Source organism: Plectropomus leopardus, chromosome 14 (assembly GCF_026936395.1).
Source record: "Plectropomus leopardus strain MGB_pleo_1.0 chromosome 14, ASM2693639v1, whole genome shotgun sequence".
NCBI lineage: Eukaryota > Metazoa > Chordata > Actinopteri > Perciformes > Serranidae > Plectropomus > Plectropomus leopardus.
Window position 1 is genome coordinate 12,072,427 of NC_142189.1, and position 132,108 is coordinate 12,204,534.

A 132,108-nucleotide genomic window follows, 5' to 3' on the forward strand; every position below is an offset into this window, starting at 1 on the left:
CTTATATATATATACTTTACGTCGGATAGAACTAATTTTATTTCATTAAGCTAGTAGATAAATCTATACATGAGATTCCTCAAAACAGCTCAAGTATCTATCTATCTATCGTTCTATCGTTCTATCGTTCTATCTATCGTTCTGTCGTTCAATCTATCGTTCTATCGTTCTGTCTATCGTTCTATCGTTCTGTCTATCGTTCTATCGTTCTGTCGTTCCATTCTCAGAACGTTGTTAGAACCAAACATTCCTAGCCGGTATTTATCTATCTATGAAAGGCCACTTTCTATTGGCTACCAGCGGATGACGCGGTCGTTACGTGTTAACCAATAAATTAAAGCGCCTCTCCTTTTCACTCGGTTTTCGGAGAGAGAGAGAGCGAGCGAGAGACGTTGAAAAGGTAGTCTGCGCGCTGCATCCTGGGTACACAGCTCCATGGTGATGCAGTGAGCCTGTTGTGCAGACTGGAAACCAAAGTAAAGTAAACGGGGGAGGGTCGGCGACGGGGGGGCTTTCAGCGAGTTACAATGCGTCTTTCACGGTGTTGAACGGTCTCGGTGAACGATGAGCCAACTTCGCCGGTCGCCTGGAAGCGGAATGACCCACTCTTGAGCCCCGAAAACGAGTGCTTGTTGGCGGCGGGGAGAGCGAGAATGCAGAAGCCGAGCGCCCCGCTCCCTGTTGTCGGCTTGACTGGGAAATGGTAGCGTGCTGTCGGACCCGCACTTGGAAGGAACATGGTCGAGAGGAGCAGCAAATTCTTGTTGATCGTCGTCGGATCCGTGTGTTTTATGCTGATTCTCTATCAGTACGTGGCTCCCGGGGTGATCAATTTCGGCTCCCCGCACGGTTATTTCACGGAGGAAGACGAGGGGGACATCTTCCCCACTCCGGACCCCCACTACGTTAAGAAATACTACTTCCCCGTCAGGGACCTGGAGAGGACGATCGATTTTCAGATTAAAGGGGAGGACGTGATCGTGTTTTTGCACATCCAGAAGACCGGGGGGACTACCTTCGGCAGGCACCTGGTCCAGAATGTCCGTCTGGAGGTCCCCTGCGACTGCAGACCGGGCCAGAAGAAGTGTACCTGCTACCGGCCGAACCGCAAGGAGACCTGGCTCTTCTCCCGGTTCTCCACCGGCTGGAGCTGCGGCTTGCACGCCGACTGGACCGAGCTCACCAACTGTGTGCCGGGGGTCCTCAACAAGAAGGAGAACAAACAGAAGAATCAAAGGTAACACTGGCACATGTTTGCTTTCTCCTTTATGAAAAATTAAAGTGTCGGGTTTAGGAATCAAAAATTGGGAATTTACAAAAGCTCTTTGATATATATTATACGGATCATATCTCAGAAACTTTTAAACTAGATCACTTTGTTGTTGTCATTGTAGACATGCAGTGATGCCACAATAGAGAATAAAGGAGCAGTTCCGTGCAGAAGTCTAAAACTTTGTTATTTTAGCAAGGTTATAATGATCATACACGTTTATTTCTCAGTAGTCTCTTGACTAAAATACAACCAGAACATGCAGGAAATATGTTTCAGTATTAAAAACGCAAATAAAGAAGAATAAATCAACTTCAACAGGCTGAAGTTGCAAGAATTTAGTGTGACCTCACTTTACACTTTGCATGTCTTGAGCTGTCTTGGGCAGACAATATGACATTTGTAATATTAATCTTCTGGTGCATTTACACCAAGTTACATTCAAGATGTAGAAAGCTCAAATTTGATTGTTTGAGCTTCCTTTTGTACGATTCCGTGTTTCACACTATATTGACTTCAGTCTGAAGAAGCCATTTTGGTCTGACTTTTTTGGTGTTGTTCACTGTATTCTTTGTTTGTGTGTATATATATTTTGTCCTCATTATCACTAAAACAACAAATCTATGTTGGCCTTTTACTCAGTACTGTAGATTATTTTATAGTTATATGTCATTTTAGACAAGTGTTGCAACCACAATAGAGAGAATAAAGGCACAAATAGGTCACTGTAAACTCACAAAGCTGTGTTTTTTTAGGATAAGATTTAAAATATCTAATCACACTAAACTTATATTTAAATCAAACTAATTTAACATGACTTACAGTTTGACAGCCCTACTTCTTACACATCTTTGTCTGGTTTACAGAACAGCCTTTAATACATGCTTATTCCTCTGGAGAGACAATTATAACAGGCCTAACTTAAAGATACATTTTAAAGCATGTCTTCACACAAAATATCAAAACTTTGCACGAGCACACAGCTATTTTTGGTCTTATTTAAACCAAAGAAATGCAGCAGTGAAACCATACGAGATCAAACATAACAGAAGGTAACATAATGATGTTATCTGAGAACCACAGACACATTAAAGTTCCCACAGGATGTTAATCAATGCAATCTTAAATCAAAGGTCTTTATTTTCGCTGGGTGGGACATTGTGAAAGTTTAAAATAACAGAAGATGATGTGCATCTTGTAAAGACAGTTAGTTGGTTGATAATAGATGCAGAGAGACAAATGTCGATCCACATTTCAACATCGTGCCGTCACAGCTGCCACAGGAGCTCAGCAGTGCCTCTGACAATTGTTGATAGGTACCAATATCAGGGTGCCCTCCTCTCACTGACTCACACCCACACATCCGGCTGAATTTATGTCAGACATGGGGTGTGTAATACATCTAGGCAACATCTCCACTCCGTAATAATCCCTTGCATTGACTGCAAGGCATCCAGACACGATGCGCATTCATATTAAGTTATAACCCATTTTCTTCTCTGCGCATCCCTATTGTTGTTGCCAACATATTGCGTCCCTCACCCAGACATATTGACGGCTGTATCAACTTCCATTTCACTGCACCCTTGTGGTTAAAGGGTATGCTTGTTGAATGGGTTATGTGTCTTTGCATTGCTTGATCTTGTACAGTGTTTTATTTTGGCTATGGGTGATCAATGGGACAAAAGGGGGAGTTAGGACTTTGTGGTGGGTTTAAGAAAGAACGAAGTGTTTTTCGCCTCTCGGCGTATCTGTCTGGCAGCCAGGCGCGGTGGAGATGTCAGGCCGGCTGCTCTGCTTCCCATGGCTGCTCAGACTGGGGATCAGAGCTGCAGGCTGGGCAGGGCTGGGCTGGGTCGCTAGTTGGGGGGCGGGGGACCCTGCAGGGGTTTGGCTCCGCTCTAATCCGGGTGATTATTACTGCTGGGACACACACACATACACACACACTAGCGCTGGTATTTGCTGCTGGCGTCAGTCCTGACTCCCGTGGTTTCCCCTGGTCAGAGGTGATAACGTGTCCGGCCGTTTCTGCATGGCGAGCCGAGATATCACAGTGGAAGCAGGATAAACAGCCTTTCATCACTTTTGTGAGCACTGTTTCAGAGCCTGGACTTGTGTGTTGGTGTGTGTTTATGTGTGTTTACACCTGAAGAGGCCACGGGAACAGAGAGAGACAGAGAGGCAGCGTGGATGAGAAAGTCTACGCGTGCATCAGTGGTGGACAAAGTACTCAGCTCTACTGCTTGAGTCAGAGTAAAGATACTGCTGGTCAAATGTCTCTCCAACACAAGTAAAAGTTTCTGGGTCAAATTATTACTTGAGCTAAAGTATTGGAGTACTTGCATTTAAAAAAAAAACTTAAGTATTCAAAGAACTTTATGATGGAAAAACAGCATGGCCATTTCACAGGGGTCCCTTGACCTCTGACCTCGAGGTATCTGAATGAAAATGGTTTTATGAGTCTCTCCTTTGCAGACGTGCCCACTTTATGCTCGTCCCATGCAGCTTTTTGCCATTTGATTCCTCCTCAATACAATCTGCTAAGACTTGCTTTACCCTGTTAATATGGACTTCATAGCTGTGTTGTAATGCAAAATAATGGAATAAAAATGTGATTAATCATGATTAGCTATTGAAATTTTGCAGTTAATTGTGATTAAAAATATTAATGATTTGACAGCCCTAGTCTCAGCACATTGTTGTATATTGTCACAATAAATTTACAGAATCTAATGTTAAAAAAAACACTGAATGCAGTGACCTGCTTATAGAATCTCGACAATGAAAAGCTTGTTGAATGTGCTGCAAAGCCTATGGAAATGCCCGCAGAAACACAAATTGACAAAAGGACCACTGTTGTCTGTTTTTTATCATTAAATAAACAACCTTTACATTCCCGTTACACACCTGTAGATTTATAACCGTCAAACAGCCACTCAGCTAGATATAAAAAATCTTACTAAAAAAAATTTGAATTCACAACCAAAAATAGCTTTCTCTGCTGACCTCTCCTCTCTACCTGTCTCTGTTGATGAGTTGCCCAGTCTGGATTGTGCATGCATGAGGTAGAACTGCAGGATCACAGTTTTGCATTTTAGAAAAAAAATCATCTGCAGACTTCCAGGAAAATGTCATAAAAAAGCCTTCATGGAAATGTATTAAAAACAATGAATACTCAAGTAGAGATACTCAAAAACTGTACTTTAAGCACAGTACTTAAATAAATGTCCTTTGTTACTGTCCACCACAGGAGAGGATCTCTTGCCTCTGGTATAATCGACTATCACTCCTGACAGGAGAAACAGGGGACTACAAGCTTAATAGCACCCTGCAGAAAAACAACGCTGCTCCATATTACACGCACCTCCACTTCCACAGAAAAGTGAAGTGAATCGCTGCAACGAGGAGCTTTAAAGAGAAACTGGAATCACACTCGCTCAGTTTCTCTTCCTATTTTTGTTCCTTTTTCTGTCTCATTGCCTGCTTGTCTCTATGCTTCTGCCTGTGCGTGTTAGTTTCCCCTCGCTGTTTGGCTCTCTTGTATCACTGCGGTAATGCTTGTTTAGGGACATTTGTCTTGAGGGCAGTAGCGGTGTGTTGAAGAGGCCAGAGAAAGTGTGAAAAAGATCATCTGTGTTTACAGAACGGTGGTGAGGGATTTCTCTGCTCGGTGTCGTAGCTTTAAAATCAGCTGTGCGTATTGTCACTGTGGTGGAAGATGAACAGTCTGAAGCACCAGCCAGGGATTTAATGTGTATGTGACGCACCTCGTACCTGCCCGCTTTGTGGAGGAAATGGTTTGGAGCTGCGTTGTTAACTGAGAACCAGAGAAGAGGAAGCAGCCTATCTAGAAATCTTTGACCGTGCAGCAGCAGCCCCAGTGTTGAGAGATCCAGCATCGCTCTGCAGCTGTGTTCTCATCCAGCTGTCAAGTGAATTTTACACAAACGTTTCATATGCTGCAAAAATAAAATATGAATTAGGAGCATTTCCATCAGCAGGATTCAAGCACATAAATACGCCTCCTGAATGTCAGAAAACACATCCGCAAGGAAAAAATTGGTAAAAAGTCGAGAACAGATTCAAGAATTAAATGTTAGAAGGCAATTTGTAATTCACATTTACTGCTGCACTGGCTGCCATTTGATGATGAACAAATATGTGGTCTAATGTTAAATCCTGCGACAAATCGCTGTTTTGAATATTGGTTAACCGTGACAGAAAATGGTAAAAAGTGCATACCACAAGTTTTTAGAGCCTTTTGACATATTTAAATTTTCCAATAGACATTAATATATTCAAATATACTCAGGCTTAGGGCTGCAACTTACAATTATTTTCATTTATTTAAATCTGCCAGTTTCTTTCTTGATAAAGTGATTGATTGTTTGGTCTATAAAATGTCAGAAAATAGTGGAAAATTACCATCTCAGTGTCTTAGAGCCAAAGGTGATAATATAAAACTGAAAAGCAGAAAGTTTCTGTTTTGGAGACTGAAAACGACATTTCTGCAATTTCTGCATGAAAATCTACCGATAAATTGATTATCAATAGATGCAGTTATTTTTCTGTTGAGCAATTAATTGATCACTCAACTAATTGTTGGGCCTCTATTCAGTTTACTGTCATAGAAAACCAAGAAATAACCTTTTTTTTGCCATTTTGCATAAAAAATTACTTCACCGATCAATTGGTCATCAGAGTAGTTGGTGATTATTTTTCTGTTGATCGACTAATCGATAGGTCAGCTAATCGTTGCAGCTCTGTTCAGTTTGCTGTCACAGAGCACCAAGAAATCACTCACATTTGAGAACATGGAACCAAAAAAATGCCAAAATAAATGGCTTTAATTAATCAGTTATTAAGATTATACAAATTAGATATGAAGATCAACCCAACAATAAATTGGCTTGTTGTTCCAGCTTTTCTTACTTTTACAACTTATACTTATATTGAAAAGCTAAGGCTGGGCAATATGGAGAAATTCAGATATCACAATATTTTTTTGCCAAATACCTTAATATTGATATTGCATAGATGTAATGACCAAGTGGGTAAAGACAAAAAGTTGAGCAAGAACAGTCTTTTTAGTTCAGAAAATCACATCACTTTACTGTAATGCAGCCTTTAAAACCAGGAAAAGACAACACTTAGGATATTACAATATCCAAAATTAAGACGAAATTTAGTCTCATGTTTATCGATATAGTACAGAGCCCTGTGTGCAGCCGAGTATACTGACTACATTAGCTCACCAGCTGCCATTCAAACAACAAAGAGACAGCCAGTCTGACTTTTATGTGATTTTCTTAAAAGAACGTTTCATGTCCAAAGCCGCCATCGAACTGTTTTGTATTGATAGTGTAACATTTTCCAGGCCCTGTTGTCATGGCTGTATTATTTATTGATTCCAGCGATGGGTCTGTATCACTGTGTGCTGCGCTGTGTTTCTTCAAAACGCTTCTACTTCAAGAGAGCATAAAAACCTTCGGGAGACATTGAGGAAATTGGATTGAATAAGGCGGTTTTTCAAATTCAGTAGATCATAAATTGTGGGTAGAAAAAAAAAAAACCTGCTACGATGGATTAGGCTCAGTTTGGTCCGGTGACAAATGTGTCAGCTTTGGAGGGAGGCGCATTAAGCAGGAGCGAGCGGCGGCGAGATGAATGGTTGGTAATAGGAGAGACAGGTCTGTCTTTGATCGGTGATGAGATGAGATCGAGATGAACAGTGGCATTGTGGGAGAAAAGACGTACTCTGCAGAGCGCCCCTCAGAGTGGATTTGTCATTTCCCACCTCTTATATCAGTTTTAATGTTCCTCAGTGATCCCATGGGACACACTAATACAAACACACACACACATATACACGCTAATGAGTGTGTGAGACAAACAGATACAGCCCCTAATGCGAGGCCTTAGATATGAGGCTCCTAATTGGTTAAGGAGGTATCTTCCACTTTACTCAAATTAGAGCCACACTTTCAGATGGGGGATACCATCTGTCCTGCGTGTGTGTTTGTGCTCTCATAACTGCGTCTGTTTTAATCCGTGTGTGTCATGCAGCGTCTTAGCAAGCGAAGTGATGGGGCTAATTTTACTGCCTCGATCTCGGCCCTCTGAAATCGCTCCCTGTTTTCTCTCTCCATCTCCTTCTCTCCCGCCTCCTCTTCTTCCCCTCTGCTTGCCTCTCAAACACTTTCCCTCCCTCTCCTTTCCGTCCTTTCCTCCCTCCTTCCCTCCATGATGGTGTCACTCTCTAATCAAACAGCAGGCTTGCTTTCCGCTTGGTGGCTTTATGGCCGGGGGGCTCACTCTCTATCTTCACTTTTCTCTCCTCTCTCTCTCTCTCTCTCTCTCTCCATCTCTGCCCACTCGTCTTTCTTTCTCTCCCTCTTGCCATCTTCCTCTCCCTCTCCCTCCGAGCGTGACTACCGCATTAGAGGAAATGTCTTTTCATGGAAGATTTGCTGCAATTTCCAAAATGGCTGCTTTGCCTAATGGACAACTGCCTTGGTTCTAATGAATGATTACATGTATGAGAGTGAGGTGGAAGGGGAGGGGGGAGGACAGGGGGGGGCAGGGAGAGAGGAGGCGATGAAGAGTGATATGAGGAAGAGGATGGGACAAGAGGAGAGCTGTCAGGGAATGATTGAAAAGATAAAAGATGGAGGGGTGAAAACGTTTAGTTTCATTGCTGGGGAGGGGGCTAGTCAATTAGCACGGTTGTCAAGCGCCGGGCATTAGTCTTCTTTCAATGGGTCTGTTTCAGATTCACAGCACAAATCACTGCACTCTAAGATGGCTGTGTGTGTGCGTGGCGTGAGAGCGGATGCGCGTGCGTGCGGTTCGCTCAGCGTGGTGCCATCGGCCAGCCAGCCAGCACAACCCAGAATCCAGATGAACTCCAGGAAGCTGCAGAGGCAGCCCCGGCTGATTGGCATATAGTACAAATGCGTGCATGCGCGCGCTCATGTGGAGCCGGGCAGGTTGGTGTTAATCCAATCAGATTAGCCGGGTTTAAGCGCTGGCGGCCAGGCGCTTCAAAGCCGGTTACGTCCGCTCATCCCGCGGCTGCGAGTGCACCACGTTCCAGCATTCCCAACAAACATTCCCACATCCCTCCCGCCAGTTACTCCCCGCCTGTTTACTCAGCTCAGATCACCTTTGCTCATGGGCCGAGCCGGCTTGTCTTACTGGTAACCAGTCTCTAATTGGTTTACCAGTGGTTACTTAATACCTCACTGTCTTGTATGTTAAGTATGTGAGAAATGGACATGCAGACGGAGGCATTAAAGAGCATTTTGTAGTGATAGGATGCTTTTCTGAATGATTAGTTTTCATATTTGGTGCTAGAACCAATCGATCATCATTGGACATTTCAGTAGACAATTATCTTTTTGGCTTTGGCTAATGGAAAACTACCAAATGTATACCGTTTAAGACTCTTCACCATCGTCAGAAATGATGTTAATGTTTTTGACTGGTGAGTCTGATGGTCTTACAAAATAAGCAGTTTGCAGTTGTCATTTGGGCTCTGGTATTTTATGATCAGCATCTCATTTCTGACATTTTAAACATCAAATCAAAGTTTCCCAACTTTTCTTGGCTTGTGACCCCTAATGTCGGGCCTTCAGTGATTGTCTGTTGCCCTACTTTTTGCGTTGTGTCCTGCAAAGTTGGTACTTGACAGCGTTTGTTGGCTTAAAAATGATCCACCAACTCACAAGAAAAGAGCAAGTACTTGAAGAAAGTTTGAAAACCACTTTCTTCTCACCAATCCTTCTAATCATGCTGCAATCCCTTGAATTTCACCCCTTTGTTGCAGATAAAGATGTTTTTCTGTTGCTTTGAGAAAAACTCTATGAAGGCATTAATTATCACCACATTTATCAGTAACTCACTCCAACAGTATTTTAACTCTGCTGGTCTTAAATTCAACACTATATCACCTCACCAACTGCAGATAATGCAGTCAAGCAAGCGTCTCTTCCGGTTTTTTGCTCTGCCCTTGACAATAAAGTGAAAGGATGGTGGACTCACACACGATCTCACACATAAAAGAGTTGAGATATGGCCCCTATGTGTTTTCCTCAGCAGTAGCTTGAGGCGAGTGTTGACAGGCCTCTCTCAGCTACATCACTGCTTCCCCTCGAATACAAGAGTTCAACTCAGGTTCAGCCCCAGGTCACCGTAACGTATAGCATCACAATTCAGAGTCGAGAGACTTTAGCTCAAGAGGACGTGTGGATACCTCTGTTGGGCCCCTGGCTACACACACAGGGCTTTTAGTTTGACTTCCTGCCGCACTGACAGACATTTTGCAGCAGATAACAGTTTGGCTGCAACTGATTGGACATGCAAAATAGTGATAAGGCCAAACTGTTGTTGGTAAAAATGGTGATTATCAGATGAAGGTATGGATTCTTATATTGTTTAGAACAGCAATACTCAACATACAGCCTGCAGGCCTCATCTGGCCCCAGAAAGAGTGCCGGATGGCTCCCCTCACCATTTTCTAATTCCCAATAAAACTAAAGTTATTCTCACTGGGAATTGTTTTTGTACTTTTAGTATACATAATGTACCAGAGTGCATGAAACAGCATCAAAAATAGCCTTTTTATTTTAAAAAAAAGTGCCAGTGGAGGATCCTCCACACACCCCTGACAGAGGTCCTAGCTAAGGTCCTAAAATCCTCAAAATGTCCTAAAACCCTAGATACGTCCTAAAATCCTAGATATGTCAATCCCAGAAACATCCTGAAATCTATCTGACAAATGTCGTAAAATCCTAGAAATGTCCTAAAATCTTAGAAACATGTATTGGGATTCTGCGACTGGACGCTAGCCTGTCGCTTTGCAAAGAGGCCCCCAATCAAAGCAAGCTGAGTATCGTTGGTTTGGAAGGATCATAAAATAAAAACGCCCAGAGTGCAAACCCGTGCGGTCAAGTTGAGCTAAGGCCGTTGCCACCATTGATTTGCCCCGACTGTTTCACCTCAGTGCGTAGTAAAGACAGGACAAGCAGAGGAGGGAGCCGCTTGATCGCTGGCGACCGTCTCTATTGGTGGTCTGCGAGGGGGTTATCTTTGCTCTGCCTGCAAGCCTTCATTATTGATTAGCCATTATGGATCGCAGAGGGTTTTTTCCCTTGATTGATAAAACCTGAATGACGCCGACATCGAGCAGAGCCTTTCCAGATCCGATCTGGCTGTACGCTCAACGCAGAGGGCAGATGGGCAGAGAGAGCGGGGAAAGAAAAGCAAGAGTGATGTGTTTCTTAATCATTACACAGCCTCTGTGACTCTGTGTGTCACTCTGTCTCTTCCACCCTCTGCTGCCGACTGTCAAATGTCAACCCCCCCCAACACACACACACACACACACACACACACACACACACACACACACACACCACCACCACCAAAGTGATTCTGCGGCCCTGTGGACAAATAACCGTGCGGCGAATGATTAGCAGACATTTCTATGGCTGGTAATGAGGGGCGCTACGCTACAGCAGCTCCGCCAACAGGATTACTCCCTATTGATTAGCCTAGCTTAGCATTAGCCTTGCTAGCTAAAAGTGACTGGGTGATTAGTGGGAATTTCTATAGCGGTTAATGAGTGCTGCAGAGGAATGCTATGGTATGCTATCCATGAGAATGGGATTACAGGCTATTAATCAGACAAGAGGCTAGCTGAAGTCATTAGCCGGCCCCGCGGCAAAGTCAGTGCGTCTCCCAGTTCCTGGTTTCTAAATCCGGTTTGGCCTTGTCCGTATCATGTGGTCTCTCGCTGCTTATCGACCCTGAGTGTCTTTCCTTGAACACCCCCCCCATCCCGCGCCGCCCTATTCTTTGATGGCGCTCCCTGACTTTTCCCTGCTTCCCTTCTTCTGAGACGGAGGACAGAGAGAAAGAGAAGGACGTCCCCGGGGGCCGCTCACTGCATCCATTAGCAGCACTGTCTTTTCATGTCCCTGCATGTGACAAGTCCAGACAGGATGTGACCCGGGAGCTTCTCCTCGTTTTTCAGTCTTCTCATTTATTTGTAAACAAACAAATAAATGCATTCGTTTTCCGCATTCTTCGTGTTTATGAATAAATGCATCTATTCATGAAGCTGATGTGTGTCTGCGGGAAGCATGTTTGCATGTGTGTGTGAGCGTGAGATGGCCAACGGAGGCATGTGAACGGCGAGGAGAGGCTGACAGGCGTGTTAATTGAATTGTGGGAAAAATGCAAATCCCGCACTGCCTCTTTGAATTAGTGGGAGGAGTTTTAACTGATTGGGACTGTCTCCTCTTTGGAGACACACACACACATACACACACACAGAGTAAGCTAACTTTTACCAAATCCCCCAAAAAGAGCATGAATGATAGCGTTGTGTCTGTAAACTTCCACGCCTCACCCTGCCCTTTTCCCATCATTCCTCTCCATTTCTCTGCCCATAATGCCATACCAGCACTTCAGTGTCTTTTGTCTGTGTGCATGTGTATATGCATGTGTGTGTGTGTGTGTGTGTGTGTGTGTGTGTGTGTGTGTGTGTGTGTGTGTGTGTGTGTGCGTGCAAGCGTCCCACCAGAAGAGCTAAAGTGCTGATGCCATTCGAGGAAAGACAGAGTGAGGGGAAAAAAACAGATTCTTCGTTCTGCTACACTTGGTTTGTCTGCTTTGCTCTAGGGCAGAACTGTAGATCACCAGAGTTCCTCTGTGTGTGTGTGTGTGTGTGTGTGTGTGTGTCCGTCCGTCCGTCCGTCCTCTGCCTTCATTTGTGCACTCGAGCAGGGGTTGCATGTGTCCGGCTGTTTGCCGTGTGAATGTGTAGCCTGTGTGATTGGTGTTAGGAAGTGTGGTGATTTGATGTGTGTGTGTCTGTCTGTGTGTGTGTGTGCAGATGAAATGTGTCACTGTTGCTTACGTTGCTGTTCTCTACTGTCCTGGGGCTGACTGATAAAAGGAAAACTTGCATTTATGATTTCTGACCAATATTGTGATTAAATTGTGATTATTTCTATAATTGAATTCAAGGTCTTATTGTATGACACAAGATAAGCTTGTACCAAAGCGTAATCGTACACATTATTAGATTAGATTAGTTTACATTAAATAAAATGAGGCCGTTTCTTGAGCTTTGAAGTTCATTTTTTGACTTAAGAAACAGTAGTTTGACAAAACATTCCTGCAAGGTCTCTAAATGTCCCTCTCTGGAGGGATTTGATTATTTTTGAATTAGGTTTATTTCTTCTGGAGCTCTGAAGATGCAGTTTGACTTTGGCTTTTGGAGTGTTGCTTCTTTCGTTGGGGGGGGGGGCATCTCTAGCTGAGCATAAATAGTACAGACTTGAGCGTGCAGAGAGCATATTAACCGGACAGCTGACATGCGTTTTCATTTTGTAGTTTGGCCAGTTCATGGAATTAATGATAATTAACTTCAGCTGGCCAAACTTGCCACAGACGGTTGCCTTTAGATCTGGCTAAAGTGTTGCCAACTGTACTTTCACTACACTTTTATCACATCTCGTTAAGGCATTGTTGGTTACGGACTGTAACTGGCTGCTGTTGTGATTTCAAACTGTGATTTTGATATGAAAACTATTACATTTAGCACACGTCACCCCTCCAAATATACACACTCATAAATAGGAGTAAATAAAATATGTCACCTAATCTGGATCTCAACATGGTCCATTGTTGAATTGAGTCAAACTTCGCAGTAAAAAAGTAGGGCAGGTTTCTCCTGTAACAGCGGTAAAGAGCAATTGAGGGAGTGCCGCCCTGCTGAATGAAGGTCAGTGTTAAAGCTAATCCAGTTATACTATTCTTAGTGTCTCTTCACCTCTTTGTCTCTGTTTGCTCTGCCTCCTCCTCCTCCCCTTCACCCCACATGGCACTGTGTGGATCTGGGTCACAAGTATGCATTCACCTTTTTCTCCCTATGTACTTTCATTTTTTTTAACTCAGGCTCTTCTTTCCCCCTTCCCTTTCCCCGCTTCTCCCTTTCGCTCCATCAAAAAAAGTTTCACTTCTTTATCCTCCCCGCCACCACCTTGTCGTTTTGAGTTCCGAGCGCGTGTCAGCTTCCTCCAGAGAGAGGAAGTGATGTGTCAGGAAGTGCTTTTATCTGCTTGTGATCTGATCTGATGTGAGATTGAGATAAACAGAGGAGGAGTGTAGTGTTCTCGCTCTCATCCTGGAGAACTGTACAATTGAGAAGCCCTGTCTTTTTTGCCTGTGCCTGCTTTTTTTCCTCGTGTGGGCACACAGAAAGATCTGGTGGTCATGGGGTGATTGCCAAATTACAAAGGGAATACTAGAAAGTGGGTCTTTCACACCCGTTGAGCCCCTCAGCTCCTTTAAGAAATCTGCTGTGAAACCTGATAGGAGAGCTTTAGGAAGTAGTCTTGTAACGGTGAAATCACCAGATTGATCCCTCGCAATACGTCTGCCGACAGCCTTGTGTTGTCTGTCAAAGTGTCTTTGAGAAAGAAACTAAACCTTCACCTGCTCTCACTTTTTTATACTTTATGTTAGACTGTCAAATAAATGCAGAGAAATCTATTAGATCAGATTAGATCAAGAGCTCCTACTCATTCAAAGTAAAGTGTTGTGACATTCAGCAGACTAGTACATGAAAAAGACACAAAATATATCAATATTTCAGATTTCGCCTTGGGTTGTCCTAACAAAAACATAGATTGGTTGTTTAGAGTTTAATAAGAAGGGAAAACCCAATCCCACCGAGCTGCGACTATTTTCAGGAGTCAGTGGTGTCTTAAATCTAAAAAGTCTCTGTGTGTTATACTAGATACACTTGGAGAGGCAAAGCTAATACACATTTATCATCCACTCATAAATGTCAAACCAAGTCAGATATTTTTAGATAATCTGTCAACTTCATCTAAACATCTTATTTTCCGCTCTGCTGTTGTATGTGGTTGACAAGGAGATGTAATTAGCGAGGAGGTTGTCCTTCGACTTGGGGATGCACTTTCTTTATCAGGCTGAAGTGCTCTTGAGCAATCCAGCCTGACACCCGGTCACCCTGACTGACTTTCGCTTGAGAAACTGAAGAGCACTTGTTTTCTGCATGATTGTCATTGCTTCCCAATTTAACCAGCTAACAGGACTTGAATAAGAATGACTACGTCCGCTTGGGAAATGTGCTTCTTTGCAGTCTTCTTTGCACTAGTATTGTTGAAACAGAAGAAATGAGCAGTTAACAGAGTCTGCAAACATGTGCTAAACACTAAACTAGGCTTGCTGCCATAGTTAAAACTAGGCTTGGGCGGTGTGTAATATTTCATACCTTACCAAGAGTTATTTCACCAGGGTATACATGACGATGAAATAAGCAAGCCCTGCCACCAACATTTCCAGCACCACCACTGGTGCGCTACTTACTTTCGGCTTTTCACACTATACACAATATATCATCATTAACATCATAAAACACACTTCATTCAAACTCTAAAGAAACAAAATAAAACTCGCCCAAACCATCTTAATTACTCTTGCGAGGACTCTAGTTAGCAAGTCCTTTGTTCCATCAGTCACCAGCTCAGGTTTGGTCTGAATGAATCCTTAATCCACAAAGATAGATGTAAAAGACGTGTTGTAATTCCACATGGTCTCCCTCTGAGGGTGCTGGCTGCCGGCCATTTACAGTCCTGTAGCGTCTCCCTTCACCACTTGGTGTTGCGGTGTCTTTCAGCTCAGCTAACTGTTCCACCAGTAACTGGAGAGGAAGCACTGGTGGTGCATGCTGTGCACTACTATAATGAGTTTAAGAACGAGCGTCTGTATTTATGACGATATTGAAAATATACTTCTGGGATTTCGAAATACCCTGGTATACTGTAATACAGTGATACTACTCAAGCCTACTGAACACCAGTATTGTTGCAACAGAAGAAATTCACTGTCAATCAGAGTATGTAAACTTTGTACTTGATGCTAAACTAGGCTTGCTATGGTAGTCAGTGTTACATGGGGGTCTGGAATACATTATTGTATAACTTGCCTGCTTCCCACCACCACTTTGCTTTTTTTTATCAATTCAGATTCAGTTGGACTACAGAAGCTACAATTATGAACTGAAAGTGTCTGCTCTGTACCTAAGCAGCAGCTAAGTTGATGCACAGAAGAGCAGGAGTCATATTTTACTTAACACATGACAAGAGTAAGAAGAGTTGACAGACAAGACAGTGGTGAAGGATTTGGTGTCAAAGCAAAAAGCAAAAGCACCTCTTTGGTGATATTTTGGATTTGAACCAATGATAATCTGATATACGTCCTACTGACAAACACATGTTTCCCGTGACTCCTTCATAATAAAAGTCAACTTGTGTTTTACCAGTTGAATGCTAAATGTGAAGCTGCAGCTGCAGGAAATGTTCGGTTTCATGAGCAGTAACTTAATACAGTGTTGTACAGAACTGAGCTGCATTGATGAATGTCTTTTCTTGTAAAATGTCTGGTGTAATCAGTGAAACAGGTGCTGCCACAAGTTTTTCAACCAGTTTATTAACCAGTGGAAACATTTCCTCACCTTGGTTTCTCTACGCTAACACGCCCATTAGCTTTATGCACATGAGAGGAAAGATGGTGGCGGGCTCTGGCTGGTGTGTCTCGTTTCAAGTACCGCCAAGGCATGAAATATGATCCAGGAAGTCAGTTTGAGTAATAGATCCATGAGTTTTAAGGCTTATCAAAGGCCAGTGCACCGCAGTTTATAGTACTCAGACGCAAATTTTTACAGCTCTGTAATGACAGCAGACCTTTTATCTTCAGTTGCAATGATTTTAAAGTAAACAGTAGAAATATTGCAATAACATTGCAAAGGAACCCACCGGGAATACACACTTGAAGCATGTATTTGATTGGCTACCGCCATGTCTTGCCAGATGAAGTTGTGTTGTGGTCCAGAAAAAGTTGAGCCAGGATCAACATGCCAGACAACCCTGCGTTCATCACCACTGTGATGTCTTTTCCCTGTGATGGATGGCAGACCGGTTCCAAATTCCCACCTCCCAAAGCATCCAAAAACTGATAACATGCGTCTTTTGGTGGATAAATCAGCGAGCATTAGCGACCACACACACTGGCTCTTAACAGTCTGAGATATATTTGAATCGTTTAGTCTTTTGCCTGTTGTCAAATTCAACTTGGCTGAGAACCTCCCTTTCTAATTACTGGACAAATCAACCCAAAACAATGACTATCAAACAGCCTTCTGTATAGTTGCCTGTCACACTGCTGCCATCTAAATTTCATATTTTCTGCAGCAGACAGGCAGAGGGGCTGGTATCACTCCCAGATAGCAGAGACATCGTTGGTGGTTTAACAAAAGTTTCCAACAAATGTGAACCCACCACTAAGAGGTCTTGAAGCGCTGAGAAGCTTTCAGAGGTGAATGTGTCATTGTGAAGAAAGGTTTGCCCACACAGCGTTCTTTGAGTAAATTGCAGTCTTTTTTTTGTTTGATTCAGGCTTTTTTAACTAAAGATGTTAGTTAAAAACAAATCCCTATGTACACTGACATCCTATTGAAGGCAAAATCCATACTCCTTACTTGAGGCTAAGTTCAAACCAAATAACTTTGAAAGTAATCACACAGCTTCACAGTTCACACTACTCAACTCTTTGTCTTGTAATCTGGAGTCTTGAAGTCGTGTTTTTCCCACTTAATTACCGACTGACGACAAAGGGCCACACACAATAGGATCTTTCACAAGGAGGAATCCAAGATGAGTATGTCAAATGACGCACAGGTTGACCCGTGACTGCAGGTTCGGTGGGTAGGTTAAAAAGTGTCAAAGTAGCATTTATGAATAAGCCATTTATATCTTACAAAAATATTGCATGCAATAGTCCACCTTCATTTCTCCTCTCTGTGTCACTCTCTTTCTTCCTGTCAAACACACAAACACACACATCTTGAGGAGTGCCACAGCGTTCATTCCTTGTCTCATTCCTCAGCCCGTCTCTTGGCTGTAGCTTGCCAGTAAGGTCCTCAATGGGTCCAGATACTCAGCAGTTGGATATCTGGAGTGTGTCTGCAATGCATGGGTGATTCTTGCAATTTGGCTTTTTAATAGGAACATAGAACTATTTGCTATTTTATTCTATATTGTGTTTCAGTGTTTGAACAGGGTTTTGCAGGACATTCAAGGGGACAGCGATGTATTTTGTAAGTAAGGCAAGTTAGCCCCCTGGGCTAATGCATGCTGACTACGCTAACAACAGATCAGAATTTTTTTTTTTTGCCGACACTAGATACCAAACAAAAGCCAGAGGCTGCATCATATTATGTTGTTGTAAGCTGTAAACTCACCACTTCTAAGCAGAAAACAGAACACAACTTTATCTCAGAGCTTGACCGTGCAAAGCCTCTTTTCCCTTTGTGAAGCTTCCTCCGTCTCACTCAGGCTCACCCTGGGTCTGGGTCTGCAGCTGCCTGTACAGGGGAGCTGCCTGCGCTAACTCTGCAGCTCCAGCTGGGAAATGAAAAGTTCGAGAAGTACACTACTCACTGACTGACAAAATTAACAACAAAAAATGCTCAGCTTAAAGAATCTCAGTCGAGTGAGTAGTGTCCGACTGATTATTCAAATCTCCGACCTTCGTGGAGCAGCCCTAGTGGGAACTCTGCAAGGCCGTGGGGTCTAACTAAGAAAATATTTAAATTAGATGGTTAACGCAAATAAACAACAAAAAATACCAGGGTCATAAGACTAAAAGGCTAATCATCTGCAGATGGCAACAGAAAACCAAAACAATGACTGTAATGCTGCAAAACAAAAACATCAAGAAAACCACCAAAACTAATTAAATGTGGTAGCTCTGTTGGAGTTATGTCTCAGAAAAATCTTTCCCTTAAGCAATCTGTTGGCGGCTGTGTGTCCATAGCAATAAAAGAAGAAGAGTAGAGGCATTTGAGGCAGATAAAAACACAAAGACCTCCAGGCTGTCCCTGCAGTCCAGAAGGCCTGTTCCAGAAAGATGTCACTTCGTCATGACTTGCGTGATGCTGGCCTTTTGCATGTTGAGCACCACAATGCAAATACTCAGAGGCACTCATGCAAAAATGCAGACCATGCTCTCTCTCACACTCTCTGCCACACACATTCAGCCTCCGTCCCTCGCTGACTTTATGGATGTTCGCTGTTTGACGTTTGTTGAATATACACCCCCCCCTCCCGTTTTTTTTCTTTCCTCCCTTCCTTCCTTTCTCCCTTCTCTCTCTGCCCGTCTTTTGTCCGGCATCTCTTCACGCTTGACCAGCCTTGCTGTGACTCTTGACTTCAAAGAGCTACTTCATTCATCAGTCACTCATCAGAGAGAGGGGGCCATTCAGCGCCGCGCTAAAAGAGAGGGAGGGGACGAGGAGTGAGTGTATAAAAAAAGAGGGTGAACGAGTGTATGAAAAGAGGGCACGAGAGAGAAAGAGGATCCGCTCTTGACCGCGGGGAACCTCGGGAGTCACAAAAGCAAAAGGGGGACACACTCCCACACATCTACACACCCATACAGAGTCACTCTCAGCACTTTACACACTCTTTTTTTTGTTTTTGTCCTGTTGGGTGTGTGCTGATGCCGCACACATGATCCCTTCCTCATTTTTCTGTCTATCCGTCTTCTTTCTATCTCATCTTTCCTTCATTCTTTTCACTTGCGCTGACAGTACAAAGGGGTGTCGAGGCCTGTTCCTTCCCGTAATCCCTTGCTGCACCTGTGTGTGTCTTTTTGTTTTAAAAAAAAAAATCTTTTCTTTTCTACACGGCGGCCTGTATTTCTAAATCTCGCCCCCTGTATTTTCATGGCCTTCGTGCTCACTGACATTCTCCCTCTTTTTTCCATTCCTCTGTATTTTGAGGTGGCTGGCAAGCTAGTTTTCAGGTCAGTGGGAATTGCTATTGCTTCCCCTCTCAGCTGGAGTCTGGCTCACACTCAACTGCACACAAACACACACACACACAGATATGCACACATTTTTTTTGTCCATCCCTCTCTTTGTGTGAGCGGTTTATACAGACATGTGGTTGTGTGGTCTTGTATACACGGTTGCCTAACTTGTAAAGATGCATTGCTTGTAGGTGCGCCAGGTTGCCTTTTCATCCGTCTTTCGTCTCTTCATTATTCTGTCGTTTATTTGTTTTTCTCCCTCAAGTAATAAGTCATAACTGAAAGTCTGTCACGCTCCGTGTGGCGCTCGCCTCTGTGTGTTTTCACTGTCTGTAAATGAAGGAGAGGAGAATTCGTTTATGACTCACCTTGTTTGTGTGTGGGCATGCATGTATGTATATCTTGTACCCAGGTTAACCAGTTCAGCTCAGTAAGCAGGTTATTATGTTTATTTGCAGAAAGAAAACCTGGATTCATGTAAAAACACTTATCATGATGTGAGTCCGGTTCAAGAGGACCTATTATGCTCAGTTTCAGCTTCATACTTGTATTTTTGATGTCTACTTCAACATGTTTACATGCGCAATTGGTCTAAAAATGTTTATTTATTAACATTTTCCTCACACTTTTTGTGGTGAAACACCTGTATTCACCCTCTATCTGAAACGCCTTGTTTAAGCTCCTGTCTTTATAAGCCGCCTTGCTGAAAAAGCCCAGTCTATCTTTATTGGTCAGTGTTTTCAGGTCTTCCCATCTCTGCACCAAGCCACCAGGATCAGCATCAGGCTTTGAAGCCAAAATGACATAGAGGGCATACTGTTGAATTCCAATTTCTGAGTCTGTCATGTGATCCCATTGGGCTCAAAAAAACTTTTCCTAGCCTTTTTTTATTTATTTATTTTATTTTTTAAATCTGTTAAATCAGATATGATTTAGAAAGTCTAGAAGAGCAGAATGATTGAATCATTTTATCCCAATTCAAGTTAGCGGGAAGCTAAACTGGAAGTTTTATATGGTCATTTTATTTCATTTTTTTCAGGAAGTCAATCTTTTTGGCTTCATGCGCCACTGCGTAGCTTTCATACGAACTGAACTAGACACTGCCTCGAATGCAGTATACAGTTCACTTTATACATCCATGTTCTGCACCGTCATTGCAGCAGGGGAATGACTTTAATGTGAATAGCAGCTCTCTATTGTAAAAAATCCCCAGTTAAAGCTTCTAATCCCAACTAGACATTATTTGTAGGATTATGATCCAAAATCGGCGAGAAATAAACAACATCAGCAGCTAGGATTACATGTTTCCTTGGTGTTAGCATGTAGCTAGATGCAGCAGTGTACTTGCAGCCAAGAAATGACAAATGACTTCTAAACACAAACGGACATGTTGCAACAGCAATATGAGCGGAAATTGTGGGGAAATCAACATCTGCAACCAAGATTACATGTTTCCCTGATATCAGCATGTGGCTATGGTATTGAACCGTCTGAAGCCTGAGGTTTTTGCTTTAACATACATTTACCTCATCATTTGAAACTTAAGCCATGTTTAGTATGAAGATCTGATATTTTAACATTATACAGCTATCACATAAAACCAGGAAAAGCATAATAAGTCCTCTTTTAAACCAGGAAGCTTGATTTATCAGGTCATTCCTGTTCCTCTGTAGTTAATTCACAGTGTTTTAAAATTTACTTTTATTTCAGAGACCAAGGACAGCTACCTTTTTATCCTTTAGAAAGTATCATTGTATTTACATGCTCTCAACAAATCTTGCTACCGTTGATTATTCTCTAGTTATTTTCTTCACTAATCATTTTAAAAAATGTTGAAAAATTGCACACCATAACCTCCTGAAGTTCAAGGCAGTGCCTTCAAATTGCTTCTTTTATTCCGACAAGCACACCACAACCTGAAGGAAAGTAGACGCCCAACACAAAAGACACAGAAAAGCAACAAATCCTCACAACTGAGAAAATTTGGCACGAGAACCGGTGTGTCATCCACACAAATAATCTTTATTAGGCAATGCTTCACCGTTACTGACACACACAAGCTGCCACGTGCCGGTGCACACCAATGGCCTCAAAAGGCTTTGAGAGAGCAGGTGTGGAGACGTACATGAGCCACAGGTCTTAATAAAGCAGAAGAGGTGTTGAATAGTTAATGAAACACCTAATCTTTTTTTTGTTCTGATTGCCAGAACAAGAAAGCATGTGTTTTTATATGTTGCACCTACATAGAAATTAATTAGTTTTAAAGTATTAATCAGTGTAAATCAGCGTGTGAATTACACGCTCGATCCACAACTGCGAGCTGAGTAACGGGCATGCGGCGACTTGCCTCGACAACACGTAGAAGCACAGGCACATTAACCTTACCGCAGGAGAAAAATAAAGATGGAGGCTAAAAGATAGAGAAAAGGCTTAATGAAAGGACACTGGAAAAGGGAGATAATTGTGTTCAAGTCGGCAAACGGAAAGAAAGGCTGGGGAGAAATGAGAGATGGAGCGAACAGTTGGAAAGAGTAAAGAGAAAGCAGGAAAAAAGGGAGGAAAACAAGAGGGCAAGAAGGTGAGGGAAAGTATCTCTTCGTCTCCCCCTCCTCCCCCGATGGAATGTTAATCAGCGTAAAGAGGTCAGCCCTTTTGGCGTTTCAGAGACTCTGTGTGTGTGTGTGTGTGTGTGTGTGTGTGTGTGTGTGTGTGTGTGTGTGTGTGTGTGTGTGTGTGTGTGTGTGTGTGTGCGTGCGTGTGTGTGTCGGGGTGAAAAGGTCGGACGTGGTGTTCTGGCCTTTTGGAGCCTTGTCTGAAGTGCTTCAAGTGAACAACTGCACACAGGGGTCCGCTACAATGCCCTTTACAACTTTTCTTTACAACACACTCGCAGCCATAAACAGTTCTTTGATTCATCACTTTTGACGGCATTATCATGATAATGAAACGCTTTAATTCCAACACATCAAATATGCAGTTTTTGAGATAAAAACTTGCGCATTGTTGATTTTTTCTCATCAAAAAAATTCTAAGATTGCGTCTTTTGTTTACAGGTTGTCTTCCTTTGTGTCCCGCTCTGTCAGTGTTTTGTGTGAGCAACTGTCATCTTTTTTAAAAGCATGAATTTATTATTTTAAACCCACACTTTCAACATCTTTACCTGTCTTTTTTTTCTCCCCCACACACATCTCGAAGAGGGGATTCTCTTGCCAGTGGGTTAACCTTGGCAGGCGCACACAGTGGGTTGCAGATCACAAAACAGTCAAAGGATCAAAATGTGTCATGCATGGCAGCGGTTTAAAATGTATTGTATATTTCATATTTGTATTAAACAGGTCTGTGGGGTTATATCAGGGCAGGGATAGCCTGAGGGTGGGAGAAAGGACTTGCACAGTATTGACAAAAACATCATAGTATTTTCTCTTCTGAATTGTGCACTTTGGCACAAGTTGTGCTGCGTTTCGAAACAGCTTTTTCCACACTTGAATTTAAATTTCACTCCTTAACAATAATGCACACTGTTTAAATGGAAGTCTGGTCTTGAGACTGCTTGGCTTCAACGAAGGATTTTCTGCTTGCATCTTTGTTTAATGGCCAGAAGATACTTCACAGCACTAAATTAAGTTGTGTAGGATGCTGTCTGAAACATTTTTTTTTGCTTTTAATAAAAAAAAAAGTAATAGCCTCAGGTGGTCTCGAAATTGCAGCAGTCAGTATTGAATTGCGTTCTCTTTGTATGATTCATCATGCAGTCCCAATACAGAGGCAGGTTTTAGACTTGAAGGTTGCAGATGCAGAAAAATCATAAATATACACCAGTCAGAGTTATCTTCCTAAGGTTATCTGTCCAGTTTGGTGTTGTGGTGGAGAAAGGCATTTGGTCAAAAAATCTAAATCAAATAATTTATTCAAACTGCTATAATTAATATTTTTCTAATAGCAATTGATCAAATTGCTTCTTGTGTCTAAAAAGGGTCACTCTTAATGACAAACCAATAAAAAATGATCATCTAACTGCAGTTTCCCTCAGCTCTGTTGAGCCTTTTAGCACCTTGCAGCTCATTATTTTGTGTTTTTCACCTGCAGATTTACTGTTTTAGTTCACTTGTGGCTCTCATGTTGCTTCCAGTTACATCTAGCTGCTTTCAGCAAAAAGCTCTGATAAACCCACAATACACTACCTGCTCAGCCGCACGCAGCAGATAGGCAAAGTTAGCAACTAGCCGAGGGACCTAGTGGAGGATTTAGCAGCTGAGGAGCCATACATTTTCCACAGGAGCTTAAAGGAGAGTGAATATGTAACTTAAATTCATCAGGTGGCAAGAAATACGACTCCAAATGAATGCGTACGTTGCTCCGTGTCTTCTGAATGTGTAAATGAGCACTTGTTTGCTCATAAATTCTACTGAAAAGGGTTTTAAAATGTTGGTGTTGCTTACAGCGTCTTTCCACTGACCACGAGTGGCCAAAAATTCATCGTAATCAGTCAGATTTTTGCCCATTTGTTGACAGCCAACCCATGTTAATGAGTACAGTTTATTGAACACTCTTATTCGACATAGTGGTTGACGTGACCAATGCCAAAAAGCTACACTGAGCTATACTTATGTATACAAGCTACCCTACAGATGAGAGAGTAGATCGATAGCTATGCTTACAATTTTAAGATATATTATGAAGGATTTTACCTAAAAAACTATTTATAGTCCATACAAAAGTATCCCTCTCAGTCATCACACTTATGTCCTATTATGGTGCATGCTCCAATTCATTGTGTATTAGAAGTGAATGTTTTGCCACACAAAGCATGCTGGGACACCTGCAATGCAGACCAAGATGGCCGTGCAACGAGAGGGAGTCACGAGTTCAAAAATTAATTGAAACGCATATCAGCACAGCCACTCAAGATGCAGCTCCGGAAACTTTCTGAACAACTCTGTGTAAATCCAAGAAATATGAGAATGTAACTAATGATAAATCTATTGTAGTTTATCGTCTATTCTTGTGGGGAAAAAAACACGTTTTTCAGTGAGTGTCTTAGTTACAATAATATTATTCATGAGAGTCAGCCGTTTCCAGTTTAATTTGTAAAATATGACTGAAAACCGTTTTCCCTGTTGCTTTTTTGTAAATAAAATGCCCTTGTGTGGAGCTGGTAGAGGAGGGCAGGAGGATTGTAGGTTGGACACAAGCAACTGTTAAGGCAGGGCCGACACGAATTGAGGCATATTAGTCACATAAAGTGGGCAAGCACTGTTCGAAGTGTGCAAGGCAGAGATGGCAGTGACCAGGTGCCAGACTGTAAATGGCATGCATCCAACAGGAAACTACAAAAACTGCAGACATAACACCAAAAAATGCAAATACAGCAAAGCAAAACACCAAGCAGACGAAGCTCTGGGTTTGGCTTTTACTTTATTTTCATTGGTGACACCGTTTACAAACAGTGATGGACAATCCTTTAAGTATACCTTTTGAATGTGGTACCACCACACAAAGAATGGGTGTGTTATCCCCTCTTTACATACACAAAGTGTTTAACGCTCTCTTCCATTTCCATTGTTATGCAGAGTGGATCTCAGTAGTGGAGAAGTGAAGCACTGGAAGTGCTTTTGCCACATGAAAAAGAGCTACTTTGTCCTGCATTTTATTTCGGAGGCTGGATTTACTTGGTCAGTCTTCTCTCACCAACTTATTTTGCACATTTCACACTGATTGCTGCATTTCTTGGATCACTAGTCTGATGTGAGGACTGCCAGTTTGTATCGGTCTCCTTAGCCGGGGTCATTTTTACAGCTAAATCACTTGAAGCAGCTTTTTCAAACTCCAAGTGTTTTCCCCTTATTTCAGTTTATTGGGCCGTATAAGAAATCGGGCCGTGTAATTTCACTTGGGACCAAAACAATCAGACCAGGACCTTGTTGAGCGGGCAGGCTCAGTACGTCTCACTGCACCTCTGAAGTGAGTCGTTTGCAGCGAGGATGAGATCCGAGCGCCATCCATCTCCAGTATGGATGAAGCAGAAGCGCTTTCAGAAAATAGTCACGGTGGTTCAATTAGCAATTCAAGTAACCATATTGTAAGCCCAAGAAATTAAATAAAAAGGGATGTTAATTAGTATTCCGAATCTCATTTCATAAATAGCGGGATAATCCTTTGTTGTACATTAGGATGACAACAGGCACGGTTTCTGAGGGGAGTGTGGTAATCAGTGCAGTGATCCACATCCGCAGCAGATGCTGATGCTTCATGTTTGTTTAGCTGTTAAGGAAGTCCTCTTCAGCTACAAAAATCTGACTAACAAAGAAAGGAGGATCAAAGGGGTCAAATCTGTTCCTTTCAGTCATCAAAAAAGTTTTAATTTAACAAACTGCCGTCATCCGTTTAAAGTTGAAATTCAAAACCTGTTTACACTAATATTTTGTGCATCTTGGTGTTTTATCGCGGTTCGTCAGCTTTTGTTGACATTTACACACAGAAAAAAATACCAGAGCTTTACTTAATCACATTGACACCATTCTGTTTTGCTTCAGTCCGGCCCTCTCTTACAGTGTTACAGTGAGGGATCACTGAAAACATTTCAGGTGGCACTAACTTTCGGTTCGACCTCAAAATAAGAAGCGCTTCAAGCTGCGTTTCTACCAAACACTTTGAGTGAAGTGCGCTTAGGATTCATATCTAACATACCTAAACCCTGCATCTATTTGGTGTTTCCTCCACAGACGGTACTCTTCATGTAGTCGAGATTGTCAAACTCCCACTTTATTTCCTCTTCAACACTGATGCTAAAAAAACATCTTCATCACCGGCAGAGCCAAGTGATAAATCAAGCTTTTGCCAAATCCAGTCAGATAAAAAGCAAAAAAGTCTTTTCCTCAGAGAAACTCCACGAGTGCATCCTCCTGCTTTTGTTTAATTGTTATCGACTCCGTTACTGATTTAACTTAATTTACTGCTGTGTTGACTAACATTAGAGCTAGCGCTTGTTGCTGCGGGAGCCCCTGATAATGTTTTGAAAATAGCTGCCTGGATGCTACATATTCACCTACAGCGCAGTCTGATTGGTTGCTTACGTTTCCAGCTACGGCGGGGATCCCTGATTGGCCCGGCTGGATTTTGGCAGAGAGGCTGAGACAGAGAGTGAAACAGTGTTGAGCTCATATCATCGGCCTTTCCAGGCTAACAACCTGTGTGATGTTTTGATCAATTCTGGCTTTTCCTGTTGGACATTTTTTTATCATAAGTGACTTTTGAAGATGCGGGCAAAATGAAAAAAGTTAACCTTAAATATTCGAGGCAAAGTGGCTTCCAGACTCTTGCACTTTCTTCTCCCTGAGTCTCCCACTGTCATTGAATGAGGTTGTTCTCGCCCCTCTATCCACTGATCCACGTGTTAGCTTGATAGTAACGTTGCATTTTAATGCGGTAATACATATGTATGACCATACACACGTTAGATGTCAGATTTGCCACGTCTCCCGTTTGATTAATTTAACTCTGAGATGAAAGTAATGTGACTCCATCGCATGCTCACCTACACACACAGACGCGCACACACCCACGCGTATGGCTCCTGACAGTGTTGACTGCTGTGGATATCTAGAATGGGACGTGGGTCCCTGCGGAATAAGAGATGCTATCTCTGCCTCCTCTCGTATCTCACTCTGTCCCTGCCTCGGTGTTTCTCTGTCTCTCTCCGACTCTTACCTGTGCTCTCTCTGTCATCTCTTCATCTCTCTCCATCCCTCTCTCTCTCCTGCTCTTCTTCTCCGCTCCATCAGATAGGAGCTGACAGCTGCCATCAGGCTTATTTCAGGCACTGGCACACACACACACACACACACACACACACACACACACACACACACACACACACACTGGCTCTCTCTTTTCGTGCTTTCTTTCTTGTTTGTCACCTTCTCCTGTAACGTCTCCATCCTTCTGCTTGTGAGGGAGTGCGTGTCCAACTTGGATCTGAAGCTTGGCCCTGACCAGCTGAAGATCTAGAGGCTGAAGACAAAAGCAAACTGGGAATCACTCCTCTGCTTCTTCTTCTTCCCCCCTTGTGTCTACCTGTCCATATGGTCGCCTACTCCACAGAGGGGATTTCTCGCTGTGTGTTTCTCCCCTGAGCATCAGCCTCTTTGAGCACACATCTCTCATTCATTTATAATTAGGTGTCAGGCATTCCTGTCCCCGCGGTTGCACAAATTCCCTGCGTTTGACATGCTGTCTCTGTCTGTGCCAACATGTCCGTTATGTCTGCTTGTCCATCTCTCCCTCTCTCTTTTCCCAATCTGTCTACCTGTCTGCTCGCTGGCCTGCCTTTCACTTCCTTTGTCAAAATAAATAGGTCATCCACCTATCAATTTGTCCTCCTGACTGGCCTTCCTTGCTGTCTGTCTTCACGTGCCAGTCGGCCCGTCTCGCTGTTCATTTTTTCCCACTTGTCAGTCTGTCAAATTAATTCTCCTGCTTCCCTTAAATGAGCCAAGGAGTGGCATTTTGAGCCATTGATCTCTGACGGTGTGATTTCTGAGGGATTTTATGTGGCTGTCTAATGTTTACACAGCATCACTCTTTTGTGAGGACGTGCTGTGCCGCCTCCATGCCAATGCGACTCATTATTTACCCAATCTTCTCTCTTTTTTTTTGTCTTCCTCATGACTGTCCCATCCTCCTCCTCATCCTGGCTTCCTCTGCAACAGGTAAGACTCTTTTTTAAAAAAAAATTCTAACCTGTTTGGTGTGTTTGTCTAAATCAGGCCTGTTGTCACAAGACTTGACGTTATGTCATGCAGGTTTGTTAATCAAACAATCGGCACCGTCTCCACACACAATCCCCGAGAGGTCTGACATGCATTTACAATCTCAGGTCACACACACACACACACACACACACACACTCAGTGTGTGTTGATTTACTATGCTGGTGTTGATTTACTAAACTAGTTAAATGTTAACTCGACTTTGAAGGTCTGAAGGTCTTTGTGTCTCTGTTTGTTGTCCTTTACACTATTTGCTTGTGTGTGTGTGTGTGTGTGTGTGTGTGTGTGTGTGTGTGTGTGTGTGTGTTATCCCCCTGTTGGGACATTTCTGCTATCCCAGACGGGATTGGCCTCTTCCTTCCTTCCATTCATGCAGCCTGTGGGACTAGTTTGTATTTTGTGTGATTTCTTTATAAGTGTGAACATTGTGTAGTCCCTGTGTGTGTGTGTGTGTGTGTGTGTGTGAGATCACCTGCAGGATGTTGTTTTCCCTGAGCTGTCTCTTGTGATCTCTCCCGCCTCTGAAGCACCTCTTCTCTAATTTCCCATCATTCTGTATTCTCTCCATCCCTCCGCTCTTCTGTTTTTTCCTGCCGTCCTCTCCCTCTAGTGTCTTATCTCTTTCTTGCAGTGGAGCCAAGCCCAGAAACAGCACCTGTATGGACCTGTGTGTGTGTGTGTGTGTGTGTGTGTGTGTGTGTGTGTGTGAAGTGCATGTGAGCGAGTGTGTTGGCTCTACAGTGTACTCTAGTGTGGTTGGGAAAGGTGTATTGCCACGTTTCAACGCCCATCCGTCTGTTTTCTCCAATTAATTTTTATGCTTCCGTACTGGCAACAGCCATGGCCAGAGGCAATGTTTTCTGGTTGTCTATTTGTCCAGCCGTAATTGTCCATCCGTCCTATTGTCATAAACGTGATACCTCAAAAACACCTTGGGGCAGTTTCTTCAAATTTGCCATATACATCCACCTGGACTCAAGAAAGAAATGATAAGATTTTGGTGGTCAAAGGTCAAGGTCAGTGTCACTTTGTCTCATTCTTGTTAAAGCAATATCTCAAGAACAGCTTAAGGGATTTTTTTTTTCAAATTTGGCACAATTTTTTACTTGGACTTAACAATGTAGTGGTTAGAATTTGGTTGTCAAAGGTCAAGGTCACTGTGTCCTCTTTTGTCTCATTTTTGTGAATGCAACATTTGATACAAATGTCCTGTTGGACTCAGGGATGATCTTAATCGATTTTGGGGTCCAGAATTCAAGTTTACTGGGACCATGTCTGTCGCATTTTTTTGTAAATCAATATCCCAAGAACAGCTAAAGGGATTTTTCTAATTTGGCACAAAAGTTATTTGAACTCAACATGAAGTGATTCGATTTTGGTGTTCAAAGCTCAAGGTCACTGTGACTTTTTTTGTCTCACTCTTGTGAACGTGATATCTCAAGAACACCTTGAGGGAATTTCTTCAAATTTTGCACAGACGTCCACTTGGACTCAAAATGAACTGGTTAGAATTCAGTGGTCAAAGGTCAAGGTCACTCTGACCTCTCAAAACATGTAAATGTCCATAACTCAATAATTAATTTGCTAATTGTGACAAAATTTCACACAAATGTCAAGAAAAATTCCAATGATGACATTTTATATCTAAAAGGTCAATGGTCAACTTCACTGTGAAGTCACAATATTTGGCAAAAACACTTCTCTGGCCGTTACCCAGCATTATAACAAAAGGGGAGACATTTGGTCAGATACTGTATTGGTGCCGCTAATCTTGGTTGCCCACCTTGCAACTTTGCTGATTGTATAAATCTGTCTGTGCTGTCGGGCGCTAAAATGTGTATGATGCATCCATGTTTTCACAGACATGAACATAAACTGGAAATGCAACTTTACTGGTTTGCATAGGCATACAACAAGACAGTAATTGTAGTTTCTGTCATTCTTTCTTTTTGTCTCACCCTCTCTCTCTCCTGGGTAGTCCTCAGTTTTACAATCTGTTGAAAATCTGTGTTTCCATTCCAGCGCCCCCTCTCCCTCCTGCATGTCTTAGTGTGTGTATTTTCATCTACGTGAATACAGTGTGGGTGTGCACACTTATGCGAGTCTCTCCTTGCTCTCCGGTGCGTCGGGCCCCACTGCGAATTGTTCTTGTTCAGTCCACTGATGTCGACATGAAAGCGGCGAGTCCGCTTCTTTATCATCTTCTTTTTCTTCATTTTTTTCCCTTTAACTAACCAGAAGGCCAATAACAACAGCCAAAACAATCTAGCTTCCATCACCACTACGCCAGCCAGAGTCTGCTGCTCTGCTCCTCAGGCTGGCAACCAGAACACAGACACAGATATATAACTGTCTCGGCATGTGGAGTTGGTAAAAGAACTGTCGATGATGGGAGCCGTGGAGACTTGGGGGGTGCTGGACTCTCCTCCGTGGATATTTTGTCAGAAGCTCCCATTTTTCCCCTCCCTTTCTTTTTTCTTAATTTTTTTTCTCTTCTCGCCTTGTTCTGTACCTGCTGCACACCGGTAGGAAAACAGAAGAAAGGATGACCCAGATAGAAAGAACGAATGAGGAGGAACAGAGGGGGGGCGCCGAGGTAAAAAAGCGCAAAAAAGTGGGATTGAGAGGAAGGGAGGTAGAGCGACGGCAGTCAGGAAATTTCCTGGCGACACCTGCATCGTTTCGAAACAGACACATTCTTTCCTCTCCTTTGTCTCTCTCCTCAGTATTTCTTTTCATCTGTCCTTTTCGCATTTCCTTTTTCCCATGAAAACCTAAAGACGAGGGAATATGAGGGGACAGACGAGAACATGTCATGGAGGGAGGGGGCGACACAGCATCCCATGTGTACCGCTCTCTCTGTGTGTGTGTGTGTGTGTGTGTGTGTGTGTGTGTGTGTGTGTGTGTGTGTAAGAGAGAGAGAGAGAACGCACTTGTCTGTCTGAGAATGCGTGTGTGTTTGAAGAGAGATTCTCAAACAGCATTATTAACTCATCTGGGTTTTGCATGAGTCGCCTCCCATTCTCAGACAACACACACACACTAACACACTTTAACACACACACAGAAAGCAGTGCAGTGCGTCTTGACAGCTCCCCAGGCTCCTATCCTGGAAAGGCGAGACAGGAGAGCAGCGAAGCATGCTGGGATAGTAGAGGACCCGGACGTTCATCTCCGAGCCCCCCAGCTCAGTTAATACTTAATGTCCCGGCACACACACTCAGGCTCACACACACTCACAGTTGCAGTGTACAGACTTGCACAGTCATAAACACATGTGCACACCCATACACACAGGAAGACATGCTTACACACACACACACGCATAGACACAGTATATAAAATATTCAGGAGTCCATGAAATAATGATGAACATTGATGGAGTGAAACTTGCTAATTTAACTGGGACCCTCTCTTTCCTTTGTTAGAGAAAGACAACAGACAATGGAGGCTCGGTTGCACAAACACACACACACACACTCACAGACACACACTGCCACAGAATTAATCGCAGCAGGAGAACAGAAGTGACAGCTTATGGGCACCACTGGGACAGTTTCTGAACCAAAGTGTGTTTTTTTATTTTTGTCTCAGCATCTGTCCCATCTGACTTGCTGATGTGTGGCGTGCATGTGGGCGTGCGCACGTTCACTTAGTACATATCATAGTAGGTGCATTTGAATGTTACAGTGGTTTGATTGTGAGTATATATGTGGTGTGTAAGTAGGGCAGCTGTCCTGTTTCCTTCAGCGCAGCAGCCTCAGCAGTGAGTGGGAAGTGCAGCAGTGTTGCTATAAAGATTAATAATGCTGGCTGCCGTTTGTAGCATTGAGATAGAAGTTTGGTAATCAGTTAATTAAATCAGCTAATTAAATCAGTGTTTGGAGGCGAGAGTGTTTTTCACATTTTGCTTTTCTGAATGGTGGCAAACAGTGGGAGGGAGATAGAGAGAAAGCACAAGGAACTGAAGAGCGAGAGAGAGAGACGGAGGCAGAATATGAGGGCCTGTTGAAAGCTGGACATCTTAAACGATAAGGGCGCAGGACATAACGAATCTGTTTCCGGGACACTCTGCACATGTCTCTGCATGTGCAAAATGAAGCGCGTGTGTGGTCATGAGTGTTTGTGTGCACACGTGTGTATTTTCAAAGAGCATTATTAACTCATCTGGATTTCGTTGCCTTGCTTCGCTCTCGCTCCTGTGTGTGTTTAACTTAAACAGTTTCCAACAGCAACAACCTCCCATTCTCCCAAGTGGCACGTCGTAAGTGTGTGTAGTGCACATTTTCCACTGATGTCAGCATTTGGATGCAGAATCACCTTATAGCAAAAGTTGTTACACTGAAATGCTTTCCCCTCTATAACAACCGGCATTAATGCTGTGTCATCCGGCACTGATTGTGCTCTTTGCTGCGCTAAGCTGTCAGATAGCGAGCGGAGGCGAAATAAAATGTTTCCCCTTATATTCATGAATTCCAATTTAGACAATTACTTGAGCAGCAAGACTTCAATTACAGTAAACTTCACATTTATAGCAGTTTTCAAAACACATTTAAAGAGCTTTACAAAACAGTGAGGAAGGAAAGCCATTAAGATTAATAGTATAATGAGATGCAACTGCAAGACACGAATTAAAAGCATGACTGCAGGAGAATAATGCGCGGGGAACACAGCCTGAATCAAACTATGTAATATGAAAGCTCGCCTGTGAAAGTATGTTTTAACAAGTGGATCCAAAGGTGGCACTAATTTCCACAGCCTAAGCTCCTCAGGCGGTGTGTTCAAAAGCCTCATAGGCAAGACACCACATCCCGGCCCCAAGGCTTATTACTCGCTGCGGTGCCTTCATACTGCAGCGTATTAAAGCTAAGATAGCAAAGTTGGTATCAGCATTACTTGGTGATTCTATTCGTCATGACTCAGGGCTGTTTGGTGAGGTAACAGGCTTGGACGTCACCGAGAGGAAGGGTTCAAATTAAATTACACGTCTCTGTGCAGTAATAAAGGCATTTGTTTGAGCATCTGCCTGTTTGTGTCCACTCACGCCAGCTTGTGTGTGCGAGTGCGTTTCATGTGTGTGCATCTGACATCGATCAGCTCTAAAAGTGGGGGATCCCCCGCCGCTCGGCAGATTGGCACTCCAGATCTCTGTTTGTGTCGCCCTTTAATCTGTCCCCCTGTGTCGCACCATAATCCCTCCCCCCTGCCAACCTCCGCTGACAGGTGGAGGTTGCACTGGGGTGTCCTTGACCTCTACTGCACGGTGGGCTGGCGTGGGACTGGATCAGACCGGATCAGACCCGACTCACTCTGTGCTTGCGCATGTATGGGAGCCGGAAAGAGCTACAGGTATCAGAGAGAGGCTTTTTGGGGATTTTTATTTTTCTGACAGCGACCCCGATGATTCTCAGCACCCTTTTTTTGATGTCCAGACATTTTCAAGCACGCAAGTTTCAAGCGATTTCAAGTATATTTAGCAGTAGGAAGTTGGACAACTTGCAAAATAAAAGCTGGACGAAATATTTTACTTATATTCCAGGTGCAAAAGTAAAACGTAGAGTGCAAAGTCTGCAGAGCACTTTATATTTTGAATTAACAGTGCCCCATTGTTCAAAGTATAAACTTCATGGTGTGAAATCCAGCTTCAAGTCCTGGCTTCCATACATCCCAAATAAGAAAACATGGAGTTAAACGTGTGTAAGGTGCTGTCATGTTTTTGCAAGACTCTTTCCTGGCAGAGACTTCCTGCCAGTGTCAGCCGATTGACAGTAAGCAGAGTAACGTACTGCAGAAGTCATCTGAAAGCACTCGCCCAGGCCCAGTGAAATAACAATAACACAGCAACACCGGCAAAACCAAATTAAGACTTCATGTTTACCCCCTCAGACCTACCTTTGGAAGTCGTTTTTCATACTTTTCAAACATGAATGGCAGCTAATGGTTTCTCCTTAAGGTAGGGAAATGAGCCCAGATATTTGCAGATATGCTGACTGCGCTGAGATACCAGCAGGAGTAGTATAAAGGAGCGGAGGGAATATGGAGGATTGGCTCAAACTTAAAAAAACACAAACAGCGCCCTACAGGTTAGAACAGATAAATCCATTTGTCTAGGATCTCATATATGCAGCCATAAGACATACACGTCTCGAGTGTTCCTAGTGTAATGCCAAATAGCAGAGAGGGAACAAGAATAGCTACTGTACTATAATACAAACAAATATTATGTTACAAAATTGTGTTGACTGATTAACTTCTCATAAAATAGCACCTGGTGTTCCAACCTAACACTGGCGCAACATGAAAAGTGATTACCCTCTTTCACTGCTCCAAAGTATGACCAGAGAAGCCTCAAAGGAAGCCGTACAACTGTTTCATGTACACACTGGGGAGAGTTTTAGGGTGGGACCCAGCCAAAATAATAAACAACACAGAATTACATCAACTTATACTTATCTATCAACTAACTCTTCATCTCCTAGGTCTTCAGAGTCAGCTCAATTATTTACACAAGTTACAAGTTATATGTCAGAGAGAGGGAGATGCCCACAATAAACAAGAAGAAAATACATTTTTTTTGTTTTCGAGCTACATGCCACGTTCCCATGGTCATGAAAAACCTGGAAAAGTTATGGAATTTCTCATTTTCATTTTCCTTGCCTAGAAAAGTTATGGAATTGGTAAAAATAATTAAAGGTTTTGGAAAAGTCATGGAATTTTATTGTACTAAAATTAGTTGCTAATCTTTTTTCCACAGCAGCAGTTTGTAAAGTTTGAGTCACAGGGTAGGGAATTGTCAGTCAGTTAGTCAGTTTGTGGTCGGATCAGTCCATGTTGATCAGATCAGATAAATGGATTAGATAAGAGGAACAGCTGATGCAGCTTTGCTGCATTGATTTTGATTTTCTTTTAACTTTACATTCTGAGTCCAACAATGTTATTGAAGTGCAATACTGAACCAATGGAGTGCTCTCAATTCTTTATCGATTGAGTAATCAATGAATCAACCAATAGTTTCATCTGTAGCTTTTAGTAATGATTAGGTTGTGTATTGTCTACATTTATATAAAGAATGGGCCTTATTTGTCAGTCTGTCTGTGTAAACTGGAATTAACACATGTAAAAAGGTTAATAAATAAGGTATTCAATGAAGTATAAATACCCACAGTAATAACAGATGGGAAGACTGTCCTTCAGCTGGAGGGCCTGTGGTCATATTCCTTCAGGAAAGCAGACATCCCCTGGCCTATGTGTCCTTATGCAGTGCACCCTGAGACCCTCAGATAGCTATCACACATTATAAAATCTCATCCAGAGGCCATACCTGGTAGCCTTGGAGACAGACCTTCGACTCTCCCTGGAGAACTGTGAATACCCTCATAATCACATAATGGATGCCAGCGGCTCAAAAGCTCCAGGCTGCATGATAGTTTAGCGCATTTTAAATGTCTCCTGCAGGGGTGATTAGTAATGTGGTCATCTCATTCAGACAAGTGAGCCTGAATTCTCAGACTAAATGTCTGCTGCTATGGCTGAGGTGTCCTTGTAGCGTGACAGTGTTGGATTTGAATTTAAATCATGTTGCTCCCCTCAATTCCCCAACTGAATCCTTTGCTGACCCTCTCAGCTGTACTCCTAATAAAGCAAAAAATATCCTGACAAAATTAATCTTTGAACAGCTATTTCTAATTTCTTCTCACCAGACTGTCTTTCTCTACTTTAATACTGTTCATTGACTTTTCTTAAGACAGATAAGAATTCAATTCAGTCCATTTTATTTTGTTTTATTCAAATTAAGGGGATTTTTTGGCTTATACTTTAGTTAAATGTAGTAATATATGAGCTGAACAGACAAAAGGTGAGGAATGTGTGGAATTCAGCCACTCCGACACAAACCAGGACTGTCTTATCTGTCAGGGCCGTAGCATTTATTAGTCTGCCTTTTGGTTTTATTGTCAAGTTTCTCAATGTACTCTCTGTACTCACACACACACACGCTCTTTGGCCTCAATGCCCCACGCTGTGCAAACAAAACACTGAACCCTGCCTTACAGCTGAATTTGGGTCCTCTGCTCTGTCGCCACAGTGGATGTGGGAAACCCTGTAAAATCCATTATGATCATCATCATCACCGAAGCCCCCTGGCGCCTAAAAGATGCTGTATATCACAATCCTCCATCTATTTTTCCAGCTGGCCTTTTTCCCCCTGCAGGCCAGTTACAGTCCAGTGGCTATGGATCTGCAGCGCTGTAGTCAATATCATCCTGTAGTTTTGTATCTGTGGTCACTTCTTTTTAACCCTGTGGTCAGACCATCCACAGGAAAGACCTCCAGCTATCGCGTAAGTGACGGTTAGAGGGGGAATCAATCTCATCACTGGAAGATTTTTCTCTGTGAATAAGTAGAGATGAAAAGACACAGACTGTACGTCAGAGCCTCAAAATGCGAGCAATAATTGGAGATGGATTCCATTGACTTTAGCACAGTCTGTTTTAGAGTTGATGGGAAATCCATGCCTTTTGTTTATGAAGGCTGGAAATCATGTGATATAATGAACAGCTTCAAAACAACTTAAAGAAGTGCTTCACTGCTGAAAAAATGGTCCTTTCATAAAACTATGCAGTAGAAAGACGCAAATACTTGTAAAATTGGTGCTACACGGCCAGAGAAAACAAAACCTACAGCTTATAGACGTCACTCTGCCACACCTGACCAATTAACGCTCCAACTGGGGGGTGACGTAATGCAAGCTTGGCAGTTTTTTCACAGGAAAAAATATCTTGGTCAGCTGGTAACACACAATCTTGAATTGCAGTTTAACAGCTAGAATATGTTTCTGATGACATTTTACATGTGAAAAGAGGCAATGCAGGAAGATATTTTTCAGTCCATTTTCACAATACAGGAAACAGTATGACACCCACTTTTTGATCAGTATTTCTCATGTTACAGCCAACAAATACGCTAAAATGTGTTTCTGACGATATAGTCGGCGAGGAATTGGCATTATATTCACAGAATCTTGGTTGATATTTAATCAGCATTTTCTAGTTTTAACCGTTTGTTTAGGGATTTGTTTTGTTTCATTTTTTAATAGCCTCTGTTTCTACAAAACAGGAAACGGTATCTCAAATCCTCATATTACAGCCAAACAGTGTACTAAAATATTTCTGAAGACATTTAGGTGAGAAATAGGCACTGCAATAACCAAATCTTGTTTATATTTGATAGTACTGCCTAGTTTTACAGTTTATTCAGCCTACAGGAAACAGTATGATGCTCACTTCTTGGTGACATATTCTCATTTTACAGCCCAACAAGGTACTAACATTTGTTTTGAAGTCATTTCAGGTGATAAATGGGCAAGACAGTGACAGAGTCTTGGTTTGTACTTGATCAGTTTTGCCTAGTTTTACGGTTTGATCTCTTTTGTTCAGTCTTTGTTTTTACAATTCAGGACATGGTACCATCATTCTTGTGTTACAGCCAAACAGTGCAGTACGATATGTTTCTGAAGCCACATTAGGCAAGAAATAGGCAATGCATTAGCATAATCTTGGATCCTATCAGTTTTTTCAGCCTCTGTTTTTTACAATACAGTATAATTTATATCTAAATTATCATATTCCAGCCAAACAGTGCACTAAAATATGTTCCTGAAGTAATTTCATTCAACAAATAGGTAATACAGTGACAGAATCTTGGTTCATTTTTGATCGGTCTAGTTTTATTGTTTAATTGAAGTTTGGTCAGAGTTTGAGAGCACCCCTCTCTCTTTGTCTCTTGATCGACTCTTTGTGTCCGTAGTGGTGGACGAGAATGTGGAAGTACAATCTGTTGTTCAAGCAACAGTCTTAGAGCCAGGGAGAATTTAAGCTGTGAGGGAAGCTGGGAGGTCTGGGTGCTGGTAAGATGAAGAGAAATTTACTATAGTTCATTTATACACTCTACCCACATTGATATGATACAAAACCAGTTGAAAATCGGCAAAGTATCCCTTTAAGATGGCCTTGTTTCGTTCCCATCTGTTTCCAAGAGCAAGAATGAACTTTGAACCTCGAACAAAAATGTTAGCGAGAGAAACTAAATATCTAATTCCCGCAGGTGTCATTGCATCAGGCATCGAAATAACACTGTATGACATGAGGATGTACGGTCGGATATTTGATACAACTCGACCCGAGTTTGTTCGTGTAAGGCTCTGATGTATCTGTCTAACTTCTTCATAGATTTCTTGAGTTTTCTTTATTCTGCTGCCAAGCACTGATTGAACATGCAAGCCGAACGCAATGGAACAGATTAGAAATCTACAGTAGAATTCTAATTCTCCTCCTCTAATGGCCTACAGTAGAGTCAGAGTAATGTGAAAAGGATTAACACTGGGATGAATGCACGAGAGGAGGGAGAGAGCCCGAGATTACAATGAGAGCTTTGTTTCTCCAACTATCGAGCCGAGGTTTCTGCAAGGATCCATTATTCTTGCTTTGATGCTGCTGTCTCAATGAAAAGTGGATGGCGGCGATGCATTGTTTCAGCAGCAAAGGGGGATATCACTGCAGTGCTATTCAGCATAATTTAGCCTACCCCCACCCCCCACCCCTACCCATCTCACACCCCTAACTCACCTCCTGCCTGCTTCGTTGTGACTCGGTGCAATTACCTGCAGTGCTAAATCAGAGTTTGACAGCAGTGGCTAAATATGGAGCGCCGTGCTCACCTCCACCTTATCAAACTTTCAGGGATTTGCCAAGCAGAAACCACTCCAAAAAGGGATGGAGGCCCCTGATAAGATAAACGTCCCGGTTACCCAGGACAACGCTTGTCGAGGGCACCGTTTGTCAGTTATATGGGCTGGTTGTCAAGGAGCAGATTGTCAGAGACCAGGGAAGTCGGGGACAATTAGAAGATGGTTGATTTATGGCGTGTGATAAAACCTGAGCCGCCGCAGCCGCTGCCGCCGCTTTCGGTGGGTGTCACCGTGTCTGAGCAGCCTCAGCAGTGCGTGCTTGTGTGCGCATGCAGTCTGACGCGTTGATATGTCAGAGTGTGACAGATATTCCTGGCTTGGCGCTTGCAACATCATTTCCCATCGCTCCTCTCAGCACAGATGTTCGCCTGTGCACGCCCGATCACACACCCAGCCGCACACACTCACACACACACATAATGGGCAGCGCTCCGCACGCATTCCCAGCTCCAGCTGTTCCAGCAGTTAGTGGGACATGGTAGATGCCTCTATTAGAGAGCTGCAAATCCCCGCAGAGGTAGAGAGAGGAGATGGAGTGAGCGATGGATGAGGAATGAACAAAGAAGGATGAACAATGACCCCGGTGCTGCAGGGAGGGAGGGATCGCTCTGGCTCTGGCAAGTCTCACAGCAGACATTCTGGACATTTCTGGATCTGGCTTCAGAGATTGTTAGTGGAAGTGGAGGGGGGGTGAGGCACACACAGCAGGGACGTGTGGGGACTTTAAAGGTGAAGTGTGTAAAATTTAGGGGAATTTGATGGCGTCGAGCAGTGAATTGTAGATTGCAATCAGCTAAAACTTCTCTCGGCTAGAGTTTCTTCATTTTATCAGGAGCCAAATTATCCACAGCAGTCTCTTTCTCTCCAAAACAAACATAGCAGGCAGTTAAAACAGCTAAAGGGGTTTCACGTTACAAATCAGTGAATCTGACGCAGTTACTGCTAGTCCACAACATGCTCACCGCTTTTCTCTCATAAGTGAACGTGTGCTCACTTTTTTCTGGTCCAGACGTTCTGAGGGTTGTTAATGGTGATTTAAACTGATTTTTTAAAAAAAAAAAGAAAAAAGAAGAAAGCAGGTTCAGCTTAAAAATCCGCTTTGGATGTAGCTGCTAATTTGAATTCACCTTAAAACCCAGACCTTCAGGAGGTTTTCACTGAAAGCCGAATTATCTACAAAGGTCTCTTCCTCCCCAAAACAAACTGATCCAGTGAATTTAACCACTAGAAACATGAATGAAGCATGCTCATGCTACAAATAGTCTGACTCTGGCGCTGCTCATTGCAGTTTGGCCAAATTACCCACAGAAGTCTCCACCTCTCCAAAACAAACAGACCCAATTATTTAAACCAGTACAAACACTGAATGAAGCAGTTTCATGTTGAAAAACCTGTGTTTTTTCGATGCTTTTGTCACAAAGGGGTTGATAACAGTACACTAGAGGAAAATTGCGAAAACGCAAATGGCCGTATCTGGAGCCAGTGCTTGATTTGACAGTTCTGGGCTACTGTAAAAACATGGCGGTGCAACATACCGATCTTCAAAAACTAGGGAACCCTCTACCGATGTAGATATAAACAAGTCATTCTAAGGTGAGGAGAACAAAACATATCTTATTTTCACGTGATTATACACTAAAGAAAACATTATATCATGCTCCATTTCTGCCATTATATCCCTTTAAATCGTACACACTGGTCCTTAAAGGAGGGGGTTTTGGAGCGGGTGATGAATGCAGGCGAAATGCTCCAGGAATGTCGGACGGGGCTTTTTAGAGGCGGCCTGCTCTACGAGGGCAGATGTGGCCTCGGGGGAAATCACAGGATCATCATTCCACCACTGCTTACCTTTTCCTTTCCAACACACACACACGCACACACACACGCACACACACACACACACACACACACACACACACACACACACACACACACACACACAGATCCACACACACATTCCAGTGGAACATTCTCCGCTGTACAGCCATCAATGGGGGGAAAGTTTAAGGGGGAATTTAACCCCCAGCTGGGGAGTGGTGGCTACCTCCAACCTTTACAGATGGTTTTATTTACTTTTACAAGGATTTATGTTTGTGAATTTGAATCTCCTGCCAGCTGCTGGTTGCACACCGGAGGTTAAACGTTGCAAAATAAAGTACAGCTTCTGTAAAATCCCTCTGTTACAGCAGCATCTCTTTGGTGCATGTTCTCAGCGCTGCTCCGCGTCTGACCTCTACAGAAGTCTATTTTACACCTCCAATCCCTCCTATTTCTTGCTTATCCCTCCGTCCCGCCGTCGCTCCCCTGAGGACGGGTTGTGAACTCACCTCTGTCCAAAGCATTGTGTAGGTAGACCGGCCCCGCTGTCAGGCGAGACGACACGGCATGGGCTAGATGAACAGACTTGTCCTGCAGGCTTTCGGGCGATTAGCTTTCCCTACGAGTCTCGGGGTCGATCTTTTTTCAGCCGTTAATAATGTTTCCTGTTACACTGGGATGAACCAGTGTGGGTGGATTAACAGATAATAGGCAGTGGGAAGACATGGGAAAAAGACACAGTGAGCTCTCAGCACGGTGACCCAGTGTGGGAGGTATGCAGGCAGGCTCTGATAAGGGCCCGACTGCTAACTGTTTCCTCCAGTTCCTTCTGAATGCTAATCAGGAGGAGCAGAAGACAGTATTGGCTGGTTTCTCTTATTTCCTCTATTGAGCGTCTGCCTCTTCCCACCCTATCCATCTCCTGTCCTCTCCTCTCATTCTGTTTTCCTGTCGTCTCTGCCTCTTTTTTTTTTCTTCAGTGCAGACTGAGCAGATAGCTATTACAAGGCTTTGCAGATTTAGCATGAAAATGAGGGAAAGCACTTGGCTCTTCGATGTAGACATGTTTCTGTGTGTGTGTGTGTGTGTGTGTGAGCGCTCTGTTGACACTCGCCATATGGAGGAGCTTCATTTGCATAGAGTATTGTTCCCCTGGCACATGGTCTCTTGTGAGTTTTTGCCATAATATACTCTCTCTGGTGGCCAGCACACAATTTTACACACTCCAAACTCTGACCCCTCGACACAATCCCTCACACACAGTCTACCCTCTTTTATTTTCCCTCCGGCACCCCCTACCAAAGCATCTGATCCTGGGATTTGTTTGGGATTCACTCGGATTCACCCTGATTCTCCCCTTTATCAGTGTGTTTGTGCGGGTGTGTGTCTGCACATGTGTTCGTCTGTACGTGTTTCTTCTGGCTGGGCACATGAACTTAATTATATATCAGCCTCCACCCAAACAGTCTTTTGTATCTTCCAAGGAGACATAATGTTGTATTTTTGAGGGTTGGATGTGCTGCAACACATTCAAACACATGCTCACACTATTACTGTTATGAAAATATTCCATTCAGAAACATCCGCTCAGATCCTCTGCTATGACGACTAAATGCCCAAACCGTTTTGCAATACAATACAACTCCGGTATAATTTGCGTGGCTTTGGACATCGTATGTACTGTTTTAATAATGCTTTACTGATCAGCGTGACTGCTGCGATCTGGGTACATGCTGACATTGCTACAACAAAGTCTGACATTTTAAGAAGCAATGTTATGTAATTTCAGGCCAAACTGAGAGTAAGTTTGCCCAAAATGTCAATAATAGATCCCATTGCAAACTACAGCAAAACCAGTCCAAAAGCTGAACCAGTAAATATTTGCCCCACTAGCTGTGCTGAAAAAGGGCAGGAGACCTGCTTTAATGAAGTGCAGGAAGCACAGGTGTGATTAATGCATGCTAAAATGGCTAATGACAGATTTTGCCAATGCTGGGTATCAAACAAAGGCCAGAGACTTTATCGTATAAAGCTGCTGTGAGCTCCAAGCAAAGGAAAATAACGTGATCTCGGAGCCTGACCGGGCAAAGCCTCTCTTCTCTCGCGTAGCTGCCATCATCTCACTCAGACTCGGCTTGGGTCTGTGTCCGCAGCTGTCCGTAATAAAAAACAGCATGAAAGTCGCGCTGATTCTGCAGCCAAATCTGCGACTGATGATTCAACACTTCGATTTTCAGGGGGAAGCCCCGGATCTTTTTTTCCGCAGCGGATATTTTGGCTTGTCATAGCAGGAACATCACAGGTGTATTTTATAAAAGTGAAACAACTGCATTCCTTCTGGGAGAGCCAGTTCCTTGTATTGTCCACAGTCGCAGTTTACTGGGACATTTGATGGAACTGAGCCATCGTTTACGACATTTGTTTCACTTTGGCGTCAAGAAAAGTCAAAATGTCTGCCGTCTATTGTTTAAATCTTTTCACAAATTGTCAATGTTTACATAGACCATAAAGTACCGTTTCCATTTTGATTCAGCCGTGGCGATTCATTTGTCAGTGTGTCAAGTGTTTTTGTAAGTCTCTATTGTTGATGATGCTGTCGGTGTACATAATTTGGTTTGTTTCTCAACCTTTCCCATCAATTCAAGTCGGCACAAACAGCATGTGATGTTTTGACAAATTTAAAGTAGAAACCACACCTACCTGGCTCAAACCAGTACAGTGTTGGGTTTAGGAGTTCACGCTCTGTATAGTGTGTTGTGGACAGTTTAAACCTTCGAAATCTGAGCAAATTGGTAGATAGAAATCAATTCTATCAAAAATGTTGGAAAAAGGCAAACAGAAACTTTTAAAGAAATGACCCAAAAATTTGCAAGAAACTCATAAACCAAAAAGTGACAAGAAGATGACCTCAAGAAAGTGCAAAAAAATAAAATATATATATTTTTTAAATTTAGTAACAGTCATTTGAAATACAGAATTTTAATAAATATAGATTTCTGGACATTTTTTCTTTTTTGGATAATATCTGATATTCTCCTTACAGCTAATTTTCCATGTCATTTTTCTTCATCTTTTTTCATCTTTTTTGCAATTTTACAGACATTTCTTGCCAAGTTGCTCATTGCCTTTTCCCCATGCTTTCAAAAAAAAAAAATCAAACCATTTTCCTCAAGTTCCATAGCTCGATATGCTTAAAAAGGTGTCTGAAAGCAGCACTAGAAGACAGATGATTAGGTTCTAAAGGGTTAAAAAAGTTTTTATATGTTTACCAATTGCCTTCATTTTTTTCTTCCAAATAAATGAAGACAGCCTTGGGGTTTGCCCCATCTGACTTTATGTTATTTTAATTTTTTTACTGCGAAATTGCAGTGTTTCCAAATCTCAGCAGTTTACGTGATGAGCACAGTGCTGTTATTATTACAAACAGGAAGGATGACCTTAAATTGAACCTGTGCAGATTCTTTATTTGTTTACTTTTCTGCACTTGAGGCCAAATGTTCCTACAAGTCATTTTAGTCTCTAACTTTGCACTAATTTTAAAGATTTCCATTACCTCAGACAAACACATGCCTCACCCTTTTCCAGTCCGCCCATTCACCTGATCGTGTTGCTGCCCTAAAAACAACCCTCTGTCCTGAGAAGTAGTCTATTATGACCATTAAAGGGAACATTTATTGACTTTATTTAATATTTCTCTCCTCTCTCAAAGGAGCGCTCTTGCTCTGACCCCTGGCCTCTGTTTACTTTCTCTTTAGTGGATAAGATAAACATGTCAGCTGTGATGTATATTTTTTTCCATGAGTCTTTGACTTGTTATTTTTCCATTTCAATCGTCTTCCATTGCAAGGAAGTCCCAAAGCTTGAGCTCAGTTTGTGCTTTGAGGAACAGCCACCTTATGCCAGTTTTGTTCTTTAAGGCAAAACGAGCAGATTTCATGCCAAATCCAACCAGGTGGCACAAATTGTGAAAGAGCACTGCGGATGTCGATAGAGGCTGCCAAGCTCGAAATTAATTTAGCGCTGATTTATTGACGTTAAAATGCTCCAAACGTTCACATTTATCCCGCTTTTGAATTCTGACTAAATCATTCTGGGTGGGGCCTTCAGCTAAATGCCTAATAGTTACTGACAACTTGAATGGTTATTGAAGCTGACACACACACACACACTCACACACCCTGCGTGCACCCTGTCCTCCGCTGTGTTGAATGTCGGGGTGTTGATGCTTGGTAAGTTTCTATCCCGCTTGGTTGGCGAGGAGCGTTGCCAGGCTGACAGCTGCTCCGACTTCACATTCCCCAGCATGTGATCCCGGATTGGAAACTCAGGGGAGAGTCCACCCGGGATGGACACACACATCCACTCCCACAGTGAAAAACACATGTACTTATAGAGGCACACACGCACCAGCTTACAATCACCCCCCCAACCCCCCCCACACACACACACACACACATATATACGCAGGGTGGGGGCTGAAGAGCTGCAGAGGCTAGATGTCACAGGCCTTATAATAGAGGGATGCCCTCTTAAGCTGCTTCACACCAGAGCCCAGAAAATCAAATTGTCATATCAATGAGCAGCTCACCCTAAAAAAAAAAAAATCTCCCTTTCCTCCTCACTTTTCTTTTTCAGCCTCTTCTTCTATCTCTCCCTCCTCTTTCTCATACCGTTCTTGAAAAGCAGGTTTGAAGTTTTGTGGAGGACTGAGCAGGCTTTTCAATTATTTTCAGTGTCATTCGTAATGGTTTAAGAAGGAGAGAAGAGAGGGAGATGAGAGAAAAGGGGGGAAGAGAGAGCTGAGAGTAGATGAGAACATGGGCGCAGGCGGAGCCGAGCTGTTTGTGGCGGGCTAAATGGAGATCTAATTCAATTTCGGCTATGACCAAAGGCCAGGTTCCGTAACTAAAAAGCCTGCTTCTATCAAATGCAAACACAACATCTGTCTGTTTGTTTTTTAATCTCTTTTTTCTTTTCAGCCAAATAGAGTAAAGATCAAAAAGGGCAGCCAGTCAAACATCTCGTCTTTTTCTAATTTTTGTTAAAAGGTTATTTGATAAGAGCATTGCTCGGTCTCCTCCTCCGCCCTCTATGTTGGATTTTGTGTGGAATTAATGGCCTTTTGAATCTCTGAATGCACAGCAGTCAATATGCACCCAACAGATGGTGCGTGGCTCCACCGCTTTTCTTCTTCCTCTTTTTTTTTCCCACCTCTTGTTTTTTCCTCTCCACTAGCCAGTGACAATTCACTGCCCAGTGCACGTTAGCTGCATGTTACTCCACGTTTGTTGTGGAGTTTGTTCTGCTCTCTTTCTCTCTCTGTCACAGATGTAGCCTGAAATCACGTCTGTCACACTGGCCTTAATCTCGGGGTTAGCAGCTGCCGTTTGATTGTGTGTGTGTGTGTGTGTGTGTGTGTGTGTGTGTGTGTGTGTGTGTGTGTGTGTGTGTGTGTGTGTGTGTGTGTGTGTGTGTGTGTGTACTGCTGGCGTATATGTGTGCTTGTGTGATGTAGTGTGAAAAAATCAGAAAAGGAATTAAGTTCCTCTCGCTTCTCTGGTCACCTGAATGAGTGAATGTTAGTTTGTTTGTTTGAAGCTGACGGTCAGATGATAATTAAATGAACTTTTGGACATTTTGGGGATTTTTTTTGAATCACCTCCTTGCTAAGAGAAAAATGAGGCTACTATTCTCGTACCTGTACTGTTAATATAACGACTCATCTATGCTCAGTGTTAGATATGGACATAGATCTGCATTCAAGTTTTGTATTTTGTATTTTGTACACCTTTTCGGAAAGCTTACGAATACGGACAAAGCAGAGCGGTACAGCAGGAAATCGTTGTGGCACTGCAGCATAGCCTACTACAAGTAAGACATGACAAAAACATTTTAAAAAAGGATACAGCATAGTTTTGCGACATTTTGCGTGGCAGTATTGTATGTATACACAGACGCAATGTATTGATTTTTTTATTATGTAAATTTTTATTATTGTAAATACAAGTGAAACTTTTGGTATCCTCCTAGAATAATAGTAATAAAGTCTAAAAGACACATGTTGCACAAGACATAAGTTGCAATATATTTTATCGTAATACTCAGCATAGTGCAAAATATTGACAAAAGCAATATAATTTTGCGACCTAAGCATCGTGATAATATCGTATCGGGGGCTCTGGTGATTCACACCTCTATCTACAATGCTGCCTCCATTAAAAAGTACATTATTATGACCCTTCCACCTTTTTTATGTTTGTTGTTGCCAGAAACTTTTGACTCTGCCCTGTGGCTTTTAGTAGTTAAATCTACGCCAACATAAAGGATGCGCGCAATTATGTGAGTACTGACAGTTACAATGTATGAAATTGTATACATATACATATATATATATATATATATATTTTAAGGAGTATTATACCTCTTTTCCAACAAAATTAGCGCACATTATGCAGGTTTTCTAAACACGGGTTAACCTGCTAAAAATAGGCCATAGACTCCTTTCCACTTGCCAGTAGACCAGCACTGTGCACACATATCTTCAGCAAATGAGTATGCCTTTCTGTGCGAGTTTGTTCGTTTGTTTGTTTGTTTTTTAGTATGCCACATTCAACATCACAGACAGAAACAAAACAGTAGCATGGAGGGGGAGCATGTGAAAACTTCCGGTGGTTACTTCTTTTTAATGCCCATCTCTCTTACTTATTGAGTCTCTCTTTCAGACTCAGTGCAGATGCATGTAGATCGATGCTGCTTGGACGGAAACGGTAATTGAGTGGTGGCACGTCATTGCTGGTTAAGGGGCTAAAAGAAGCACCTTCGTCCGGGTGTTATGTTTCCATCAATGCCGATCAGACCTGGAGCCGATCAATACCTGTGATTACTGCAGAGTCATTTGACGCAGTTCTGAATGCTGATCATGACCTCTCCTGTACATTAAAAAAACAAAACAAAACAGATGTTAGCTGAGGTTTTGTGCAGTGGAAAAGAGGCTTAAATGAGCCTTAAGACTATATCCAGCAGCTGGTTATCTTAGCTTAGCACAGAGTCTGGAAACAAGGGGGACAGCTAACATGGCTCTGTCAAAAAGTAACAGAATCTGCTTACCAGCACGCCTAAAGGTCACTGTTTAATACAATATGTCTTATTTGTTTAATCTGTGAAAAGAAAAAAAACATTGTAAAAACTTTAGGTTGCAGTTTTATGGGAGGTTATTTGCTATAGTATTTCTTGGCTGGGAGCAATAACTTGTTGGTTGAAACCTCTTGATGATGCCAAGACATAACCATCCACATAAAAACTCAGCTTATCTTTTATACGCTTCAGTTTAATGGATTAAACAAATGAGATGTAAAGTGTTAATTAGTGACCTTTAGAGGTGCTGATATTGTGATCTTTGAACAAAGCAAGGTTTTTCTCCCATTTCCAGTCTTTATGTTAAGTTAAGCTAACTGGCTGTATATTTAGCTAACACTATGAGAGTGGTATGAACTGTCGGTCTGTGTCGAACTATTCCTTTCAGAGGAAATTGAGTCTGGTTGAACGGAGCGGAGTAAATGAGGACTGAAGGAAGGGAGGCAAGGAAGGATGCCACAGCCTCGCAGCTCATTCGAGGCAAAGCTGCTGGGGCTGTGAGCTTGAGTTACACCGCGAGACAATGGACTTCTTTCACCCAAACTCACACACACACACACACACACACACACACACACACACACACACACACACACACACACACAGCACAGAGGCGTTCTGTCTCGAAAAACTGTTGTTGCTCCTGTTGCACAATATTTGGCTCCTATTATTTCATTATGCCCCCTTCTTCCTGCTCTCCTGCCTCTCCACCCGTTTCTGGTTTTAATTTGCTTTGCTGCTCGTTTTTGTCTGACTGATTGGAGGGTGTGTGTGTGTGTGTGTGTGTGTGTGTGTGTGTGTGTGTGTGTGTGTGTGTGTGTGTGTGTGTGTGTGTGTGTGTGTGTGTGTGTGTGTGTGTGTGTGTGTGTGTACCGCCCTGTCACATGTATCTCCCCTGTACCGTATGATTGTGAATGATAACAAAGGCTAATTTTAGCTGTGAAATCCCTCTGACATTGTGAGTTGCGGCTGCATAATGAGAGAGGAGGCAGGGGGACAAAATCTGGGGAATGTCATCGTTATTCCTTAATTCCCTGGAATTTTCTTTCCCATTTTTCCCCTCTCTTTCACTCTTATGCCATTCCTCCCTCCAGGCAGTGCTCATTACCCCCTTGGCCCTCTCTAAACAGGTGGGGCATGTTTGGCACAGCCCTCCGACATGCAGTCAGGCTTAATTGGGCTTGGAGGACCCCTTACTCACACACATACATGCATCAGTCATATGCGCCCCTCCCTCCTCTGCCTTCACACGTTCCCTCCATTCTTAAAGAGCCAATTGTCCGCTTCCTATTCCCCAGGGTGAGGTTGTGGTTCCCGGACCGGAGTGTGTCAATCCAGCTCCAGGCGTGTCTCCAGGCTGACTGGCCTCCTGGCTGTCCCGTCCTCTCAATAGATAATACCCACCACCTCCAAATTAGGGCTGGGCAATATGGCTAAAAATGTTACCATGATTCAATTTTTTCATTTATACTGATATCAACAAATCTACCAAAAAAGTCAAATCTTTTTTTTCTTTTTTTAAGTTTAAAGGATGATTTTTGCTCCTGAGTGAAAGCTAAAGAAATCATACTGTTAAATATAGTTTCGGCTATTATCTATTGCCAGACAAAGATGTTTCACAAATTTGAGGTAGATTAAAAAACGCTATATTCACAAATTAATGTTAAATTTAAAACAAAAAAAGCCATAGAAATGTTAATTCTGTTAAGCAGCAGGTCAAACTCTGCACAGATGGTTTAAATCATTCAGCATGTGTTTTAGCTGACAATGGACACAGAATAAATAAACAGGACAAAACATATTTTTATTGGTTTTTAAAAACATACAAAGTGCCACAGAAGGAAAATGGTAAAATAAAATGAACACATGCATTTGCATATATGAACTTACATACAGAAACATTAAAGGAACATGCAGTTGCACAAAATAAAGGCCCACTTTGGGCTTATCCCACTGTGACTTGCTACAAAAAAAGTAAGAAGTTAGGTAAATGTGACTTAATTCATTTAGAGTTATATTGAATAGGGTGGGAGGTTAGAGTTCAGGATTCCAGATTCTCACACATTTGTAATTTCTGCCATTTCTTCATCAAATAAATAACAAATTAAGTCGTGAAATAGCGAAAATCTGTCTGACGCGGCAGAAATCATGGTTGCAGACGTGTTAATGTATGAAAGTTTTATTCACATTTCCCTTTGTCTCGTTAAGTCATATCATGATATTCAAATTAGCCGGTTAGTCAGTCACATTAACTTGATAACTTACCATTAGCATTAATGAGTAAACTATACGGTGACTGTAGCTAATGTTATGTTGCAAATTCCATCGCGATGTTATCCGAGGTCAAAACGATCGTACTAAAATTATATGCGCTTGTTGAATGTTGCTCAGTCTTCATCTTCTGGTTAATGGCGGGTTGAAATTAGTCTTTAAGGTGCATTACTGCTCCCTTTTATGGGCGTATGGGTTGTTTAATTATATGGAGGATTTATCGAATGTTTATTATATCACTATGGAGGAAAATTATATTGAGATAATAATCGTTATCGTTTTATCGCCCAGCCCTACCCCAAATGTCACAAGACTCTTCCTTTGTCTTCTTGCTTTTTCCACCTTGCCTTCACCTCTCCACTACCTCTCCATCTTCCTTTCTTGTTTTTTTTTTTTTGTCTCTCCCTCTCTGGCTCGCTTCCAACTCTGTCTTTGTGTCTTGGTTGCTTGAGAATTTTTCTACCTCGGGGATTTTTCTTTCTTTTAGTTTTTCAAGGATACCCAGAGAGTTATCCTCATGTGACTCTGTTTGTTTGTGCATCTGCCGGGTAAAGCATCGCCATACCTATCCATGTTTGTGTAATTACAGCCACGTCAGTTTTTTCCCCCCATTACGGGCAAACACTTGACACCACCTTAAAAGAAAGGAAAAATCCTAGCCTTGCTTCTGCCTCCTGTCACCCCCCACACACATACTGTTCTCTACCGCTACTGGCTCAGCAAAATCTCATTATCCTGTTTATTCATACAAACAAATGCCTGCTTCTTTTTGCATACATATACAGATGTAGTGTCGAGGCAAGAGTGGAGTGAAAGAAACAATCGTGTGTGTGTGTGTGTGTGTGTGTGTGTGTGTGTGTGTCTGAGGGGTTGCACAGGGCAGGTGGGAGAGGTTTTTGAATGTTAACTGCCTTATCACTCCAATTTCACACTCTCGCCTCCAGTCACACACACACACAAACACAATGCACACGCAAAGAAACACCCTGTTGCCTCCAGTCTCCAATGTGACGACTGATTAACGGGGAGACAGGGGGGTCTCACACACACACACACACACACACACACACACATGCTCCTGCACACACTAATCCCAGCCAGAGGGGAGGTTTGAGTGTGTTAATGAGTGTGTGCGGCTGCTTCTGTAATGGGGCCACCTGTCTGCTCATTAGCCTCGTTACCCAGCCTTTTAATTGCCCCCAAACTCTGTATCGTGTCTCCTCCTCCTCCTCCTTCTTCTCTTCTTCCTCCTCCCTCCTCACTCTCAGTTATTTCTCTTCATCGTGTTAAGTGAACTATTGGGACGTATCAGTAATCTGACATCATCATACAGCGAGGATTATGTCATTCGGTGCAGGTGTGTGTGTGTTTGTGGTGGGATTGGGTGGGGTAATGCGAGTGCAGCATGTCCATATGTCAGCGTATTAGCAAAGTGATTGCTTTGACCTCGGTATCAGGAGGGATATGAATATGAAGTGGGGTGAGGGGAATTTGAACATGCACACACACACACACACACACACACACACACACACACGCACACACTCTCACGCAGAGGGCTATCAGGTTGATTTGTGTTACCTTGAACAACCTTAAGCTCCTCCTCCATTTCTCCTGTTTCCCAGCTCACATTCGCTCTCCTTTATGGCCGCATGAGTATGAAAAAGGGCCGTGATTACTGTATTTTTCTTACTACTGTGTTCACACTTCTAATCATGATTATTTGTGTCCGCTTTAGGAAACTACAGCAGATTGTTTTATTGGATTTTTTTGCATGCATTATCACTTTATTTATCTAGTGCAGTGTTTCTTAAAGTTGCTGAGAGCTCTTTTTCACACTCCCTGGTCTTAACACTCTTGCTGTGGTCCTTATGTACAAAAATCAGTTAATAATCACTTCTTTATTACTCTGGGCCGCAGCTTCAACCCAAAGGCAAACTTGGCAAAGAGGACGATGAAATTTCTTTTCTATTATTGAGCCAGTCCCCTCTACTTTCCAAACTTTAACCCTTGTTTTGTTCACCTGATGAGCATATATTATAGGAAGTGAATGTTTTATATTTCAGAGGTAAGGAGTGGACACCGTGGATGGATTTCTCTATCACAGATTATGTAATTCTATATGATCACATGAAGAAATATAATAGTAAATGTATACATGGATAAAATATTGGATGGAAATGTTGGTTTTGCCTAATCCATCAAAACAATATCTGACATACACTCATTAGGTGCATTTACATGGACCCTAATATTGCACCAATAATCAGAAAATTCACACAATCAGAATAAGGATGCCTCATGTAGCCACCTCAGTCTGAAGAGACTGGGCCGATGAGGCCTGATCGTTAGGAAATTTCAGTCGGGTTGAGAGAATGATGTAAACCTTTAATACAGCTTATGCACTTGACATGCTGCAGCAGCTGTTTCTATGCTCTCTGTTCTCCTCGTTCTTAAGTTCAAAAAATATTTATTGTTCTGCTCGTGTTAGGTTCTGATGTCAGTGCTCTTTGATTTTGTAAACCATGGCCTTATGTAACATTGGCTGCAATGTGGAGTCACCGTTCAACACCGTTCAACAGTCATCTATCATCACACGTAGCAGTAGCCTGCATAAGAGACATTAAGGTCATACTGGTAAATTGTAACATCTGTCTATAGTTTGGATGTAAAGTCTTTAGGGGATAACTGAAATATATAACTACAGAAAATCACCTGGGTTACACTTAAGTTACTTACCACTAAATTGTATTACAGACATAAGAACTTCTTATTCTATATTGAATAAATTTCATTTTTCTTTGTAAGGTTGGGAAAAAAATGTTCTCTGTTTTATTTTGGGCAGATTAGACGCTTCACAGCGGGTGGATCTACTTTGCACAAGTCAAAAAAGTGATATTCTGATTAAGTGCTTTAGAGCATGTAAGCGCACATCTTATCTGATCACTTTATTTAGCGTCCATGTAAACAGTTCAGATGGAGTCTCTGATCAGATTCAGAGGTCAGATTGAAGAAATATTGTACATGAAACCTCAGCTAATGTTTGTGATTTTTAATGCAAAAATCTGAAATGAAAATCAGACATCTTACAGTTGAATGCTATTTCTGTTCAAACCAAAAGAATCAAAAGAAAATGAATCAGTAACTACTTTAAAAATAAGTTAATCTTATTCTTCTTTTTTTTTTTTTAACCAAACCTTAGATTCCAGCTTTTTAAATCTGAGGATTTGATGCTTTGAAAGATTGTAAAGTGAAAATGTGGGATTTTGAACTGTTGGATGGATAAAACAAGCTATTTGAAGATTTTATGTGTGGCTCTGAGAAATTATAATTGTAATTTAATACTATTTACTAAAATTTTATCGTTTAAAACAAATCATTCTTCAAGAAAACATTTAGCATCATAATTGATAAGAAAAGAAATCAAAATTGCAATGCTAGATGAAATATTATACAAGAAGTCTGTTTTTCCCATGGCAGCTAATTAAATAACTGACAAATTAAATTACGCTATCACATTGATGCAGAAATTGAAACAGAAATCCAATAAAAAATCCATTTCCACAACGTGGTCCCATTCATTGATTTCCAACTTTTCCAAAACTGGCCAAATACATTCAGAGACGGGGTAGATACCATTGAGATGATGCAGTTGCGAAACCTCTTGACAGCTGGAAAAATGCATATCACCGGGCAGTTATGTCATCATATCAGCCAACACTCACAGGGATACATAACTCTATAAATTGTGAAACCATGAAAAATGATCCCTGATTACTTGTGCAATGCTTCCTGTCCCCCACCCATCTTGCCAAATCCATCTTATTTTCTCCACACCCCCCCTCTCCGTCTGTGTCAGACAGCTCTCTGGGCTGTTGCCAGTCAAGTTACATGAGAGAACAGGCGGCAGTACATTCCTGCTGAACATAGCTTTGCACTCAGGGGATTCCCTCCCCTGTCTCTCTCTCTCTGTCTGCCCTTTTTTTGTTTTGGTCCATTCGTGTACTGTAACGTCCAACTCGAGCCGTCGGCTTCACTTCCATCTGAGGCATTCTTCTCCTTGTTTGTGTCCTTTCTTTTTTGGGAGGGTTATCACGGAAAGGATGCAGGTTGTGTGCTGAAATGCAGCGAGCCATGCCTTATTTTGCACTCATGGCATAAGCTAAGTTTTCACACGCTCCTTTGGTTACGGTCGCACGGCAACTCTCATTTGCATTGCATTGCTTTTTTTTTTTTGGAAAGAGCACCTTGCATGCAGAAAGGAGCTCGCCTGAATACCTTGACATTATCTGCTCAAGCCCGGAAACATTCGCAGTGTCCTTCTGGGACGGTGGCTGAGGAAATCGTCTTATACACAGCTTCTGCAAGAAGCCTCTGCAAGAAGGCTCCTCTTTGAGTTGAGTTGAATAAACACTTGACTTGGTGCTGTTTTAAATCTAAATTGACAGGATTACTTTTCAAATTCTCTTTTTTTCTGCTTCTCACGTAGCTTTTCATAGTCTTAAATGATAGTGAGCTGAATGTCTTAAAGGCTGTTTGTTTGTTTTTTAATGTGGACCCTACTTTTGTTTTTTTATCATCACCAAATTCACCAGACTCCATTTAAATAAACAGTAGTTTTTGCTTGTATAGAGTCAGCATATTTTCACATCCAACTGGGTGAACCACTGTTTTATTTCCAAACCAGAGTTGGTGATTGTTGCAACAGTGGAAAGACAAACCAAGATGCTTTTGTGACTGTTGTTTTGTTTCTGTTGACTTTGAACAAAGTGTGTTTTACGATGATAAAATTACACTTTGTTTAAATGAAGTTCGGTGGGTTTGGCGTTGGCGATTTCAGGGCTTTTTCTGGTGTTACAAAAGGGCTCGTACTCTAAGGTCTATCTCTGCAGGGATCCATAATTTTGTCAGCCTGTTTTGCCGCTGCCAGTGGTAGGGCTCCAGCTCATAACTGGATCAATTTCAGAAATTGTTGTCTCCATTAGTCACTTACACACAAACACGAGAAAATAGGGTCGAGGTTGAAAAAAAAAACTTATCCTCCCAGGTTTTCTCACTGTTGGTTGAAAAAAACAAGACATGTAAAGACATGAAGAAGGGCTTTGAGATATTGTGATAGTTTTTCTGCTGTTTTCTGACATCAGCAATCAATCCATCAATCTAGTCAATTAAAAAAAGAGCTTCCTGTAGCCGTATGTAAGTCATAACAACGCCGCAACGCTGTCTAAGTCAATTAAGCACGATTCCTACATAAAAATAGACTGAAACATCCTTCATCCGTGCATACATTATTTACAGACATAGCATTTCACATCTTGTATGTTGGCGGTTGCTTTTTATATCTGTATCTGCTGACTGACTGTTGGAATGACTGGCAGCCATTAATGATTATTTACATTATTGATCAGTGGACTTCCTTTTTTAATATATAATTCATTCATCGTTTTAAAATAACAAAATAGCAAAACATGCTTTTTTTCTGAAACCAAGGGGGTGATCTTTAAGTGTCTTAACAAAGTTTTTGTCTGCATTGAAATTAGAAACAATTCTTGTAACAGAAAAAATATTCAGCAACCACTTTGATGATTTATTAATAGCTTGAGTCAACACTCGCAGACTTCAGCTACACAAAAGTGAGGATTTTCTGCTTTTAAAAATCTTTGGGTTTTGAGCTTAAAGACATACAAAACAAGCCATTTGAGCATGTCAGTTTTACTTCTGGGAATCTTTTATAAGCAATGTTTTTTTATGGCAAATGGATTCATCGATAATAAAGATAATTATTAGTTGCAGCCCCAGTTGTGATCACTGTGATGATTTTATGAAACCAGACTAACTTGTCCCAGTCCCATTGCTCGGCCACATCAGCACTCAGAAATATCAGATTGCATCCAAAAGTCTGCAAGTCTGAGTCAGGATGTTATGATATATAGAAAATGTGAACACTTGCGATGGAAAATACTCAGAAACCATAACTTCTTGGCATAATCGGACGTCTTTTTGCTGAGAGAGAACAAAGAATTTCCACAAGTTCTCTCATATTGAACCACAATCTGCTGGACGTCCGCTTCACTCCAGCGTGGCCCCTCCGTGTCCCCTCTCTCCAGCACTGTCGCCACTGTCTCCTCTGTTGCTCTGTTTTTTTACTGTCTCTCGTACCTCTTCTGTGTTTAAACTCCAAACTACCACGGCAAGCTGTCTGAATCCTGAGGCTGTTATTGATCGACTAACAAAGAGGGAGAGAAAGAGACAGAGAGAGCGGTGCGGGGAGGGAGAGTGAGCCGGGGCAGGCAGAGAAGACGCCTCGAGAGCTTGTCTGAACCGGAGGGTCTATTTCTGTCCGTCTCAATGCGTCATTATTGGACAGAAGACACCCAGGACACACAGGATGAGATGACGAATGGCGAGCGGAGGAGAGGAGAACAGGAGTAGGAGGGAGGGCGAGGGGTGAGGTTTAGTCTCGAGAGGTCACCGTTGATTTGCAGACGGAGGGATTGAGATGGAGACGAGGCATTTCCAGTCTGTAGCCTGAAGCCTGTCAGCTCACAACCGTGAATTTATGTTTACCGTCTAATACATTTCCAACATGACAATTGTGTGTGTGTGTGTGTGTGTGTGTATATGTGTGTGTGTGTGCGATTGAAAATGTTGACGCGTCTTACAGGGAAAAGGGAACAGTAGGGACTCAGTGGAAGCCTTGTGGGATTCAAGTCCTGACATGTTGCTTCTCACTCTCCTGTCTCTAAATACACACACACACACACACACACACACACACACACACACTGACATGGTTGATATCATCTGCAGTCACCACATTCCAGGGGACCGTTCCTTTGAAAGCAGATGGAGTGGAGGCACACAGGCCGGGGTTTCCAGGGCTTTCCCTGAAAATTAAACTACACAAATATGAACACACACACACACACTCACACACACACACACACTCAAAGATGTACTATCAGGAAAGGGTTGGGTCTTGAAAAGATTATATCAAATCTGATTCATATTCTTCGCATTGAAAAATCTTGGTGTTTCAATCACACCATATTATTTGAGAAAAGAAAACCACAAAAAAAAAACAGCATTTCCACACAAGTGGTTTGCAAAAATCCTGCAGCTGCTGCAGCCTGATAGTCAGACTGCATTTCTGTTTCGTTTCACTTCATATATTCAGTCTGGCGTTGTGCTCACAGTTCATAACAGTTTTTTTGCCTTAACCAATCAGGAGCAAGGGCCATTTCCGTTCCATCAGTGTTACTTTTATTTTCACATTGACATGTTTTTCAACTAAAAAGTTCAAAGTTTTTCACATTAATTTAATAAAGTGTAGAACGGAAAGTTATTATTTCTGTAAGTTAACTTACAACAGCTTCTTCAGCTGGGTCTTTTAGGGGGTGGGCAATGTGGCCAAAATCATCTAACATGTATTAAATAACACAGCAATATCTGGATACACTGATTGTCCTTTAAATACTATAAAAAAAAGCATTTGATTTTTTTTCTTCTTTTATTTGTAACTTATATAAAAACAACTGTATCACATTAGGGATGGCAATCATGGAGGCCCCACAATAGGATATTATCACAATACTTGTTGTTGTGATACAGTATTATTGCTGAATTTGTTATATGCTGAGTATTTCAACAACATTATTGCGATTTATTACCCTTTTTTTCAACTGTAAATTATGTCCTCAAAGAAAAACTTTGTCAATATTTTTTTTATCGAATAAGTTTTCTCATCTCACATTATTCAACTTAGAATCAATTGATTTTATCATCTTAGTAGACTACCTAAAGTTCAATTTGTAATTGCAGTATTAATCATATCTTACTATCTTACTGTGTCTGTGTATCGATACAATATTGCCACGCAAAATTTGGCATGCTATACAGAAACAATTTCTTCCCCTGACACCTGTCTCATGTCCATCTCCAAAACAAAACACTCAAAACAGTGAAAGTTAAAACCTTTCAAAATGGAAACTTTAAAGTTCCTGAGAACAGCAAACAGCAAACTTCACTCTTGTCCTCAGCGTCTGCTCACATCACGAGATCACAAAACCACGTGGGAATCACACCTTCACACGGGAATCCTGCTCTGAATAGCTGATTGGCCAGTACTCGTCGACTTCGTTGGTTGGGTCGGTCAGGTTTAGGCAAGAAGAGTGAGTTTGGTTGATATTTGGGTAAGAATGCAGGCATCGTAGGTCAAGTCATGCCGTCACCATCCTAAGAAAACTTAATTCACCTCCTGTGATAGAAATGGTATTGCAGAATTTCTGTCATACCATCATATCGCCAAACCTTTGCATCAATCACATCCTATCTCCTTTTTCTATGTTGCATATTTTCTGCTATTTGTCATGAATAGCTAAGTAGATGAAATACCCGTTCCTGCTCGCACTCTGCTGTTCAACTGTTCGTCAAACTGTTAAAATAGCCTTTAATGGAACAGGGTCTGAACAAAGATGAGATGTGGGCATACTGCACTTAAGTGCCTTAACTACATAACTACTTTCTATCTATCTTTTGTGAAGCCAGACACCAATTTTTAGTGCTATCTCAAGCCGACCATTGTGATAAACCCCATACACGTGTGCTGACAACAATGTAGAGAAAAGTGCAGAAGGTTCAAACTTTGTTCTCAGGAATCAATAAGTTATAGCAAGAAGAGAAAAAAAAATCTTACCAGCAATTCAAAGCCCAAATATGTTCAGTTTATTGTGATATGAAACAAAAGAAGGCAGCAAATCAGCGCATTTAAGAGGAAATGAAAGGTGAAGTTCTTGGCAAGTCCTTTCTTCTTGTAAATTTGTGCCAATTCAGAACTAGTTCTGGAGAGCAAACAATAACCCAGACCGGGTCAGGACAGTGTGAAATATTACTGGTGGTGGATTGTTGGCATCCGGCAGTGATTAATCAAAACAAGTCATGAAACACTGAGACATCCCGCTAACCTCAAGTCTTATTCTGTCTGTGTTTGAACTCCGTTATCCGTTCTGCCAAACATGGTTTAATTCTGGCGCACTTTGCTCGCTCTCTGCATCTGCGTGTTTGAACTTACACTTCTACAGGTCTCCGTGTGTTTTTGGTGTGATTTTTTCCCCCTCCCTCTTCTTTTTACTCTTAAGCTGTTTGAGTTCAGGTTCATTTTTAGAGGCGGGAAAAAGAAGTGTTGTCGAGCGGATCTGGTTTCAACAAACATCCGTGAACTATTAATAAATCATGGCTGCTCTACACAGTGGGGCGCTGTTGGCGTCACTGTCTTTGTGTGTCTGGGTGCGTAAATCATACTATGAGCCATAACCTTATATTTAAACAAGGCTTCTTAACTTTTTCACGCTCCCCTGAGAAAAAAAAAAGAATAAAAGACAATGCATCTCTTGTGTATTGCCGCCACAAACCACCTCTGGTATTTCTTCTGCTCCTGTTTCTCTTGTTGCTTCCCTGTCATATAAAGAAAGCTTAAAAGACACTTAATTTGCATGAAGCCATAACTAAAAATGGTAACCCAAGCATGTGAAATTGTAGACCTAACCCAAGTTAATCATTCTCCTATTTTTTTTAAAACTTTTTAACAACAAAACTAATGATTTAAACCTCACCATTCCACAATTTGTGGCTCACCCCCCAGGACATTACTCAAGGACTCTGCTTTGATATTTTCACAAAACCAGCTCAGAGAAGGAAGAACACATTGTAATTAAGCAGAGACACACCTTTGGAGGGGAGGCGAGAATAAGAGATGGGCTGACAGAGGAGACACGACAGAAAGGGAAAAATTTAAACAGAAAGGGAAGGGAGGTTAAAGAGAAAAGGTGGAGGGTGTGGAAGTGGTGATTTGTGACCCACAGGAAACAGGCAAAGGGCTCATTTTCCCCGGACTCTGAGGGCCTCTAACAGGTCCAGGCACTGTGTGTTTCCTCTTGATAACACTCACATGTTCTCACTTGTGCACTCTAACAATATGGCTTTTTTGAGGGTCATTTTTGGGGTTGAAGCTGCTGTTGTTTATTCAGTTATCCTTTAAAGGTTCAGTGTGTGGGATTCAGGGGGATATATTGGCAGAACATATATAAGAATCATGTTTTTGTTACCTTGTACTGTTTTATTTGCACTGTTCTTTCTATTGTAAATTTCTAAATTTCTTCTATTGTAAATTTCTAAATTTCTATTTCATATTTCTTTTATATTTGCTACACGTTAGGCATTCTGTGGACAGCAAAGTAAGAATTTCATTGTACAGGGAAACATGTTTCCATACTGTGCATATGACAATAAACACTTTGAATCTTGAATCTTGAATCTTAGAATGAGCCGTTTATATCTACATAGGGAGAAAGAGACCTCTGCTAATAATTTGGCTCCTGGTTAAAAACCTAAACGTTTTGACTTTAAGTTATGAGAGAAAAAAGGTGAGCACAGATTAGAAGATGCCAGGTCACTTCTCCAACATGCCAAACAGAGTAGGAGCAACGCTGATTTGTTACAAAAACCTGCTTTATTCAGTGCCTTTACTTGTTCAAATCGGCGGGTCGGTTCCTATAAAGAGGAAGAGACCTCTGCGGATAATTCGGCTCCTGGTTAAAACCTCCTGAATGTCTTGGTCAGAAATAAGGTGAGCACCCACTTTTTCCCCCTTGTTTTTACCAGATTTGATCGCATGGTCCTTTTGTTTTGGAAAGGAGGAGTCCTCGGCTCCCGGTCGAAACCTTCCAAACATTTAACACTGCAGGAATTCCAACCAGGAGAAGTTTCATCTGGTTGCGATCTGCAATCCTCAGTGCTAGAAGAAACTAAATCCCCCTAAATTGTACATACAGTTCCTTTTAGTTTGATCATTGTGATGCCAAACATTGGTGAAGAATTACAAATATTCAGTGTTTTGTTTGCTAATTGTACTTTTGGCACTATAGAAAAGTGTCTAATTCTCACTTATTTATAAAGCGTGTAAACACAGATGTGCAAAGAGGTCTGAGATTATGAGAAAAGAGGAATAAAAGGTCAGAAAGCCCCTTTCAAGAAAATATGAGCGATATAGAGAACGAATTATAGCATGATGTGTTTTCCTTTTGTCTTCTGGCTTTCTTTGCTTTTAGTCATCCCGACAGCTCGTACACTCCATGCTGCTCTTACAGCATTCATTATGAGTGCAGTTACAGTGATCGGGATAAAAAAGAAGTGAGAGATAAAAGACAAAACTGTCCTTGTTCAGTCCGAATCCCACAGTGGTTCAGATAATAGCTTCATCACACCTCTGCCTGCCAAATGCTCGCTTTTTTTTTATCAGCCTACTCTAAACGCCATCGATCTGATAGTATAAATCTCACCGATTAGTTGACATGTTTGACACCTGATGAATGTAGTTTGGAGTGTTTTTGCGAGGGCGTTCAGGGGTATTCTTTCATTTGATAACACCAGAAAAAGCATACACGGGGAAAGTTTGTGAAAATGTATCACACGTAACTGCAGCCGCCCTGTCAGGCTCCCAGACTGCAAATACCTGCACTCAGTCGGGGGGGATGATGTGCTAAAATCTCAACGGCAAGAGATTGAACGTATTAGCTTTGAAGTTAATTTGACAAGTGCACTTAGGCTTCAACTATAAGCAATATCACCTGTGAAGAAAAAAAGAGTGCTGTCGCCTCAGAGGCACAGTGAGTGTGTGTTACAAAGTGTGTTAAAGGGAGCAGACTTGCTGTTGAGGGAGTGAGTGTGTGTGTGTGTGTGTGTGTGTGGGTTGAAACATCATTACCTAGGGATCTGAGCGCACGGCCAGACATCATTAGGCTTTAAGGCGAGAAAGTCTCCATGGCACCAGTTTTGCAGTCTGCCTGACCCAGCAGACACGACAGGCAGGCACGCCGTTTAAGATCATTTATTTGGGTTTGCATGTATGCCCGTAAATGTGTGCGCGAGTGTGTGTGTGTGTGTGTGTGTGTGTGTGTTACAGTGTGTGTTTGCGCGCATGTTATTTATTTATTTTCCCTGGTAATATGCCTGAGCCTTCATTATAGCTGGAGCCATAACTTTGATAAATCACTTGGGCTCGGGGCCCTCACTGCTTTCACAGTATTAGAAAACTAATTGAAATTCTCTTCCGCCCCCTCCTCTCCCTCTCTCTCTCTCTCTCTCTTTCTCTCTCTCTCCCTTTCTCTCTGTTTTTCACCCTCTCCCTCGTTCTCTCCACTATGTGTTGCGAGGGCCAAACAGTACCGTGTTTTTTCAGTAGAATAGAAGCCAAGAGGGGGAAAATGTCATCACTGATTTAATAGGCAAAGTCTTACCCAGAAACACACACATATCCGACCCACACACACACACACACACACACACACACACACACACGCACACACACAAACACACACTGCACTCTAGGGAGTGTTAGGAATCCTGATAATGTCATCATAGGAATCTCCATAATGTACCCCGGTCTCCTGCAGGCTCCGGTTCGACTGAGCCTCTCCTCTCCTCTGCTTCTGATTAAATCGGGGGATGAGATTTTCGGTTTAGGTTGATGGGATTTGGAGTTTAGATACTTGTTTCTATGGCTGTGATCCCCCCCGCCGTCCCAGGATTGAGGGTCTGTTTGGTTCGTTGCCTGGGATCTCCCAGCTGCCACTGGATTTAGGGTTTAGTCGTTTTCATTGTCCGTGATCCCCCTGCTGCTACTAGATTTGTTTCATTTGGATCTCTCCGTGCTGCAGATAAATTCAGGGTGTGGTTGTTTTGTTGCGCAGGATCTCCCCGATGATGTTTTGGGGTCGGTTTGTTTTATAGTCCAGGATCTGCTTGCTGGATTTAGAGTTTTTCATTGTGCATCTCTCAGCTTGTTGTTAGATTTAGGGGTTTAGTTGTTTTGTTGTCCGGGATCTCCCCGTTGCCACCGGCTGAAATTCGGGGAGGGGTGTTTTTAGCCACTTCTTTTTAATATCCACACACTGCTGCTGTTTGTGTGACACTTGGGGCTTTGTGTCCACCCGGCCACCCCCTCCCCTCTCACTGGGTGAGCTTTGTAGTGCGAAGCCAAAGATTTAGCGATGGAAGCCTGTGTGGATATGTGAGGCGGGCTTGTGTAGACCCGGGCGATTTTCGTGGAGTCCTGTCAGCACACAAAATTCTCTCTGCAAACATTCCTCTGACGTGATGCAAGCCCAGGAGAGAAGGGCAGCGTGTGTGCCTGTGTGTATTTTTCGACCGGCGGCGTGTGCGTCTGTTGCCCAGACAAATCTATACCATTGCTGCCAGACACACTGCAGGCGAGGCACATAGCCACACATGCACACAAGTTGCATGTGTGTGTGGTTAATGAGGATGTGTTGATTGATTAGACTGCAGTAATTAGCTGGAGTGTGAAGGCCTGGAAAGGTCTCCGCTCTGGTGGGAGTGTCCCCTCTGGAGAGACATTGAACTGTGCTATGCACCATTACACACACACACACACACACACACACACACACACACACACACACACACACACACACACACACACACACACACACACTACAGCAACAGTCCCGTCCATATCTCAGATGCGGGATGAGTCATCTCTCGGAGGCAGACCTAATACTGGGTACGAGAGGAAGGATGTGTGTGTGTCGGAGACATAAGGCTGTTTGCAGCGTGGAGATGTGCGTTGCAGAGTGAGATGTGCTTGTGCCAGCAGTTTCTTTTCCTGCACTGTGTGGCCCCAGAACGCCGACCTGATCCTCTCGCCTGACAAATCGACTCCCTCCCTCCCTCACCTCCTCCGCCCCCTCATTTGTAGTTTGACTTCCTACCAGCTGACCAGATTTTCTTTTGTGCATCACAGAGCTGCTTCTAGTAAATGCAAATAATATGGTATTAAGTGTGGCAACCTCAGTCTGAAGCCTTCCTCCTGCTCAGTTTTGTGGATGGAAGTGCGGCAGTAAAGCGTTGTAAACAGTGCCACCACATGGCTAACTGGAGAATTACAGCCGCTGCAGTGTTTTATCACCGCACTTTTAGCTTCTAACTCCTCTCGTCTGTGTTTCACTTGATCAGAAAATGACTCATCCCCAAAGGAAAACAAATTAAAAAGGAAATAAAATTAACTAACACATAAGCTTGTTTTTACAGGTTGTATTGTTGTTTTCTTACTTTTTATTGTTTGATCAAGCTTATATCAAAGACACATTTCTGTGCAAGTAAATCCATAATTTGTTAATGTAAATCTTCTCTTTCTCCTCTCATTTTCCACTCTTTCTTCTCTCTCCTTCCCTTCTTTTTTCTTCCTTTTCCCCCTCAAACAGGAAGTTCTATTACATCACTCTGCTGAGGGACCCCGTGTCCCGATACCTCAGTGAGTGGCGGCACGTGCAGCGGGGGGCCACGTGGAAAACCTCACTGCACATGTGCGATGGACGGACCCCGACGCCCGAGGAGCTGCCCTCTTGCTATGAGGGCTCCGACTGGTCGGGGTGCACCCTGCAGCAGTTCATGGACTGTCCCTACAACCTGGCAAACAACAGACAGGTGGGACAGCTTTTAATATGATGAATTCCAATAGAACAAAACCAGCCAATAGCTCGGAAACAGAACAATAAAACCAGCACACTATGAGGTTCAAAAGATGGGATGTGTTGCAGGGTTGTCACATTGATAGTCCTCTGAACTGACGCCAGTGCAGTCACGTAAAAGAAGGTGACAGAGAGAGACACAAATCTGCAGTCATTTCTCTTTGCTTTTGGGCATCTCTTTGTGCAGATATTCTTGTTTTACTGCAAACACTGAGGAGAGAAGCTGATTTCAGCTCTAATGCTGCCGTTTATCACCGCTACTGAGCTAACCTGCATCTCTGCACCCGACCCGACTTCTCTCCTTTCTGCTGGACTGTTTTTGTTCACCACAGAAGATTAAAGCATCGACATTGTCAGCCACCTAGCTTGCCACAGACATTGTTAGACAATGATATTTGATTGAATTTTGGTTGTGACGTTATTTTACATCATCTTGTATTGTTGCCAACAACGTCCACCTTTTACGAGAGGCTCCCATCCAAAGTGCACTTAAATTGCAATTGCAATTAAAGGCAAAAAGCCCCCAAATATAACCTTTAAAAGTAAAACGTAGAAAACCTACGACAGATGGCGTTGATATTTTGTTGGTTTTGTGTTGGGTTTTTAATGCTGTGTTCAAATGGAACTCATGAGCTCTCAGATGTGACATGTGCACGACATGCTTGGTGTTCAAGTGGTTAAGTCCTAAGAGCGCCACTGCTAGGTAACGACAACATGGGCACTACTGTCTGCGTCTAGTTGCCACCAAAGCTAACAATTTAGCAAACTAGTGAGGGAGTCACGTAATGCAGGTAATGTAAAGACATATTGTCAGAGGAAAACGATAATGCCGTTGGGAATATCAACATTTTCATCACACTGTTATAGAATCACAAAGAAGAACTCTATACGACTAAAATGACAATATTTTAACTTAAAGTCCACCGAAAAATTGAGTCCATTGGCGGCTCCATTCCTGAAAACATCAAACAGATCACAGTTCATGAACTCAGAACTCCAACAAACTTTCCACTTACGTAAATACCACATGAGGGGCGGTGTTCAAATGGACTCTTCTCGTGATCGTGGTGAACGACCCCATCTGAACACAGCTCAAGTGACCAAAATCCGAAGTCTTCCAACATCTCATGCCAACGTCATCTTGACGTAGAATAATGACACATAGTCCTGAGTTGTGGAGAACAAAACCCAACATCCTCAGAATGTAATATAATTTTAACTTCCACACAATGTAAAAGTCTGACACTATTAGACATTTAACATGATTTCAGCTGTTTTTTCTTTCCAGACAAAATTAAACATCTGTGAGACCTAAGAGTCCGGCGTCTTTATGACATCATATTGATGTTCAGTGCCAGCTGGATCATAAATCCAACCCTACAAATACAGGGAATATGTCTCTGCATAAAACAGGTTTTAGACTGTTTAAGTTTTCACACAAGAAACCAAAATACAGAATATATGATACTGGTTCTTAAAAAATAAAGAATGGGAAAGACACAAACTCATATCGCCAATTCATTTATTTCAGATTTTAGTTGATATCAGCCAAATATTTATTTCTTTACAACTAGGGTTTATGTAATTTCTCCCAACCAGACTCACTGCAGTTTCAAAATATATGAAAGGCAGACATGTGTGCTCTCTCTCTGTTTCACTGTTTCTTACATACACACTCAGGTACACAAACACACACACACACACACACACACACACAGTCTAGAGTTCGCCTGCTGGTCATAAACACCTCAAATTCACGCCTTCTTTTCTGATGGCTCTCTCAGTCTCCCACCTAAACGTGTCGGCCAGCTTATCTCACCTGAGCCGGAGGCTGTTATTACTCAGGATCCCATGACTTATAAATGTGACACACACTCACTCACACACACACACACACACACACACACACACACACACACACACATTCTTGAGACATCGCAGTGTACTCTTGTGAATCCAAATAAGTATGCGGTCCCTGCTCCTGTACTGTAGCAGCTTCATGATGCTCTCAGTGATGAAGTGTCTCCATTTGGAACAAATTCAACAGAACCGAACCTGCTTTGGTTTATTCGCTACAATGCCGGATCATTTATTTCATAAAAATATTATAAAAAGCAGAAAGACAAACATCTATAATACCTCTCAAAAAACTCAAAGTAAATTTCTGAAGCATTTACTTCTTCTCACTGACTAAACTGTCTGCTCTTGATTTTCTTTTCTTTTCTTACTTTTACTGTAAAGCTGCATTCAGTGCATAAAAGGTGGCATATGCATAAAATAAATTACTTTTTAAAATACAGTTTTAAATGATTATACTACATACATAAAGTCAAAAATACAAATAAAATTACAACAAAGAAGTAGAAAACTTTTTTTTTCATTTTGATACCTTAGTTTGTGAGCAGCAAAGATTAGCCAATTAAACAATGATTTGATTGGGGAAAAAGAAAATTAATCTGTAGCCATTTTTTGATAATTAGTAATCATTTCAATCACATTTCAAGCACAAATGCCAAACCTTTTTTGTGGTTCCAGCTTCTCAAATGTGACTTTGGTTTAGATTTTCTTTGTCATTCATGAGAATAGATTAAATATCTGAATGCTTTGAACTGATAGTAGGAATTGTGATTTTTTTTTTTCTTTTTGCTTTTTTTATTTTAGAAGTAGACAAAGCAATTAATTGAGAAAATCATCGGTAATAATAATGGATAATGAAAACTATTGTTACTTTAAGCAGTGATTAGATGGTTAGTCACTTATCCAGCCATCATTTAATTTTCAGTTGTTCGGATGAGTAATCAACAAATAATTTCATCTCTATTCAGCAGCAATGTCACAAAGACAGATTTGCATTCATATATTCTACTTTATTCACAATTGAAAAAGTGTCTCTCTTGACTGTAAAACTAAAGCAGAAATCTAGGAACAGTAAATATTCACCCGACTGATCGATTGTCTCTTTGAACTTAGGATTTTGGCATCAAGGTTTAATCATAAGTCGCTGATTTAAACGTGGATTCCTCTAAATTGTGGTGATTTCTATACCCTCCTTCACTTCCTGTTCCTCTGTCTGCAGGTTCGTATGTTGGCGGACCTGAGCCTCGTCGGCTGCTACAACATGTCCACGGTTCCAGAGAAGAAGAGGGCCCAGCTCCTGCTGGAGTCGGCCAAGAAGAACCTGAGAGACATGGCTTTCTTTGGTCTGACTGAGTACCAGAGGAAAACCCAGTTCCTGTTTGAACGAACCTTCAGGTTGCGCTTCATCAGGCCGTTCATGCAGTACAACAGCACCCGAGCTGCAGGGGTGGACCTGGACAACGCTACGGTTGGTGCTGCTACGGCAGTCATGTTGTAATTGTTTACTTCTGTATGCAGGCAGTAAAACAACAACTGAGAGATTAGAAGATACGTAAAAGAATCAAAATAACTCAGTACAGATGCTCAGATACTGTACTTTTAAACAGTATAGTTTATTTTTGAGTTATTTTTGCTTTACTTGAGATTTGCCACTTTATGCTGCTTTATACTTTTCAGAGGGAAATATCGTACTTTTTATTCTACTACATTTACTTGACATATACCTGCTAGTTACTGTACGTAACTAGTTAAATCTTACATAAAAACTCATAGTAGGTTTTTAAAATACAATGTATTGATAGAGATTTAACAAGTGGCGCCCATTCTTTTCAGCTTGTGACCCCTTACAAAAAAGTTTGGAACAAGTTTATTCCTATACTGGGAATTAATAAGACCTGTTAACATGTATACAGTTTTTTTTTTTTTTTAAAACTGACATTTTCCTCTACATTTTGTCCTCTCATTTACACCCAAACTGACTATTAGGTCACTAAAAGATTTTGAAAATTCCTTCTAAGGTGCGCAGTGTTCAAAACTCTGTGCAGACGTGTAAACAGAGTATTTTGGCAAAGATGTAGTCATCTCCCCAACTGGCACATGTTCAATATAACTATTGCTGTGTTCAAGTAGTACTTGTGAGCTCGTGTTTATGACATAATAAGTCGTGAACATGAACTCTTGAGCTCGAAACCTTCGAAAAATTCCACCTAGGAGGTCATGAATACCACGATGGAGGTGTTCATTTGGATTTGTATGTAATGAGCATGCACCAGAGACAACTACAGAGGACTAACTTAAAGCTTAGTCTTATGTCTAACTGAAACATTAACTCCTCATGCTGCACCACCTCACCGACGCACGGAAGCGTCTCCTGCGCCCAGTGTTTTTGCTTTACCTTTTGCAAGAAACAGCGGTTTTGGATCAGGCCCATTCGAACCAGGGACAATTTTGAGAGTGGGATTGTTGACAATAAGTGTGGAAGGAAAACGTTTGCATGTTCAGAACTTTAATGGTATTTTAAAGTGAGCTCCTTTGCTCTTTCGTCAAAAAATACCCATAGGTGATGAGATCTCCAGTAGGTGCTTTTAAAAATGAAATATCTGTACACTTAACTGTCTCTAGGAGAGACTGGGAGACTGCGGAGGACAGCTTACATCAGCAAGCTTTTGGAGTAGTTTTTGTATTCTAGTATGAACAGAGATAATTTGTAAAACAAAAGTAGTGTGGACAGAGTTTTTCTTTTTTTTAATGGAAGGGGAAAGTATCTGTTCTCAAACATGTCTTAATATGTCTAAATAGGACCCAAAATCTAAGCAGAACAACTGTACTTTTTATGTTTTGACCAGCATCTTTCTCAGAAAATAAGCATTGCAGCTGTAGCACATTCACGGACAGACAGGAAAACGAAACAAATATTTGAAAAAGAAGTAAAAAAAAAAAAAAAAAATCCAAGGAAAAAAGTAGAAGAATAGAAAATAAGAAAAAGAGAGAAAGAGAGAGGAAACACAGTGGTCTTTTATTGCTGTGAAATGAGTTGGGAAGACTGTCACTGTTAAAAGAAACAGCAGCTTCAAACACGTTCTTCACACTTTGATTGGTCCAGTGTGGGAGTTCTTAGGCTCCATTCCCAGCAAAAAATACCCTCCAGTACACAGCAGACTGGTGATTTATACATCAAAACCAGTTGGGAGGATAGAAAATAAATTATGCCCTGCTGACAGAGGCTGTGGAAAGGTGAGCCGTTGATTATTATCACAAAAAGGAGAAAATATCACGTGGTGAGAGTCTGACAGGTGGGGGAAGGCTGTGTGTGGCATTTTGAGTGAAAATTTGTTTTTAAAAGCAGCTTTCAAATTAAATACTTCCAAAAGCACTGCGGGAATTTGTGACAGGATTTAATTATTTTTTTAAAAAGTCAAATAATTACATCAGCAGGTGAATATTTACTTTACACTCTTCCTCAAAGCTGCTGAGAGCCCACTTTGATCCCAGTGAGTCGTGATTCTAAACTGGTCTCTAAATTACGAGACAACTTCTCCTCGATACACCAAGTCTTTTTGTTGATGACTTCAGCTCCGCGCCGTCTTCCTGGCTTTGTGCCGGTGTCCCCCCCGCGCCGCCGATCAAACACCTCTAATTTTTAGAACACTGATGCAGCGTGTGGCTTCCTTCTGTTGTCGCACACGTTGCTCACAAATGATATCCAGCACTCCATCACAGATTTCAAAGGGATTCTCTTAATTAAACACATTTCCCTCTTCCATGTTGGATCCACACAGAACAGATGATGCGCGCCAATAAAGCCAGCTGCATTGCGCAACCAAACATCAAACACGTTTCTGTTATCTTGCTCCACATATTGCCTGCACACTTTTTTTTCTCTGTTCTGTCTCTCACGTTAGAAGTCCTATAAAGCCTTTGTACAAATGTCATGTAATAGGCAATTCCACCACAGGAACTTTCCCAGGGGGGGCGAGACCCTTCTGCTCTGAGGTTAAGGTTTCTAAAGGCCCAGACACAGCGAACTGACATCAAAGAACTAGTGGTGACGAAGGCCGACTGTTGCATCACCTCATGTCACCTGAGTCTCAGCCAGGAAGTTGTGCTTGAACCCAACACAAAGATTTCAGCCAGCAACCAACTACCACGTTTGTGTGACAGTAAATAACTCTCCATAGCGGCAAACAGCCGTAATCTGTATTCGTCATTCAAACACCAGGAGACCGACTTTTCACTGCTTAGCTGGTTAGCAGTCAAATGAACAAAGGGTATTTACAGCAGGGCTGCCCCTTGAAAGTTTGAGACGGAGACCCCTCAGTCGACTGAAATTGCTTCCAATAGTTGATCAGTCTTTTTTTTTTTTTTGCTAGTCATTGTGCTGTGCAGTGAACCTAATTCATTTAATTTATTGAGTTTATTGAATTAGGACAATGCACATTAATCAGCAGTAAGTGTCAATGTAAATATGCCAGAATTAGCCCAAAAGCTAAATTTAATCTGTAGTCCTGTAGTCCTAAGGCAGGTATCATAAAAAAAAGTTATACAGACATCTCATAGGACGGTCCACAGGACATCACACAAATAGTTCACAGACAATGCATACCTTCTGGGGACATTTTGGCCAGCAGATTTTGCCGTGGAGTTAGCGCTCTTGACTTTTACGCTACTCTTTGGTAGAGGGAGCTGCCTAAATTTATTGATTTTGAGCGAAGCCAGTCGAGCGATGCATTAGGTAACAGTTCGTTCCAGTTTAAAGGTTGATAAAATGCTTGTAATCCTCGTCCAAAAAGAAGGACACAATGCTCGACTGGCCAGGTCGGAGCCTCGCCACAAGTAACACAAAAAAACGTGAAAATAATGTATCAACGGCCGTTATTATTTCCAAATCTGTCATCAGTCCAGCGTTAAATTTCTCAATTCATTTTCATAGATTCTGCAACTATTTGGTCACCAAGTGTTGTTGTTTTATGTTTGATATTTTCCTACCTTTTGTTGTTCTTTGTTTCCACTTATATTCCAACATTTGGTTGCACAGCTATGTTCTCCCCTAAGTTACAAAGTCAACACTTTAGACTTAACTACTGGTCCAAAACTGGTCGATCCAGTAACGTTTAGAAAGTCTTGAAGAGCCACACAATCGAATCATTTTTATCCTCATTTCCGTTTGGAAATCTCTAGCACACCTGCTGTATGGGCCACACAGTGCACGAGCAGTGATGATGATTCAGGTCATTTTATACATGGCAGTTGAACTTTTTTGGCATCATGCACCACTGAGCAATTTTCGTAGGAATGAACAAGGTCCTGCCTCCAACGCTGTATCCAGTTATCTTTATACATCCATGGTAACAGCACATTTTAGTAAGTTATATCAGTTTTGAAATATAAAAAAATAAATAGGGTCTCTGCTGGATTACTGTGTTGCAAAATGGGTAAGCAGTTAATTAAAAGAATCTGCTGCGTGGCAGAAAAACAGCTGTTTTACCATCAGTGAGTATAATTCAGTGACATTTTATGATTTACACCTACCCAGGGGAATGTGTAACAATTTTGCTGTTACTTTGAGTGATGTTGTAACTTGTCTATGGTGCATCCGCTTTTAATTTAGTAGTGCATAAATCACAGCTTGGTAATGATTTACGTTATAACAAAGTGTGAACTTACACACAGCTCGTGTAACAGCCTCTTTTTCTCTTACAAAAACTTTCAACATTTGCTCCCTCCTCGTTAGGTTCAGCGTATCGAGGAGCTGAACGAGCTGGACATGGAGCTCTACGACTACGCCAGAGACCTGTTCCAGCAGCGCTACCAGTACACCAGGCAGCAAGAGAGGCGGCAGCAGCGCATCAAGAACCACATGCAGCAGAGCCACCAGGGCCTGGGCCTGGGCGTCAGCCTGTGGCCCTCCCACGGGCGCCAGAGCTCGGTGTCAACACTGGAGGACGCGGAGGGGGAGAGGGATGAGCGTGAGGAGGGCGAGGAGGGAGGCAGAACGGAGGAGGCAGGCAGCAGGCTCCCCACTGAGGACTACATGAACCAGATCATCAACCGCTGGTAGCAGCAGAATGAGAACAGACACACATATGTAATGTGAAATAACATACAAACACACACACACACACACACACACACACACACACACACACACACACACAGATACACAGAAAGTGGCCCCTGCATCAAAGACCCAAATGACTGACAATAAGACTTTACTGGAGAGTTGTGGGAATGAGAGTCGCAGTGGTTGCTATGGAGACCTGGGCTTGGTTGATTGCATCAGCTCACATTATTGAGGTTTGCCCAGTTGTTATTAGCACCTGCTTGCCCTTTCCCCCCCTCTGAGTCTCTCTGTCTCTCCCATCATCATTACTGACTGAGCGGGGCAGAGAGAGTTCGAAGAGTTGCTGACAACCGAGTATCTCAACCATCTCCTCCCCCTCCATCTCCTCCTCCTCCTCCTCCTCCTCCTCCTCCTCCTCCTCCTGTATCCCTCTCGTTCTCTGTGGCCTAATATGGAGCATGAGAAAATAAAATTAAGTCTGTGAATTCCCACTAACTCTCGGTAAAGGACCAGTCTACTTCCTGGAAGCTCCGATTTCAAAGGGGAAGCTATAAAAGTATGCTAATGGCTGAGCTGAACAAAGAAAACGGTGGGAGTACACGAGAGACTGAACCTAAAAGGAAGAGAGAAAAAGAAGTTGGACTGAGTTGTGTAATAAAGCTTTCTGCTTAAAAAAAATCAGCCATTTCACCCATGAACACGCTTTGGTCATGAAATAATGACTCAATCTCATTCTAGGATGATTTCATTTGTATTTTTCCTTTTTTTTTGTTTATGCTTTTTTTAAAGCAGAATTGTAATAACACTGAGACCAATATTGCTGCCTAAAGAAAAGTGATTCCTTTATTTCTTTATTTTTATCAGTTTTATAAGTCAAAGCTAATGGATCGGATTGATGTACAATGGACCATAGCCATTACTGAAGCCTTGCATCTTGGGAGGGTGGGTAAAAAAAAGAGAAAAAAAAAGTGGCCTGTTTCTCTGTTAAAGGTTCCCAAAGTTCCTGTTGCTTAACGAGTTCATTATTTCTCCTTTTTTGTGTGTGTGTCTCAGTCCTGCAGAGAATGACAGCCAATTACAGTCGAATCTCACATAGGTGCGAGGAAATCAAAGGCAGGCAGAGGAGAGAGAGAGGAGTGAGTCTGCCGCAGGTTGTTGCCAGGAACCGTGCTGTGTGAGCAGCAAGCGCTTTGGAAACCTTAAGTCAGACAAACGCTCGAGATGGGAGTTGTGGAACTACTGGTCGCCATGGCAATGTGAGCCCTTAATGTAGAAGGTGGCATTTTCTTTTTTTTTTTTTCTTCTTGACCCAGGGCTGCGTTGTAAAAAGCCTCCTGCCCACCTGCTGAAAGGGCTCGCACGGCGGCAGTGACCCGTAGTTCGTTAGTGTAAGCGGTTATTTTATACGATTTTACCCTGAAGAACGTACGGGGTGAGGTAGCAGTGCCTCTATGTACTGGGATCATACTCAACATAATTATTGCCAGATATTATTATGTCTGCATTATACTACAGTAATTTCTCTGACTACTCGTGTGTGTGCGGATGAATGTGTTTCTGTGTGTGCGTTTGTGTGCGTGCGTGTGTGTGTGTGTGCGTGTGTGTGTGTGTGTGTGTGTAAATAGTATGTACAGTACGCCTTTGATTGGCGTATGTGTATGCCTTTGTAAATAGTGTGTGTGACGCAGAGTTGCCTGTTGAGTTTTGTGAATGACTGGTTCCATGACCAATTATTTTGCCATTTGTTTTTTGTTTTTTGTTTTTTTAGTGGTGGAGGGGCGGGGCAACAAAGACCCTCTCCCCCCCGACACCATATCACAGCAGCAGTGTGACCATCGCAGTGATGCAAGCCAATAATGCTCCCCTCCTTCGCCCTTTAACATTTTCCTTTCCCCTTTTTGTGTCTCCTCCCCATGACGTAGTTACGCATTAGGACTTTGTCACTATAATTCTCTAAAATCCTAATTTATATCTGAAAAATCTGTCTGTGTGGCACGTCTTTACTCTTGGCAACAAAATCTACAAGTAGCTTTGGGTTACTTACCAGCTGCTCCAAATTCTGTGACAGAATCAGGAACTTTGACCTCAATATCTTTAATTTGTTATGTGTTTGTGATTCAAGCTTGCATGTGTGATAAGTTACAGAATTTGTTGTAACGCCTATTATCATTAAGCTCTGATCCTAACGAATCTCTTATTGAACGTATTCTCTCTCCTGCACTGTAGAAAACATTTATGACAAACATCCCCAAAAGCAGACCTTGTGTTCTCAGCACTTTGTACGTTATTCTGTGCTTTGCTCATATACCGTTCCCTACCCAAACCTAAAAGATGAATCAAAACTTAAAATGCAGCCTCATATGCTTCTGACAACATGTCTCAACTAAATGCAATGTGAGCCAAATCCATTTCATTATGTTTTTCCTATTGCATTGCTCATGTGGGCGCTGCATTGAACAACAAACAGCTTATTCAAAAGTAGACCTGTTTGTTTTTGGATCTGCAATGATTACTCCAGATGCTTTTAATGGCCAACTAATTTGATAATCAATTTTTTGGTAATTTTTGTGAAGAAAGAAGAAGAAAAATTCTCTACTCCCACCTTCTTAAATGTGAATGTTTTCTCTTCTTTATGACAAGGGCATCTTGAGTTTTGGAAGACATTTTCCCAGGGTCAACATTTATCTTTTTAGCCCCCCAAAATGGATAACTTTGGAAAATGTTCTCACTTCCCCCCTTAGGTTTACTTAGGGAACACTGTGAATGAATCTCGAAGTAACATACAAAGTGCTTAGTTTATAAAATATAGTTTATAGCTGCTGTATCCAATAATGGAATCCCATAAGAGCTAAAATAAAACGTAGACACGTCTGTATATTGCCATAGATGGCTGCTGGGGAAAGGAAACACCACTCTATTATTATATGAACTGTGTGGTTACTCTTTTCTATCTGTCTGCGTCACATCAATTTACCTTTTCATATAAATATTTCAAGATAATCAACTTAATATTTCTGTTTCAGGACTTCGGGTATTCACAGCAGTTTCCTTCTGAAACATAAAAGTAAAAGTTAGTTCTTTTAATGTGTTCAAAAATGTAATCAGCATGTAATGTTTTGTCCTGAACATCTCATTTTAAGGTTTTAATGTGCTTTTTCCACCTCAGCTAACAAAAGTGTTGACAGATCTTTGACTTTTTGTTAATTACAACTCTAAACCTAAGATGGTTCAATAAGGGATTCATAAAGGATTCAGTGCGTCAATTGAAACTGGATTAATATTCACTGAAATGTTGTTGAACCCCAACTCTGCCTACACGCAACAAATCTAAGCAATAAGAGGAAAAACCAAAAGGAGAAGAGAATGTAAAAGTGTGAAAAAGACGCATCACAACATGATTTAATGAAACTGAATGTAGTCCAAGTTTGGTGTCATCTGTGGGGGCAATGGGAGGACGCATGCGTCCTTGGTATAAGATTAATAACATGTTGCATCCTGCTGTTAACATTAGATTTTTTTTTTGTTGTTGTCTGAAGGAAGGAGAAACCAACAATTTAGCCGCCCACCCCCTTCTTGTTAAATTTCAACTAATCACCCAGGATCCTCCAGTGTCTCTCCTTTTGATCAGCTCCTTTTAAATCAGGGATGATTCATGAAGGAGAGAAGAACAAGGGGGGATGATGAAAGGTATTGGGATGCATCCAGCATCAATATGCTGCTTTTTGTGTAGCCTTCAAAGTAACGCAAATGGATATGGGAAGAGAGATCTCCTTTTTTTGTTTCGTATTAACTTCCCCTTCATTGTATTCTTGAGACTTGAAAACACTGCAGCTCCAGGCATTTTGCCCACAACCTCTTTTTCAAAGTCAGACTTGTTTTTGGGCTCTGAACCAATATCTGGCTCCGCATTAGAGGTTGAAGACAGAATACAAAACTGATTCTGTACCTTCAGAGTGTTTTATTTTCGGCCTTTCCAGTTTCAAATGACCATCAGACCCCTTTACCTGAGCAGTGTGTGAAAGACAAACTAAATCCGTTCACTGAAATTATTCCAGGAATTGATGCTATAAAGCTGTGCTCAAATATTTTATGTCTCATTACAATGTATATCTGATGTCTTAACAGCGTTTCCTTTGTGACAATGAAGCAGCCCAGGTGTCGCTAACATCATCCCGTTTTTCTTTTTGATTTTTTTTTTTTTCAAAGAAAAGATGTGTTAAAAGAGTGTGATAGAGACTTGTTTTTTCAGGTTGGTGTGCAGTCTGTCTCTGGCTCCTTCTGTATGCATCATTCTGGGTTTGTTTCTTATGATTGCAAAAATGAATCATCAAGCCACCAATTAAAATATTTCATTTTTACAGACCTGACTGTGTTTTGGTTGTCACTGCATATCATTTATGATGTTTCCCGCTCTGTCACTCTATTATCAGGCATAAAAAACATCTCGCCTTTTACTTTTTTTTTTTAATGCCTCCGTGCCAGCGCCAGCGCCAGCTGTGGCTGTAGGAATTATGTTGTTATGTTTTCAAGCTGTCCGTCTGTCAGTATGTATGTCCCATTCTTGTGAACACAGTATCTCAAGAACGCCTTGAGGGAATTTCTTCAAATTTGGACCAAACGTCCACTTTGATTTAACGACGGACTGCTTAGATTTTGGTGGTCAAAAGCCAAAGTCACTGTGGCGTTGTCTGTCTCATTTTTGTGAAAGCAATATCTCAAGAACAACTTGAGGGAATTTCTTCAAATTTTGGCACAAACATCCACTTGGACTCAAGGATGATTTTGGTGGTCAAAGGTTTAGGTCACTGTGACCTTTTGTAAATCTAATTCTCAAGAACCCCTTCAGAGAATATCTTCATTTTTGGCACAAAATTCCACTTAGATTTAAGAATGATTGTTAGACTTTGGTGGTCAAAGGTCAGGGTTATTATGACCTTGCATCCGTCACATTCTCACGAATGCAATATCTCATCAACACCTTGAGCGCTCTTTTTTTATCTTTTCTCAAATTTGGCACTAATGTCCACTCGGACTCAAGAATAAACTGATTAGAGTTTAGTGGCCAAAGGTCGAAGCCTCTTTGACATAACATAATTCAAGAATCCCTACACTAATTTATGAACAAATTTCACAAAAAAGTCTAATGTTTTGCAAAAACACTTTTCTGGCTGTTATTAAACCTTATATCTCAGAAACAGAAGAGGAGAAATTTGGTAAGATGTTGAATTGGTGACACTAATCTTGGGTGTCCACCTCGAAACTGTGCTGATTATAGAGATCTTCTGTGCTGCCGTAGGGAAGATGTGTGTGACTCATCCGTGTTTTCACAGACGTGGATGTAAACTGCAAGTGCAACATGATTGGTGCACAGAGGCATGCAACCGCAAGGCAGTAATCCTAGTTTTAGAAGGAAAATACATCCAAGGCACTAAAACACTGCCAAATATTAATCTAAGTAATGCTGATTTTTGACATCTTGTGTGGGAACTTTGCCCCCCAGGTTTCTGCACTTCCATCCACAGGCCGATCTATAACCAGAGGACATTTCTACCACTTGCCTACACTAACCACAGGACCGTGACCCCATAAAGCAGCCTGTCCCCCCCTCCCCTAATGACAGCTCCAGCCCTGTCAACAGTGATCTACAGTCTAATTCAATCTGCAGACACTCGGGGCTTGCCTAACACACGTATATGCACACTTCTTTCTCTGCTGTGGCAGGTAGGCGTTTGGCGAGGAGGGGACGAAGACTGCAGGCCGGTATAAATATCATCTCCTGTCCTTGGCTGAGCACGCATAGGAGAGGGAGCAGAGCACAGGCCTGTCTCATCAAGAGTCCGTCGAGCTTCAACTTTGACCCCCTCGAGGCTGGGCAGAAAAATAATTTGCCTGGACAGCGACAGGCGGAGGCAATTGGCTAGAGGGAGATGAGAGCAGGCGGACAGCGCCGACGAGAGCAAGAGTGTAAGGGAGATGAGGAATCAGAGAGGGCCTTTATGTAAGACAGGAGGAAAGAGAGGATGTTTTTGTGCCTGACATATGAACAGAGAATGAGGGGGAGCAGGAGAGAAAGGGAAGGCTGTGCAGCCTCTCTGGCAGCTGGTACACGTTCTATTGGACTGAACGCAGTCTTTAATCTTCCCCATAGCTCTGGGTCACTGTCATTTCAAGTGCAGCTGGACTAAACAAACAATAATGGCTCTGCTACTGTTGAGGGCTGGACGGCTTTTGTTCGGGTGAACATGTGCATGTGAGTGTTTGAGGGAAAAGTGCTCGCTCTCTCCTGAACAGGGAATCCGGCTCTGAGTGATTGTATGGGCTCTGGCTGCCGTCCATTATTAGGAGGTCAAACTGGCTGCAGCTCCTCATTGCTGGTCCCATGCTTCTTTCATGCAAACAAAGAAGCTCTGGCATTATTATCGCTTATTTTTCAGTGTGGAATTCTGCAGATAAGTTCATATTGAGTGCCTCGCTCACATGCACCAGAGCCAGGCTATTGTAGTTCTGGAGGATTGCCCTTTTGGCGCCAGCACTGGTCACCATGGAGTTTGGTCCTCTGTCTCAGTTTGAGTCGCTTCCAGCGGGCGCCATGGCTTAGACCTTCATCGACAAATATACAATGTGGATAAATCTCTATACACAAACAATTTGCCGAGTTTCAATACCCTTTTTTTTGTCAGGAAGCAAAAGCACATAGCAACAAGAGAGCACAATCCAGTGTGGGAGTACACATTTTTCCCTCAGCAATAAAATAAATATGATTAGATCGGACATCTGGGGCTGTTATCTGACCTTCCACTGCGGGTTTGGCTAATCTCTCAGGTCAACACGAAATCATCTCTCATGATATTAAAGGACTGAACAGAAGAATCCAACCTCCCAGGCAGCACTCGACTCTGGAGCTCGTACAGACTGACACCAGTGGGAGTCCAATCTGAGGAATCCCACAATCCCATTATGGTGTGTTTATTATGTTTGTGTGTGTGTGTATGTGTGTGGAGCTGTGGCCCAGGAGCTCATAAAGAGCTGATCCGCTGCAAACTTATTAACCTCTACATAAAAAGTCTTATAAATGTTGATGTTAGAGAAATGTAGCAGGATACAAACGCTGGGTCAGGGCCAAACATGAACTGTAAGGCTGTTAGAGCTGTTAATATATTCCCTTTATACACAAGCACACACAAGAGAGTATAGAAATGAAAATCGTAAATGTAACTAATGAAAAAGAAAAGCTGATCCCAGGCAAAATCTACAGCGGCTCTGAGGGTCAAGACATGAGAGTTTAGAAAACACAGTCAGATTTCAGAAAACACAATTACATGTCAGAAAACAAAGCAATATTTAACAAATTAAAAACAAATTTAGAAAACAAAACAATATATCAGAAAACACAACATTTTAGAAAACAAAACAATATTCTTTTTAGATAGCAAAATTTCAGAAAACACATTTTAAAAAACAGAACAAATTTTAGTAAATGACATTTCACCAACTAAATATTTCAAAAACAAAACATTTTAGAAAACACATCATTTCACAAAAGAACGACATTCATAAAACACAAAATTTCACAGAACAAACAGCTTTTCACAAAACACAACCAAATTTTACAAAACAAAGTGCCACTCAGAAAACAGAACAACATTTCAGAATATGCAACATAATTTCAGTGTTTTGTGAAAAGTGGGTATATTTTCTGAAACCTGAATTTGCTTTCTATTTTGATAAATGTTGGGTTTTTTTGTTTTCATGTTTTCTAAAGTGTTATTGTGTTTTCTGAAACGTTATATTCTCTGAATATATATAATATATAATATATAATATAATATATAATTCTCTGAATTTTTTGCGTTTTCTGAAATGTTAATATGTTTTCTGAAATTGTTTTCTGAAAGTTATGTTTTCTGTAAAATTGTTGTGCTTTCTGAAGTAGTGTTTGTGTTTTCTGAAATGTCGTGTTTTCTGAAAGTTATGTTTTTTGTTCTGAAATGTTGTTGTGTGCTGACCCTCAGGGCCTCTGTAAAAAGCTCTCCTTTTGCTGAATATATGTTTTTATGTGTGTTTAGCTGTTAGAAACACCAAGGTAAGCAAGACTGCCCTCTTCACTCTCTGTATTTATTATTTGAGACCAGCCCAGTGTTTGGTGGCTGTAATGTGGTGAATTAGCTTCATGTTGGCGACCCCGGCTGACCCCCATTATACAGTCAGGGACACATTTAATTAGCGGCAACTCACGTGAAACGACAAAATGTATTAATATTAATGGAGGTTTAATTGAGGTCGTTTTGGTCCCCCGTTGAGGCTTTCAACCTCTAAAATGGCTGACGTGTGATAGTGTGAGGAGAGGGAGCCCACAGCCCGGGTTCGCCATTTCGTATGTGACCCCGGAGAAGATGACAACCATCTCCCATAATTCATCTGAAGATGTCACCTCTCTGACAGATGAACAGGCCCTGTGGGCAGTGTGTGCGTGAGGCTGGGTTTAGCTATACTTGCACGGACTGTCTTGTGAGGACGTTTTGGCCTGTTCTCATAAGGATGCAGCCATGTTGCTGTGTGTGTGTGTGTGTGTGTGTGTGTGTGTGTGTGTGTAAGCATCTACATGTGTGAGGTGTCGTGAGCGTGTGCACTTCAAAGTGAAGGTCAAATCCAGCAGGATAATTAATGTCGCTGCTTTTTATATAATGTTAAATCAAACCCTGGAACTGCTCCCTCTGGAGGATCAGCTGTCCAATTTAATTTAGGCTGCAGAGCGAGTAAATGAAAAAAGCAAGACCCATGTCTCCACACCCTGGGACAGTGTCTCTTGTACCTTTCATCTTCTTTTTATCAGGACCATACAACAGGTAGACATTTTTTACCAATCTGCCCCAATGGGAAAAAAAGACAGAGCCACTCAGCCAAACTCAGGGTAAAGCTTTAAAAAATGGACCCCAGGAATCCCGGCTGCTTTTTGAAAAAATACGAGGGATTTCAGTTTCTCTACTTTTTCATTACCACATAACAAATACTGTTAACCAAAGGGACAGCTTTGGCTTATGCTAAACACAGGATTTATTTCCCCTGGCTATCACACCATGCATACAGCAAACCTCATTTCCATTTTTTAAATTAATATGTACTGTTTTCTCAAATCAAGTCCCAATTATATATGGATCACATTAATGCTGTAAAATCACTGTGGGAGCCCTAAACATATTTAAATGCACACAGATATACAGATACACCCACCATCTCTCATCTTCATCCTTTTAAATAGCAAATTCCTTCTAAAATTGTATTCTTCTAATTATTTATATAATATTAGACAGCTCAGCTTAATATGAGAGTTTTTATGATGTATATTATATTGATTTTGTTATATAATTAAATACAAAAAAAATACAATAAGCACATTCACTATTATATACAAAAAAACTGACACAAGCGTATGTGTATGTACATCTGCATATACATACAAAAGGCTACATACCTGCATAGATAAATGCATACAAATGTGTTCATACACATAAAGGCCTAAATGTGCAAATACATACCTATATACTCAAATTATTGCCATCTTACTATAGACTCCTTGCGTAAAATATATGATAATATATAAGTTTTAACAATTCTCTTGGGGACATAACTTTAGTCAACCTGTAATCCTGAACCATACACAGTAAATGCATTTAAAACTCAACAACATTATCATTTTAGATTGTTATGATGAGGGTGTTGGGGATATCGACTGTAGAGATGCCCGCCTTCTCTCCAATATAATGAAACCAAATGACACTTGGATTAAAAAAATTGATCTTAAAAACTCAACATCAATGTCTCTTTCCAGAAATCATGAACCAGTTACTCACGATAATCCACAGACCTGGTTTTGAGCAGTTTCATGCAGGAACTTTTCTTTCCGCTGAACTTCACCCGCCAACCATATAACCACGCTGAAGTAAACGTGCATCTACTCATGGATGAGAGGCTCGTTCAGACATAAATATTAATGGCGTCCTCGTTAGCTGAGCTCTGGGTTAACATGGAGTAGATGCACACTTCCTTCTGCACAGTGATACAATTGACGGGTGTAGTTTGGTAGAAAGAAAATAGTTCCTACATGAAACTGCTCACAACAAGGTCTGTGGATTATTTTGAGTAACAGGGTTATGATCTCTGGACATGCTGATGAACTTTTCACAAGCTGATGACATGCTGATGAACTTTTCACAAGTAAGATTAATAAATAGCACTACAGATAAGAGTTAAAATATGTATTTTTGATTCAAAGGGTGAACTGTCCCTTTAAGAGCTGCTTTCAGATGGACTCTTTTGGACATAATAACTCAAACAAAGGAACCCATGAAGCTGCCACTAATAAGTGTCAATGGATCAATTCTCTAAAAGTGACACCTAATCTGATTAATGGATGGACACAGTAGTGTATGTTAGTAAATATTGATTTTTCTGTCAAAAATCATTTGAATAGCACAAAATAATTGATGTTTGGGAGGGGGTTCTTTTAAGGGATACAAATACACATTGACCACTGCTAAGCATTTATTTTATAGATTTATAACTGTCTAGTAATGAGCGCTGTTCTTTAACACTAATGGGCATGAGTAATGACATAATGTGTTTATCCGCTGTAAGACTCTAAGGACAAAGGGGTGTCGTATGCTGTAAAGCCGTTTGACGCAAATTAAATTTAAATTGGCTTTAAACAATATGTGCAGCATATGTTAAATATACATCCAAGAATGGAGAGAATATTGCAGATTGCTGAAGTTGAATAATTGCACCAACTTTAGTACAATTTGGACTGTTATAAATGATTTGTGATAATTTATAAATAAAATTGAAATTGAAATTCGCTATAAACAATATGTGCAGCATATGTTAAATATACATTCAAGAATCGAGAGAATATTGCACATTGCTGAAGTTGAATAATTGCACCAGCTTTAGCACAATTGAGACTGTTATAAATAATTATTTTATCTATCTATTTATTTTATATCTATAAGTCCCTATTGCACAGTTGAAATATTAAAATTCCAACCACTTTTAAAAATATATTTTGTGCTATTTTATGCAAAAAAATTGATAGATAAATAAATAGATAAATAAAATGCTGCAAACGCATTACTTTTCTCCAAGTGTACAATGCTTGTATCATTACTCTCTTAAAAACAAAACAAAACAGAAGTATAACAAATGTTAGTTTTTTAATTAAGTGGAAGAGATATGATAATATGTTTAATTATGTTTCTTTTTTTCAGTTTGGGAGGCAAGGGTGAGGCAGTAAGGCTAATTGCCAGATTAGGTTCAGTTTCCTCATACTTTAGTTTTTAATTAACTCTCAGTGAAACTGTTTTGTGTTCAAGTCACGTTTCAATGTTGTTAGTTTAACGCTCGGAGGATTTCAGTAATTCTGAACAGGCAACATTGTGGTCACCTAATCTGTCAGAAAGGACCCCCCCCACTCAGCCGATCATGGAGGATGCAGGAAGCTCCGGAGCCGGCTTCGGTGAGGAAATATCATTCATTTTTTATGTGATGAAAGCATAGATGACTATATCCGAGGCTGTCGCTGACTTTTTTAAGAGACCGTGACATTAACCGACTGTGAGTAAACCGGAACAAGCCGCCGTGTTGGAGCAGAGAGCTAGCTTACTACGCCTTTTTTTGGCTAACGTCAGTTTCCAGGTATCGTTAGCTTCAGTTAGCTGTGAGTTCACAAACTGCTGACGGACTCTGAATGTCAACGTAACTAATATTAAAGCTGTTGAGACCACTTTAACATATTAGAAAACGTATTAATGTTAGCGTACAGCTCTGAGGATTGTCATTGAAACAGTCCGGATGTGAAAACCGGGCGCTCATTGGACGGAGGAGCCACGCTGAACTTTCCTATTGGTCAGAGATCCCGGAGCTTTTTGTTTACTAGCGTCAAAGAGCGCCCAAAACAACGTCCTCTGAGTTAGGATACACGAAACTGTTGGTTTCATTATGATGATGAGGGTGTCTTCCCCCTCCTGCCCTCACTTGCACTTTATATCTTTATATCTGTCGCTGTCATTTTACTATTAAAGGTCCCATACTACGCTAATTTTCAGGTTAATACATGCATTTTTGGCTTCTAGTAGGACTTGTTTACATGCTGTAAAGTCTGGAAAACTCTTGCTTTTTTGTATACTGTTTATGCTGGGACACTTGTATTCACCGTCTGTCTGAAATGCTCTGTTTTAGCGCCTTTCTCTTTAAGCCCCCCTCCCAAAAACGTCCAGTCTGGCTGATTATAGACCATAAAGATGGATGTAATGTCCCCCACTTGCCCCATGAATGTATTTTAAAAAAGCCTGGATACAGTCATGGAGGTGGAGCCCCATTCATGAAGCAAAAAAAAGCTCCTTGTCAGGGTATAACATACCCAGATCTACTGGTCCATAAGGCATGAGCACTAGAGACTTTCCTCGGCTGAGTGTGCCTGAGCGGGTAACTTCCACCAGCAGAGCGACTAACTTGCAGTTTAGCGCATGGCTAACTTGAATGGCGGTCTAAAAAGATAAATCTTGTGACTCTTTTAGACTTAACAAATGTTATCAAACTGAATGGCTTAAATCTAGATAGTGATAGAAGTTGTTTCGTGGGGGTTTTGACACTCACAAAAAAAATTGTGAACGTCAAACCCCCTTCTGATTGACTGACGATGCAAGTCAATGGGAAAAAGTCTTTCTGGGCCAGCGGCCATCACGTGACGGACCCAGATGGTGTGATTCCACTTTTGGCCACAATGAAAAATTTGCATCAGAGCCTGGCACAATTCCCTGTGGCTTAGCGCCGAAGAGTTACAAGCCTCCAGGAAGTGCGCCAGACTCTGACGCAAATTTTAAACACAATCACAATACAGTATTATATTGATTATTTGGACAACAAAGTGGTATTTGCTGCTGATATCACAAAGTCTGCCACAGTACAGTTTTGATTCAATTCAATTCAGCAGCCTGTGATCAGTATGAAACGATACTAGTGAGCATCCTCGTTGTCCTTTTCTTAGCTGCTCACCATTATCTGCCTGGCATCTAACACTGTTTGATCGTTCAGGAAGGACGGGCCATGGGAATTTCAGAATAAAGGCTTATCTTAAAGATGACAATATTGATGTGTCATTTTGTATGAATAGAATTAGATATTTGATCACTGAATTAATATACAGATCCAGGCTGATGCATTGTTACATCCCTGGTATGTACCATGTCACTTTTAGGTTTTAATGAAGTGCAGTGCAAACAGCAGAATATAGAGCTGCAAAGAGTAGCCAGTTACAGGTCCAGTGTGAAGGATTTAGTGGCATGTAAGGTTGCACACACAAAAAAATAGTTTTGATTCAGACTCAGTACTGCAGCGTTATAGAACAGTGCTTGACCCTTTATTATTGATATTTTATTTTAGTAATGTAAATTTCCTAACAAATATACAATCAATGAGATTACGACTAAAACCAAATGACACAGTGAAACTTTGGTTCATGGTATGCAGGTGCAATTTCCTGCTTTGCCCAGTCTGTGGCTCAGCCTTGTCTACATCAAGCTGAGACGGATTGTACTTTGTACCTCACATCATAAAGCATGTTGAAAGCATCTCCACTGACGACCGATGTCCAGATGTTGCTTCCCTAACTGCTGGAAACTGTAACCATCGCATATGCATATGACCCTAAGCGGAAAAAAATGCAAATTGCATTTAGACGGTCGTGTATGTAAACAGGCTTCAAAACCGTGTTCAAGTTGTTTGGTAAAAGCAAATCTGTGGTGTCCTAGTGTGTTTGTCAAGTCCTGTCAGGGCTGAAATAAGTGTCACAATAAATAGTTAATTTTGTGTTAATAACATCGTTTACACCTGGTTTATGAAATTCTAAATGGTTTGGCCCCTCCTCTATTTTGTGATTTGTGTGCACTCGCTCAGTAAGTTCTATTAGATCCTCAAGATCATCATCTGTACGAAACTAATGTAACATTTCATCACCTGCCTTTAGGCGATCAGCTTTTTCTATAAAAGCTACAAATCAGAGGAACACTCTGTCTGACGATGTGAGGAGCTGCAGCTCTGTCAGGACTTTCAAAACAACCTTGAAAAGACGGTTAAAAGCTGCTCAGCTCACTGACGTTAAAACTTTATAACTTGTTTTATATTTTTTGTTATATATTTGTATTTTAACATTCACTTGTGATGCCCTTTTGTGTGTAGCCTTTTATTGCATTTTTTGTGTGTGATGAGTGTTTTTGGGTAGTTTTATGTTGCATTGTCATGCATTCTTTGTATCACTTTATAGCATGCTATTGTGTGTATTGTTTGTCTTGTTTTTTCGTACAACTTTAAAGTATTATGTTATTGTGCTGTGTCTTTGTTCTGACCTGCTGAGGGACTGGAGATGTGAATTAGGTCTAAACTGTAAACAAATGAAAATAAATAATAATAACAAATAATAATAATAAATGAATTTAAAAAACAAATAAAATAAGTAAATGTTTTCTTGTTCTACAATATGTAAAATGTTTGTAAAATCAAAGACTACTGCTTTGTATTATATGACTTCAAACTTTGAACCAAGCAAACATAGGGAGAAAACTAAAACTTCAATTATTAAAATTTGTCAATTTGAACAACAGAAATTTGTAGAATTCTAACATGATGAAATGCCCCCCGAAAATGTTAAATTATCCTCAGTTGTTGCCCCAGCTGTCCTCTTATATCAAACTAGAATAGTTATTCTCTCGGTGTTGTCAGGAATTTGAGTTCACATTGCAATTGTAGGTGTTTCGTTTTTTCACATGTGCACTGATTGAGTGTGTGCTTTTCAGCGCAGTCACACCTGTATTTTAGATGTCCATGTGTCATGCAAGATGCTTTTAAGTGCAACATATAAACAGGGCTGAGCTCGCTCTCTCGTCTCTGTCTTTGTAACAGCACTCTTGCTCTGATTATCCTGTCATTCCTATGAATCATCAACTGATTTTCCACTCCTCCCTCGACTCTTCTCTCAGGCTTGAGGATGTGGCTTCTGTGGACCCTGCTGCTGTCGCTGCTCTCTGCAGTATCTGGGGGTGCGGACTCCAAGGCTGTCACCACCACTCTCACTACCAAATGGGCAGATACCCCTCTGCTGCTGGAGGCCAGGTACGACACCGCATTGCTCAGCAGCAGCCATTTGGCCGCATTACATCTGATGTTATATTTCGGAAGCATATAATAGATAAATCAATGTCCCGAGGGCTTGTAGGGTCATTACTGAAGATGTCCTCTAAGTGAATTCAAACTTCTGTCTCACTGATGCGTCCTTGAGCAAGATGCTGAATACTTAAAGGCTTCAGATGCAGCATTGTGTGCCGCAGATGACCCTGAGCTCTGGCTTTGGCAGCAAAATAAAAACCATACAAATGTAGCAGCCGTCACAAAGTGCCATACATACATGCAGAGCTTATGAGACTGTCATCTTCATCTTCTTCTTCGTCCTCAGTGAGTTCCTGGCAGAAGAGAGCCAGGAGAAGTTTTGGGACTTTGTGGAGGCCAATCAGGACATAGAAGGAGAATATGATGGTAAAGTAAAGCTGTCTCAGCCGCTCTAAACCAGTTTTCACTTTTAGTCTCCGTGCTGGGAGTTGAATTTATGATGTGTGTGTATGAAAGCCTCTTGGAAGCAATTGCAGTGTCAGTGTTTTGGCCAAACACTTATGTAAGCAATAACATGAGAGAACAGAGCTGCAAACTGTGTTTTTAGTCTGTTCTCTTGTGTCTCTGCCAGTATCAAAGTAGTATGATACAACTCCTGTGACAGAGTTAACCCTTTAAAACCTAAGCAAATTGGTTTGATTTCTTTTTAAAAAAACATGGGAAGAGGGAGACGAGCAACTTAACAAAAAATACCCCAAAATTAGGAAGAAATTAATAAAAGGTTGCAAGACAATTAGCTAAAAAAATAAACATAAAAAAGTAAAGTAAAACAATATCAAACAAACAAAATAGAAGAAAATGACCTAAACAAAGTGCTTAAAACATAAACATATGCGTTGTTTCTATTTTCTGTAACATAATATTAGATATTATTTAGATATTAAGAGAATTATAAATTAAATTTTCTGGACATTTTCCCCCATTTTTAATCATATCTAATAATCTCCCCCATCTAATTTTTAGAGATTTTCCTTTCCTTGTCGCCATTTTTTTACAGTTTGTGTGAAATTTCTCATTATGTTGTTTCAAATCAAAATCAGATCAACGCAATTTTCTCTGGTTTTTAGAGGTTTAAATGCCGCTAAAAGGCATCTGAATGCAACACATGTATACTGATGTTGATCCAAGTGTTAAAGGGTTAAAGAATGTAAAATAGAACGACCCAAAAACATGTCAAGCAGCATAATGTTGATGTGCTATTTCTGGTCTTCATGCAGACACAGATCAGGCTTATTATGACCTGATCGTGAAGAAAGCCAGTGCCTTGCTCAGCTCCGTCCAGGTGAACATGCTCAAGTTCGCCCTCTCCCTGAGAGCCTACTCTGCAACAGTACACTCCTTCCAACAGGTACCGGGATGATCATTTTATTTTATTTTTTTGAAAGCGTGTTCATGCATGTTAGGAAGATCATATTCTTTTCATTGTGTGTGAAAGATCCTGTTCTTTTTTTTAGATAGCGTCCAATGAGCCTCCTCCCTCTGGCTGCTCAGCATTTTTCAGCATCCACGGAGAAAAGACTTGTGATGAAGGAAGTTTAGCAGCACTGCTGAAAACAGCACCTGAGAGGTAATTAAATACCCATAAAAGTCAGACAGGAGGGTGATGTAACCGTTAAAGAACGCCTGATATTATAACTGACTTCTCTGTCTCTCTTGCAGGCCGAAGCCGTACCTTTTCAAAGGGGATCACAAATACCCAGGATCAAATCCAGAAGCTCCTGTTGTCATTCTGTACGCTGAGTTTGGGAAAACAGATTTCCAGAGGCTTCACAATGTCATATCATCCAAAGTCCACGAAGGCCAGGCGACTTATGTGCTCCGCCATTACGTGGCTGTAGGTGTTTCTCACACACTTTTAACAATATTATCTTTGAGTAATACTTTATACAGCTCACAGTACATAAAGACATAAGTGAATGAGGACTACAAGGTTTCACAAGCAGTTAAAGCTAACAGGTGGTAGAATATATAGATATTGAATATTTTTAGACAGTGAAACATTGAAAATAGCCAGTATTTCATGCAAAATGCCGCAAACTTAGACAGCATTTAGGGGATGAGGATGTGATCTGTATCTGGATAATGACGTCCAATCCATGAGTCTTTGCATTTACACCTGACATTGGTGAGTGTTCTCATTTCCTCCACTCTGCCCACATTGTGATCACATTTGTGTGTGTGTGTGTGTGTGTGTGTGTGTGTGTGAGAGAGAGAGTGTGTAGAGCTGCATGCCATGCTGCATATTGCTTTGCTCAGCGCCTCCTGGCCCAGCTGCACTGTCGACTACGGTTGCGGAAGTATGAGTGCCGTGCCTGCCCATAAACACAGTGACAAGGCTAACTGATGGCATCACACAGCTAATGTTACCATTGTGTTTAACGACAAAGTCAAGCCATTTTGGTCCAAGTGTGAGTTTGTTGGGACCATTTAGCGGCTCAGTGTCGGATGTTAGCTGCTAGCTCGTGCATACTGGTTAGATGTTATACTGACTGCTCTGAGTCCACCTCTGCCTCTGAGCATTAGGTTGTTGAGGGGTGTTGTAGTGGTATCATGCTATAGCCCTGGCAGCACTGTAGCATTCGTGTCCTGCCTGTGCAGCAGCAGATGCCGCTCTTATCATGTCCCCATGTAGCAACAGTCTGTTGTATTTAACAAAGCATGTTTTTTAACTGTTTTAACTGATAGGATTAATCAGTCAACATTTCTATTGTCAGTTAATGGTTAAATAGCTAATGTTACCCTTAATTTGACTTCAATTACAGTTGGCATTCATGCGGTGAAGCAGTATCTGATAGCAATCTGATCATCCAAAATCCATTTTAATGCAAAGTGTAAAGCTAGTTGTGGTAGGTTTTCTGGCGGGATTTATGAACAGGTGTGCATTGTGGTTGTTTGCAAACAGCATTGCATTTAATTTTGGTTGAGAAAGGAGAAATATTGAAGGACCGGTGTTGCTTTGGTCCAGTGTTTAAAGCGTAGGTTAAACCTGCAGTGAACAGCATGTAAGAAGGAGCAGTGGAACACTTTTGTGCCTGAAAGCTGAATAAATCTCCACACATTCACACGCACATTAGATTAACACTTTTCTGAACACACTGGCTATGTTTAATCTGTTTCTTCATTTGCACATAGTCTTAGTAGTAACACAACTAAAAGGTACAAATAATACACTACGACTGAATGCAGACAACTTACTAAATTATATTTTAGTTCTTGTGGGTGTCAGTGTGCGTGTTGTCAGGCTGAATACCAAATTTCCTTTAATGGAGTAAGATAGTGAAAGTGAATATCTCACAGCTGACAGGGTGTATTGTAGTGTAATTAATGTATGTACCTGTCAGTCAACATGAAGCAAGGTGTTGATTAAAAAGCACTAATGTTTTGAGTTATTGTTATCTGAAAAAAAACCTCTGCAGTTTAATTGGGCTTCTCATTTTCACCTGAGATAAAAAAGTACTTCTCCAGCTTATCATGTCAGGTTGAAGTTGGATTGCTTCTTCTCTCACATGCAAATACAGTTGAGAAGTTTTCCCCTGTAATTATGATAAATTATTCTCACCATCTGTCTGTTAGGCACAGTGTCCCGGGCACTAGAGAGGTTGTAACACTTAACGCTTTCTCTTTTTACTTAAAAGCTTTGTGGCCAGTCAGGGTACACCTTATGTTCTGAGCACTTAGCACGCAACAGCTGGTTGTCTGTACTTGAAAGCTGTCAAGCACATGTGTTTGGGATGCAAAGGAGATTCATTTTTACAACAGAAATGAAGATGAATACAAGGAAGTTAATACAGCCTTTTACAACCGCAGAAGCCACTTGGGTAAACATGTTTCTGCTTACTTAAGTGCATATAGATTGGAAACATTTCATTTTCCATCAGTGCAGTTGTAATCAAACCAGTTGGACAGCTTGAGTGCTGACTCGGGACCTGTTATGCTCTTTTTCAGATTCAAACTTGTATTTAAGGTTTTCACTAGAACATGTTAAAATGCTTTAATGTTCAACATTCACTTTATTTTTTCTTATACTACCTGTGCTGGGACACCTGTATTCATCCTCAGTCTGAAAACACTCAATTTCTTTTAAACCCTCTTCTCAAAAAGCCCAGTCTCCTCTGATTGGTCAGTGTTTCTAGGTATTCTGAATATACAGCCTCTTTGCACACTCATTGGGAATGACTGTAGCAGAGCTTTCCTCTGTGAAAAATCACCTTTAAAAGCTTCACAACAAAACTGGGTATGTTCCAGCAGGAATATAAACAGAAATCTGGGAGAAACTATCAAGTTCGACAACCAAGATAAACTTGTTTCCCTGATATTAGCATGTAGCTCCACATAGTAGTAAATTTGCACAGGGGAATGACTCTGTCGAGTTAAGCGCCACTTCCTCAGGAAAAAAAAAGACCAATTAAAGCCTATTCAGCAATATGATCCAAAATCAGGGAGAAATTAACAACGTTGACAACCAAGATTACGTTTCCCCGACATTAGCATGTTGCTACATGTAGCAGTGTACTTCCATTCAGGAAATGGCTCTATCAGAGTACAGTAGCATTCTCTACTGTGAAAAATCACCAACACAAGCTTCTAAACCAACATCTAAAAGGAGGACATACTCCAGCAGGAATATCATCTAAAATGGGGGAGAAATTAACAACATCGGCAACCAAAATTTCATTTTACCCTTATGTCAGCATGTTGCTATATGTAGCCATGTACTTGCAGTTGTGGGATGACTTTATTGCAGTATAGCAGTACTACCTGGTGTAAAAAAGTCACCCATAAACAACCAAAACATTGACAACCGGACATGTTCCAGCAGGAACATTCTCTGAAATCAAGAAGAAATTAACAACATTGATTACAGGTTCCCTTGAAGTTAGCATGTAGATACACGTAGCAGTGAACTTGCACAGTAAACTTGCCACTATAGTCTATCAGAGTGTAGTGGTACTTTCTATCGTGGAAATTAACCAATAGAAGCTTCTAAACACAAACTCTTTCAGCAGGAATATGCTCCACAATTAGGGAGAAATTAATTAACCAAGATTACTGGTTTCACTAACATTAGCATGTAGCTACATGTAGCAATGCTTGCATGTAAGCATGAGCACTAATGTGCCTGCAGCAGATGACCATATACAGACGAGCTGATGTCAGCTTGTTTCAAAAGTAAAAAAGAAAAATTGTCGGTAACAAAGTATTGTGATTGGTCCAAAGCCAGAGGTTTTGTTTTACAGGGATTACTTTTACAAACTTTCACTTCATTATTTGAAAATTTGGCCACGTTTTATACGAACATCTGACATTGTAACATTAAGAATATGACAGAAAATAAGAAAAAGCACAATAGGTCCCTGGCAACTACAGTCAGTGTCTTTTGAATTCATTGACACATGCCTTTATCTCTCACTGAATATATTCTCAAGTTGTGTGTCAATGCACATCAAGGAAAGCTGTAATAGAGACAAGGATGACTTCTCGCCTTTCTTACAACGCTTCCTCTTTTCCTTCCAGAATCCAAGCGGAAAGAAAGTCTATCTGTCGGGATATGGAGTGGAGCTTGCCATCAAAAGCCAGGAGTACAAGGCAAAGGATGACACACAAGTCCAGGGTACACACACACACACACACACACACACACACACTATTGATACACACATGCCCACGATGGTGTAATCCCAGAGGAGTCCTCATGCGAATAACGAGTTAATTGATTGTGGTTTCAGGGGCGGAGGTGAATGCTACAGTGATCGGAGAGAACGATCCAGTGGACGAGGTCCAGGGATTCCTTTTTGGCAAACTGAAGTGAGTGACCCTGCGTCAGCTCATGATTAAAAACTCAAAGCTTGGATTAGCTCCAGGAACTGCACCACACTCACACCGGCCTTTTCTTCCTTTCTTCCTTTACAGTTTCTTCCCTCAAAGCTCTGACCACAACCCTTTATGTGTGATAAACTAATCTAAAAAAGAAACAAATCAATATGTGATTTCGACAACTCACTCTTAATTAGCAATTAGGGTGTTTAGCAGATGCACTTACTTTCTCCATGCTGCTTTGTGTGTCGTTCCCTCACCAGGACCGTCTACCCAGAGCTGAAAGAGCAGTTACAGGAGTTAAGGAAGCATTTGGTCGAAAGCACCAATGAAATGGCACCTCTGAAAGTCTGGCAAATGCAAGGTGGGTCTCTTCTTTAACTCTTACTCTCAGGTCGCATTCACACCTGAGCTGTTTGCTCTGCTTTAAACAGACTAGGGTTTGTTTCCTCGGATAGTCCGGTTCATTCGGGGTGGTGTGAAAGCTCAATCGAACCCTGGTGTGGACCAAACAAGTGAACTCTGGTCCCCCTGAAAACGGGGGTCTCGGTCCACTTCCAAGTGAAATCTGGTGTGGTTCGCTTGTGGTGTGAATGAAAACAAACCAATCACAGGACTTTCTGATAGGAGAAATGTGATTTCTTCAGCTGAACCAATAATATATCCATCTGCTGATCATGAAATATTTCCGCGATCTCGTAGTTGATCCCGACAAAGGCCAGCGCTGCTGCTACGGGCAGGCGCACCAGCACAACAGCGCAGGCACGCTTTTACATTATTATCCTCTGCTGAGCAAAGTTTTTCAAAAGTTAAGCTTATTAAAAAAATAGGACAGGAATGTCTAACTGGCTTCTCTGTCATCAGTGTCACTAAAGAACTCACTCAGAAGTTGTCATATAATGACCTGATGAACGATCTTTCAGCAGGTAAGGCCACTCTGTGCCTCTGCAGAGCCTCCAGCAGCTGCTGAAAAAAATGACTGTTTTATAGTTCTTCTGTAGTGGAACATATATGCAGAGTTTATAAAGTTTTGTGATTTGTCTTCTATAATTTGTGAGCATAACAACGAAGCAATTATGACCGTGCACCCACAGCAGCCCTGATAACGTGATCGATGTGCAGTCTAAAAAGCACCCATAATACTTTCACACACTGCTTTACTGTTGTTATTGTCCGCTCAGTGCAGCTTTGCTAGCCAGATCGCCATTTTCATAGCAAACAACAAAATCAGCGTCTATGCTTAAGCTTAGTTTACTGATTTAGAGGGAATGCAACAGGTCAAGCTGATCTTGAAATTTTAGAGCTCCCTCTAAATCTGTATCACAAGGCAGACCACTTCAAACACTGTGCTGGTTTAAAGACTTAATTTTGAATCTGAACAGGTCATTACAGTACAAAAGTTGACCATGTTCAAACAAAAGGACAAATGTCAAATAAAAGTTGACCTGCAGGTTGACTCCACCATTTAATTTGCACTCGTCATAATGACTTGCATGCCAGTCCTTTCGTTGTGCTGTCCTGTATTCCTGTTTCTCATGGCATACAGCTGATTAGGCTGATTTTGCACTCAAGAAATTTAGTTCCACATATGCAACAATTTTTATAGTGTGCATGCTGCATGCACCAAACCCTGACCCCTATACTGAGACAGTTCAGTACGAATATATAAACCTTTTCAGCCTTACAAATGCTCCTGCGATGGTTTTTGTTTTTCTTTCGCTTTCAGCTGTAACATGATTGGATATGTAGGTACAAACAGTTCATGCGAGAAATATGTGTTTATGCCTTTTGGAATTACATTAGTGAGAAATTGAAACAAATATGAAAAACTGACAGAGCCAATGTCTTTACAGGCTATCGAAAATAAACTGTGAGGCCGAATCCTCCTCAGCTAAACACTCCTTACCATCAACACCTGCAGGCATTCGTCCTGTCACTTAAATTTTGAAGGAATCGATTTTATGATCCTGTAAATACGCCCCCAGGACTCAGACTGAGCTCTGTGTCCATTAGTTTCATAGCCACAGCTGACAAAAGAAAATTATCTAATGGCAGAAATCCCAGATCTTCATCTTCACCTTCAAAATGTAATCAATTGTTTCTTGACTCAAAGAGGGCTGTCTCTTCTCACCAATTCATAGAAATGTGATGAAACGTTTTTACAGATTCCTTGCTAAAAACCCTTAAATCCCATTCATTATGAAGTCAGACTGTGCAGTCAGACATAGCTTAAACCCACAGAACTTTATTTAAAAACAGCTCCACTTTAACAAACTATTCTTACATTTATGGATTAGGGGTCAATATTACAATAATCAAACATGTAGTACAAAATACAGGGAGCATTTTCAGCATAAACATGATTTTATATTTTAAGAGCATTTCGCTCATAATACTTCTGTTCTGTTATTTTAGTAAGATGCTAAATGCAGGACCTCTGAGTATATTGTATTGTACCAGGGTGTGTTTTATTGATTATGAATTCATTTTTTTTTGAGAGAGAGAAAGTTACATTTTCTCGCCTAAGTAAAAGGTTTGAATGATTCAAGATGTAGAATGTGTATAAAATGATGACAAGCCATTGATCGTTTCACTCAGTATAAATATTACACAGCTTCAATGAAGAGCTTCAACAAGTTTATGCAGAATCTATGATGCTGTCACACATTGTGGAATAACTGGACTTTAAAACACTTAAAGCTAATAATGGAAAAGTTTGATTAATGAGAATAAAAAGATGATCTTGATTGATCTAGAAAGAAATAATAATAATAATGAAATAAAATATTTTCTTGTAATCATTCCCTGACACACAGAAAGCATTGGAAATTAAAGGGTAACTTTGGTATTTTTCAGCATGGACCCTATTTTTCTGTGTTTTTATGTGTCGTGTGTTTTGAGTAACTATGGAGAAAACAACTTTTGAAATTGGTCCAGTTTTGCAGCGGCCAAGCTGCAGTGCACTCTGGGCACCTGTGCACCGTCAGTTTATAGCCACTTAAAGTTCATGTTTTTGGGACTGACAGGTTATTATAATAAGTGTCTGACAACATTATGGAAATGATCTCTACAGAGATACGTTTTTTTTTTAAAGACCTTTTTGTTCGTCATTTTAGCGTGTATAGAGTCAGCATATTTTCATATTTAACTGGATGAATTAAGGGTTTATTACTCTGTTAACATTGAATGAAGTGTTTATTTATGATGATAAAGATACCTTTATTTAAATGGAGTATGGTGGCTTTGGTGCTCTCGATTTTTAGGCTGTTTCTACTTGAACATCCTTTCCATCCTTTCCATAAATTGTCAGAGACAATCTGAGCCAGTCAGTGGCAAAAACAAACACTTAAATTAGACGTAAATTAACGGTACGCACATTCCCATGAATAGTCACATTGCAACCTGTTTTATGGCGCCCAACTTCAGCGCTCCCTCTCAATACTGGACCAGTTTCAAAAAATAATTGTTCCCATTCATAAAACAGACAGAAAACATTGGAAAATAGGGCCCAAGTTGAAAACTTTAATTAATTCCAGTGAGAGAATTTGCCTCCGTGGGGTAGATGTGCCATTGACACAGTTGTTCAATTGGTTTGATTTATTCCTCTTATGCAATGATCATGAATAAATAAACAGAAATTAGTATTGGCTTCAGTTGCTTCAACAGTGAGATCATTCTGTCAGTGAATCAAACTCACAGCAGAGAATTTATCTTTGTAGATCTGTAATCAATGGCCGCGGTCGATCAGTGTCCTCTTGATACATTTGAGCCATAATATCTAAAGATATGAGAACATTGTCTGCTGCAGCATAAAAGCATTATTGATTAGGGTTACATCATTTATTGGATAACGTATTTAAGCACATTTTCACAGATGTCATCATGTCCACTTTGAGTCTATCGTAGATATATTTCAAACTTTTTTTTCTCTTTTTTCACCATTCCTGGTTTTATGTGTGTTTTTAGAAAACACAGGATGTAGGCATGATGAGACTGCTTTGATTGTGGGGAATAAAGGATGTGAAAGGATGAGAGAGTCGGTCGAGCTCGACTGTCAGCCGTGTCATGTGGGCGTCTGTCTTTATCTACTATCCCGCTGGGGCTCATTAGCTCAGCCTGTTTACAAAGAGAGGGAGACCTCCAGGGGCTAATAATCACACAGGCTACAACACTATTACAGGGATGCTCACTGCATTGAAATAGTCCTCACTTCACTCCTCGTCTCCTTGCAGGCTAAAGCACTACAGTATATACTCTTAGTGTCTTCTCTACGCTTTTAACGAATACGCCTGTCTGTATATTCTAGTCCGCATTCTTAATCCTGCCTTAAATCCTTTGAGATAGTTTTAATTAATGCCTCAGATGTGAAGCCAAGCATGTTAACATGGAATTATTTGCCAATTAATACATTAATTATCTTAACTGATGACTTTTTTTATCCATGCTAGCAACATGGCTCCAGGGATGGCAACGTCTGTCAGTCAGCAGATCCACAGATTTTGGCGCAGAATGATGACAACAATCAAATAGATTGCCATGAGATCGTACACACACTCATGGTGCCAAGGCCCCATTTCTCAAAAAAAAAAAAAAAAAGTGCTAGTTTTTCAAAGCAACAATGGATTGGATCACCCTGATCCAGATATCATCTTTTCAAGTCCGCTGAAAGGCTTAATAGGTAGCCTAATTTCTACTTTATCCACTTTATCAGTGTAACACAGGCCTATTCAGTTGGCAGCCTGCAGACCACATCTGGCCCAGAAACAACTTCCAAGTGGCCCAGCATACATCTTATACACCAGTTTGATGAAATATGTTAACTTCAAATAGTGTCTTGAAGTAGCTAATGAGTGAGACATTTCACCTCCTCCTCATTTTTTCGTGTGACAAAGTTCCAGCTTAGGATGCACGATATTAGAATTTTTGCCATCATCCTATATGGCGATATATAGTAACTCATTAGGCCCATAACCTATACCAATATCAAAATCCACTTTTTTCACCACTGAATTCTGGTGATCTTTAAGTCCCTTATGTTTTAAAATTACTCTTATTGTGGTGGCCCACCAGCATATGGAGACATAAAAAATACAATACTTTTCTATGTATGTAATATCCATTCATTGTGCAAAATAAGAAAATACTTTAATTAAGGGTTGGTGTTTTGTATGTGTTCACTTTGTCAATAAGAACAATTAATAAAAATCAGTTTGTGAGCAGAAATAAGCATGTTAACTGATCCCAATATTTCATTTTAAAGCTAATATCAGTGTATACTGATGAAGTGCCAATATTATCTTTAATCCTTAGTTGCAGCCAGGCTTAGTAGCTTTTCAAAACACCTGGGCTGCAGTCAGATAGTCAAAAAATGTTTCTTTCCTAAACCATTTTCCTTGACCTCGATGAAAGAAGTCTTAAAATGAGGTATATGGGGGAGAGATGGGAGAGATGTGCCTGGATCAAATATATAACCAAATATATTACTTCAAAAGTGAAGCAATAAACATTGCTATTTTTAAACAATATAATAAAATTGTATTTGTTTAAAATGTTAATACTACTGAAAAGCTTTTTTTTTTTTTTTTTAATAAAGGCTGCTGTCTAGGCCATTTTCATGTCTTGATTTCTTGGTACTAAAATCCAGCCCGTTTGAATTTTGAATTAAATATATTTGACCAGTTTAAAAGTTTTATTACATTTTCTCCCTGAAATTCACCCTAAATCTAGGATCAGGATAATCCTGATTTTGTTTTTTTATCAAAGGTATCTTGATCCTCCCGAAAGTTTCTGAACATCAAACATTGAAGGTTTGATCCAGATAAAAATCAAGACTGGATTACGTGATATAACATGATTTCACAATCCTTTTTTTCTTTCAAACAACCTCTTTTTTCATATTTGATCCAATCCAATAGCTGAAATCCGACCCTGGACCCTGATATGCTCTGATGACTTTGGTGATTCTCTGATTTTCTAATGCCTCCATGAGGGAGACATTTGTGTTGTCTCAAACAGTTTTAGATTTGGCGCAATTTGGCGCAGACATCCAAACTTTATGCTATAGAAACTTGAGCCTCCCTTTCTTTGTGAGCTTATTCAGAGTACTGACTCCAACAATTGCTCATACTGCTTTTATTTTGTCGAAACTTTCTCTGTACCCTCTTGTGTGTTTCTCTTCTCCTCTCTGCTTTTGTCCACTCACCTCCTTTTCTTTTTTTCTGCTCTCCTTGCCTACCTACCCGTCCACCCACCTTTTCTTTTATAGATCTGAGTTTCCAGACAGCAGCTCGCATTCTTGCTGCTCCCGCTGTTGATGCCCTCACCGTTATGAAAGACCTCAGTCAGAACTTCCCCACCAAAGCCCGGTAAAGAACAAACACACACAAACAGCAGCTACATTAAGAAGTTTTGGTTTCAACAGATATTTACCAGTCTGCAGTTTTACAGTTCTGTCTGTCCTTCACAGGTCCATCACTAAAACTGTGGTCAACTCTGAGATCCGCAAAGAGATCGGCGAGAACCAGAAGGTACATTGTTTTTTGTTTATTTGTCCATTCATGTCATAGTTTATCTTCTATCAATCCTCTTTAGTCCTCCTATTATTTTTTAGTACAACAACTAACCCCCCCCCCTTCAGATAATCATAACTAGATGAGCCTGGCTTTATTCCATGTTTTCTTATTATCACTAAATCCCATAAAAAGATGAAAACAAAAAATAATTTTCTAAACAGCTGGGCACTGTAGTTATCATCAGGGATCAAACAAGAGTAAGTAATGCATTTGTTGGGAACCATTTCCAGCTGCAGATTTATACATATTTGGTGCTCTAGTGGGTGTTTACGGCAGCAGGACAGTTTATTTTGGTAAATAAGCTACAGTGTTCAGGGTAATGAGGGAAAAACAGTGTGGCTCACTGAGCTCAGACACAGATGGTTAAGATACATCAGACTTTGGCTACACAGACAATAATCCCTGTTATATAAAAATATGATATGATTTAATGGGAATGGTATTTTTATTTCATTTTCACTGAAAAAAAAAAAATATATATATATTGGTATGTAGTGACACATGCAGGTTTTATGTGGATGACCAATCAGTGTTGATAGTAAATGTAGTCAGCTGAATCAATAAATTCTTCAGTGCGTGCTAATTTGACTAGATCTCCTGCTCGCAGAGCCGTGCCCGCAGTGCCTATGTACCAGGATGCATTGCACCTGAGCTTTTGTCGCCCATAGCTGTTACTAGCCCACTAGATTATATAACATTGTTGGCCAAAACATGACATTAGGTGACAGAAATACTCTCTCAAATCTTATCCGCCGTCTTGGCCCTGCTAGACTTGGTTGTTGTCCCTCAGAGTCCAACAAAAACTTCCTTTGCTGAAAGTTGTCACAAAATAGTTTAGTTTATTTTGGCATCAAAGGACAATATGAGAAAAGAAACCACTACTCCTTGTTTGCTCTGAGCAGCTCAGGTTCTGGAGGATCCCGCCGGCCATATCCTCTTTCAGCCGAGGCCTCCTTCTGCTGCATTTCTTCAGCCATATAATCTTGTTAAAAAAAATACAGTTGAATATCCGAATCGGCCAAATCATTTTAAAATGTGTGAACCAAAAAGAAAACCACATTTCCTGCACAAACCAGGATACACAGGCTGACACTTTATTGACAGTTTACATTGAAGAAAAAAAAGCGAGCTGTGCGTTTTGAATGTTGCTTCATCAGAGTTGGTCGGTGCATAATTGCATTAATTAAAATAATCATGTGCTGATTAGTAAAGGTGCACCACAAAACGTCAGTAATAAAGTCAGTTGCAACTATGATTCTACTGTGCAAAATAATTTTCAGTAGATGCATCAACATTTCACAAAATCAGGAGACACATTTATGAGTACAATAGAGGATGAGTAGACCTGGACTTCATACAGTCACAGATTTATAATATTCTCTGCCAACAGATTAATTCAACAACAGATCATTCTCTTTTCTCATATTTTGGGATGCCATTCACTGTTAAAAATGTAGCTAGTTACATTATAATGCGAAGTTAACAAGGTAGTTGTATTTTTGATCGGCATCTAGAGCACGCCCCTTGGCTACTGGTATCCAAAATACTGTAGTTCTTCCAGTATCCAACTATGTTACCATCACGTCGTGAAGGCCCTGGTTGCAGGAGGAGCAGATTTTGTTGCTGCTGAACTCAATATAGTTCATATTGAGGAATTGCTTTAATCGGCTACATTTAGCATCAACACTGATTGGACATCCACACAAAACGTGTCTAAATTTGCTCTTTTCACCCTTTTCATGGAATTTGTCAATTAAGGAACAGTTATAAAGTGGATGTAAACATGATTTTGCAGTTTCTTTTGCGTATTTTCTGTAATTGGTTTCAAATTAAAGCTACATTTAACTGGAAACCTGGCAACTCAACCAATTCACCCTCTTTCATTCCTCTGTCTTGTCGTTACCCAGCATGCTGCTACTTTTCCTGCTGACTGTGTCCGCTGGTCAGGGATAATTGAGGTTTAGATGTTTACCAATCTAATCCAATAAAGGAGGAAAATAAAGAAATAAAGAAAAACACTAGATAGCATTATTGCATGCAGCCACAGCCACAGCTCCTCCACCTCTTAGCCTTTCGTCTTTAGGGAAATATCTCAAAATGAGAACTGCCCTCCCTGGTTTTCTTTTGTTCCTCTCACCTTTTTATTACGTGATAAATTGTAAACAACATCTGACGTGAAAAGCATTCAGTTTCTGACAGTGTGTTTGGCTTTGCCCCGCTAATGGAATAGGTAATCACTCCTTTTTCTTGTCAAATATTTTTTCAGTCCTCCCTCCTTGCCTCCTCAAGCTGTGCTCACATTATCTTGGTGTGCAGACAGGAGTTTGGGTGGGTGGTGGGGGTGAGCAGCAAACGTCCTAATTACTGAATCGGTGATTCATTCGGCAGGCGCGCTGAGTCCTGCAGCGAGAAACGATTATTGATTGAAGTAGTTTGGACACATGCACTTGCACGCCGACATTTCTCTCTCTCTCTCTCTCTCTCTCTCTCTCTCTCTCTCTCTCTCTCTCACTCTCACACACACACACACACACACAAATATACACACAGTGTTTAAGTGGGATGAACAATATTTGTGTTAATCATGTCTTGTTGTAATTGCAGTGTCTAGAGTATGATTAATCTGATGTCTTTGTCTTTCTGTAATGAGATTTGACTGCGCCAAAACGACTTTGAGCTTTCCTTTTTGCATGTTCAGACACACAAACACTTGCACAGCTTCTCCCGATCGTGCACACACACACACACACACACACCCTTTCTCTAATAATTAGATTTGTTTAGTGTGGGGTTTGATTGCTCTAAACAGACTGGCTTTAAACAGAGCTGTCAGTGCTTGTTTGGAGCTGCAGGCGTTCCTTGTTACAGCTTTGTGTTGACTGTTGCCTCTAGTTTCACAATATAATTGACTATGCGATGGCCGGCTTTGACATCACGTGCTACACGGCCTGGAGATCCGCTCAGCTGGAGTTGGATGGGGAGTTTTAGGGTTTGATGTGAACAGGATGTTTAGTCATGTTGACGTTTCTCTGTCCGTAGTTTTTCAAAGGAACTCTGGGCCTGCAGCCCGGGGATTCAGCCCTGTTCATCAACGGGCTGCATATTGATCTGGACACACAAGACATCTTCAGGTACACACACACACACACACACACACACACACACACACACACGCACACAGTTACTCATATTGAGATAATCAAGGGTAACCCCGGCATTATTCAACATGGACCCTGATTTCCCATCTTTTATGTATAAGTGACTATAAGTACTTATACATAAAAGAAGTATAAGTTATGGGAACAACATTATTGTAGTTAGTCCAGTATTGAGTGAGGCGGCACTGACCAAACAGGCTACAATGTAACCTCTAAGGGCATTTGACACTGTAAGTTTTCATCCACTAAAAGTGCTTGTTTTGCCAGGAACAGGCTCATATTGTTTTTAAGTGGCTGACAACATTTTTGAAAGAGAGAGAGCTTTTTTGTTAAAAAGTAGAAATCCTTTTTGTTTAACCAGAAACAGCCCTGTAATCGCCATTTCCAAACACACCAACATCTATTTAAATAAACAGTAATTTTTGCATTTATAAAGCCAACATATTTTCACATCTAACAGAGTGAATTAAGGGTTTATTCCAGCCAAAGCAGAACTGGTGGTTGTTGGAACAGTGGAAAGACGAACCAGGAGGGCTTTTGTGAGTTTTATTTTGTTTTTGTCGACTTTGAATTAAGTGTGTTTTACAGGGATAAAATTATTGTTTGTTAAAATGGAGTTTGGTGACAGGGATTTTAGGACTGTTTCTAGTTCTAACAAAAATAATTTTACTCTTTAAAAAAGGTCTATATCAGTAGGGATTCTTTCCATAAGTTGTCAGACACTAATAAAATCAATCTGAGCCCGTCAGTGGGAAAGACAATAACTTTCAGTGAATGTACATTGACGGTACACTGAGTGGTCACATTGCAGCCTGTTTTCACAGCTGCCAGCTGCAGCCCTGTACCTCAATACTGCACCCATTTTCAAAAACCGTTGTTCCCTTTAGTCACTAAAACACACACACACACACACACACACACACACACACAAAAAAAAGATTCCAGGTAAAAAAAACCCCAAAACCTGTTTCCAAGCTTAACTCAGGTGCAATTTATAAAACTTTTGCAATTTATGAAATCAAACATTTATATTAAACAGTTACATTTTAAATGTGTCACTGATATTCTCACTTCTGTATATTCTGGTAAAATTTTATCCTAATATTCAATATTTTATTTTATTCTATTTTATTTGAAAAGGGACCATGTACAATATTAAACATAAATGTTGCCATTTGATATACATATGCTTGCAAACAATCTACAGAACATAATTAAAGATTAAGATCAAGATTACACAAGGCAGTGTTTGGAGTTTTTTTTTACTGACTTTTGCCAAAAATACCCATATTCATTTTTGAACAGAGCAGTTCAGATTCAGCCAGTCATTACCTGGATGAGATGTTTCTGTTTGTTAGTAGAGTTTTCATGCTGCAGTAAGCAAGTTTTGCAACCTGCCTAGCTCAGAAATGTTAAGGAAAAAATGCAAAATGAGCTGCTGATTATGTACCAGAAAATTACAATAATCTGTTTGAAACTGGTGATTAATGTCACTGGATGACTAATGCATTATTCAGTTAATTGTTTCAGTTCTAAAAAGTGCTAAACTACAAAGTCTCATGTTTTCAAATGCTAATTTTCTAATCTGATTTTTTACATGTATTTCAATATTCAACTAATCAATCAAAACATGAAAATAAGGAACTTTATATGTATATCCCATGGTCAGATCTCAGCAGTCAGTGGTACTTTCATGTTTATATTTACTTCTAATAGCAAACACACACACACACACACACACACACACACACACACACACACACACACACACACACACAGAGGATGACCACACTCTGACTTCTGTCCTCTGCAGCGTGTTTGAGGTGCTGCGCAGTGAGGCGAGGGTGATGGAGGGTCTGCGCTCCCTGCACATCGAAACGCCCTATATCCATGACATCCTGAAGCTCAACGTCCAGCCCTCTGACTCGGACTACGCTGTCGACATTCGCAACCCCGCCATCAGCGTAAGAAATCACATAACCAAAATCCTCTCCAACAAAAATGTGCACGTTTAATTAAGCACTGAGGCTTGGAGCTGAAAATGCACATGCAGTTGTGTTGTTCTGTTTCAATTCTTGTTCCCACATTTACTGGGAATTCTGGAGGAGCTGGAATTCTGTAATGTAGCGTTTTAGCAAAGAAATGCAGATATGCTCCAAATGTCCCTGGAAAAAAATAGGTTGCTCCTGGAAAGATTATCGTGCAACCTAAGTACAATCAGGGTGCCATCTCAAGCCCTTCAAGCCCTTCAAATGTATAACTAGTTCATATCTGCAACAGCGAACAACTCAAATAACAGCTCTGGTTAGTGATAGGGTCAGAAAAGTTTACTTTTTGTGAGTTTCAGTTGTGCTGAAACAGTAAGCTGTTATTGCAAAATAATGACCCACATCAAAGTTTTGCGTCACCCTATTTTAGTTTATTTTGTGATAATGACCCGCTCGCTGTACATCATCCTATTATTCAAGTCATTCCTGAAAAGTACCAAATACTCTCTGTTTCCAGTCTGTGATTTGAACACCTTTGGGTTTTACTAACTAATTTGGAGACATCAACTTGGGCCTCACTATTATCTGACAGGGACTGAACAATTAATCGCTTCACTGACAAAGATAAAACAAAGATTAATAGACAATGAAATTAATCGTTAGCTGTAGCCACTAGCAGTAAAATATAATTTCTGTTTGGCTCTGGCTCCTTCTTTCAAACATTTCCTCTTACATTTGCTTTTTTAGTGGATTAACAACTTGGAGACGGACCACAGGTACAGCTCATGGCCTTACAACGTGCAGGAGCTTCTCAGGCCGACTTTCCCTGGAGTCATCAGGCAGATCCGCAAGAACTTCCACAATCTGGTTTGTCCGCACCCGATGAATCAGTTGTAAATACAATTGGATTTTAATCCTCGTGAAAAATACCAACGTGTTTGTGTACGTTTGTGTGTGTGTGTGTGTGTGTGTGTGTGTGTGTGTGTGTGTGTGTGTGTGTGTTGCAGGTGATCATTCTGAACCCAACTCAGGAAAACGCTGCTGAGCTGCTGAGTGTTGCAGAGATGTTTTACGCTAACAACATCCCACTCAGGTTTGTGTTTGCTGGTGTCATCAGAGATCTGTTGGGCTGTAAAATCACCAGACACCATCAGGAGATTAAACAAGGATGTTATAGTTGCTTTTAAAATAAATTTCTTAAATATTGGACACTTTAATATATTTTCTTGTAAATGTGATTTACATCAGTAGATGGATGTTTCAAGGAAACACTGTTTTTATTGCTCCACGGTTACTGCAAAAACCAGAAAAATCATTCAAAAAGATGCCGCAGAGCCGTTGCGGTCAGTTGGGACGTGTAGTTAAAATCCATTTTAATTTAGGAGTTTTGTCAGGCAGGTTTTGGGGGACCTTTGATACCTCTCTGCATGTGGCATCTTGGGATGGTCAGTGTGTTTGAATACTGATGAGGCAGACAGCATGCGCTCTGCATTTTAACAGTCCAGTAAACACACCAGAGTCTGTCTTAGAAACTTTATTGTGTGTGTGTGTGTGTGTGTGTGTGTGTGTGTGTGTGTGTGTGTGTGTGTGTGTGTGTGTGTGTGTGTGTGTGTGTGTTTTAGGATCGGGCTGGTGTTTGTGGTGTCAGATGAAGATGACATAGACGGCATGCAGGATGCGGGTGTGGCGCTGGTCCGAGCCTACAACTACATCAGCGACGAGGTGGACAGTCAGAGCGCATTTGAAGCTGTCATCTCGGTGAGTCTTTGGCTCATAAATGCTCATCAAGAACTTCTTAAAACACCTGTTATCTTAATGAGAACACACATTTTGGCACCGGTGACTCTAAAAAAATGATAAAGTTGTGCTACTTTTTTTCTATCTGATAACTGTTCTCCCTAAAATTTTTAGCACCCTCAACTTTTATCTTTTTTTTCCTTCAAGATGTTCAACCGGGTGCCTATTGGTGGACAGCTGAGTGTTGGAGACGTGGTGAAAGTGCTGGAGAAGAGGTTCCCCTACGTGGAGGTCAGCAGCGTCCTGGGAGCCGACTCGAGTTACGACAGCAACAGGAAGGTGAGAGAGGCTGAATGCTGACATCATTTTGTGGGTGTTTTCAGTCAAAAACATTGTTACATTACATTTTTGGGTTGTCCATCTGTCCCAAATAATGAACTTGATATCTCAGTAAAATTTCCTCTCCCCCACATTCTTGTATTTGTGACGACCCTTCTCAATATCGGCATTTGCTGCTACTGGGTGTAAAATTTTGCTTTCACTCACCTCTGCAGCTGCAGATCCTCTAATCTTATCAGTCGATCTGATCAGCCCTATTTGATGCAACAACAAACTAATTGACAGATTTACTCTCCCCTTCACATCTCAAACTCAACAAACTGCTGCTGAGGAAAAAAGAAATCATAAAGACTTTTCTTTTTCTTTTCTTTTATGTCGCACACGTCATTTTTTTTGTCACACAATGTTACTAGTAGTGTGACAAATGTCACCATGGAGATAGCAGTGTTCAATCCACACCAATTCTGACAGCAGATATGTCATCTCCATAAGAAGAAAGTAACAGTGCTTGTATTGATTGATTGATTGATTTTATTTCCCAGCCCACCGTGGCCAGTTGAGGAGAATCTGCTGCTCACCGAAAGACTAGAAGCTGTTCAATCAATAAAAAAGGACTTAAAACTTAAAACCTGATGCTGAAGCATTCATTTCTGTCAAGCACCACTTAAAAAAGTGTTGAGCACCTTTCCGTAATTTAGGTTTAATAAGACTCTTTAGCTGTGCTTTCTTACAATCAATTTGTTGTAAATACAAGTTAAGGTGTGTCATCGTCTAAAGAAAAGTTATCTTCAGTATCCCTGCATATACCCTGATAAACTGTAGTTGCCTATGACTGTTGCAACAATCAAACCTGCTTAAAATAAAAGCATGGATCAGGTTTTCCTTCACTACTCTGCCATTGTGTTTGAGTTGGCTAAAGGCAGATGTATATAAAAGTAAGACCTCTTTGTGTCTCTTCTTTCAGGAAGGGCGGGCGTACTACCAGCAGACGGGAGTGGGCCCGCTGCCCGTGGTCATGTACAACGGCATACCTTACCAGCGTGAGCAGCTGGACCCGGACGAACTGGAGACGGTCACCATGCAGAAGATCCTGGAGACCACCTCCTTCTACCAGAGAGCCGTCTACCTGGTCAGTCAGAGCACACACACACAGACTCACACACACTTCACACTTTGATGTACAGTCGCAGTGAGCCAGTGAGGGTTTCATCATCACTTTATAATTTAACACTATTGTTTTATTAGGGTTTAATAAAAGAATAGACATAAAGATGTGTGTTTGATAGCTTACATGTTATTCATCTTCTGTGTAAAATCAATTTTCATTGCAGTTGAGTCAAAATAAAAAAAATAGTACTGACTGCATGAATGTCTCTGCAGACACACTGTCCACCTCAGTGGTGAGTCTTTAATTTATGTTGCATAAATGCTGTAATGCATTAATTTTTTTCCACATGCTGCAGCTCTTATGTACATACAATCTGCAAAGATTAGATTTTTTTGATTGATTTTAACAGCAGAAATTGGTTAAATTTCATTAAACATGACTTAAAGGGAACAAGTAACATATTCACTGTGAGTTAGTGATAATACCAGAGGGTGTATTTCTGTGTGCTGTTGCGTATTGTTGTTTTTTAATTTTCTACAAAATAGAGTTTAATTAAAAGAAAAATTAAATGAGTAGAAGAGCTTTAGATGATTTCTTTTGGGAAGAGAGTTCATTTTTACAAGTACACTGTCTTGGATTGTTGTGAGTAATCATTTTTCTGTTGAGCTAGATCTTTGTGAGCATGCCATCTGCCGTGCTTTCCTGTTTTAATGTTGTTCCAGCACTCCGAGGAGCCAAATGTTTGAATTGTTTTTTTGAAAGGCCTCTGTTTTGTGAGTCTTAAAGCACAGTTACAGCACCGCTGTTTTATTTAGATGCTTTACCAGTTCTTGTGGTGAACGGTCATCAGTCTTATTTTCCTCCTTTTTCAATGTTTAATCTGAACTTGTTGAAGGAAAACTTTTCAGTCGATACACAAGCTATTAAATCTTGAGGTGGCTGTCTGTGGATGAAAAGTAAGCAGACAAAAAGCTTCTGCATCAATTTTTGGGTCAGTGAGCAGTGAATTATTCCTTTAACATCCTGAATTTGTGCTCGATCTGTTCGTAGGGTGAGCTGGCCTCAGATCACGACGTCGTGGACTTCATCATGAATCAGCCCAACGTTGTCCCTCGCATCAACCCCAGAGTGCTGTCCACCAGCAGAACATACCTGGATCTGTCTGATACCAGTGAGTACACATAATGGATTCGAGCGGTATTGCTTGACCGATGTACAGCTGTTGTTTTTACCTCATGATCCTATATTTAAGCATTTAAGACATGACAGAGGACCAGAAACTGATTAGCTGATGTCTCAAAAATGCGTGCAAAATGGCCAAAGAGTGTTTTAGATTTTTGTTTATAGCATTCTTCTTTTTTAAACACACTTAAGACTGACTTTTTGTCAGTCAGACCTCCACTAACACAGGGTTGGGTACTGATCTTTGTACTTTCAAGGGCACCAACTGAAGTGCCTCAGTACTACTGAGTACAGATTCACCTTAAATCAGTCTGTGCCAAATTTCAATACTTGAAAATGAACCTTGATCAGTTTAGAGAAAAAGAGTGAGTGTAAGACTACATCACTCCTGCAGCTTGTTTGAGTCACAGAGTCGGGGCAATGGTGAGCTGAAAGCAGTCGCCAGTGTGGTTTTGCTTTTCCAAACCCAACACAGACAGTGCTCGCTGTAGTAATGGCAATGGGCCCAACAGGTCCTCAGACTTCAGTTTCAGTTTCATTCATGCTGCAGAATCAACATGTTAACACAAACCTGATTTTGTTAAAATTTGTGAGCTCTGTAGAACAGTAAAGTACATTTAATTTTGTGCGGCGTGCAAAAAATTCTAAATAAATAACTAAATGTTCTAAATGAATAACACTGAAACTGAAAACCCTGAACTCCTTTTTACAACTAAAATTACATTTTTGTTATTACAGAGATTAAAGTACAGAAAAAATGTACTGTTCTCGCAACAAACAGATCAATGAAACACGTCGGACTCGGTGTGCAAAGGCCTTTAGAAATATAATCTTTCTATTTTCTACATGAGCTACAGTTTACTCCATTTTCTTCACTTCTTGCAGACAACTACTTTGTTGATGATTACGCTCGCTTCTCGACTCTCGATACCAAGGAGAAGAGCACCGCTGTGGCCAACAGCATCAACTACATGACTAAGAAAGGTAAGGATGTCCAAGACTGTCTCTTATGATAGCTGGGTGTATAAAAAACCCAAACTCTGAATTGAAGAGAACACTTGAGGAGGTTTTTTGTCGTGTCTCGTGAAGATAATTTAGTCACTTTCAAGCTTAAACTCTCTTTTATGTATTCTCCTTCTGTCCTCTCCTCCTCCTCTTCCTCTTGTTCATGTGATTTAAACATGCCCCTGCATCAGGGATGACCTCCACCAACAGGCATGGTAATCACCCTTTTCCTCCACATTATTCCCTCTCCACCTCACTTGCTCTTTTTTTCTGTTTTTCTGTAAACTACACTGCTGGCAGTGATAAGATTGTTTGTTTGTCAATCCACCACCACTCCTCCATCTGTGTTGCATTTCTCAGAGCAAACAAATTACTAATTATACATGTGATGATTGTCTATTAAAGTCTGAAATATAACCACTAAAAATAACTGCTCACTAAGTTCTAACATTGTTTCTTCCATCTTTAGGAGAGCATGTGTCACTTGTTGTAACTGCATGGAGAGGTTTTATTTACTGTTTGGAAAAGACAAAGTTTTCGGAGTAGATAACAATATAGATACTTTTTCCAGTTTTTTTTCTTGCAGTCCAGTATCTACATAGATCTTTACCCAATTTACCAAACCTTTATCTTCACTGAAAAATAGTATATCTCGCCTCCTTTGCCTCGCAAGTTTTCCTGCGTAGCATCACCTCAGTAACTTATTCTTTCAATCTGTGTTTCTACCTTTGTGGTTTTTAGATGATGGCTACATCCGCCCTGTGACCTTCTGGGTGGTCGGAGACTTTGACAAACCCTCGGGACGTCAGCTCCTTTATGATGCCATCAGACACATGGTACAAAACCCTCTTATACAATTTCTACAATCTGGACCTTGATTCGATATTGCTGTTTTAATGTTGACTATGTAACATAAAATAAGATAAAACTTTATTTATCTTGAGGGAAATTGCTGTGCAGCAGTTGCAATACAAAGTTAGAGGAGTACTGATAGAAAGTAGGCAATGTACAACTACTGAAATATAATAGCAGTAAGAGAAAATATATAGCAAATATAGAATACAGTATATAGCAAATATAAAATAATATAAAACTAGATAACAGTAAGATGCAAATGCTAACAAAAATAGCTAACAGGTGCAGATAGTAAAGTACAAATTGGTGAAAATCAGTACATACAATAACACAAGTTACCAGTACAAATCATGAATGAATCATATGTTGTGACAATATGAACATATTTTTCCATGAAACATTCTGGTACAAATTGTATTTAAAAAACAACCAAGAAAAGGTTGGAAAAGGAATAATTTCACTTTTGGGAAGTTTGCAAATCTGCTCTGTTGAGAATAAGAATTATATGAGACGATTATATCACTTTCATGTTTGTACAATAAAAATTAAGCAAGGTCAGAATATCTCAAAGTAGGATTCAGAACTGAAATTTTTTGTTTAATTTATGTCACCATGTTTTTGAAAAGATCAGCTGTTTCGATATTCAGCCTCTCAAAGCAAGAATAAATCCTTCACCAACACTCACTGTACCCGCAACAGAAAACCAGCAACAATGTCCGACTGGGTATGATCAATAACCCAACGGCAACTCCGTCCACCGAAACGAGCCGTGTGGCCAGAGCGATCTGGGCTGCCATGCAGACGCAATCTGCTAACAACGCCAAGAATTTCATCACCAAGATGGCTAAAGAAGAGACAGCTGCAGCTCTGGAGAAGGGAGTAGATATCGGGGAGTTTGCTGTCGGGGTAAGGGGGCATCGAACAGCTTAATTTTTCATGATTTAAAATGATCATATTTTCTACTGTTGTTAAATATTTTATCCTTTTTACTCTTAATTTTCTCTTTTATCAGCTGCCCATAAGTTATCTTTTTTCCCTTCAGGGTATGGATGTGTCATTGTTCAAGGATGCATACGATGGTCCCAATTTTGACTTCCTGCTCTCCCACGCTGCCTACTGCCGAGACGTGCTTAAACTGAAGAAAGGACAGAAGGCAGTCATCAGCAACGGAAGAGTGAGTCACAGTCTTGTTATTTATTGTTGGAAGAACCTGCTTTGAAAATACGGGTGGTACATGATGAACAAACAGAGTATTTATCAAGAAAATTTGCCAGTTACCATACCGGTTCTTTTGTGTCTGGTTTACAGATCATAGGTCCACTGGAGGACGAGGAGGTGTTTAATCAGGATGACTTCCTGCTTTTGGAGAGCATCATCCTGAAAACTTCTGGAGAGCGAATCAAAAGCAAAGTCCAACAGTTTGGTATTGAGGAGGACAGGTATTGTATTTCCTGTCATCCATAGTTTTTCACAAGGTCAAAACTTGAGTAACGCTTTTACATTCTGTAAAATCTAATGCAGGATTTCTCTCAGGGCCAGCGACCTCGTTATGAAGGTGGACGCTCTGCTCTCCTCTCAGCCCAAAGGAGAGGCCCGGGTAGAATATGACTTTGCAGATGACCGCTACAGGTAAAGCTGTAATGCATGCACATGATTTATACAAGCAAGCCAACTTTACTCCCTGAAGGGAAGCCCTGTGTAGCCCAGGGTCACTTGATTTTTGCAAAGCATTTAGCTGTATTGTTGCACCAAGTGGAAAAGTCAGGTTTCCGTGCCCTTCACAGCACGACTGCCCTCCTCAGGGTGACAGTGACCTCTTGTTAGCTCCTGCTTCTGGTACCTGCTCAGTCCAGGTCCTCCTGAACCTGAGCTGTGCCTTCAACACCATCGATAACATTGTCCTCTAAAAACAGTCTGGAGGGCTGTGTTGGCATCTGTGGGGATTCCCTATCTTACTGGTAGACACTTCTCTGTTAGTGTGGGTGATTTTGTCATCCCCGGTTCCTACCGCATCCCCCAGGGCTCAATTTAGGTCACATCTTTTTCTTTCTTTACATTGACCCATTGGGTGACATTATACAAATCCATAATATTCAGTTCCATTTCTACACCGATGACACCCAACTCTACCTTCTACCTAATGACGAAAGCAGTCTACAAACTCGTCATAATTGACCACTTCGCTAAGCTTTGTGATTGTCAAGCTGTCAGGAGCTAGCAACTGTACTCCCTGAAGCAATATTAACCCATTTGAAGAAAAAATCAAGACAGTGATTTCAGAGAAAAGCAGATGGAAGTGTCTAAAATATGCGTTTGAAGGATATAAACAGTATGTCAACCTCAATCAGCAATGTCTGTGTTCAAGGGGCGGGAGCTCCAGCTTAATGACACCAAATCTGAGCTCATCCTCTTTTCCCGCCCCTCCATGTTAGAGTTCAGACTGATTACAATCTCCTTGGTCTACCGGCTGCCAATTTAAAGCCCTCTGCCAGAAATCTCAGTGTAATATTCAACTCTGACCTTAAACTAGACCTTCACATTAACAAAAATGCCCAGTCCTGTTATTATCTATCACGAAATATCTCCAAAGTCAAAATGTTTGTGTTAATTCTTTATCGAGAGAAGGTTGTCCTCTCCCATTAGTCTCTTCATTCCCTCAAACTCACACAAAATGCCGTAGCTCAGTTCTTAACTGGTTCAAAAAAAAATGTGACCATATTACACCAATCTTAGCTTCTTTACATCAGCTTTCCGTGACTTTATAATACATTTATTTTAAAATACTTTTAATCACTCTCAAAATCATGTCTGGTTTGGCACCTCCTTATATCTCTCAGCTGCTCTCTCCTCATGACCAAACGTACTGCCCGAGATCCTCACTCCAAACTTTCTTTTCTGTTCACAAGTCATGGCTAAAATCTAAAGTCCGTCAGTAAGTTTGCTGTTTGAACCCACAGACACTGAAATCCCTGCCTGAGGAGATCAGGAGTGCTTGAGTTAGTCAGTGCTTTATTTTAAATCACTCCTCGAAAAAACACTGCTTTCAAATCCTCATTCTGACACTTTTTTACTTGTTAATTTTGGTTTTTATTTATTTACTTTTTTGACTGTTTTTAATTTTTTTTATTGGTTTTGCATTCAGATTTGTAATTGCCCCTGTGTTACTTACTTTCCTACCAAATACTTTTTCTCTTTTTATCCCCATGTTTTTCATTACTTTGCTCTATTTTATGTGTGTACAGCAAATTGTAACTCTGCTTTTGAAAAGTGCATTACATTTATTTATGTACTTGTTTATTTGACAGGGACAAATGCATTAAAAATGCTTCATATATAAAATACAAAGTAGATGCAGTACATACAGGTTTGTAGCCAAGGGTAATTTGTAACCCCTGTCCTTGGTTAAGCTTTTAGAATTAAAACTGAAAGTGCAGAATTACTGAGCTTGGAGTAATACAATACAATAAAACAATACAATATTTTTTGCCTGTATATATAAAGTGAAAATGGAGACTAAAGTATGGACAAAGACAGAAATGTTTAACAATTATAACTATGTTATTTCAATATGATGTTTGTGTGTGTGTGCATCTGAGAGATGGAATAAACAAAGTTATAATTATTATTTCGGGCAAAAATTGTGTCAGAAAATTTTAAATTTTACAATTTTTACCTTCTAATTTAATGTAAATACAAACTGTGGAGATCAGTGCATCCTTATTTAGTTGCTGATTTTTATTTTTTTTTGGCAGTGCTGTAAAGATCCGGCCAAAGGAGGGAGATGTGTACTTCGATGTTGTTGCCGTGGTGGATCCTGTAACCAGGGACGCACAGAAACTAGCTCCTCTCCTTTTGGTGGGTTAAATCGGGTCCCTCGTTTGACTGCGTCTTTCTCACTGATCTGTCCAGTTGATATATTAGACCTCACTTTGATCTCATCAGGGTTATTTCTCACCTGTCTGTCTTGTCTTCTTTAACATGTGTCCACCTGCAGAACCTGAAGCAGCTGGTAAACGTCAACTTACGAGTCTTCATGAACTGCCAGTCCAAACTGTCAGAGATGCCTCTCAAGAGGTGAGAACTGTTTCTGTACTCAGTGAATTCTCAAACCTTACATCTTTTTTATATCAGTATAGGCACAGCACTCTGGTCTTTCTGCTTTATCTGGCTAAAAGTTTACCATTCACCCTCCAAATGTGCTAATGTTTTACTTTTCAGTCACTGAATCCTTAATTCATCATAATACTTTATGCTCTGTGCCTTTATTAGGACTTCAATTACAATTTACAGCATCACTGTATGTTTAAGGCTCATACTCTTTTTGGAAAGTCAGAAAATTAAAATCTAATTTTAAGGGTATAATTGAAGACTTGTGTTTCAATATTTGTTTTTACTGATTATAAGGACTCTGTTGCATAATAACTGTCTCTTTTAAATTATCCCCATTTGTCTTTTTATGCTCTATTAACAGAGGCTTTTTCTGTGATATCATTTGCAGATGAAGACGTTACTAACATTAAACTGTAATGAAAAGTGTCTTCTTGCAGCAAGAAATATAATTTTCAGATGTGTGGGGATATAAATACTGTAGAGCTAGGTATCGGTACTCAATATCTTAAAGGTATTGACCGAAATGACCCAGTACCATTAGTATAAAAAACATCTGCTGTCAAACAACGCCTGCATTCTGTCTTTGTCATGGGGATCTGATGCTGGCCAGTCCAAACTCCCCGTCGGATCGGCAAACTTTCTCTTGATTCCATCTCTAGAGCCGCTTTCCTGTTTAACAGTCCCAACAAACTTACACCGACACCAGCTCGACTCTGTCATTAAACCCGTTAATAACCGTTAGGTAACGTTAGCCGTTTTATGCTTACAGTTGGCCCTGACACTGTGTGTTTGTGTGTGTGTGTGTGTGTGTGTGTGTGTGTGTGTGTGTGTGTGTGTGCAGCCATGCAGACTGTCACTGCAGAGCTCACACTCCTGCAGCAGCAGCTACGACCTACACAGTCTGTTGTGTGGTGAAGTCTAGTTTGTTGTGTTGACAGAGTTTGCAGTTCAGCGCTCTGAAATGCAACAAAAATGTTAAAAAAGTATGGCTGTACTACATGCCACTCCATTCACATTGTTGATATCAAACCCAAAAGATCAGTTTTGGGGGAAAAAAACAACATAAAAATCTTTATGCAGAGCTTCAGGCACGTCTTTCTGTCTTTTAAGAGTTTGGTGGCGTTTGCTTGCTCAGTTATTGCATTAAAAATACTTCAAAAATTGGCTAAACAAATGTTTTATGAGGAAAAAAATGCACACAACACCAAATTTGTTAGACCATACGGGTGCACATTATATGTATGTTTTTATGAGTAACACTCAATGCTAACATAACTTTTGTCTCCACAGGGCATCTTTAATGCTGATGCCCAACATTTTCAGTCAGTCTGTTCCTTTTAAAATTTCTGATATTTTTCAGTAAAAACTAACATTTAGGATCTTCATGTCTACTGTTTTAGCTAAAGGCCTCCAGCAAATGGTAGATAATGTTGTGATGACTGCTCCACCTGTTATTAAAATCCATGTATTTTCTTCCAGTATTTACCGTTACGTATTGGAGCCGGAGGTGGCCTTTCAAGCTGACGGTAGTTTCTCTCCCGGCCCTATGGCCAAGTTCCTGGACATGCCTCAGTCTCCGCTCTTCACCCTGAACCTCAACACCCCCGAGAGCTGGATGGTGGAGTCTGTGCACACCCGGTACGACCTGGACAACATCTACCTGGAGGAGGTAAAGTAACAAGTCTGTCTGGGTTCAGTTGGGATCCGCAGTTGTGAAATATTTCATTGTTTCTCACAGTAAACTATTAAGTGTGTAAAGTTATCACACCACTCTATCATGCTCTGTGAATGAACGTTTTAATGCTGTCCAACGGTTGTGTTTTAATGTGTGTCATCAGTCAGTGTTTAAACACCGCCAGTAGCCCTTAGACTCAAACCAAACTGATTTTCTACCACTTAGGTTTGGGATTTATTTTTTACTCATTTGTCTAAGGGGCTGCACAAAGACACTTTTATTTTTCTTTTGTCCTAAATTAACGTTTTATTCCAGCTTTACTTTGTAATATAGTAAATTGTTGCATTAAAAAAAGACAACTCTCATACCAGAGGACACCAGTTGTGTCTCTGTATCAGGGTTTTATTAATGTATGTATTAAAATGTTGAAATACATGATTAAACAAGTCGTACCAATTTCACACTGTTATACTGTTTTATTGAGGATAGGGTGAAACATAGAGTTCAGAACCCAATAATGTTGATATTTTTTTCTCCAATTATAATCCTGTTTTTTGGCTATTTCTATTACTTGTTAAACTTTTTCAGGTCCTGCTGCATCCACTCTTGTCCAAAAAGCGGACCTCTCTTTGAATTCTTTCTCCTGAGCTTTCTTCCATTTTTGCTTATATGCTGAGGACTTTTGGCATCCTTTGGTTTGTTTGAGAACCATCACTGATGTGGTTCTGGAAAGCCCTTGGACTAACTTATTTGGTTACACATAGTAAACTTCACCTGTGTGGATTCCTGTGTCTGCAGGTGGAGAACATTGTAGCGGCAGAGTACGAGTTAGAGCACCTTTTGTTAGAGGGTCACTGTTTTGACGTCAGCTCGGGCCAGCCGCCACGTGGCCTCCAGTTCACCCTGGGAACCGCCTCCGAACCCGTCATTGTGGATACAATCGTCATGGCAAACCTGGTGAGTTACAGATGAGCCTTTTTGCCATTTTGTTTTCCAACACTTTAGAGCAGAAGTTTCCAATAATTATTGTTTGTTGATACGTTTTAGTGCTTTCCTTGTTAACAGCTTATCATGCAGGCTTAATATAAGGGCTGTAATAACGGTACACAAAAAGTCACGTTCTGTGCAAGTTTGGTACGGTTTGTTTTTATTTATTTTGAACAAACAGTAGTGCAAGTGTCGAAGAAAGACACAATCCTGCTGGTGACAGAGGTAGCATTTTGCTCACTGGCAACTTTAGTAAACTGTTTTTATTATAAAAGTAAGGAGCATTTCAAACACATACTCTCTATTACACTAAACAGTCACTTTCCAAAAAGGCAACAGGTCACAACAGACTGTAAAACTGAAAAGCATCTCTAATGATATGAAATGTAAAATAACAAACTACATAAATAATAAAAACAAAAAACTTTTGCTTAAGGAAGAGTTTTTGTTAGTTTGTGAAATGAAAAATGCATTTTCACAGTTATATTCCTGCATCCTTGTGTTAAGTGATCATTTATCTCCTAACATATGCCAAATACAGGTAAAAATATAAGTATCAGAGTATATGTATTAACCAAAAAGTCCTGAATCACACTAAACTTAAAGACTGCCCACTTTTAGCAGTGCGATCAAATAAGAAGGATTTGACTTCAATCCCTTTTGTTACTGAACACGGCTCAAATATTCCTTTTCACCGGGAAATACATCACAATACAAAAGCCAAAGATGCTCTGACTTCGGTTTCAAGGGGACTTTAAACATTCAGAGCACCCAAGCATCTATCAATCTGATGGTCGGCACATTGAAGTGATGCTGAGGATGGATGTGTTTCAGTTCACAGACCCTGCAGCTGTGGAGCAGTGCAGACACACCGTCCTCGTCTTTCTCACAGCTTTCTCTGAGTTCTTGTTGTAGCTGACCAGGCTGCAGGCGGGTCTTCCAGCATTTCGTTTCTGCGCGCCTTATCGTGCCTAACATCCATGCCAGTCTGGTTGTTATGCTAACCTCTGCAAATGTTGCCAACAAAGTGCAGCTATTTGGGCAGAACTCCACATTACGTGCATCAATCTACATATTGTGTATTCTTCTTGAGGCTGCATGCCCCAACTGTGGTCGCTGAATCATGACAGTGCGGTACAAATACTCAGATCATTCCAGCCCTGTTTATTATTGTAGTCACAAACTATGTGAATCTCTTTTGTTCTCCTCTGTAGGGTTACTTCCAGCTGAAGGCAAACCCCGGCGCCTGGATCCTGAAGATGAGGAAAGGACGCTCTGATGACATCTATAAGATTTACAGGTGAGAACACAGAACTAGTGAGTTAAAGTGCCGTAATAGTCTTAGTTAGTCATAGTTTTTGTCTGCTGGATCTACAAACTAATTTTCTGTTTGCTTTCTTTCTTTTTGTGTTGCAGCCATGATGGCACGGACTCCCCAGCAGATTCTGATGACATCATAGTCGTGCTAAATAACTTCAAGAGCAGGATCATTAAAGTCAAGGTCAGTTTACCTCTGATTAAGTGATGACTGTCACCAACAAAAGCATGAAAACAGTGATAAGAATTTGCCCTTTCACTCAGTTAGATTCAAGTTCTGCACCCAAATACATGAAACAAATCGAAGACATTTAGAGGCAACATTTCCAGTTTTCTCCGTCTTACTGCGTTCTCATGAATTTAAAAGAGTAGAAGAAACTGTGCTGAGTATTTTGAGTCATGCAAAACATTTACAGTATGTGCATAAATCATGGGTAAAATTACACATTTCATTGGGACATTTACATATCACTGATGAAAAATAAATGAATAGATTAGGGCACAAAGAAATGCAAAAATGTGTAAATGCAAAACTTAAAAGCAAATATTTTTATCTTCAAACTCACCTCAACATTAAAGGTGTCCTGTTGAGTTCTGTTTTGGGGGGTTTTTTGTGTTACCCTCCTAAGCATTTTGTGGATATTAAGATCTAACAAACGATTTGAATTATTTTTTTTTCATCATGAAACATTTGCAAAGCTGATTTTTCCTAAAAGTCCAAAACCTGCATTGATTAGTTCCACGTTTACTGGAAGGTCTTAACCGATTTTCAGATGAATTTTTAAAATATTTTCACACATTTCATTAATTTATCTTTCATTTATTTACTCATAAGACAGGTTTGGTCCTCCATAGAATTTTGAGCTAGATAAGCTCATATTTAATAACTACATCAAATGGAGAAGTCATTTTTTCTAACAATGGTTGTTCAACTAACTGGGTTAATTTTTTATCAGGTCCAGAAGAAACCAGACAAGTTTAACGAGGAGCTGCTGAGTGATGTGACCGAGGAAAATGACACCGGCTTCTGGAAATCTCTAGCCAGGTACAACTTTGATTGGAAATTGGTTATTGGTTAAGTTGACTAATCCATTAGTTGATAAATTTAAAATCAATCTGCAGCCGGTTAAATAACTGGTGAAGTTCTTTGTTAAGCAAAAATGCCACATGTTCTTTGGTTTTATCTCTAAAATGTGGGGATTTGCTGCTTTATCTTGTTTTCCTTTCTCTGATAAATGAACATCTTCTGGTTTTGAAATCTTAGAGGATTAATTAATTCATCAAAAAAGTTATCGTACCATATATAATGACCATAATTGTTAGGTGCAGCCCTAATAATAGTTTTGCATCATCAGCACATTTCTACAAAGATTAATATTATCTCTAACTAGTTAAGTGTAGCTTGCAATTACCTGGAGGACAAACACATTTAATCTGTTCTGTGTTTATTTTACTTTTAAGTTTTTTAAAACTGCTAAAAACAGCTTGTCTTTTATCTTTCAGAGGATTTACAGGCGGAGGAAAGACGGAGGAGCCAAAGCAGGAGAAGGACGACGTGATCAACATCTTCTCTGTGGCCTCGGGGCATCTGTATGAGCGGTTTCTCAGGTAAGCGTCAGAGATATGACCAGGCAAAGAGAAGGGATTGTTGTATCACTCAAGATCCTTAAAAAGCTAACATCTCGTCTTCTTACGTGTACAAAGACTATTGATTCAAGTGTCTTTGTTCTCCCAGTTCTGTTGCCACTAGTCTTTTTATTCTTCCTTCCCTCTCAGGATTATGATGCTGTCAGTTCTGAAAAACACCAAAACTCCAGTCAAGTTCTGGTTCCTCAAGAACTACCTGTCCCCCACGTTCAAGGTAGGATTTTTGCTTTAAAAAAAAAAAATCAGCCGGCCTCTCATCATTGATGTGGAGATTTTCCCTGATGGCCGCAGCTTTCTTTCTCCGTCTGTCAGTGATGTGAGCTTCAGACAAGAGTTCTAAAAATCAAGGTGAAACATGCAGCAGGAGCGAGATTTCTACAGTGGAAGAAAATCTCCTGATGAATGAAGACTTCTGTGCTTTTCTCAGCTCATTCATCATTAACAGTCCTGTTTTTATGATTGTTTTCACTGTGGTTTTAGTTGTTAAACCTCATTATCCTGAAATCAACATTGTTTTGGGACGTGTTCTTCTTATTTGTAAAAGAAAAAGACTGTTTTGTAACCCAGATTCTCTGTCAGCTCATTTCCATAGTTAACTCTGCAGAAGCTCCAGCCGTGCAGTAGAAAGGATTGCTCTTCATTTTCATATTTACATTATATCATGATATCTGTCCAAATAAAATGATTAGTTCAGTTTTATTTCATTTGTAGAATTTCAAAACTTTTTGTATTGATGATGACACTATCAGGATATTTTTATGTCCGGAAAGCTCAACCTTTTTTTTTTTTTGCTCCTGATCCCCAGATCTGATCTTTCTACCTAGACTTCACATTTATGTTTAAAGGGACCCATTTCTGACTTCAGTGTGAACGTGTATCTTCCCTGATGTGCCTCACATACAACCAATAATGTCACAGGCATGAGCATTGGAGCAATAACAAAAAAAACATCACATTTAGGAAAACAGCATTTTAGAGACAAATAAATGGCATATTTATACCATATATTTCCCAAATGATGGCATAGTGGGAAGGTGGGAAGACATTAGTCTGCATAATAAGTAATCATGTGCTTCTGTTTGGGAGAGCGTGTGGTGTATTTTTGGGAAAACGGCCCTTCGGAGCAATGACAGTTTGTGTTTGGGATAATGAGCTGAAAAGCTGAACTTTTGGTCCACAAGCTCTTGAAGCAGCTTTTGCTGGTAGATCTGTGTAGGGAGGAGTGGGCGCAGCAGGAGAGGAATCAGCAGTGGTGGAGCTGCTGTGTGGACAGTCTCACGGAAGAACAATTCCTCAAAACCTTAAGATGTCCAGAGCGGGCTACACTCCAATATCTCTGCCTCACAATAACGCTGTTAAAAACAAGCTTTTCTCTTTGTTTTTTTTGTTCACATTACGCTGGTGATGGAGTTTTGGACTTACAAATCTGAGAAATGGATGGACATTTTTCACAATATATTTGATGGACCAAACAATTAACTATAATCCACAAATTAATGGATAATGAAAAAAAATATATTATTAATTATTATTGATTGTGCATTGCTTGTCCCCTAGTAAAAGCTGACAGGCCTGTTTTGTGTGTGACCATCTTACAGGAGTTCATCCCCCACATGGCGAAGCAGTATGGTTTCCAGTATGAACTGGTCCAGTACAAGTGGCCTCGCTGGTTACACCAACAGACCGAGAAGCAGAGGATCATCTGGGGCTACAAGATCCTGTTCCTGGACGTGCTGTTTCCTCTCGCCGTCGACAAGATTCTGTTTGTGGACGCAGACCAGGTTAGCTCACACGTAGCTGTGCAGACACTGTAATTCATCCTGCCTCTGTCCAAATATTTCTTTCCTTTTTACTGTTCAGTTCTTAAGTTGATGATCAGAATGATTAAACTGACTTGGATAACTTTAACAGTGTAAAAAATACAGTAATAATGTGCTGGACTTAATATTTAGAGGTTTGTTTCTTAGCTGTTGGTTGTGGTGCTCTCGCTCAATACTGGACGAGTTTCAGAAATTGTTCCTATTAGTCACTTAGACACAAAAACATGAACAAACAGGGTTCAGGTCTGAAAGCAGAGCAAAGTTTGCCCTTTAAACTATTAGTCAGTTGGCAGATCAACAAAATAGCAATGCCTCGGGTTTTATGAGCAAAACTTCACCAGAACCAACCTCTCAGATGTCTTGAAAATTGCATATTTTCTCCGTCTTATGGTCCAAAATCAAACAAATGTTCACACAGCTTTTGTTATTTTCTGGAATTTATTTTTTTTTTAAATTAGTTTTTACATGAGTTATAAGTTTTACCTCTCTAAAGTGATCAATCTCTATTGTCTGACCTTCAGATTGTGCGAACAGACCTGAAGGAGCTGCGTGACTTCGACCTGGAGGGCGCTCCGTACGGTTACACGCCTTTCTGCGAGAGCCGGAGGGAGATGGACGGTTACCGCTTCTGGAAGTCCGGCTACTGGGCGAGCCACCTCGCCGGACGCAAATACCACATCAGGTATATGCACACTCTGACAGCTCGGCAGAGTTGTAACACTCAAACACACTCACACACACAGGGCACACTCTCACTCTCTTTTTTAATACATTTTTCATACCTTCATGCATATTTCATGTGTTACTGTCGTTTATCCCCTGCAGTGCCCTGTATGTGGTCGACCTGAAGAAGTTCAGGAAAATAGCTGCAGGAGATCGACTCCGAGGACAGTACCAGGGACTCAGCCAAGACCCCAACAGCCTTTCAAACCTCGACCAGGTCTGTCTTTAATTTTTTTATACTGTCTGTCTACATGAGCATTTGGCATCTGATTCTGAAGACTGACACAATTTATTTGTATTATTTTGGCAATACAGCTTACATTACCATCAGCTATTTTTCCAAAGCATTTTTTCAGATTAATTTGATACCAGTCTCCAGCTGCTTCCATTTATTTTTAGTGCTTTATAAAAATCTTAAAACAATCACAGCAAACTGTTTTTGCATTTATTTTTTTGGGTGTGAGAAGGCACTTCATTGAAAACTTTGTGTACAAGGAAACTCTGTAATCTGAGATTTGAAAGTTGAAGGTTAAACAGCAGCTTTGTTTAATGTGAGAAATTACATATTTTATCTGATCCTTTTCACAGTGTTGCTGTTTGCTAATAGTTTTCTCCTCTGCTTATCAAGATTTTGTGATTGCAACACTTTTCACATCTCAGCCTCTGTATTGTCTCTTAATGCACCAACAAGGAGATCTTTTGAAAAAGCCAGACAGAGAGTAGGGTGTGTTTTTTATTTATTTATTTTTTTATTGATTTTTGAATTTTTTGGAATTTTTCTTTTAAAGAGGGGGAGAGAGGGGGGGAGACATGCAGCAATGGGCTGAGACCGGATTTGAACACGCGGCCGCTGTGGCGAGGACACAGCCTCTGTACATGGGGCGCCACTCTATCCACTGAGCCACCAGGCACCCCAATTTTAAAAATTTAATCACTAACAAAAAGAAAAAAAAAACAAAAACATATATACAAAACTAAAAAAAAATCCCATCAACAACAGGAAATAAATAAATTAATAATATGGCACATATTGGTCAGACAGTCAGCCAGGACTGTTAACCCTTTCAAACCTGTGATAATTGCCTTGATTCTTTAAAAATCATGGGAAGGAGGCAAAAAGCAACTTAACAAGAAATGGCCCACAAACTAGCAAGAAATTATTAAAAAGTTACGAGTAAATTACCTGAAATAAGGAAAACAAAAGTGGAAAGTAACTTCAAGAAAGTGCTAAAGGAATTAAATACAATTTTTTTATACTTTAACATAATTTAAATATATAACTACGAAATTATATATATAGTATTCTTGACATTGATTCCATCTTTTTTAAAATATATAATAATCCCCCCAATTTATTTTCAGATAATTTCCTTGTAACTTTTTACTATTTTTTCCAGTTTGTCTGACATTTCTTGCCAAGTTGCTCATTATGTTTTTTCCCTTGTTTTTAAAAGAAATCATACCAGTTTTCTCAGGTTTCAGCTCTTTTGAAGACGTCTGACAGCAGCACAAGAAAACTGAAGTCGCTCCAGGTTTTAAAGGGTTAATCAAGCAGATGCTTTTGTTCTGAAGCCTGTCTGCACATTAAGGATCAACTTTTATTTCATGATTTTAATGGTTTTAAAAAGTTGAATTAAATGAATGTGGCAGCTCTCCCCCACATGTCATTTTGCCTGTTTTTTCAGTTTAAATGCAGAAGTAAAAGTACCGTGCAAAAATGACTCCAGATGTGGAGTTTATATTTATTTATTTATTTACACTTTTTGGGAAAATCTACTGTGCACACCATTTTCTTACATATTGAATCACTGGGATCTCTAATCTAAAGTTGCTCTTTAACATACTCTGTTCTGATTTTATTTTTTTTTTTAAAAAAAGTAGTGACTATTTCCATGAAGTTTTCTTTGTAATCTCTGTTAGTTTTCCCATCCCCTTCAATCACTGGTTTCATTTTCTGTTGTTTCTTTTAGGATCTGCCCAACAACATGATCCACCAGGTGCCAATCAAATCTCTGCCTCAGGAGTGGCTGTGGTGTGAGACCTGGTGTGACGACAGCTCCAAGAGGAGCGCCAAGACGATAGACCTGGTAACAGCAGTTTGTGTGTGTGTGTGTGTGTGTATGTAGACTTCATGGGTTGGATCAGGACAAAACAGAAGACACAGAGGGGTAAATTCAGAAAGAATGGACTGAAGCCGCTGATAGCACCATGAATTGCACATAACCTGCAAATGCTATCTGCCCCATCTCAGGGTTCAATTCAAAAAAAGATAATGCACTCATAACATTGCAGTGCAGTTTGCAGCTGATTGAAATGACACATTTGGCACACTAAAAATGTTGCACCAGAACAGTGGTGGAGAGAAAGAGAAAGTGACAAGGTTTAGAGACACTTCAGGCAATGACGTTAAACATGGCAGAGAGAAACTGTATTTGGGATTTAATATCCTAATCTTTCAGTGCTGTTGGTGCGTTTAAACACACCTTCAGCCTGTAAAAGAAGGCGGCGTACTTTGCGCTTCAGTTGCCACCAACTCTATGATGATGCTTATAATTTCACTGTAATTGCATGTGGCTGTTATTCGTGAAGAATGTTCGTCTTTTTGGATTCTCCGTTCACCTTGGTGCCATGCAGGAAAAACAAAGTTTTCTTCACAAATTCAAGCTAACGCAGTGAAGAACTGATGTACAAATGGTCATTATGCAAGTGAAGTAGTCTTTTGCAGGTGCTTTGGGAATCAAAAAGTTTCTTTTTGTCTTTTGTCTTTGAAGCCGAGCAATCCTTTTCTGAATTTGCAGGACGGTGTCAGAGACCTGTAAAACTCTGCACAGTCCAGCAGTGGGGTTTTCTAAAGAATGCTGTTCCTACTAACAGCCACCAGAGGGCAGACAGGCCAGCTGATAGGAAGTAATTGACTGAGCGCTAAGAATGTGAATGAGTTTGTTTTTGGATCAATCAAGTTATTCTTGTATAAAAGCACAAAGCAACAAAAACTCCAAATCAGCACTTCAGACTGAACCATGAGCAACAAGTGAACTCGACTCGCTCCTAATTTTGGTGAGTTTTGTGTTCACTTCAATCATTTGTGTGTCAAAATTCTCAAAATCACAGGTAGAAAACTTGATCTCAGTTCTTTAAAGATATTTAAAACAAAAAATAAAAATGTTGAAGTGGTAGCACATTATAAATCCTAAAGGACACACTGCTACCATCCCGCAACCCAGTTATCAGTGGTTAAAATATGATCACCAATCTTATATTAGAAAACTCCTCATGAGCAGTTGATACTGTGATGGTTACACTCTTGTAATCTGAGTGCTGTGTCCAAAATGGGAGCAGCTCAAATCTGAGCCTTTGAAATTGTTCCCTTTTGGAAAATGTGAGGCGGACAAGGCATTTAAACACCAATGATCTCTTTAAATGACCCCTTAAACAAAACACAGCCTGTTCTTTTTGCCTGTAGAGAGATCACCAAAGAAAGCACTAATATGGCTCATTTTTCATGCTCTCAGTGTAACAACCCCATGACCAAGGAGCCCAAACTGCAGGCTGCGGTGAGGATTGTGGCGGAGTGGACCGATTATGACCAGGAGATCAAACGCCTGCAGACCAGAGTCCAGGAGAGAGTAAACAACACAAAGAAACAGCAAGGCACAGGTACTGAACACTCAGAACAGACAAAACAAACATCTACTCTGACGTTCATCCACTTGAATAATGTTTCTTTGTCTCTGTGTCAGATGTTCACACAGAGTTGTGAGGATCCTGCGGTGGCTGTGATGAGGCAGTGAACTGGACTCTGTTTAAAGAGTCTGCTTCTTGAAGAGAGGCTCCTCTGCCGGCTCGGGGACTGCAGACAGACTGAAGACAAACCAGTGCGAAATGGTTATGTTTTTGTTTTTTTCATAATGTGTGAAGCGAATTCATGTGGTCAGGTGTAAGAGGTTTTTCTGTGGTGTATGCAAGTGGTGAGAATGTTTTTTTTTTTTTTTTGTGAAGCGAATCGTGGATATACATTTTTTTTGCCGGTATACTTTTATTTCCCCAGTAATAGATGTCAGTCTGTATGTTTGCACTGATTGGGGTTCCTGTTCGGGCTGTGGTTGAAGCACAAAGGGAGGAGGACCCTGAAAAATCTCACTGCTGGTTAATTTAGGTTTTTCATGTCTGACAGACCAAATATGTGATGTTGGGGGGGGATTTCTGCTCACTCAAACTTCAGCTGTTCGGCCTTCTTTTAAATGAGTAAAGGGTTCAGGTGGAGTTACACTTCTATTTTTTAAAAAGTTCATACAATGAACAATCATTGATCATTTGCCAATTCTCACACCTCAACACTAGGGCTAGGCAATGAAGTCAGTATCATGACATTAGGTTTTTCAGGCAGTGCAGAATAAAAGAGAAAATAGTCACACAGGTGTTCAATACAATGGTGGTCCATCATTCATATCTTTTAAAAAAATCAACTTAAAGCTATTGGAGATATTAAATGCCCAACCTAAATTTAGCAACACTTAAAGGGAAACACTCATCATCTAAAATTTGACATTAAAAATTAAGTACAAAATCAGCAGGCTTGATTAACGCCCCAGTTTCTTATGGGATATAGATGTCGCTGTGACTCTCAGGGAAAGGTGTTTGAAGCTTGTATATCTGAATTTCTGTTTCTTGGTAAAATCTACGGATCTGTCATTATCATCCTGTTTCGGCTGCCCGTTTTTGTTAAATAAAAATCCCCAATTAAGAAGTGGTCCCGTGTATTGTCAGTGTTTCTGAACGCCGGGCCAGGAGGAGACGCTACAGGCCTGTCCTCCCGCCAGTCATTATGTGCGACGTAACATCTCCTCAGTACGATGGACGAGTTACCGGCGCTGAACCGGCTCCAGACGGACTATCGGCAGTGTAGCATCATGCTTTTTACAGAGACACGACTAACCCCGCTAACACCGGACACGAACGAAACATTGCACGGCCTCCTTTTTCTGCGGGCGGACAGGACAATGGAGAGCGGTGAGAGGAGAGCAGGAGGGCTGGCCGAGTTTGGTAATGATAGACGGTGCAACTCTGGGCACATTGCGCTCTAGGAACAACTTTGCTGTGAGGACATTGATCTGTTAGAGCCCCCCATCAGGCACCGATAAAAAATGTAGAGGTGCCTAGGCACGAAATCTTAAAAGCCCCCCGCGCCCGTCCACTACATACACACACACACACACACACACACACACACTGTACTGTGATGTTACTGTAAAAGGTTTTGGCATGGTCTACAATCTGTTGGGAACACCTGTAGTTTATACAGGACTTACACACAAAAATTGTGATCATAGGCTGCAGCCTGTCATCACAACCTGGACAATGAAAAAAGACCCCAAAGTATGTTGTCAAAAATGACCCAAAATGGCACAAAAACATCACAGTACAGTATGTTATCAAAAATGACCCCAAAATATCTTTGCAGGTGATGAAGATTTGAAGGAAATTTGTTTTAAATTACATTTAAACACAGGACACACCACAGGATGACAGGCTTTGACCCAACGTGGCAGTCAGAGAGGAAATAAACTTCCTGCCTCCACACTGAACTTGGTAAATTAACTAATTCATTGCTGCAAATACAAAGTGTAAATCCTGTTTGACAGATGATATCCACAGGTGATGTCATTCAACGTCATAGTATAGTATGTCATCAAAAATAACCCAAAAGAGGCCAAAAACATCATAGTATAGTATGTCGCAAAAAATAACCCCAAAATGTCATAGTATAGGCTGTTGTCACAAATGACGCCTGTTCTCGTCCCTCACCATGGCTGCAGCATACCAGCCTGAAATTGAGAAGGTGAGGCTGGATTTAATGAAGGCAGTGTAGAAGTTTAGGATCTTTTTTTCGACATGTTACACTAAGACATGTCTCCACAAGCTATTATGTGTCATTTTCAGGCATTTTTTCGACATGTCAAAATTTCACATTTTTCAAAATACCATACTGAATCGTTTTCAGCCGTTTTTTCAACACGCTATGTTATGTTGTGTGTTGGCTCACTATTTTATGAATAGTTTAATGTTGTTTTAGACATAGCCAATTTTTATTTTGTACATGACTAGCCTGTTTACTAATTTTCCATGCTGATATTTAGTGTTTTAACTTTGGCGCAGAAAATTCTATGACATTTTGCCAGTATTTATGTTGGCGTTTTGCTTGTTACCATAGCTTGCAACTTTTCGCCATTTTTCACGTTTTTTGTTTTGTCGGTTTTTCGTTGTAAATTCTATGCTATGCGTGTGAATTGGCACGTTAATTCTGGCTCTTTTGTAGCCTTTTTTCAACATGCGTTTTCATTTTTGCTTTTGAGGCTCGTTTTTCGGGTCATTTTTTTTCAACATGCCATCATTTAGGTGTTTTTGAACTGCAAATTTATGTTATGGCGCAGCCTTCCAACGCCATTTCATGCTTTTGCCACAGCCTGTTTTTCGGTCATTTTCAAACACCACCATAGTCTTTGAGGCCATGCTTTTTTTTATGAGCGCATTGATGTTTTCTTCAACTTTTGCAAATGTTCCATGGCACAGCCTAATTCTGCCATTTTTACGTTTGTTCCATGGCATTTTTTTGAGTCGTTTTGCAATTCCCATGCCATGAGACGTTTCATGCTTTGGACCTGTTTCAGCTATTTTTTGCACATAGCCTGACTTTCCGGTCATTTTTTGAACCATGTTGCTTTTGATGTTTTGTGCAAATTTCAATGGCGCATGCCAAGCCATCATATATCATATTTTATGCCTATGTCTTTGAGGTCGTTGCCTTTGATCATTTTTGCACCCATGCCATATTTTACAGTGGATCTGCTTTCCCATAATTCTATTTTAGATGTCTTTAAGATGTTTTTGCCTTGGCCTTTTTCCCATGCCATGCATGCAGCTTTTTGCCATGTTTTGTGCCATGAACCTGTTTTCTCGGCCATTTTTTCCTTATATTTTTGATCGCTTTTGCAATTCTGACGCTATGGTTGCTTGGCACCATGCTATGCCAGCTCTGAGACGTATTTTGAAGCTGTTTTTACATATGGTGCCTTCACGTTATTTCACACCATGTGCTGTTCTTTGAACAGCCATTTTGAAATTTTGAACATTTTGTAGACATGCCTATTTTGTATGCCCTTTGCCATGACTCATCACATGCCTTGTTTCATGCATTTTTCAACTTTTGCACTTTACATTTTCATATGGTGTTTTTTGTTTTTTTAATTCAACATAGCCTATTTTTCACGCCATTTTATAGCATGCTTGTGTGCAATAAATTCATGTCTGATGTTTTTGCTAACACTATTTTTGCAGCTCTTTCATGCGGCTCCAGTTTTTTTAGACTGTTTCGACATTTTCGTTACCATAGTCCCGTTTTGCCTCTTTTTTTTTTAGCATTTTTTGTTTTCTTCATGCAGTTTTTACGCCTTGCTCACATTTTTTTTGCCTACGTTTGGGAACTCTTTTTTTACATGGTTGCTCAGTACTCATTTTTTTGTCTTGTCTGTTTTTTCTGGGTCATTTTCAACACATTTAGGCGCTAGCTTTGCACGTTTTAAATTTGATGCTATTTTTGTTTTGACTATTTTTACATTTTTTTTTTCAGCCTGTATTTTTGCCTGTTTGAACATGTTATATTTTACTTTGCCATGGCCATTTTGCATCACATGTTTATGTTTTCACACTATAGTCTCGGTCATTTTTTTCAACATGCTATTGGTGCTTTGGCAAATGTTTTTCATGCCATGGCTGCTTGAACCATGCCATTCATATGTGCACCATGTTTTGCATGCTCTTTCCAGCTTTAGACTCATGCCACTTTTTGACATTTTCAAACATAGTTCAATTTTCGTCCTTTTTTCAACATGCGATTTATGTAGCTAGACGCTGTTATGCCATGCATTGCGTTTATGTTGTAAAATTTATGCTGTTTCATGTTTGTTAGTTCAGTCATTTTTAGGCTCTGGCCATTTATGTTGCTCAAAATTCTTATGCCATGGGTCTTTGCACTTCCTGGCCATCGTTGTTTTGGTTGACCTCATTTCATAAGCTTTTTCATATTGATACATTTTGTTACTAAATTTACATAGCCTTTTGGCTCATTTTTTCAACATGCTATATTTTACCAGTGTTTTTCGATCGTTTTTGCAAAATTTCAACATGTTATTTTTGTACGCTAGATATTATGGCTGCCTTTTTTGTCGAGCCATTCTCATAGCCTGGTTTCGGCCTATTTTTAAACATGCTGTGCAAATATGATACAGGACCTTGCTAAAATTAAACATGTTCATAGCCATTCATCCTCAACAGATGGAAATAGCTGCTTCCAAAGATTCATGCCTATAGCATAGAATTTATAGCAAAAAACTTACTTAAAACATGCCATAAATTAACAGCATGTTGAAAAATGACTCAACACCAGGCAAGGCTTGTATAGTGCAAAATGTTTTTG

At 40.7% G+C, this 132,108-nt stretch overlaps 2 protein-coding genes across 3 annotated transcripts; both read left to right on the forward strand.

The window, feature by feature from the left end:
* Positions 1–384: 384 nt before the first annotated feature.
* Positions 385–76,744, forward strand: hs6st1a (heparan sulfate 6-O-sulfotransferase 1a). The gene is made up of 4 exons (XM_042500283.2): positions 385–1,237; positions 64,198–64,420; positions 67,541–67,789; positions 72,053–76,744. The coding sequence occupies exons 1-4, from the start codon at positions 738–740 to the stop codon at positions 72,377–72,379; spliced, it is 1,299 nt and encodes a 432-aa protein (XP_042356217.1). The 5' UTR covers positions 385–737; the 3' UTR covers positions 72,380–76,744.
* Positions 76,745–83,769: 7,025 nt separating this feature from the next.
* uggt1 (UDP-glucose glycoprotein glucosyltransferase 1) lies at positions 83,770–128,385 on the forward strand. 2 transcript variants are annotated; one of them, XM_088087496.1, is made up of 41 exons: positions 83,770–83,894; positions 87,412–87,544; positions 87,885–87,964; positions 88,816–88,946; positions 89,053–89,165; positions 89,258–89,432; positions 93,113–93,209; positions 93,325–93,403; positions 93,676–93,776; positions 99,678–99,777; positions 99,879–99,939; positions 103,024–103,115; positions 104,956–105,106; positions 105,878–105,997; positions 106,138–106,223; positions 106,753–106,888; positions 107,075–107,206; positions 108,171–108,335; positions 109,365–109,485; positions 110,382–110,480; positions 110,693–110,716; positions 111,243–111,337; positions 112,056–112,262; positions 112,399–112,530; positions 112,665–112,795; positions 112,890–112,985; positions 115,109–115,211; positions 115,351–115,430; positions 116,946–117,135; positions 117,940–118,098; positions 119,343–119,428; positions 119,545–119,629; positions 120,402–120,490; positions 120,949–121,053; positions 121,222–121,306; positions 122,691–122,873; positions 123,434–123,594; positions 123,738–123,852; positions 125,606–125,722; positions 127,148–127,292; positions 127,376–128,385. In XM_088087496.1, exons 1-41 carry the CDS (start codon positions 83,861–83,863, stop codon positions 127,393–127,395), a joined length of 4,614 nt encoding a protein of 1,537 aa, XP_087943622.1. In that variant the 5' UTR covers positions 83,770–83,860; the 3' UTR covers positions 127,396–128,385. The 2 variants fall into 2 exon arrangements, with proteins under 2 accessions (XP_087943622.1, XP_042356612.1); XM_042500678.2 differs by lacking the exon at positions 110,693–110,716.
* The last annotated feature ends 3,723 nt before the right edge of the window (positions 128,386–132,108 follow it).

Excerpts from the sequence above, each read along its gene's own strand:
- hs6st1a (XM_042500283.2), top strand. The coding sequence starts at position 738 with ATGGTCGAGAGGAGCAGCAAATTCTTGTTGATCGTCGTCGGATCCGTG. Across the intron at positions 64,421-67,540 it reads ACCTGGCAAACAACAGACAG|GTTCGTATGTTGGCGGACCT; the intron begins GTGGGACAGCTT and ends CTCTGTCTGCAG. Across the intron at positions 67,790-72,052 it reads TGGACCTGGACAACGCTACG|GTTCAGCGTATCGAGGAGCT; the intron begins GTTGGTGCTGCT and ends CCTCCTCGTTAG.
- uggt1 (XM_088087496.1), top strand. The coding sequence starts at position 83,861 with ATGGAGGATGCAGGAAGCTCCGGAGCCGGCTTCG. Across the intron at positions 105,107-105,877 it reads TTCGCAACCCCGCCATCAGC|TGGATTAACAACTTGGAGAC; the intron begins GTAAGAAATCAC and ends TTGCTTTTTTAG. Across the intron at positions 123,853-125,605 it reads GCCTTTCAAACCTCGACCAG|GATCTGCCCAACAACATGAT; the intron begins GTCTGTCTTTAA and ends TGTTTCTTTTAG.